The sequence below is a fragment of the Crinia signifera genome, chromosome 3, assembly GCF_055691185.1.
Source record: "Crinia signifera chromosome 3, ASM5569118v1, whole genome shotgun sequence".
Taxonomy (NCBI): domain Eukaryota; kingdom Metazoa; phylum Chordata; class Amphibia; order Anura; family Myobatrachidae; genus Crinia; species Crinia signifera.
The window spans coordinates 218421464-218565642 of record NC_139219.1 but is presented as its reverse complement, the minus strand read 5'-3'; the positions used below and the strand labels follow the sequence as shown (position 1 = coordinate 218565642).

The 144179-nt window shown below is 45.1% G+C and overlaps 1 protein-coding gene across 2 annotated transcripts; it reads left to right on the top strand.

The window, feature by feature from the left end:
- The first annotated feature begins 54937 nt into the window (after positions 1–54937).
- NMUR1 (neuromedin U receptor 1) lies at positions 54938–124285 on the top strand. 2 transcript variants are annotated; one of them, XM_083177465.1, is made up of 5 exons: positions 54938–55045; positions 73510–73606; positions 77767–77841; positions 78558–79493; positions 122472–124285. In XM_083177465.1, exons 4-5 carry the CDS (start codon positions 78581–78583, stop codon positions 122867–122869), a joined length of 1311 nt encoding a protein of 436 aa, XP_083033591.1. In that variant the 5' UTR covers positions 54938–55045; positions 73510–73606; positions 77767–77841; positions 78558–78580; the 3' UTR covers positions 122870–124285. The 2 variants fall into 2 exon arrangements, with proteins under 2 accessions (XP_083033591.1, XP_083033592.1); XM_083177466.1 differs by lacking the exon at positions 77767–77841.
- Positions 124286–144179: the final 19894 nt, after the last annotated feature.

The following is a 144179-nucleotide window of genomic DNA, read 5'->3' as shown; positions in this document are numbered from 1 at the left end:
AATTCACCTGATTACATGTCTAATACAACATGTTAACGTTGGATCCCAACAACTGATCAACTGCTCCTATAACATTAACTGCCCCCCGCCCTCCCTCGCCCACCCACAACTAAGACTCGGTGCGCCTTAACTATCTGCCAGTGATCTAAGTAGGTACCAGGTTGTGCCTTCGAATACTTTCATGACGTGTTTCCTTGCATTTTCCTCCAGCGATGCTATATATACCCCCCATTTAGCATGAAATTTCTTGACACCCTCCTCCACCATCGGTAAAGTGGCCTTTCTATCAAAATACAACAATTGTGTTAGCGTAGTCTTAACTGCATGTAAGAACGGGGGAGCTGAGGTGGTCCAGTTGCGCAAAATTACTTTCTTCGCAACTGTCACTATTATGGTGAGAAATGGGAGTAATTCGGCTTTTCTGCCATGAAGATTCCACTGTGAAAAATGTGCACACAACATAGCCAGTGGATCCTTAGTGAGGTGTAAACCACATATATTATTGATGTACACCATCACCTTGTCCCAGAATTTTCTGACTCTCCCACATTCCCACAAATGGTGGAAAAACGTGGCATTGGAGCTCTTACATTTAAGACATATCCCTAGTTTTTCCGGGACAAAGTGCTTTCTCTGGGCTTGTGAAATGTATGCTCTATGCAACGTCTTTATGTGCACCTCCTGCAACATGGCTGACTGCAACACCTTTAATGTTTTTTCCATGTGTTTGTGTAACATATCCCCCGAACCCACTCCCGGAATGTCTACCTGCCACTTAAGCCCCATTGCTTTCCATACTGCTTCAGGTGAGACCGGTAGTATATCACCATATATGTATTTAATTCGGAACGACCCAGTGGAACTTAAAGCAAATACTTGCTGCATTACATCCTGTCTTTCGGTGTCTTTCATAGGACCTTCTTTTGATTGAATGAAATGTCTAATCTGCAAGCACATAAAAAAGTCCCTGTTTGATAAAGAGTATTTAGTTGAAAGCTCTTGAAATGAGAGCATATGTCCCCCAGGGTCAAACACATCTTTAACTGCCAAAATTCCTTGTCTTTTCCATCTTTCATACCCCTTCTTTTGTCATCCCGGGAGTGAATCCGGGGTTCCCCCAGAAGGTGTCATATTTTGTGTTTTGAGAGTTTCTGCCCAGACATTTGTTAATTGCTAACCATGCGGAATATGTGTCTCTAAAAATGATGTTATCCCGGACCTGCTGTGGCAATTTTGCCCGTGGAACGTGGAGCAACCCCGCTAAAGAATACGGCAAGACAGTTTCCACCACACACCTTCTTAAACACAAATATCTCGAAAACATGTAACAAGTAAACACTAAAGAAGTAATATAGGTGTGATCAATTGATCAATAAATCATGTAGTCTGACACATGTATGTCAAATGGAAAGAATATGTTGGATGCAAATGCATGGCACAGCAAAGTGTGTGCCTTCTGATGGTGTGAAAGGGAATGTTGTAACCAGAAAAACCTCCATTGTGAATTGTAACAGTATTTCACATTAAAGTATGACACATTTCAACTATTGCTGGGACATGTAGTTCACCAATATATGGTGACACACAGGTTTAACACCTGTGAGTTAAATGGTGGCCAGGTAACATGTTTCAAAAATGCTAACAAGCCTTTGCTGTCCCAACAATCTGTACTCAGTGAACCAATGGTGCATACATTATTACCCTTACATTGTTAATGTATATCATCTCTACAATGACCATGGGAGAGCTTACCTTAGATCCTTGCACAATACAGATCTGGAGACAAATGAATCTAGCAGCAAACCACTATTTATAGGCCTATCACATGTGTTGTGCATGACATCAGTGATGCCTATTGCATTACTTGTGGCCTGGATTTCAAAATGGATTGGGTTACTTACATAATTTTTAGGACAATCTCAACAATAGCACAGTACTAATGAACATTCACAGATAGCATTTATGATTTCATACCGTTGGAGGTGTCCATTATAGCAAATCTTACAACAGTTCACCTAAATTAGACTTTAAGGTACGCCAGGTTTTGCACAATTGAATTGCCGCTACTATGGGCGTGGCCTATGCGCCGCACAAACAGCACGGCGTACGCTGCCGCACGGAACGCAAGGTGTCGCTGATGTACGCCAATTACAGAAATACTATTTGAAGGTGTGCTAGAAAGGCAAAAAGTTGTTGCAAACATGGCTGGATCTCAATCTGAGGAAGACCAGGAGTGCCAGGAACTGTTTGCCCGCATGGACTCCAGCACCTCCTATGTCCCCCTCAACACAGACCAGCCAGTGGGAGAAGAGCAGCCAGCTGGGCCATCCACATCAGGCCAATCGGCAGCTGGTCCATCTTCAGCCTCAGCAGAATCATTGGGAACAGAACAGGTGGCTTCCCAACAGAGTAGCCTGGCCAGCACTTCAAGTACAGCGACAGGTGGCCGTGGCCGAAAGAGGCCAACAGAGGAACCAAGCAGCAGAAACATGGCATTTGAAGCACAGGAGCTTGCCATCCTGGTACCCCGCGCACGGGATTGGATCGAGTGTCCACAGGACAGGTTGACACACACAAGGAGATGGAAGATTTGGGAGGACATAACTGCGGAGATTATTGCGGTAGCTCCACAAGTTCGTGAGGCGGAGCACGTTAAGAAGAGGCAAGTTCATGTGTGTTACATTTGAGCAGTACAAGACCAGTAATGTTTACATTACATGTTAGATGGAGTTGGTAAATGGCCGGTCACGTTGCTTGGAGCCACAGACATGATTGCCATGTCATTTAGTCGATAGTTATTGTAGGGTGAATGTGAGTGTATCTTCTAAGGGTTGGTTTTCGATTTTAATATAATGTAAGTTTGGTGTAATGAAGCACATGTTGTAATCAGATGCAGATTGCAATGGGTGCTACAGCAAACATGAGGAGTGACATGTAGTAATATGTAAACTTTGATTGCAGGTGGCACGACTTCAAAACCAACCTCAAGAAGAAATTGACCAAGCGGTGGGAACACAGCCACACCTCTGGGGCTGGCCCCATGCCAGGCCGGCTGAAGCTCACCCCCCTGGAGGAGATGGCCGAGTGCTGCATTGCAGTAGAGGAGGTCCGGGGGGTGAGCACCATGGATAGCGAGGCCCCAGCGGAAGTCTTTGCTGCTTTTGTTGAAGGTAATTATTTGCCATGGCATAAGTAGTTGGTACTAATTTGCTTGGAATGTGTTGTAATTGTAAATTTCTCTTTCACCAGCATCTCCACCACTTGGTCAAGAATCTCTTGAGGAGGTGGCGGAGTCTGTGCCACCTGCCCCCAGTGCCAGGCATGTGCAGCAGCCACCGGCCGACCCCGAATACGACAGGTGGTTGCAGGTGCTTGGGCAGATTCACCAGCAGGGAGACTTAGCATCAGAGCGGATGCGTAGGACCGAGGAGGTCATGCAGGGTTTGGTCAGCACCCAGCAGACTATAGCTGGGAGCCTGCAAGCTATGGCTGAGGCCCAGCAGGCCATGACTGCCACCCAGCAATCAATTGCTGCAAGCCTGCAGGTGTCTTCACAAATCTTTCATTGAGCTGTGTGTGTCAGCTTCCTGTGTCCAATCCCGTGCAGAGGGTACCCACATTTGCCCTCGTTTCGAATGTGTTGTTTGGTTCCCCTGTTGGCCTCTTTCGGCTACCATTACTGTCTGCTGTACTTGAAGTGTTGGTGCTATACTTTTGTTGTGAAGCCACCTGATGTTTTCCTAATGATTCTGCTGTGGCTATGTATGTCACAAATTCATTTATTTATTCATTTTTATTTTAGAACATTCCTGGCATGGTACCTTTTAATTTGTTACATGTGTGAAATAACATGGTTTCCATTAAATTTTTTAAGTTATTGTAATAAATGTATATTTTGATCCCCAAATGTGTGGTTTAATTGATACATGTAGAAGTGACATGTCTATTTCTATTAGTGATAGTAAGCTCTGTCCATTGGTTGCAGTGTAAATGTGTGTGAAAACTGCAGCATATATGTGTGTGTTTAGTAATGGTCCATTTAAGCTGCAATGGTTCCAATTGAAGCACTGACAAGCGTGTAATTAATGAGTAATGAGTAAAGGAGTGGATTGTATTGTGTTCAGCTGACATTGGTTGAGATACGCCCATCCTGATTAGGCGTTCTGATTGCCTAGCGCATGAACGAGTGGTGTCCGCAAAGCAATACTTGCTTATGAACACCGCATATTTCTAGCCTTTTGGTTCGCGTGCATTCAGTGTGCTGTCCGAATGCACGCCTACCAGAATGAGTGCACTCCCTCGTGCATGCCCATGTTTACGCCCAGATTAGCCCACTTTGAAACTACGCCCCTGTGTAGTTCCGAATGACGCCCATAATACGCCCATATTTCACGAGTGATTGCGGTGCACATTTCTGAACGGTATTGGTGAGTACAATTACGGAGATCATGCGTGGCACATGCGCATAGCGTTCCCAACGCATGTGCAGATGGCTAAAAAACGCCATCCGTAAGAATTCGGGAAAGTACGCACAGACCAGAATAAGGCCCCAGGTGTGGAGTTGTTCCTTCGCAAACGGTTTCCCAGATCATCGATCTTTTCCCCCAGAACATCAATGAAGGAAAATTAAAACTTGGTGTTTTTTAAATTTCTAAGTGAAATTTCCCAAAAACGGCTTCGAGGTGCACACCACCGGGTCCAGAGGTATCTTGCTGCTGAATTTGGTGTCTCTGAGTGCCACGGTGTGTCCGCAATGCGACGGACACGCACACACACACGCACACACACTCTTCAACTTATTATATAGATGTATTCTTTACAGTAAATGTTTGATTGATACTTGTTTGTCTAAAAATCTTATTACCATAAATACTTAAACATCAATAATAGAATTCTCATCCAGACTTTCGAAACTTTTGAATCTGTTGATTTGCATGTTCCAATCTGACTCTGAGATCCGTTATCTCATCATATCGGGACCTTGCTCTATATGCCATATTAATTCGAGATTGAAGATCAGATGCCACAGTAGAGGATGTTGAATTACTATTTTCAAGGCTGTCTTCTGATGGTGTTACTGAAGTAATTAAATTAAATGATTCTGGTGCAGCTACGGAAACAGAGGAAGTGTTTTCTAAAACAGATGTTGATTTTCTCGCCTCTGCCAAGATTTGCATGTAAGTCGAAATACCGCGTGTGATATTGAAAGCCTCATATTGTGTCAAAACAATTTTGTTAATGCTATTTTGAATTTGTTGGCAGTGGATTGCTGACACATTCTGTGATGATGCGATATTATCCAGCAAAGTTGACATATTTAAGATTGTGTCATTCTGTTTTCTTTGTGTTTCTTGTATGTTATCAATTTTTTGACTTAGACAATTTAGTTCATTATCAATTCTTTTGATGTCTTCATTTAAATTATTTTGCAAAAGCTGAAAGGCTTCCTGTGTAGAGTCTTTTGTCGTGGTGTCATTCGATCTATACAATTCATCAACTGTTGAAATAAGAAGTTATTACAAGTTTAACCATAACAAGTCATCGTCATAAACGATTAAATGCTACTACCTCTACATACACATACTTTTAAATTTAAAGTGAAAATGACATTATACCCCTTTCAGACCGTACAAATGAAACGGTATATTGCCATTTCTTTACCGTTTCAAAACAATTATATGTGCGGTCTGAAAGGTCCAGAGTGAATTTACTGTTTAAAAATCAGCGGAATTTTAAAACGGTAAAAAAGCAGGGCCCTACACGTTTCACACCCGTTTTTTTTGCGATATGAACAGGTCTGAAACGGTACCCAGGCAGCAGTGAGCACTATTGGTGCCCAGTGCCTGCATATTTAATGAGCCAGGTGTTAACTGTAACACGCTGCCACACAGCGTGTTACGGAGGGAGGGGGGGGGTTTGCTGAAGACCGCACTGACTTTGATCCTGTCTTTGGCAAGTTTCCAAAAACGGGTCTGCCAGTGTTAAAAAGCTGCACTTAAATGGTAATATCCCGTTTAAGAGATGCGGTGTGAAAGGGGTTTTTCCCTGGGAGACCCGTTTTTAGAAACGATTCAAAATACCTGGCCAAAGCCAGTCTTGCGGTCTGAAAGCCGCATAAGTATCCACAGAATCCTCACTTAAAACATTATAAACTGTATGGCAAGTATGTAATGTTTTGAATGGTAAGTAAGACAATGATATGCAGTACAAATAAAAAACTATATGCAGCACATCATGTTTGTGATGTGTTATATTAATGGTGTGGGTGAGCAAAAATCCATAGAACCGGTTCAAATACAAAATCTATAGCCATCCGGTGTGCAAAGTGTATTAAGGTGCCCATTTGATAATGTGTAGTTGGAAGGTACATGGATGGTTTTTTACACTATTTTTTCGATGACACTTGTATGTGCTGTTCCATCAACACTAATCCCCTTTCCAAAACGCTTTATACAATAGTGTCCCCTACAGGCGTGAGCTTCATTAACAAAATGAAAGTCATACTGCAAATATTCCAAACAGATTGTTATTATCCTTAGGCTGAAAGTTTACAAATCATTGAACGTCCAATTTGGATGTTGTGTATGCCGGTGTTGCAGGCTATGTCGTTGTGAATGTCCTATAGGTCAACCTGGGTCAACGTTCCAAGAACAATGTGTAAAGTGCATCCAGCATTATATCTTTCATAGTGCTTTGCCCACCAAATTTACTTGAAATTTTGTTAGCCACTAAACGACTGCCTAGACGACCCATATAAAAACTAGTAATACCTTTTGGAAAATTACCTTGATTGGTAGATTCAATGTTGTCTACTTGCAGGCCTGGGACTAGCATGATAGATTTTTTATTCTCTGCATTCGATTGTGTATTTTTCGAATACACACTTTGAGAATCGATGTCTTGAGTATGAAATACATTGTCAACATTTGTGCTTACATGCCTTTGTGTGTCATTCACCATGTGTCTTCCTGTTGATCAAACAAATAAAAGTAGCATTATCACATTTGGATGACCTTGCAGTAATAGGCACATTGCTTTTTTTGGCCATTTATTATGTTATATGTGAGTAGTTTAAAGGGCCCATTAAAATATATTAGAAATGGAACGAATTTCCATTAATGGTGTTTAGCAAGCAAAAGGGATCGAAATGTAGACGATACAAGCAATTAGCTGAATGATAAGTCAGGACATGTGTGCCTACTCAAAAATCATTCAAGTTAACCCAACCATTGTTGACATGACCAACACCCTAAATTTTTAATTAATAACACAGAGTATACAGTGGAATGTTGACATTATAAATTTACTATATTGGTGTGATGTGATTTCTTACATGTGGATATGTGGCTAATGGACACACCTATTGTTAGTTAAGATACTATTCTAAACAAACATGGTATATCGACAAACATTGCATTTTTTATGAGATTAGAACAACATAATCTTCATAAAAGGCATACAGGGAAGTGTAGTTCAGAAACAACTAGAGCTAGTCATATTGATTACCCCTGTGTTAGTGGATTTTACATTTTTCATTATTAACAAAACATCTATGCCCAATTGTTAGTTTTACAAAAATAAACATTTAATACCATCCAAAAGGATTAAGGGGGATTGGAATTAAAAGTCAGGATTGTCTTAATAGACAAACAATCATGACCCATGACCCTGTCTTGTTCCTGAACGAGTAACAATCATTTTAAATAGTGGTATTTGAGGAAACAGTCGGCGAGCAAACGCAAGCAAACCTAAACAGAGGACGTTTAAATCAACATATAATTCTTAATCCGGCATCTGCACTATTCGCAGCATTTACCGTCATAAAGTAACTATATATTTTGAAAATATAAACCATTCATCAGAGAACCATGAAGAACGTTATCATGAAATTCAACATTGAATAAAGATTAAGGACAACCTAACTCAACTAATGTAACCTGCTGCATTGACAAAAAATTTTTTTCGTTATTTAGCCGCAAATATTCTGTATCACTAAAATCTAGCAACGGGGGACCACAGCAGGAATCTCGGATCCCTGCTGCGATCCCCCTGTCAGCGCCTCCGTGCGATAAGAGGGGTCGGCGGGGGTCAGCCAATAACCGCGCATGCGCTGCCCCACACCCCCCCTGGCTTCCAGATCCGGACATCGGAAATTTATGAGCCCTGTCCCTGCAGTCCCAGGGATGATCCATCCCTGGGATAGGATAGCATTTTACAATGCGTTCTCGGCCCATAATTATATGGCCAGAACACACTGTAAATGCAATCAATGATAAATGTCCCACTAAATGCATTTCCAGCTATGTGGACCATTTGCTTGAATCCTTAATTTCCCTTATATGTAACATAAATAAACATTCTGAACAGATTACAATTTCCTATAAAATTCATTGTAATGTAGGGCCTTATTCTGATCAGTGCGGCCCGATCAGAATATGCGGCCGCAACCGTGCAGGCGAATCCCCGCCTTCCATACGGATCGCCACCTGCCGTCCGTACGCGGATATGTGGCGATCCGCATGAAATTGGACGGGGATACGCCTCCTCCGTCTTGGGAGCAGCCCCTGCATTCGATGGTCGCCGAACATCGAATGCAGGGCCGCACGCTCCACCAGGTCCCGCAACACAAGACCACACAAACACTTGTCCGTGTGAAATCATGTATGGGGGCGGGCAGCTGACATCCGGCGATGTCAGATGCCCGCCCCGTACCCACGCGTCACGGCCTCATTACCATGCATACGCCCCGCGTTTGCATGGGAACGCCCATGAAACGCGGGGCGTATGCATAGGGTAATGAGGCTAAGTAGCCCCTCACGCCCCTCTACGCCCCCTGTGCGGCGTATAAAGAATCCGTGCGGCGAAATCGCCTGCACATGCGCAGAGTGACCTCTGCACATGCGCAGACGATCAACATCGGCGGTCCGTCCGCATGCGGGAATATCCGCACCGATCAGAATAAGGCCCGTAATTACCATACTTAGGCTGTTCCAACTTCTTACGGTGTTTCTTTTTTTTTTCTTTGTCTTTTTATCATTGTCAACCTTTAGGGCTTTAAAAAGAGAAAATTTGAACAATTAGCATATGTAAATGATTCAAACATTTTATATCAAACACACACATTGCAAAATACATACAGGTCGAGTATCCCGTATCCGAATATCCGTTATCCGAATTATTCCGAAAACCAGACATTCCAGAAAGTGAAAAAAATTTTTTTTTTTGCTAAAAACTCACTGGGGACATTTGTAACAGCATCACTGGGGACATGATATGTAACTGGCACTATATATGTGCAAGACAATGATTGCTTGGCATTCAAATTCAGTGCTGAGATAGTACACACATTTTGTTTCACGTTTTGAAACCTTGTTTTTTGAACAATTAAAATATATTTGTGTGTATTTTATGTGGTAATAAAATATATTTGTGTGTATATTATGTGTTTATACAGCATAAATGCAAGATACTTCAAAATACATCATTGAAATATTAAAATATTCCGATAATACGGAATAATCCGTTATCCAAAATTCTCCTGGTCCCGAGCATTTTGGTTAAGGGATACTCAACCTGTATTAATAATTATGTCAGTTGTGTATCAACCTATTGCATATTAATTTGATTAATTAGTCTGCTATTGTGTCCCAAAAATAATTAATTTCATGCGATTTTTCGGGGTGATGCAATTACATACTATTCTATATAAATAAATCAAATATTTACTTGTGTCTTTCTGCAGGCATTCCTAAACTGTAACATTGCACATCAAATTAGCATTTAATCATATGAAATTTAGTAGTGTGGAAGGCACTGGATGTTTAGATAGACTTGTATGAGATGCATAGAAGATGCATTGATGCAGTTATGTTATTCCTTTTCAATCCATATAAACAGGGTGAGATGCCCGCCCTACAATAAGCACTATTCAACAGCTAATGTCGCCTTCACTGCATGCTGTATCTATCACGAATTTATATCACATACAATGTGAGGTATTTTTTAATACAGATTGCAACATGCAATTAATTACATGATAAGTTTAAAAATGTTGTCACACCTGTATGAGATGTCTTCACATTTTTTTGCAGAACATACCTCAGATTTTTCAAAACAGTGGAGTGACTTAGCGTGTTTTCTACATGGACCCAGCCATATATCAAGAAAGCTAGGTAGATTTGATTTTAGCTATATAGCCCTGTAAATATTACAATATGCAGCAATATCACTATATTAAATAAAGTTTACCTTTCATACATTTGTTTGGACGGTCTTCACCTGCTTCCATTTTAAAGTGCTTTTGTATTTTTTTCTCCCAATTCTTTGGTAGTTTTCGTCTGGACTGCACCTTATGCATAGTATTCATTTTACAATCACGTAGCCTCTTCTTGCAACTTTCTGGAGTACGTTGAACTCCTCCTGCAGCCTGGGTGTGGCTCATTAGTAACAGTTCCAACTTCCGGCTGACGTCAGAGTGACGACTAACAGACAGCACCGTCGCGCAAAGCAAATAATATGCCTACAGCAGCTCTTAAACGGTATATTGCCGTTTTTTCCCTACAATTTACCGTTTAAGGCTGCAGTGGGAAAGCGCCAGAGAGTTGAAATACTGGTTAAAGTTAAGCGGTATTCCAACCCGTTTTAAAAGGAGAGTCCTGCACATTTAAATACCGTTTAGAAGGCAGTGGGAATGCCTCTGAAATGGTATTTATAAAAAAAAAAACCCAGGGTGAGGTCCCCCCATGGCTGTAACCAGCACCAGGCTGAAAGAGCCGGGGCTGATATAAAAAAACCAGGAAACCCGACAAATAGGGCTTCGCTGATTTTCGAAGACCAGCCCCAGGCTCAAGTGCCGGGGCTGGTTCCCAAAATACGGGGGACAAAATGAGTAGGGGTCCCCCGTATTTTGAGAACCAGCCCCAGGCACAACCAGCCAGCAGGGTAATGACACAGCCGAGGGACACTTATTATATAAGGTCCCGCGGCCAAAGCATTAACCCTACTGACCAGTCAGCCTGGCCAGGGGTCCTGGGGGAGTGGGGACCCCCCCAATAAAGGGGTCCCCCCCTCCAGAACTTACCTGACCAGGCTGAAGCCTGGTGCTGTCCCCGGTGGCCCTGTGCGGTGGCCATCGGGCTGATCGAGTTTAAAAAAATAGATATTGTTTTAAACTGTGGAACTATGAGTCCCAGCAAGCCTCCACCACAAGCTGGGACTTGGAGAACCACAAGTCCCAGCCTGAGAGGCATTAAAGGGCCCGCTGGGTCTTGTAGTTCCACAGTAAAAAAAATAGTTAAATAAACACACTGACAAGCCAGAAAAATAAAAGTTTAATACATACATTACACAAACACACTGATACTTACCTATCTTGAGCCCGTCGGTAGGTCCCAGGGTCCGGTCCGGTGGCTTGGTTCCGGGGCTGGTCCGGGTCCGGGGCTCCAGGGCTGATGAGTCCCGGGTCCAGGATCCGTAGTAATCAAAAGGGGTACCTGGGGAAGGAAATCCTACTCACCTGGTCCTCTGGCGACCACCCTGGCATCTTCAGTTCAAGTCGCGCTTCTCCCGGCTGCTGGTACCCGCTCCGCTGGACACTGGAGACGCAGAGATGATTCATCATCTGCATCTCTACTCAGAATGATTTCTGGCCAATCAGAAGCCGCCTAGCGGCCAGTCAGGAGCCTAGAAACTCGGCTCCTGATTGGCCAGAATTCATTTTGAGTAGAGACGCCGAGGATGAAGGATCTCTGCGTCTCTCCAGTGTCCAGCGGAGCGGGTACCAGCAGCCGAGAGCAGCGCGACTTGAAGTGAAGATGCCGGGGTGGTCGCCAGAGGACCAGGTGAGTAGGATTTGCTTCCCCAGGTAACCCTTTGGATTACTACGGATCCTGGACCAGGAGGCGCCGATTCGGGGGCCGAGCCTGGCAGAGGCGTGATCCACAGTTGTGAGGCGCCTCCCACCACTCCACCTTTGCCCTCTCTCACGGCTGCCGCCCTGCTACCTGCCTTTGCCGGGTAGGAGGTGCCGCTGCGGAGTGGCGTGATCCCCAGCTGTGCGGCGCCTCCCACCCCACCACCTTTACTCTCTTACACGGCTGCCGCCCTCCCTGCTGCCTTTGCCGGGTTGAGCGGCAGGTTGTTTTTTGGAAGCCAAGCTTCTCGGAGGCGCCACTGTGGGGAGGCGTGATCCCCATCTGTGCGGCGCCTCCCACCCCTCCACGTTTACTGTCTCAAGCCTGCCGCCATCCTGGCAGCGGCGCGATCCACCACCTGTGCGGCGCCTCCCACCCCACCACCTTTACTCTCTTACACGGCTGCCGCCCTCCCTGCTGCCTTTGCCGGGTAGAGCGGCAGGATGTTTTTTGGAAGCCAAGCTTCTCGGAGGCGCCGCTGTGGGGAGGCGTGATCCCCATCTGTGCAGCGCCTCCCACCCCTCCACGTTTACTGTCTCAAGCCTGCCGCCATCCTGGCAGCGGCGCGATCCACCACCTGTGCGGCGCCTCCCACCCCACCACCTTTACTCTCTTACATGGCTGCCGCCCTCCCTGCTGCCTTTGCCGGGTAGAGCGGTAGGTTTGGGCAGCGGGGGCGGATCAATGAGTGGCCAACCTGGCTGCTGTGGGGGGGGGGGGGGCAGAGAGAAGGCTCCAGGACACCAGCTAGCTGAACTGTGCGGGCGGGCAGGAAGCAGCAGCCACTGCCACCGACACAGCAGAACCGCCTGCTCCGGGTAGGGTCAGCTAGTAGGCTGTAGCGCAATTATCCGGCTGCCGGGAAGGTTGATTATAAGGCGCCGTAATGGAAGCTGGGGGCGACGGTGGATGGAGTGTCAGCGGACATATATTGGGCAGCGCTGGGCAGGGGGAAGGTGAAGCTGCGGGCAGGCAGCCTCTGCAATGTCCAATGATGCGGGGAGAAGAGGGGGAACGCAGCGGGCAGGGAGCGGGAGGCACTGGGTTGTGGGCGGGGTGGCTTCATCTAAGGCGCCCTAATGGAAGCTGCGGGCGATGGTGGATAGAGTGGGGCAGCAAACATATCGGGCAGCGCTGGGCAGGTGCATGACGAAGCCAGCGGCGTATTATCAGCCGCCCAACCCCCATACGCAGCTTCATCTGGGAGCTTGCAGCGCTGCCTTATTTGCCGGGCGGGAAGCTCCGCAGATTATGAAAAGACTGTCCGGACACGGGCCCTTATTCTGATCTGTGCGGAAATTCCCGCATTCTTACGGAGCGGTCCGCACGCCACGGTGTTTTGCCGCGTGCGGCCATCGTCCGTAGAAACGCCCACGTGTCCTCCGCATTCGGACGGACTCACTCTTTAAGAACAGGGCGTGTTTACGGACGACATACAAACCATGCGTGTGCGGGAGAAACACTCCGATTCGGCACGGTATTACAGAGTATTACAGAGTATGCTCGGGAATACCGCATCCGACCGGGAGCCAAGGTTTCCTTGAAGCAGCAATGGTTTCAATTAAAGCACTGACAAGCGTCCTATTAGTGAGTAATGAGTAAAGGAGTAGATTGTATTGGGTTCAGGTGTTAATGGTTGTAGTCATTAGGCGTACGTTCGCCTACCGCATGAACGAGTGGTGTCCGCAAAGCAATAGTACACTTGTGGACACCGCACATTTCAGCCCTTTTTGCTCGCGTGCATTCGGAGTGGTTTCCGAATGTACGCCCCCCAACATAAGTGTACTCCCCCGTGTCCGCCCATGTTTCCGCCCCGTTTTGCCCACTTTGAAACTACGCCCATGTGTCATTCCGCATGACGCCCACAATACGCCCCTATTTCCCGACTGATTGCGGGGACCAGTTTTGGACGGGCTTTGTCCGAACTGGTACCGAGTCAAGGCGTGGCACATGCGCGTAGCGTTCTCCACGCATGCGCAGACGCCGTAAAGACGCTATCCGTAAGAACGCGGTAAAGTCCGCATCAATCAGAATAAGGGCCACTGATTGGCTGCGTGAAATCAGCCAATAAGCGTCCGGCCAGACTTATCAAAATCCGCAGCGCTATCCGCTGCCCGCCACCGGCAAATAGCGCTGGTATAAGCTTCCAGGAGGCGCTGCTGCGGGGGCCGAGCCCAGCAGCGGCGTGATCCACAGTTGTGAGGCGCCTCCCACCACTCCACCTTTTCTCTGTCATGGCTGCCGCCCTCCTAGCAGCCTTTGCCGGGTAGATGGCAGGTACAGGCAGCCAAGCTTCCAGGAGACGCCGCTGCGGGGTGGCGTGATCCCCAGCTGTGCAGCGCCTCACACACCACCACCTTTTCTCTGTCACGGCTGCCGTCCTCCTAGCTGCCTTTTCTGGGTAGATGGCAGATACAGGCAGCCAAGCTGCCAGGAGGCGCCACTGCGGGGCGGCGTGATCCCCAGCTGTGCAGCGCCTCACACACCACCACCTTTTCTCTAAGACGGCTGCCGCCTTACCAGCTGCCTTTGCCGGGTAGACGGCAGGTTTGGGCAGCGGGGGCGGATCACTGAGTGGCCAACCTGGCTGCTGTGTGGTGGGCAAGGGGGGGGGGGGAGAAGGCTCCGGGACACCTCCTAGCAGAACTTGCAGGGGGTAGGAAGCAGCAGCCACTGCCACCGACACAGCAGGACAGCCGGGTCCGGGTAGCAGCACCTAGTAGGCTGTAGCGCAATTATCCGGCTGCCGGGATGGTTGAATATAAGGCGCCGTAAGGGAAGCTGCGGCCGATGGTGGATGGAGTCTCGGCGGACATATATTGGGCAGCGCTGGGCAGGGGGGAGGTGAAGCTGGGGGCTGGCAGGCTGTATAATGTCCAATGATGGTGTGACTAGAGGGGGAACGCAGCGGACAGGGAGCAGGAGGCGCAGCGGGCAGAGAGCGGGAGGCGCTGGTCTGTAGGCGGGGGTGCTTCATCTAAGGCGCCGTAATGGAAGCTGGGGGCGACGGTGGATGGAGTGTCGGCGGACATATATTAGGCAGCGCTGGGAAGGGGGAAGGTGAAGCTGGGGGCTGGCAGCCTGTGCAATGTCCAATGATGGTATGACTAGAGGGGGAACGCAGCGGACAGGGAGCGGGAGGCCCAGCGGGCAGGGAGCGGGAGGCGCTGGGCTATAGGCGGGGGTGCGTCATCTAAGGCGCCGTAATGGAAGCTGGGTGCAATGGTGGATGGAGTGGTGGCGGACATATATTGGGCAGCGCTGGGCAGGGGGAAGGTGAAGCTGGGGGCTGGCAGCCTGTGCAATGTCCAATGATGGTGTGACTAGAGGGGGAACGCAGCGGACAGGGAGCGGGAGGCGCAGCGGGCAGGGAGCGGGAGGCGCTGGGCTGTAGGCGGGGGTGCTTCATCTAAGGCGCCGTAATGGAAGCTGGGGGCGACGGTGGATGGAGTGTCGGCGGACATATATTGGGCAGCGCTGGGCAGGGGGAAGGTGAAGCTGGGGGCCGGCAGCCTGTGCAATGTCCAATGATGCTGGGAGTAGAGGGGGAACGCAGCGGACAGGGAGCGGGAGGCGCAGCTGGCAGGGAGCGGGAGGCGCTGGGCTGTAGGCGGGGCTGCTTCATCTAAGGTGCCATATGGAAGTTGGGTGTGACGGTGGATGGAGTGTCAGCGGACATATATTGGGCAGCGCTGGGCAGGGGGAAGGTGAAGCTGCGGGCAGGCAGCCTCTGCAATGTCCAATGATGCGGGGAGAAGAGGGGGAACGCAGCGGGCAGGGAGCGGGAGGCACTGGGTTGTGGGCGGGGTGGCTTCATCTAAGGCGCCCTAATGGAAGCTGCGGGCGATGGTGGATAGAGTGGGGCAGCAAACATATCGGGCAGCGCTGGGCAGGTGCATGACGAAGCCAGCGGCGTATTATCAGCCGCCCAACCCCCATACGCAGCTTCATCTGGGAGCTTGCAGCGCTGCCTTATTTGCCGGGCGGGAAGCTCCGCAGATTATGAAAAGACTGTCCGGACACTGATTGGCTGCGTGAAATCAGCCAATAAGCGTCCGGCCAGACTTATCAAAATCCGCAGCGCTATCCGCTGCCCGCCACCGGCAAATAGCGCTGGTATAAGCTTCCAGGAGGCGCCGCTGCGGGGGCCGAGCCCAGCAGCGGCGTGATCCACAGTTGTGAGGCGCCTCCCACCACTCCACCTTTTCTCTGTCATGGCTGCCGCCCTCCTAGCAGCCTTTGCCGGGTAGATGGCAGGTACAGGCAGCCAAGCTTCCAGGAGACGCCGCTGCGGGGTGGCGTGATCCCCAGCTGTGCAGCGCCTCACACACCACCACCTTTTCTCTGTCACGGCTGCCGCCCTCCTAGCTGCCTTTTCTGGGTAGATGGCAAATACAGGCAGCCAAGCTGCCAGGAGGCGCCACTGCGGGGCGGCTTGATCCCCAGCTGTGCAGCGCCTCACACACCACCACCTTTTCTCTAAGACGGCTGCCGCCCTACCAGCTGCCTTTGCCGGGTAGACGGCAGGTTTGGGCAGCGGGGGCGGATCACTGAGTGGCCAACCTGGCTGCTGTGTGGTGGGCAAGGGGGGGGGGGAGAAGGCTCCGGGACACCTCCTAGCAGAACTTGCGGGGGGTAGGAAGCAGCAGCCACTGCCACCGACACAGCAGGACAGCCGGGTCCGGGTAGCAGCACCTAGTAGGCTGTAGCGCAATTATCCGGCTGCCGGGATGGTTGAATATAAGGCGCCGTAAGGGAAGCTGCGGCCGATGGTGGATGGAGTCTCGGCGGACATATATTGGGCAGCGCTGGGCAGGGGGGAGGTGAAGCTGGGGGCTGGCAGGCTGTATAATGTCCAATGATGGTGTGACTAGAGGGGGAACGCAGCGGACAGGGAGCAGGAGGCGCAGCGGGCAGAGAGCGGGAGGCGCTGGGCTGTAGGCGGGGGTGCTTCATCTAAGGCGCCGTAATGGAAGCTGGGGGCGATGGTGGATGGAGTGTCGGCGGACATATATTAGGCAGCGCTGGGAAGGGGGAAGGTGAAGCTGGGGGCTGGCAGCCTGTGCAATGTCCAATGATGGTATGACTAGAGGGGGAACGCAGCGGACAGGGAGCGGGAGGCCCAGCGGGCAGGGAGCGGGAGGCGCTGGGCTATAGGCGGGGGTGCTTCATCTAAGGCGCCGTAATGGAAGCTGGGTGCAATGGTGGATGGAGTGGTGGCGGACATATATTGGGCAGCGCTGGGCAGGGGGAAGGTGAAGCTGGGGGCTGGCAGCCTGTGCAATGTCCAATGATGGTGTGACTAGAGGGGGAACGCAGCGGACAGGGAGCGGGAGGCGCAGCGGGCAGGGAGCGGGAGGCGCTGGGCTGTAGGCGGGGGTGCTTCATCTAAGGTGCCGTAATGGAAGCTGGGGGCGACGGTGAATGGAGTGTCGGCGGACATATATTGGGCAGCGCTGGGCAGGGGGAAGGTGAAGCTGGGGGCCGGCAGCCTGTGCAATGTCCAATGATGCTGGGAGTAGAGGGGGAACGCAGCGGACAGGGAGCGGGAGGCGCAGCTGGCAGGGAGCGGGAGGCGCTGGGCTGTAGGCGGGGCTGCTTCATCTAAGGTGCCATATGGAAGTTGGGTGTGACGGTGGATGGAGTGGTGGCGGACATATATTGGGCAGCGCTGGTCAGGGGGAAGGTGAAGCTGGGGGCTGGCAGCCTGTGCAATGTCCAATGATGGTGTGACTAGAGGGGGAACGCAGCGGGCAGGGAGCGGGGGGTGCTGGGCTGTAGGCGGGGGTGCTTCATCTAAGGCGCCGTAATGGAAGCTGGGGGCAATGGTGGATGGAGTGTCGGCGGACATATATTGGGCAGCGCTGGGCAGGGGGAAGGTGCAGCTGGGGGCTGGCAGGCTGTATAATGTCCAATGATGGTGTGACTAGAGGGGGAACGCAGCGGACAGGGAGCGGGAGGTCGCAGCGGGCATGGAGCGGGAGGCGCTGGGCTGTAGGTGGGGGTTCTTCATCTAAGGCGCCCTAATGGAAGCTGGGGGTGACGGTGGATGGAGTGTCGGCGGACATATATTGGGCAGCGCTGGGCAGGGGGAAGGTGAAGCTGGGGGCTGGCAGCCTGTGCAATGTTGACTAAAAGAAAGGGTTGGTGAGGGAAGCCTGCACTAGGTGGGGTTGAATAATTTTAATATGATTTAAGGGTATGGATAGTGGGTTGGGGATATAACTGACTAGAATTAAAAGATGGCTTCTAAAGTTAACATTACAAACAAGCCTCTGCCACTGGCCTGGGTTTGATTTATGTAATGGTCAGTGGTGCACCCCCGAGTTTATTAAAAGTTTAACAAGAAAAACAAAAAGGGAAAGAAACTCGGGTGGGGTGCACTCTTAGTACCCCTATCTCAAAGTTGCTCAATAAAGATGCATTCTATGCTTTAGTGAATTTTTTTATTGTGATTTTTTTATATATTTGCTGAGTGTCTACATTAAAGACCAACAATTTATAATTAATTTAAGTTTAAATTTAATCTGTCCTAGCGATTTGTTGACTATTTACAGGAATTAATCTAATTGATGTGTGTGATACACTTAATTATGAGAGCTGACCATCATATATCCTTAATGCTTTTAACCCAGGGGCATTGTTGGTGTGTTCTCAATTAATTTTGAGATAAGGATTATAATCATGGGTCAGCGTAACTCAAAATTTCAGAAAAAGCAAAAAACAACTTTTTTATATATACATACATACATCAAAATATATCTTTGTATTATTTACATATGTACAGTTCCAATTTCTCCCTTGGCTATCATTTGCAGTGCAGTTGATAATCTATTCACTCTGTGGCTTGAAATGGCAACATATCAACTATATGGCAGACCTGCTGCCACACATTGTAGCAAGTCTGTATTTTTGTGAGCAGAAAGGTTACCGGGTTAATTGCCCTAACTATAATGCAGAATGCTGTCTGAAATGCTGTTAGGCTTAGATAGCACTGGTTAATCAGTGGCACAGCTGCGTTTCTAATTTAATCACGGGGCATGTGAATGCTTCTATCCGCTATCTGTGTCACAGTACCAGGGGCAGGGGGAAGGTGAAGCTGGGGGCTGGCAGCCTGTGCAATGTCCAATGATGGTGTGACTAGAGGGGGAACGTAGCGGACAGGGAGCGGGAGGCGCAGCGGGCAGGGAGCGGGAGGCGCTGGGCTGTAGGCGGGGGTGCTTCATCTAAGGCGCCGTAACGGAAGCTGGGGGCGACGGTGGATGGAGTGTCGGCGGACATATATTGGGCAGCGCTGGGCAGGGGGAAGGTAAAGCTGGGGGCTGGCAGCCTGTGCAATGTCCAATGATGGTGTAGACGCCCCAATGAGGCACCCTAATGGAAGCTGGGGGCGACGGTGGATGGAGTGTCGGTGGACATATATTGGGCAGCGCTGGGCAGGGTGAAGGTGAAGCTGGGGGCTGGCAGCCTGTGCAATGTCCAATGATGCTGGGAGTAGAGGGGGAACACAGCGGACAGGGAGCGGGAGGCGCAGCGGGCAGGGAGCGGGAGGCGCTGGGCTGTAGGTGGGGGTGCTTCATCTAAGGCGCCGTAACGGAAGCTGGGGGCGACGGTGGATGGAGTGTCGGCGGACATATATTGGGCAGCGCTGGGCAGGGGGAAGGTAAAGCTGGGGGCTGGCAGCCTGTGCAATGTCCAATGATGGTGTAGACGCCCCAATGAGGCACCCTAATGGAAGCTGGGGGCGACGGTGGATGGAGTGTCGGTGGACATATATTGGGCAGCGCTGGGCAGGGTGAAGGTGAAGCTGGGGGCTGGCAGCCTGTGCAATGTCCAATGATGCTGGGAGTAGAGGGGAAACGCAGCGGGCAGGGAGCGGGAGGCGCAGCGGGCAGGGAGCGGGAGGCGCTGGCCTGTAGGAGATGCGGGCAATGCTGGATGGAGTGGGGCAGCACAAATATTGGGCAGCGCTGGGCAGGGGGGAGGTGAAGCTGCGGGCTGGCAGCCTGTATAATTGAAAATGATGATGGGAGTAGAAAGGGAACGCAGAGGACAGGGAGCCGGCGAGGCTGCGGTATAGGCGGGGATTTAAACTTAAAGAGAACAACGGGAAGCTCAGGGGAGCTAGGGTGATTTGTTTCCATGAAATTGAATCGGTGTTAATTTGTCGATGTAAGTGTATGTCTATCATTCATTTGTCGGTGTTAGTGTATGTGTATGATAAATTTGTCGATGTAAGTGCATGTCTATCATCAAGAATTGTCAATCATTGAAAGTGTCTTTGATAGTAAATGTCGATGTATTAGCTGTCTATTTCTGAAGTGTCTAACAAAATAATTGTCTATGAAGTTGTTGTCGACGTTTTGGTTGTCTAGGTGTTTAATTGATAATTCTACGTAGTATATTGTCGATGTGACATGTGTCTAGGTTATTGCTGTCTATGTATCATTTCTGTCGGCAGAAATTTTTTCCAGATAAGTGTTGTATTGATGTTGGACCTGTCGACTATTGAATAATGTCTGACTAATAATATTCGACAAAATGACAACGATGTAAGTGCTGTCTATCTAAGAGCTGTCGATAATAAGTCCGGACACCGCTAAATATATCCTCATATATATCTGATCCTAAGAAAACCAGTTGTTAGTGTAGGACTTGCAGTGAAATGGGGTCCCTTGGCGATGGGCTGCAAGCTTAAATGCATTGATCAATTCATGAACTAAAACCCCATTATTTATTTAATTGATTATTTGAATGTTAAGGTGACATATATACATTGTTATTTCAGATACATTTTACTAATATGTGTAAATATCTCATAAATGTATCTCCTAAGAAACACTGGGGCAGATGTACTACCCCCCCCCCCCCCCTTTGCGCTTCTGAAATAACGTCCCGCTTCTCCTGCATAACGAGGAGAAGCGGGCACTCGTTATGGGGAGATGTATTAACATCCCCCATGCCGATAAGGAGAGCCGTTATCCCCAGCGTTAACGGCTCTCCTTATCGGCTCCCTCGCCACCCCGCACATGCGCACTCGCCGTCGCCCCCCCTGCCCGGCTTACTGGGCATGCGCGAGATCTCGCTAAAACCGCAAGATCTCCAGCGCAGCCCAAGCCAGACGCAGGGCTAGCGTTGTCCCCATAGTGGGGGATAGGACAACGCTAGCCCTGAGCTGGCGAAGCGACCAGGGCGAATAAACGCCTTGAAGGCTGTTAATACATCGCCCCGGCCGTTAATCCCTGGGGGGGATTGCAGGGACAGCCCCGCCGAGCGTAACTCGGCGGGCTGTCACTAGCGCACGTTAGGTGCGCTGGTAATACATTAGGATAAATGTAATCCCCCCAGTTAACCAGCGTTAAGTGCATTTTTGCACTTAACGCTGGTTGATACATCTGCCCCAATGAGTCCAAGTGATTAATTTAACCCACATGGGGATAAAGGGTTTGATCATCCATCCTCTTTTCTGAATTGGGAGCAATGAACTCCTGTCCTGGACACTCTTATAACAGGAAGCCACAGGTGCTGCTAATCAGCCTTGATCACATCATTTATATTCTTCATTTGTATATGTGCTGTTTAATGTACTATGTGACATATTTTACCTAACAAAAAATGTTGTATAAATACATATATATATATATATATATATATATATATATATACACACAATAAAATAGAATAATATATCAACAATAAAACTACTGAAACTACTGATTTAGTACAAAATGCATGTGGTAAGATAAATATACATTTAAATAATATGACAATGGAAAATTCTAGTTAGTTATGCATAATCATAATTCAATGGTTATCAGATACTGTGAAATTTAGACTGAAGCCTGATAACGAGTAGACGGTGTTGTGCTATTTATATGAAATATGGCAACCATAAGATGATGAAGATCTTACGGAAGCCTGGAGGCTCTATGTACGGTACTCTAAAAATGGAATCCTTTTATTATGTATAATTATTTCACAATTGTTTTAAGGAAAGCTTGTTAAATACAGGAACACAGTATATGGATGTATGCAAGCTAAATATGTCTGTTTGCGGAAAACATCACGCAGGAAGGGAACAGGATATGTAGTTAGATTAGATATATTTAATGCCTTTTAGACATGCTAGGGTAGATTTACTAAGACTTCTAAAGTAACTGAGCGTTGGTTTTGCTTCTAGCAAGCAACCAATATGATTATAGCTGTCATTTCAGGCTAGAAAATTATCGACAGAATCTGATTGGTTGCGATTGGCAAGCACCCACTTGTCCTTTTTAGAAGTTTTATTAAATCCACACCTCTGGCGCTTAGGTCAAAGAACAAGTCAAAACCAGTTCATATTTATTTGTGTTATCAATGAGCATGGCAAGAAATGGCAATCTGTGGTGTGTTGGATGGCTGTGGCAGAACTGGGAGACCATGGAAGCATCGGTTTCTGGGTGCCAGCTGTAATAGCACAATATGCCCTACTAATCACTGCAGCAGTGCAGGCAGAGGTTATAGATAGAGCTCTCTATGCTGTTTCCTGGCAATGACTGTTACTTGACATAAATAGGTTTTTTAGTTATTTTTTATTGAGACAGGCGCACCGCTGACAGAAAGGAGCTGTCAGAGAGGAGCTGACTGTAGTGCAAAGAGGAGCAGCTACAAGCATAGGCATGCACAGCACATTTTATTAGGGGGTGCAAAGAGGTGTGTCCTGCACCACCTATTCGCCAGGTCTAACACCGCCCATTGGGTGTGTCTACCATCATGTATTGGCACTCAGTACAATATAAAACGTCTCTCAGCCACACCATAATCTCCGGCCTATTTCAGTTTTAGTCTTCTAATTTCTCTGTGTAACAGTACATATAAAAAAACCTCAAAAACATATATGGATGACACAGGTATGTAGTCATAGGACAATGGTCTAGTACAATTAATAATGCAAAACACACACCAGAGCTCTGATTGGCTCAAGACCCGGTGACCGAGGGCCACCAGAGGTCCTGTAGCTGAAGCATTTAATGTGCGCAAACCTATGGCTACAAGACACAGGATAAGGAAAGTGTCTATAGGCTGGTTAAATGGACTGGACCTGGAGACACATAAGGGGGCTGGCTGATGAGAGACAGAAAGGGAGTTAGCTAATGAAAGACAGTTGGGAGTTTAACTGGTGAGAGGCAGAAGGAAGTCTAACTGGTGAGCAGCGGCATCAGAATGTTTTTTTGGTTGAGAGGTGCCAAGATAAAATCTCAGTTTGGTGCCCCTAGCTTCTGCCCACCTAAAGGTGGCCATACACATGCAGATTTATCTGCAGATCTGTCTAGTTGGAACAAAAACATGGTTATGGATGAGAGCAAATGACAGTTGACCATTTGCTTAGAAATGCTGGAAAACTGACAAACTGTCACTCATCCATAACCATGTTTTTGTTCCAACCAGCCAGGTCTGAAGATAAATCTTACTAGTGCATGGGCACCTTTAGACATAACTGCATGGAACTCTATGGAACAGCTGACATTGTTGCACATTGTTGTCGGTGGAACCCATTACACATATTATGCAAGTTAGGACCACTTATACACCTATGCCAGGTACAGCCAATTACACAATATTTATTTATAGCTTCTTATATAGCGCTGCATATTCCATGTAGGTGTAAGCAAAATTGCTTAGCACAAATCACTGCATGTGTATGTGTTCTCTATGGGCAATCTGGACACTGGGAAATCGCCTACCCTAAATAGCTTACCACACATCTCCAGTGGCGGATTCAGGGGGGGCACCCGAGCACGTGCTACCTGTCATTTATTTTGTAGCTGAGGACCAGGGCTTTCCAACGAGCCCAGCCCCGTGTCTCTACCCCCCCGGGAACCGGAGATATCGCCTGGCAAACCTGTAACGTTTTTTCTCCATAGGATAATATGGGACCCGTCAATTCCGACCCCCACCCGGTTCCGACGGCTGCCAGTTCCCGCCCTGGCATCACAGAAGCTTGTGGTTGATAGCATTCAATTTCAAATCGCTGGGCCTTCAATATTATACCAGGCTGGTCCAAATCGGTCAATCGGTTCCAGAGATATTGCATGTAAACCGATTTTTTTTTTTTTTATGTAATTTCATGGCTTATCATGATTTTGAGGGCAGATTATTCTGGAACCAAACGTTCCAGTTTCACTGGACCAAAATCATTCAAAGCCCACTCAAAAGTTCTTCAATATAATACTTGTCTCATGTAAATGGGTCAGTTGGTTCTGAAGATATAGCCGGTTAAATGAGATAACTGGTTAAAGGGGGCAGGGGTGGTTTTCTCTCCCCCTCACACCAGAAAATGCAGGGACTAGGCTGGTGTAAAAGGGGCCAACCTGGGAATGCATTTTCTGGTGTGAAAGGGGTATTATTTCAAATAGCTGGGACCTGCAGTGCTCTGAATACAGCCAGGCTCTGCCACTGTCAGTGGCTATCACTTCTGCCTGGCAGCGGCTGTCCCCCATTTACCACAAGCATGTATTCCCCCTTGGCAATGAGCATGTAATCCCACATGGCAACGAACATGGAACCTCTGGCAATGAGCATGGAACCCTTGGCAATGAGCATGTAGAGAAGCAGCACTTCTCTGCTCTTATGTAGCATAATTTTTAATAGGCATTATGGTGTTTGGCATAACACATAATGGACATAATGGCGTGTAACTTAACGTGTAATGGACATTATGGTGTAAATGTTTAATGCACGCCTTTGGTGGACAATGTCCCTGTTTATGAAGTGTATTGTGAATTTTGGCTTAATCTGTGTGGCATTATGTGAATTCTGGCTCAATCCATGTGGCATTATGTGAATTTTGTCTCAATCCGTGTGGCATTATGTGAATTTTGGCTCAATCCATGTGGCATTATGAGATTTTTTGGCTCAATCCGTGTGGCATTATGTGAATTTTTTCCCAATCCGTGTAGCATTATGTAAATTTTGGCTCAATCCGTGTGGCATTATGTGAATTTTGGCTCAATCCATGTGGCATTATGTGAATTTTGACACAATCCATGTGGCATTATTTTAATTTTGGCTCAATCCATGTGGCATTATGTCAATTTTGGCTCATTCCATTGGTATCATGTGTAAGGTGCAAGTATAATGGGGTCTAGTATTTTGTTGCATAATGTGTAGAAGTTGTATATGGTGTTGACACTACACTCAAGGACATGCCCCCTGTTGAGTGGCCACACACCCTTTTCTGGAGCGCGCCTTTGGCGCGCGCACAACTACATCCTTCACTTTTGTCGCCATGGTGGGCCTGCGTACTTTAAATGCCAGGGCCTATTTTTTATTCCATTCCCACCCTCTCCTGCCGCTCTCTTAGCATGTACACTGGCACCACTAACACCGCCCCTACCCCACCCAAACCCTTTTTTATCATGGTGCCCCCCCTGTCATTTTATCCTGGATCCGCCCCTGCACATCTCTACGTGCCTATGCCCCTTAAGAATAAAGCAGCCAGTATTTACTCTACGCAAAAACACAATAACGCCCAAATGTAATTATCTCTGCAAATGTTACATCAGCTCCACCTGCAGTGCGCATGTCCATTAACCCCTTCAGCAGTGTTTTTTTTTTAGGTAGTGGTCTCCACTGGGTGAGTGTTTTGGGGAGAGCGCTCACTAAAAAAACCCCACCACTGTCTCTCCCAGGGCCGGGCAGTGCCCCTGCCCCTGGCAACCCGGCTGTGTGCGGCGTGACGTTAGCAAGCCATGCCGCACACAGCAGGGGGGAAGTAGGTGGGGAAGTAGGTGGGGCCAGGCTGTGCGATCAGCTGAGCAGCACTGCCCAGCAATAAACATCTCAGACATTGGTAATCCCAAGAATTTTCCGGGCTATGCTTCAGTGCTCAGACTGGCAAGACTGGGAAATTCTCGGGAGTACCACTGAAGGGGTTAAAGAAGCTGTACAGTTGATTTTTATGAAGATGACTGACTGGCTCACTAGATGTTCAGAGGGAACACAGATCAGACATACCAGGCACATCTGAGTGTATGGATCCTAAAATGATTGGGCCGCAGCACACAGTTCAGAAGTACCAAACACAGATGACTGCCTGGGATGAACACCAGTTTACTATGCAAATGAGAAGACTACATAAAGAAACAACTATAGGCTCTTAAGCCCCATACACAGCTTTGCTCATAAAGGGTTTTCTGAGTGACATCTTTTACAATATCATCTTGTGTTTACACTCAATAGCATTAATGATGCTTGCTTTCGTGCATTGTTAATGACCCTATTGGTTCATCGTTAATTACCCTTTTGGTTATTGTATGTGATCCTGCTGCCTGGGATTCAAATGTTGGGTAAAAGCCAGGATTTAAAGACAATTATGTAACTTGACAGTTAGGAGCTGATTGGCTGGTGCATTATCACTTTCCACTTTATCACATCAGCAGGCTCAATACATCTGCCCTAATGTGCGCAGTATTTATTCATGCCCGGTTCTGGTATAAAGGAAATATTTCATCAATGTACAGATTATTTTCAGAACATTATAAAAGTAACAATATTAAGTTTAATTGAAAGAAAAAAGGAAATAAAACAGCATGACATCCCAAAAGCGTCTGACTCAACGATCACTTTGGCCACACTATTTATCCTCTACTATGGCTATCAATTAGAATTATTAAATTAGTTATATTTATACTGCCTAATTAAAAGAAATAGTCTTTCATTAAAAAAAAAAATGAAAATTGCCATGGATCCTGGCATCCGCATATCAGTTATGGATGGTTAATGGACCCCAGCCATGGTTTAGATATCAATTCATGGGTGGTAAACATGGCCTATCATTCAAACTGTGTGGTACAGTAACTTTAAGATTAGATTTATGGGCCTGTTAGCAAGGCTGCAATTTTGCAGATGGACAAAACCATGCTGCACTGCAGGTGGGGCAAATGTTACCTGTGCAGAGACAGGGCCGGCGCCACCACTAGGCAAATCTAGGCATTTGCCTAGGGCGCCGGCCACTGGAGGGCGGCATTTTGTGCCGCCCGGGTACCTGTCCTATGGCGCTGTGTATTTAAATCTGGCAGCGGAGGCAGCGGTGGTCCCTGCAGTCCATTAGAAATCAGGAGCGCTTCTAGTGTAAAAACTCTGGCAGCACGGCGCAGGCTGATCTCAGCCAATCAGCGTGCTGCCAGTGTTTTCACACTAGAAGCGCTTCCACATAGCCCGGCGGATAGCGCTCGTGATTTCTAATGGACTGCAGGGACCCCCGCTGCCTCCGCCACCAGATTTAAATACACAGCGCCGCAGGACAGGTACCCCCCCCCCGGCACCGGGGCGCCCCCACCCCGACTTGCCTGGGGCGCTCCGGTGCCTTGCACCGGCCCTGTGCAGAGAGAGAGTTAGATTTGGGTGTATATCCAGTAAAGTGGATATACACTTCCACAACTCAGCAGTGTTAATGCCTTCAATGTGTTTAAAATGGTCTAATTTGATTTTCCGCTATTAGTAAACTACTGTAAATGGGTAAACCTATTAACAGTTTGTGTGTTTGGAAAATACAGGAATAAGTTACATTTTGACATAGCTATATTTTGTATAACAACATTTCTTTCCATTTTTGCAGAACATCAAGAAACAGGTTAAAACCTGATTAAAGAGCCCAAGATGTCCTTAATTCGCCTTCCCAATTTATACACAGATTATAAAACTGGAGAAAGGGTGGGTGGTGGTATATGGCTTAGATTAGGGTAAAAAATCTATTTACATATATCGGAAAATTTAAATCGATTTTTAAGGTAATATGAATAACCAAAGGCATTCTAAAGCTGCCCATACACAGGGCATTTTTTTCGGGTGCTCCAGCGCAGATCACATCACACAGAGCATATACATATGCGCCATGTACTTTTCGTACTAGATCACATCGCATGCTTTATGTACTAGATGTGATGAGATATAGTGTAGTACAAATAATACGGAGAACATCGCTCTGTGTAAAGGAACCTTAAGAATCTGGATGCCACCTAGTGGAGAAAATAATGTTAAATTCACTTTGTAAGTCTCACATATATTAAATTAATGTGATTTTGAAAATTTCAGTATGGAGTACACAAAATCATAAAATATTGGGTGGGGATGGACAACGAATTCTCTGTGGGAGATTTCCACATAAGAATTTCTGTTTTATCACCAGTATAGTGAACCAAGTCAACAGCAGGATATCAAAAGGCTATTGGTGGAATAGATGAAAGAGAATACATCAGATTGAGAAGGAAAGACATTCATCGATACAACTATTTCCTACTTAGATGCAGATGACAAAGATGATCCCAGCTGTGCAGTTGATTTTATGAAGATGACTGCATGGATCCCTAGATGTTCAGAGGGAACACAGATCAGATGTACCAGGCACAGCTGACTGCATGGATCCTTAGATAATTGGATAGAACACAGTTCAGAAGTACCAGAGACAGATGACTGTACCTCAGGAGAACACTATGTAAAGTATAAGACTAAATAAAGAACCAAATATAGTCAGTTAAGTCCCATACACACACTAGAGGATATTGTAAAAGATATCTCTCAGAAAGGGGCTTGTGAGCCACATCTTTTACAATATCATCTAGTGTCTACAGTCAATATCATTAACGATGCTCGCTCCCGTGCATCATCAACGACCCCTTCCATCTGCTGAACATGCAGGTTAATTTAGTTACATAGCCAAATGACCCGCATGTTCAGCTCGTCCCGTGGTGTCACTGAATGATAGAATTTACCGATATAATTCAGTGTGTACACTTAAATCGGCCACCTGCAGCTGATATCTTTAACAATATACAGGATCGCCTAGTGTGTATGGGGCTCTGGTTTCCAACGTGAAAGATATTAGAAAATGGACTTCTCACATTTAGAAGATTTTTTTACCCTTAAATGCAGATGTGCCACATACACAGTACCCCAATTTAGCCATATGGGCAAATTAGCCATGCAGTCTATCTGCAACACAGACATGCCTTTTGAGTTGTCTGAAGATGCTACTTTAATCTGCTATTTTATACAATTTTTTTTGCAGAAAAAATAGGAATACATCCAATTGCTACTTGTTTTTACCTTCTATATAATGTGTGACAATTTAGCTTCTCCAAACGAAATATTACTCCTCTTTTATCATCTGTACTAACACAAACACACTAACCCTTAGTATAGGTCGAGGCTCCCTATATTCCAAAAAACAAATATTCCGATAACCGTGGTTTTTCAGAATATTTATATATATATATATATTATATATATACAGGTCGAGTATCCCGTATCCGAATATCCGTTATCCGAATTATTCCGAAAACCAGACATTTCAGAAAGTGAAAAAATTTTTTTTTTTTGCTAAAAACTCACTGTCCCATTTGTAACAGCATCACTGGGGACATGATATGTAACTGGCACTATATATGTGCAAGACAATGATTGATTGGCATTCAAATTCAGTGCTGAGATAGTACACACATTTTGTTTCACGTTTTGAAACCTTGTTTTTTGAACAAATAAAATATATTTGTGTGTATTTTATGTGGTAATAAAATATATTTGTGTGTATATTATGTGTTTATACAGCATAAATGCAAGATACTTCAAAATACATCATTGAAATATTAAAATATTCCGAAATACGGAATAATCCGTTATCCAAAATTCTCCTGGTCCCGAGCATTTTGGATAAGGGATACTCAACCTGTATATATATATATATATATATATATATATATATATATATATATATATATATGTGTCCAGGATGCGGGTGGCACTCAGGTAAAGAATCACGAGAAGCAGTGTTAAGTTGTCAACGTTTCAGGGTTACCCCTTTTATCAAGACATGAATAATACACCAAAAAGAAAACATTTTATACTTACAAACTCTGTGCGCCCTTCACCACGGTGCACGCTCCCTCCCGGGACCCAGTCCTCTACCGCTTGCCGTGGGTGCCATCGGCGATTCTGCCAGATGATTCATTATTCTCACGGGGGTGGCTGGTTGCCTATGGAGGGTGCAGACAGAGATGCATGTTACGTGAAAATAAAAACAAAATATGCAGCATGTATACATTACAAGCAGGCAATGACGGCAGTTCATGACACTAAATCTGATGTGGCAGAGAGGAAAACAACTGTGTATCCTCATGTATTACACTATCTGGTCAGGTCTCAGTACGGGGATATGCATAAATGATGCGGGGACAGAATGGAAGCTCACAGGGGGACAATGTGCTGATAATTCAAGATGTTACAGGAATGGGGAGAAGGAGAACATCTCATTCAATCCGAAGGGGTGTATCGTCCCCAATTTGTATATCCACATTGTCTCTCTTTGTAATAAGATCTTTCCTCTGTCGCCTCCTCTGTTACTTGGGGGGATCCAGTCAATCATTTTACATCTTAGACTGGCAATAGAATGATGATGTTCTCTGCAGTGTCTGGCCACTGGTTGGTCCATTGGTTTCCCTTCAAGGGCAGCACGGATGTGTGAACGATGTCCAGCCATTCTTTCTTTTAGCTGGCGAGTGGTTTTGCCGATGTATATAAGTCCACACGGACACTTGATTTGGTATACGATGAATCGACTGCTGCATGTTAAGGGATATTTTCCCAGACCGTGGATGTGTGAATTGGTCACCAATCTCCATTGAACTACACGTCGTGCATCCCGTGCATCTGTAGTTGCCTGGTTTTCTCGATAGGAAATGTTCAGGTTTCTGCACGCTTCTTCCTGAAATATCATTATGGATGATGGTGTCCTTTATATTCTTGCCTCTGCGAAATGAGGGCAGTATAGATAGTTCTTTCATGGAAGGAAGTGTAGGATCACTGGTTACCATAGGCCAGAACGTCTTGGCTGTGCGCATCAATACTGAACTGCTGGTGCTGAATTCTTGTGTCCACACAATCTTAGAGTTGACAGTCTTCTTTGTTTTGGGTGCAAGAGCTTCATCCCTAGAAATGGCTAGAGCTTTGTTGCGTGCAGTAGTCAGTGTTTTATGATGGTAACCTCGCTTGAGGAATTTGTATAGCATAGCTTATATTTGGGTCTTGGCATCCTCAGGATCACTGCAAATGCGCACAATTCTTAGAAATTGTGAAAACGGTAGGGCAGATTTCAATGAAGAGGGATGATGACTGTCACCATGCAAGATCGTATTCCGATCCGTGGGCTTGTAAAACATCGATGTGGAGATGTGGCCCTGTTCAGTTTGAGTGACTTGTACATCCAAATAGTGAACTGTGTGGTAGCTGCAGTCAAAAGTTAATTTTATTGGACAATCTGCTTGATTGATATTTTGGATCATGGTTTCAAATTCCATTCTGGTCCCCGACCATAGCATAAAAATATCATCGATATATCTGGTATATCCCACGATGAATTTGGAAACGTCCGGGTTAGCGAAGAAAAAGTCGTTTTCAATGTCAAACATGAAAATGTTTGCAAAGCTCGGGGCTACACATGATCCCATGGCACACCCCGAGCCTTGTATGTATATGGCATCATTGAATAAAAAGTAGTTGCGAGATAAGGTGAGCTCCAACAATTGTAGAAATAGACCTAAATCAGGTCCCTTATAGTTGAGGTTGTTGCACAAAAATCTCCTTACCGCTTGTATTCCCGCCTGTTGCGGTATACTGGTGTAAAGGCTGGCAACGTCTATTGTGCAAAGGAGACAATTTGCAGGTAAAGGTGACCATTCTTTTAGTTTAATAAGAAACGAGGTGGTGTCTTTCAAGAATCTGGGGTGTACTTGTATGAGCGGTTGTAAATACTGATCGAGGAATTTTGAGACATCATAATATAAGGAATCTCTGGCTGCGATGATTGGCCTGCCAGGCGGGTGGGTGGCATCTTTGTGTAGTTTAGGTATTGTGTACAGTGCCGGGATCTTTGGCCATTCTTTCTGTAAGGCGTCTTTCACATTCACCGAAATATGCTGGTCTCTGGCTGCTTGCTCAAGAATACCATCTAGCTCTTTTTTGAAAGTGCTAGTAGGGTCATTGGGTATTTTTTTATATACAGCTGTGTCGGCTAGTTGTCTGTCGACTTCTGCAATGTAGACATCCAGATCTTGTATGGCTATGCCTCCGCCTTTGTCGGCGGGGCGAATAATAATGTCTTTGTATGAACCAAGATCTATTATGGATTGGCGCTCAGCTTTAGACAGATTGTTCTGGGTTATAGGGCTACTATTGGTAAGTCTGTTGATCAACAGACTTACCAATAGTAGCCCTATAACCCAGAACAATCTGTCTAAAGCTGAGCGCCAATCCATAATAGATCTTGGTTCATACAAAGACATTATTATTCGCCCCGCCGACAAAGGCGGAGGCATAGCCATACAAGATCTGGATGTCTACATTGCAGAAGTCGACAGACAACTAGCCGACACAGCTGTATATAAAAAAATACCCAATGACCCTACTAGCACTTTCAAAAAAGAGCTAGATGGTATTCTTGAGCAAGCAGCCAGAGACCAGCATATTTCGGTGAATGTGAAAGACGCCTTACAGAAAGAATGGCCAAAGATCCCGGCACTGTACACAATACCTAAACTACACAAAGATGCCACCCACCCGCCTGGCAGGCCAATCATCGCAGCCAGAGATTCCTTATATTATGATGTCTCAAAATTCCTCGATCAGTATTTACAACCGCTCATACAAGTACACCCCAGATTCTTGAAAGACACCACCTCGTTTCTTATTAAACTAAAAGAATGGTCACCTTTACCTGCAAATTGTCTCCTTTGCACAATAGACGTTGCCAGCCTTTACACCAGTATACCGCAACAGGCGGGAATACAAGCGGTAAGGAGATTTTTGTGCAACAACCTCAACTATAAGGGACCTGATTTAGGTCTATTTCTACAATTGTTGGAGCTCACCTTATCTCGCAACTACTTTTTATTCAATGATGCCATATACATACAAGGCTCGGGGTGTGCCATGGGATCATGTGTAGCCCCGAGCTTTGCAAACATTTTCATGTTTGACATTGAAAACGACTTTTTCTTCGCTAACCCGGACGTTTCCAAATTCATCGTGGGATATACCAGATATATCGATGATATTTTTATGCTATGGTCGGGGACCAGAATGGAATTTGAAACCATGATCCAAAATATCAATCAAGCAGATTGTCCAATAAAATTAACTTTTGACTGCAGCTACCACACAGTTCACTATTTGGATGTACAAGTCACTCAAACTGAACAGGGCCACATCTCCACATCGATGTTTTACAAGCCCACGGATCGGAATACGATCTTGCATGGTGACAGTCATCATCCCTCTTCATTGAAATCTGCCCTACCGTTTTCACAATTTCTAAGAATTGTGCGCATTTGCAGTGATCCTGAGGATGCCAAGACCCAAATATAAGCTATGCTATACAAATTCCTCAAGCGAGGTTACCATCATAAAACACTGACTACTGCACGCAACAAAGCTCTAGCCATTTCTAGGGATGAAGCTCTTGCACCCAAAACAAAGAAGACTGTCAACTCTAAGATTGTGTGGACACAAGAATTCAGCACCAGCAGTTCAGTATTGATGCGCACAGCCAAGACGTTCTGGCCTATGGTAACCAGTGATCCTACACTTCCTTCCATGAAAGAACTATCTATACTGCCCTCATTTCGCAGAGGCAAGAATATAAAGGACACCATCATCCATAATGATATTTCAGGAAGAAGCGTGCAGAAACCTGAACATTTCCTATCGAGAAAACCAGGCAACTACAGATGCACGGGATGCACGACGTGTAGTTCAATGGAGATTGGTGACCAATTCACACATCCACGGTCTGGGAAAATATTTAAAATCAAATATCCCTTAACATGCAGCAGTCGATTCATCGTATACCAAATCAAGTGTCCGTGTGGACTTATATACATCGGCAAAACCACTCGCCAGCTAAAAGAAAGAATGGCTGGACATCGTTCACACATCCGTGCTGCCCTTGAAGGGAAACCAATGGACCAACCAGTGGCCAGACACTGCAGAGAACATCATCATTCTATTGCCAGTCTAAGATGTAAAATGATTGACTGGATCCCCCCAAGTAACAGAGGAGGCGACAGAGGAAAGATCTTATTACAAAGAGAGAAAATGTGGATATACAAATTGGGGACGATACACCCCTTCGGATTGAATGAGATGTTCTCCTTCTCCCCATTCCTGTAACATCTTGAATTATCAGCACATTGTCCCCCTGTGAGCTTCCATTCTGTCCCCGCATCATTTATGCATATCCCCGTACTGAGACCTGACCAGATAGTGTAATACATGAGGATACACAGTTGTTTTCCTCTCTGCCACATCAGATTTAGTGTCATGAACTGCCGTCATTGCCTGCTTGTAATGTATACATGCTGCATATTTTGTTTTTATTTTCACGTAACATGCATCTCTGTCTGCACCCTCCATAGGCAACCAGCCACCCCCGTGAGAATAATGAATCATCTGGCAGAATCGCCGATGGCACCCACGGCAAGCGGTAGAGGACTGGGTCTGAGACACAGGTTGCCAGGGCAACCAGAGATGCAGGTGAGGCCACGCCCCCCCGTGATGCCGAGCTGTCGGCGCGGATGCGCCATGATGACGTCATCGGGTCCCGGGAGGGAGCGTGCACCGTGGTGAAGGGCGCACAGAGTTTGTAAGTATAAAATGTTTTCTTTTTGGTGTATTATTCATGTCTTGATAAAAGGGGTAACCCTGAAACGTTGACAACTTAACACTGCTTCTCGTGATTCTTTACCTGAGTGCCACCCGCATCCTGGACATTTATATCATTTATTTGGCTGGGCACCAGGACTGTTGTTCTTTCCTATTTGGGAGTGCCGGAGCCTGTGGGTTCGTTTATATATATATATATATATATATATATATATATATATATATATAGGCGTATTATCACCAAGGCAAGCAGCCCTGGAAATGAAGAAGCGGCACTCTCCGGATTTGTAAAGTCAATCGTATTTTAGTGCATCACAAAAGGTTACAACATGGTCGTCAGCGTTTCAAGGCTGGTGTGCCTTTTCATCAGGACGAGATAAAGTGCTGCTAGTGCTGTGCAAATAGAAGAATTTATCTCGTCCTGATGAAAAGGCACACCAGCCTTGAAACGTTGACGACCATGTTGTAACCTTTTGTGATGCACTAAAATACGATTGACTTTACAAATCCGGAGAGTGCCGCTTCTTCATTTCCAGGGCTGCTTGCCTTGGTGATAATACGCCTATACCAATCCTTTAGGAAGGCACCCCGGTGGATGTCCCCGTTTTAGCCAAGAGTGCCGAACAAATTCCTTGCTCTATATATATATATATATATATATATATATATATATATATATATATATATTGTGCAGAATCTGGCACTGCCCATCCTTAATCTGCCCAGGTGCCCATCACATATGGAGCCAAGTCCAAACATATACCAAACACAAGTAGATGTCACTCCGGGTCTTGTAGTGTAAGAAAAAAGTTTACTGGTGCCTACGGCGTTTCAGGCATTGCCGGTCATAGTTGAAGACTATGCTGGCAGCTTGTGGGGGGGGTTTCACCTTACAGTGTACACTCTGCGCTAAGGGTATACCTTTTGGAAATGTTTGTCGAGGTTATATATCTCCTATATTGATACAATCACCACTATTAGTTGAGAATGGAAAGGACAACCATAGTGTGTCGGCACATTATAAAGAAAAACATGGAAGTGACCCCAGTACCCTAAAATTCACAGGTCTCAAGAAAGTGAACATACCTTGGAGAGGAGGAAACCAAGAGACACTACTTGTTAAAGAGGAAACAAGGCTAATATACCATATGGGGACCCTCGCTCCCAAGGGCCTCAATATTGACTTTGAAATCTCAGCCTTTCTTAAATAAAATAAAATCAAGAGACTAGGTGAAGGAAAAACATAAGTCCATCCAATAGTATAACCACCATCAGCATCTCACCATTTTATATGTAGGATGCTATAGCCTAGCAACTAAAAAAAAAAAAAAAAAAAAAAAATTATTAAAATCATGTAGTATATCAATAAATAAAAAAACCTCTGCATACATCAGCTCAGACTACTACTACAGATGAGAATCAAGAATAAACACCCAGTTGCTTAGCTTGAATAAGAGCCAGACCAGAAAGCTATGATCCATTGAACATATGTACCGATTAACCCTGTACCGCACATAGCCCAATAACATCTATCAAACAAGGGATGATTCTGACCATTAGGATGTGCAATTCTAGAATGGTACATACAGCGCCATCAGAATACACATATGATTCAAGATATCAGCATTATTACAAAAACTATAGGTTGTTATACCCTTTGTGTCTAAAGTCCCAACCCCTTCCTTATGTATCCAATAACATCCAATAATCACCGTTGAAAAAACGGGACTGAAAAGCTGAAGGGACTCCATAACAATGAATTCCGCTGAACAGAAGCTTCTGACAGTTACAGCAATATGTGAATGATATTAGGACAATCAGTATAACAAGAGAGATAAGTTACGAGGAGAAGGCAGCCCGGTAACCAAGGCAACCGTCCATAAACAAAAGAAGAAGAGACGCAAGCCGCGCTACTAAGGGCGGAAGTAGATCGAAGACGCTGCAGTATGAGAAGGGCGGAAGTGGCGCGACGCACAGTGAGTGACCAAGCGCTGGATAGATGACAGCTGCCCAATAAGGAACAGTTAGGTCACGCTGACCCCGCCCTCCGCCTAGCACGAAACGAAGTGAACATACAAGAGAATAATGACAGCTGGTAAATTAGAAACTGCCAAGTCATGCTGACCACACCTACCACCAGGGGATAAAAGGAGAAACAGGGAAGGAAACCAGTTACTGCGATCATCCTGAAGAAGCCAGTTACCTGGTGAAACTAGTTGACACATCGCTGCACCTGGACCTGCTGAGTATTCCTCTGGTCAAGAGGATACTAACAGGAGTCTGCCGGCAGACACTTCCAAGTTACCTTTACCCCATCAGAGAATCAGGTATCATGCTATAGTGGATAATCCACTCTAAACGGAGACTTGTTTTATCATATTATTGCCCATATATGAATTGGACCAATTGCTGAGGACAATTACCCCCAGTGTGTCTCCCTGTTTGTATACCCCTCTGTATGTGTATACCGGTACTAGAGCCCACGTATGCATAGATAATCTACATGTGCATGTTTTTTACATGAATTTCTTTATATTATTTTATTTAGGCAATTAATGCCTTTTAAAACTACCTATTATATTCCGTGTTTTGTGTTTTAATTAAAATACGCATGTACATTTAAATAAAAATTATTATTCTTTCAAAGAGAAACTAATAGTGGTGATTGTATCAATATAGGAGATATATAACCTCGACAAACATTTCCAAAAGGTATACCCTTAGCGCAGAGTGTACACCGTAAGGTGAAACCCCCCCCACAGATTAACAAGAGGTACTGGTAGTATACCTCCACACTTATTGCAGCAGGGTTACCATATATAGTCCACGGCGCAACTCCTCCCGAAAAACCCACCCTTATATATGCTGGCAGCTTGTCTTTTACCCATATAAATGTTTATGTGCACATTATGTTTGCTTTTAATCATTTTTGCATTTTGTTAATACAGTGCATCGCAGGGTTGCCTGTCAATCATTGCGACCCCGGACGGCACTGCGTCACTTCCGGTTAGAGGACCCAGAAGGAAGACAGAGAGCACGCCGGTGGGCGGATGTGAGAGTGGGCAGCACCGGGATGGGTAAGCACCCCCACAACCCCCCTCCCACAATTTGCGGACCCCCCCTTCCTGCGATTCATGCCCCCCCTCCTGCGATTTGCAGACCACCGACCCCCCCTCCTGCGATTCACAACTTTTATCAATGTCTTGCCCACATACCACTATTATACAGCCTCCTGCTCTCATGCACCCGAGCTCCCTCCCAGTGGGAGGAGACGCTTACCCACTGCCAGGAGCTGCATAATGTCCCCCACCCTCCTCCAGTTCTAGGGATGCCCATTGACCATTCATTGATGGTTAATGGCCGATGTTGAATACTTTTGCCATCGATGTGGGAGGACCACATGGTTTCCCTACATCGATGGCAAAGGTTACCAATTAAGTTTCAATTTTTTTTTACGGTGCCGGGACATGGAGCATAGCTCCGCCCCCCACACCCGGAAATCCCACCACCGAGTTCTGATTGACCCACGGCCTATTCAGTCATATAATGGATGACCATCGATAGCTACAACCAGGGCTATTTTTCAGCAGGCTCCAGCAGGAACTGTGGCCCTCTTTCTAGTTTCTAGTTCAAAATATTTCTTAGATGGACAAAACCATGTGCACTGCAGGTGAGGCAGGTGTTACTTGTGCAGAGATAATTAGATTTGGGTGGGGTTTTACACCTGCTTCACCTGCAGTGCATATGGTTTTGTCCATCTAAGAAATATTTTGTCAGAAAGAGTGAACTAGAATAAGGGCCTCAGTTCCTGCTGGAGCCTGCTGAAAAATAGCCCTGGCTACAACAATCGATGGTTATCCAAGTAATATTTTACAACTATTGATGGCAGCGTGCAAAATTACCATAAATGCCAACCATCGATGGCGTCTGCACCTATGGCCATCCCTACTCTGCAACAGCCAAAAACCTTTACTACCCCTCATGCCCACACACCCCTATCACTGCCCTGCCATCTGTTCTCCTGCCCCGTAACTTCCGCCAGTGGGGACCCGCTCACCCTGTGTTGCCCACATTCCCCTATCATGCTTTACCACCCAGCCTCCTTCTCTCATGCACCCTAACTCCCACCCAGTAGGGGGAGACACTGACTCAGGACCACCGTCCTGTACTCCTGTGCTGCCACGCTGGACCCTCACCCAGGGTCCCCCACCCTCCTCTTTAGTCCCCCTTATGCCCACACACCCCTATCACTACCCAGCCTCCTGTTTTCCTGTGTTGTGACCTCCGCCAGTGGGGAGCCACTGACTCAAAAACACCCTACTATACTATTGCACACACACACACCTAAACAACACGCACGCAACACCCCACCCCCCACAAATGTCACTGTACCCTCCACACTATCAATGTACATCTTACTCTGTAACCACTTTTTAATTAAACAAAACAATACACACCCCCTTCCAAATCATATGCTCTCTATTTAACACATTTCACCTATAACTCAAGTTGCAATACAGGCCATCTTTCATACAATTCTAACCTTATTTCTCACAATACAAAAGTTCACAAATTAAGGGGGCGTAGCCCCTTATGATGTTGTGAAGAACGCCCGTAGGGCGCGATGAATCGTCTAGTATATATATATATATATATTCACACTCACCCTCCTGTTGACAGAAAAGTGGAAGAATCGTCACTCCTGGTATAAAGATCAAATGTAATTTTATTAAGGCATGAGAGAAATGCACACACACATGGCCAAACAGCTGTTTCAGCTGCACACAGCAGTCTTCCTCAGGGGCTAAGACTGAATGGCAGTTCCAACGGTACTTATATGTTAGTTGGGCGCCGACTAAATTATTTGCTTAGTTTTCCGCATCCCCTCGTGGGGATCGCTGCGCTCGCCACGCTTTGGGCTCGGTGGCTCGCTGTGCTCGCCACACTATATAAAATCAACTCCATGCCAACACGGACAGTGGAGGTATGAGCGTACTAACTATAGTGGGTGCCCAACTAACATATACAGTAAGTACCGTTCCAACATTTAAAAAGGCAGAGCAAAATTGAGCCAAAATGTTTCAAACAGTGTAGCAGAACACTGATTGGTTGCAGCCAATCAGTGTCAGAGGTTTGCAGCCAATCAGTGTCAGAGGGTTGCAGCCAATCAGTGTCAGAGAGTAAAGGCCCCCATACACTAGCCGATTTTGGTCCGATTTTGGCCAGATCCGACTGATCTGGCCAAAATCGGACCAAAATCGGCTAGTTTTGATGTCCCCTCAGATCCGATGCGCGGTCCCGTGCGCATCGGATCTGCGTCGGGTGGTCGGACCTGCTGCACGTCCGACCACCCGACTTGGGACCTAGTGGGGCGGCGCGGCGGTGGAGGGAGCAGGGGGGGGCTGGGGACGCTGCGGGGGACACGTCTGTGTCCCCCGCTGCTGGGGACGCTGCGGGGGACAGCGTCTGTGCGGCGAGAAGGTAGAGGGAGCAGGGGGGGCTGGAGACGCTGCGGGGGACACAGGCTGCATAGAGCCGGGCAGGGGGAGCCGGCCGGGAGCTGTCAGTAATGAATAAAAAAAAAAGCCCATACAATGAATGGGCGGCCTGTGATTGGCTGAGCGCTCTCTCAGCCAGTCAGCAATTGGCTGAGAGAGCGCTCAGCAGCCAATCACAGGCTGCCCATTCATTGTATGGGCTTTTTTTTTTATTCATTACTGACAGCTCCCGGCCGGCTCCCCCTGCCCGGCTCTATGCAGCCTGTGTCCCCCGCAGCGTCTCCAGCCCCCCCTGCTCCCTCTACCTTCTCGCCGCACAGACGATGTCCCCCGCAGCGTCCCCAGCAGCGGGGGACACAGATGTGTCCCCCGCAGCGTCCCCAGCCCCCCTGCTCCCACCAGCTCCCACCTCTTAGCCCCCCCCCCCTGCTCCCCGGGTTTTTTACATGTGATAAATCGAGACGATTTATCACATGTAAAAAATGGCACATCAAGTGCCAATCTAATCAAGCTCCCCCGGGGAGCAGCCGGGGAAGCTCAGGGGGAAGTCGGGGGCGACTTGTCCTAAGGACAAGTCGCCCTAGTGTATGGGGGCTTTTAGTATACACCTCCAGCATGATTAGGAAAAAGTTAATCACTTAATGTGCAATATTAAGAACATCTAAACTGGAACTGCAATTCAGAGTATGTGTAACACAGATTCTGCTGTAGAATTAACCTCTGTGGTAAATAAAAAGGAAAGAAATGTCATTGTAGCACTGACCTCATCTGATACATTCTGTACATTCCACAATGTGTCAATAAACAAATACTGTAGAAGAAGTGCTGGTATGCAGGACTGCAAGGAGAGTTCAATGTTCCCGGTCTGTTCACCTGTTCATATGTGCTAAAGTAGGAGCGTGCAATTGACGGGGAGGTGAGTTTTTCACTCCCCGTCGCCATGGTTGGACAGTGTAATGGTTAGCATTACTGCCTCACAGCAGTGACGTTATGGGTTAGATTCCCACATTGACCCAACAGTTTGGAGCTTGTATATTCTCCCCGTGCTTGCGTGGGTTTCCTCCGGGTACTCCGGTTTCCTCCCACAATCCAAAAGTACTGTATACTGGTAGGTTAATTGGCTCCCAACAAAAAATTAACCCTAGAATGTCTTTGTGTGCTTGTACTGTGTAGGGAATATAGATTCTAAGCTCCACTGGGGCAGGGACTGATGTGAATGTTCAAATATTCTCTGTAAAGCGCTGCAGAATATGTGTGCGCTATATAAGAAACTGATAATAAATAAATAAATAATATATGCACAAATGTGAGGTGGCTGGTGCTGTAATGGGGCATGTTGAGTAGCGTGAATGACCGTACTGTGAAGTGGTCTATGCAGGGTGCCAGTAGGTAGATGTATTGGTGATACCCGTCTGGCATGGCAGGTGACCGCATTCATAAAACTGTAAATGATACACCCGTGAAATGTGCATTGTGCAGGACTATAAAACAGAGGATGCAGAACGATTGAAGGGACTCAGCATCTCACACAGCTGTGGTGTTATTAGCTATGGACAGGGCCGGACTGGGACTAGAAATAGGCCCTGGCATTTTGAGCACACAGGCCCACCAGAAGTAGGCGGGACCCTTGAGCGTCAAAAAGGGGGAGTGGTCTCATGAAAAGGAGGCGTGGCATCAGAAAAAGGAGGCGTGGTATCAGAAAAAGGAGGCATTACACATTATGGAACACACCGTAATGCCCAAAACACATTATGGAACACACCGTATTGCCCATTACATATAAGGCTCCATTACAAAATATGACACAATCCGTTATGCCCATTACACATGGCACACACCGTAATGCATGCCCATTACACATTGTGCCTTTGGAACCGTTCACTGAGATACATCTACTTAGGGTAATACCTGGTTCATGGTAGTGTGCTTAATATCTAATATGCTTTTCAGGCTCCTCCTGACTTAGCACTGCATAACTACAAGTCCCATCAGTAGGGTATACTATGACTAGTGTCTAACAATGTAAAAGTTCCCTACAAGCAGAAAAATAATTAAAAAATCTACACTCATGCCACATCAAGTGAAACGTTAGCTTTCTAACTGGTACTTTTTAACAAAATAAATTCACTGTAATAGCAGTGAATGTCAATGCCAATAGTAGTTAATTGGGCTCTGTTACCTGTGTGTTCTGTTCGTAGAGTTGCAGCAGAAGCAGCAACAGCCAGCCAGTCAGTCGGAGATTTGGAGAGGTGCGTAGGGACAGGCAGGGCACTGGACATTCACACAGCACATGACAGGAGGAATGACAGTCACAGGACCCCACCACTGGACCTGTCTGTGTTAAGATTTTGCACGGCCAGCTGATCAGCGCGTCCCGCCCCTGCAGATAGGGGATTTGAATGCGAAGCAGCAGCATCACAACATCGCGGTCACTGTCCACACAGATCCCCCCATCCGCGCCGCTCAGAGCGGAAGGCTCAGTTGCGGTCGTGTAATGACGTCATGACGTGGGTGCGTCATGACCTAACTATGCAAATTAAGTGGCCGATCAGCGCAGGCTGAAAACCAGGATGTGGCGCTGACAGGTTAGAAATATAAATGGAGAAAATCGGCCCACAAGGCCATCGGCCCTTCTGGCATTTGCCAGAAGTGCCAGATGGCCAGTCCGGCCCGGCTATGAAGTCCATAATCTGTGCTACGTAAACCCGGCTAGAAGCACCCTGTGAAAAACATAACATAGAATAATAACAATACTATCATTGACAGTGTTAGCATATGCACCATGTACAGTATCTGGGAAATCTACCAACAGGTATTTCTGGACTCAATATATAGGTATATAGTACCCCGGGGGGGCTGGAGAAATGCGTCATAGCACATACATTTTATTGAGCGTCCATCTTTCTGTGGAATACATGGGATCCCCCTGCATACCTGCAACATCCCCACCCCTCATAAAACCTGTCAACTCTGGGTGCTGCTATTATAAGTCTACAGAGAAGCCCAGGTTTCCGGAGTCCGTAATACAGGACTACCATCAATAAGAACTACAAGCAATTTGAGCCTGGGTGGCTTATAATGAGCAGGTATTGGGAGACTTATCCCGTTTTATTTCATTTGTACACTGTCTGGCCAGAGAAGGGGATAGAGAGCGCATGCCTCCACTCTCTACCTCATAAAAAGACTGCAGTAATTTGGGACATTCAAGCTCCCTATAAGAAAATTAATTTTTATCTTGATTTTCTTAATTTGTTGGGTTTACATCTAACATCTAACTTAGGTTGAAATAACAACTCAAAAGTACAATCCTATTTACCGCATAGGACTAACCCCATTGGTCTATTAATTGAGTTAAGAAAAACATTATTTACTTTTTATTTATTTTTTAATTGTTTATTCTTATAAAGTTTTGTGCTATTCATATCACTGGCCGGTGTGTTTTAGTATAATAAATATTTTATTGTTTAATATATACATTGTTTCCAGCGCATTCTGTGTATTTCTTTTTCAGGTATATAGTCCGGCTCATATATATTGGTTTTCCTGTATTAACTACGGAAACCTAATAGCAATGGGTAACGATCAATGTAGTACAGGGCTCTACTGTCAATAGACACATTGTCCTGTTACCCTTAAATAGGACATCGGGAGGTGGGCTGGGATTCATGGACCAAACAGACTGGTAATTAAAGGGGCTTATTGTTGGTATTCTATTATCATCTTACAGTATAAAATGTACCCCTGTGTGTGCTTTTACATTATACGTGTTTTAAGACACACTATAAGTGTGATATACGGGAAACGCTATGACACAGAGCACCTATATTCTATCAAATGTGCAAAATAAATAGTGATTATTTATAAAAATAAATTAAAAAAATATATATATATATATATATATAGTGATAGGAAGTGGTGAACTGTATAAATATATCATATACTCTAAATTAACCATATTTACTCAAAAAATATATGAAAATAAAATCAACACATTGTATTTAAACTTCATGAGTTTAAAATACGCTCTGTGTCATCTTCTCATTCAACCCCTTGGGGCTAAAGGTTTTTAACTCAAACATCCACCGGGCTTCTAGCTGTAAAAGTTTCCCCGCTCGGTCCCGTATGCTCTTTGGTACATAATCAATTATTAAGTGCTTTAGATCACTAAGCGAATGTCCCACTCCAGCAAAGTGTCTTGCCACCAGTTGGTCTGAAATTTTTCCTTTTGTATTTCCCAGTATTACTGATTAGATGGCCGATCTGTGGAGTGCCACCCTATCCCGCAGCAACCTTACCATCTTGCCAATATATAATAGTTGGCATGGGCATTTGATCATGTAAGTGTCCATTTTTGGAGGGATATCTTCTGCAGATTCCATCGGATGGCCATGTGGAGACCATGCGCCCCCACAGTGCAAGTTCCTCCAAGCCACCGCTTGGGCTGCAGTTCCATTGTTGCGCCACTGCACAGGTGGGTGAACACTGTATCGGTGATAACAATCAATGGCATATAAACCATCTATGGTGAACCATCAATGATTTGTGACACTCGATGGCCACTGGTGGTAGATGCTGGCTTAGCATGTCACCGGTGGTGGGGCTTGACTCCATGCCTGGCCAGCCAGCCATCAATTGCAGACAGTTTGTTGTTCTCTGCCATTGATGGCTGAGCTGCATCAAATATGATAGCAAACCATCAGCCATCATTAGCAACTATCAACTGTAATGGCCAAGTATGTTACAGGGAATTGCATTATGACCTGTGGCAGATGGGCTTCAGTGCTGATCACACAGTGCATTGAGGACATATAAACATACATGTTTTTATGTATATATGTACTGGCTGGTAATTACAGGGATCAGCAGCACTGGTTGTATTAAGTTGCCTAAGCCTGTCCCTGATGCCTGTGAAATGAGCCAACTGTGGGGACACACTGCCGTGTATTCATTGTAAACCATATGGCTAATTGAATACACCCATTGTGTTCAGTAACTGCAAGGTATTTTACAGGTAAAGTGCAGAGAGAAAATATATTCACTCAATATCATAAGTTATGTTAAAAATATTCCATGTTGCAAATGTGCCTGTCAGAGAGAAATTGAAAACAAAAATACAACAATGTAAATGTAAACACTTATTGTACAAATTCAGTTGCTATAAATTTGGTTGTTACCAAAATCTTTTGAAGGTTCTGGTCAAATTTGCTGGTCAAAAAAATGATCGCTGAAACATTGAGGGAATAAAACAGCAGATCATTAGCTCATTAGCAAAATACTTAATAACAAAAACTTTATATACATTACAACACTGCTCGTTGTTAATTTAAAAAAAAGCAGGTCAAGCACTTATGTCTGAAATAAGTTCCTGAAATCCATGTTCAAAACTGTCAACTTCAGAAGGAAACAAATAGTGGGAATTTGCTGAGGTATTTTCTGGAGTTCTTCTTTAAATGTGATATTTCCAAAAACAGTTTCATTAATAATTGTATAAGGTAAACCTGCCCTCAAGGAAGATCTCCAATCTACAATTCATAATAGTTGGGTAAAACTTTCATGTGATCATAAAGGTCAGTTAATGATTAACTTTTTTCTAAGCCATAAGATGTTGATATAACTACTGATCCGTCAGATATCACTTGTGCAGGATCCTTTGGCACAGCAAGGGTCCTTAGTGATGGAAAATGGGGAACAAAGGGGTCAGGACTGAGATGAAATTGATCTTCCATTCTACAGCTTCCCTCCACTGATGCCAAGGATAAACTGAGGATCCCATAACAAAGGTTGGGGTACAAATATGACTTTTTCTGCATGTGTCTCCTAATACAGGGGAGGCATACTGTAATAGCAGGCACTGGCACAGCTATACCATAAGAAGTTTGTGCTGCTGTGTGAATATTTTCAATTTTGTTAAATCTCAGCAACAACTCTTCCATTGCCATAAATGAAAACATGTTACCTGATTGAATCTAGTTGTTGAAGCTGTCAATGGGATTATCTGTACTTACCTTTTCCAAAAATGTTTTTTATGAAAGTGCCATGTAGAAAAAGGGTTTAAACCAGTGGTGTATTTATAATGGGTGCAATGTGTGCGGTGCACATGGGCCCCTAAGTCCCAGGGGGCCCACACCACACACGCTGCACCCATTTTTGATACTTACCCCTCTGTACTCCCCAGATGAAGACAGCAGCACTGCCGGAATCTCTGTAAAAGTGGCGCCATTTTTTCCAAGGTCTGTGCATACGCAGTTGAGTCTGATCCCTCTAGTGTTCAGACTCTATTGTGCCGCGTGGTGGGGTGCTGGGGCTGGGAGAGAGGAGGCTGCCTGAACGGAGGAGACGCCACACAGACCTACTCCTCTCTTAAAGCATCCCTGGTTTAAGCAATCTTTTGGCATTTCATTCCATGTACAGTAGACACATCTTTCACACAATCATTATAATGTTTAGTTATCTTCACAGCGCATACACCTGCTGGGGCACTACAATATCCTAAAACATCTGGCTTAGCAGCTTTATTCCTCATTGCTGTATCTTGCTACTTTATCTTTTACTCTCAGTAAAGACCCTGTAAAGGCTTAATAATTTTTCTGTCTGACTACTCAGCATAATTTCTGTACCCACTAAGTACCATTTAAATAACAGGATCATTCACCTACCCACTAAGTACCATTTCAATTACAGGATCATACACCTGCTGACAGGGCTGGCTCAAAGCACTTTCCATAGGAGCAGCCGCACCGGGCGGCGACTCCTAAGAAGGCCATCAGTCAGCTGCAATCAGAGCTGGCCCACCCGTTACGCATAGTACGCAGCCGCCAGCCGCATACAATTGAAAAGCCATTACAGCCGAGCAGAGAGCGGTGGGTAGGTTGCCTGGCTGTATACTCAAAGCAGGCTATTTTGAACTCTCCTTCTGGAATGCGAGCAAATTGAAGCTCACGGTCCAGCAGCCAATCAGAAGTGCAGTGGTTGCTCCAGATTGGCTCCCGGACCACACACTCCAGAGGGAGAGTTCAAAAATAGCCACAGACCTGCTCTGAGTATACAGCCAGGCAGCCCACCACTCTCTACCTGGCTGTCACATCTTTAAATTGTGTGCGGCTGGCGGCTGTTTTTCTTACAGTGAGCGGCAGAATTTCAATCCCCCTCGGCAACGAGGATTTAACTCCCCCTTGGCAATGAGCATTTAACTGCCCCTTGGCAATGAGAATGTATTCCCCCTTGGCAATGAGCAAGAAACCCCATTGGCATTGAGCATGAAGCCCCTGGTATTTTGGTATGAAGCCCCTAACATCAAACAAGAACCCCCTAGCAATAAGCATGTAAGTAAGCGGGAAATATGTAATGGGTATCATTTTGTGTGGTTTAATGTGTAATGGGCATTACGGTGTATGGCACAATGTGTAATGTGCAGTTTGTCTAAGGGGCACTACTGGGTGGTGTAATGTGAATTGGTACTATTATGTGGGCATGCCCTAAACAATGGCAGCACTGTGGGGGCAAACAGTATTTGTAACTGGCAGCAGTGTGGGGGTATACAGTATGTGTAACTGGCAGCACTGTGGGGGCATATCTGTAACTGGCACCATGGGGGCATACAGTATGTGTTTTAAGTAAGCTTCTGTTGTCCACCGGTTTCGATATTATGCAATATCTTTATCTTTATGATGCCTTGATAAATATTTTGCATAATATCGAAACAGGTCGGCTGTGGACAACAGAGGCTGATTCTCAGGACCGGATGCATATACAAGCATTCCAGGGACACCTGTTAGATTTTTACAAACTGCTTATTTTGTCTACATTTCTTGTGGACAAAACAATATGGTGAGAGTCCTCTGATATTGTTTTATACATTTTATTAAAAACTTTATTACACTATGATGTTTTCCACCCTGTATTTTCCATTTGAGTGATTGCCTAGGTGACGTTGAATGTCCCTTAATAAGCGTGTATGTCTACCATGCATGTAGACTTATTATTCTGGTACGAGCTATTATTATACCTTACATCTAGCACAATGGAGTGTTACAGTATTATACTATTGTGTTAATATTTCCTCTATTGGGTACCATCACCCTGAAAAGAAAATTTTTAAATAAAGAACGTCCATTACATCAAGCACACAGGGAGCCCTCTATTGTTTGTGTGGTATTATATGTCGATTTGAAGTGGTGCTTTATTTTTAGAAGAGTTAGAAAGAAAATTTTGTTTATGTATATTACACTGCCATCTGTTGGCAGCAAGTGAAACTACATCTACTAGCTTTCAAAGCATTTGCTTTGAGTGGGCGTACTAGTATATTAAGAACTTTTAAATCGTATTATGTATTTTGAAAGCGCAATTTGAATGCAGGCTCATATGCTGGTGTAATGGGTATGTTGCATTCTGCCTTGGAATACACAGGAATTGACCTCCACAGGCATAAACTTGAAGTGAACAGAGAGAAACACAGTAATTGTGCTTATACATGGGGCGATTTCATCGCCCGAAGATTAATATCCATCATGCTGGATTTTAAGAGGTAAAAGGCCAGTGTTCTCAGCGGAGAACACTGGCACTGACAGATCGCTCAGCACACAGAGCTGACACATGGATGTGTGCTGAGGGATCTTGCTGAGCATATCTCCCCGTGTGTGGGGCCTTTAAGCATTACTCAGACTATCTGCATGACCTGATAATATTGTTATCTGTAAGGCTGTCAGGAATCTGATTCCACCCTCTTGTAGCTACCAGATTTGTTTTGACAATAATATGGATATTTAATGTATTGATCTGTTGGTACACTGATATTAATTCTAGGTGGGATATATTGATTTATTTAAAATCATTTCCGTGTGGCTGGCTCATATTGCTGATTAAACGTTCCCAATACCAACCATAAAATTCTCCATCTATTAGCAAATTATAGACAGTATGAAACTGACTTTGATCATTATGTAACAAGCATTTTCTCCATCTACTCTGTCTGTTGTAGTAACATTGCAACTAATCTTTGCGTGATCCTTTCTTGTGCCAGCTCTCACAAATACATTCCTCTTCTCATAACGTAGCATTATATTCTGATTTGTCAGGAAAGACACTGTGGGGAGGAAAGCAAATAAACATACTGTATGTGATTTAAAGTAGGGTTTGAAAAAGAACCTGTAACATTGTAAAACAAATGTAATGTTTAGTAAGTTGAGAATAGATAAGATTTTCATAAAGGTTCCTAGCAAAAATAGCAGGGAAGAATAAAACTGACCATCATATTCATTCTCAATAGAGAGCAATATAATAATCCTTGATTCGGGTCTACGGTTGCTACTTTATAATGTCACGATGATGTAGAGAAAAGAGACTATGAGGGAAATTTACTAAGATGTGAGTTGTATTTCACATGGGATGTTGCTCAATAGGTCCTGATTTGTTTTTGATACCCTAGCTGCTCCAAAAATGAGAGGTCCAAACTATCAAATCAAATATAATTGTTAGAGTACTCCAGGTACTATACAAATGTAATGGTAATGATCTGTCTACAGGGCCACCAACAGGGGGAATGCCGGGAGTCCAGTCCCAGGCCAAGACAGAAATGAGGCCAAGAACTGGAGTCTATCAAGTATAAATTGTCATAAACAAAGTTCCCAGAGGCAGAACTCTGGGAGGCAATGGAGTCATCTGCCGCCGGGCTCCTGCTCTCAAGGGGGCACCTCTCCTCCCCTGCAAGGTTAAATAAGTTAATTGAAAGCCAATTATATCACTTCTGTGGCTGAGTTCTGAGAAATATGTGTGTTCTCTCTCTCTTTCTATATCTCTCTATATATATATATAGAGATACAAACATATATAGAGAGCGATATAGATTGAACACATACAGTATAAATTTCAGAACAGACATATATTAGGTTGTGGGGGAGGGGTGGCGGGCACAATATATATCTTGCCTCCGGGCAACTGGAGCGAACTTACGCCACTGAAAGTTCCCCATGAAGCAATGTAGAGATACAGTAATGCAGCCAGTGCCGTGGACACTGGAGGTCTCAACAGGCACAGCAGGGATTTGAGAATCCCAGGCTCCACAATTTTGGATGGCTGCCACGCCTGTCTATGGGGAGTATTCAATGTTTTTATTCTCCATGTGCAGCAAATCCTGTTTAGGATTCGCTGCACATTCGCAGGGCTCAGGAGGGCTGCAGCATTCGCATTTTAACCCCTGTGGCGAATGCCGCAGTCAGCCGGGGGACGGAGGCAGGCAGGAAGATGTAAGCCTCCCTGCCTGCCCCAGTATTTGTGGGGGAGGGCTCCCGGGGCACAGGCAGCTGAGGCTGCCCCCCCCCCCACCCCTGGGAATGCTGGCACGGGACAGGGGTAGGGAGCCGCTCCCGGCCCAGTGCTGGTGAAAGTGTAAAAAAATATATATATATTTTTTAAATATATATATTAATGTGCTTCAAGCACATGAATAAATATAGCATACCCCCTTCACAGAAAAAAAATATCTGATTTTTTGACACCACAAAAAAAAAAAACCCTTTCTTTTAAAAGATCACTTTCCAGTTCACCTTAAAAAGATGTCGAATGCAAAATGGTGAATCATGGCAAAAATCAGGGAGAAAGCAATTCGCCATCCTAGCATTGAATACACTCTCGGCGAATCCCAGTGAAAACCCCATTGAAATACACCAGTGAATTGCAGCTTTCGGCGAACAGTGAACATTGAATAGGGTGAATCATATTTTCAGTGAAAAAAATTCACCGCAAGGAGTGAAAACAGCCAGATTCGCCAAAAAAAAAACCGGTGAATCGGGAGCATTGAATACTTGCCTATATGTTTATTGTGTGATTGCTAGTTATATCTTTAAACGGTATAGCACATAGCTATAGGTTACCAGACAATTCCTAGGAACAGGTGTTGTCAAGTATGAGGGGTGTGCAATAAGTGAACAATACATTTTTACATTTGTCAGAGGGATCAAAGCAAAATTGCTTATTCTCAAGCAACCTGGTGAAGCAGCTGGACCAGCCCAAATCAGATATATCTTCTACATGCTGGAAGAACACCTGCATTGCAGTTTACAGTGACTCAAAATGAATTCTGTTCTTGAACTGTGGGAAAGAAGTGGCAGGGAGGTAGGGCTGAACTGTACAGAGGGTGACCAAGCTCTTGAATGCATTCCTGGGACAGGAAATGCATCACTTTGCTGGTCTTGTGGCCAGGAGTCATGATGGAGAAGCCACCACGTGCATGGGTTCCTGGACAGCACCTGGAAATGGCTTACAGCACTTTTGCGAAGCACTGGTTGCTGTACCAGTCCCCAGTGATGGTGCACTGCTGCTCCAGTGGTAAGCTAGTACATGATCAGCCTTGGCCATAAAACCCAGCTGCCATCTGCATGGCCATGCCCCGATTATGTTAGAACTGCTATGGTGGTGCACCTCCTACTGAGGTCCCCTGGGCCAACTGTTCTTTTGTCTTTGGGTCAATAATGTAGATCCACCATTCATCGCCAATGTTGATCTCACAGAGTTTGCGTGATTGGCATCATACCTGACGGTACTTATATGTTAGTTGGGCGCCCACTATAGTTAGTACGCTCATACCCCCACTGTCCATCTCGGCATGGAGTTGATTTTATATAGTGTGGCGTGCGCAGCGAGCCTGAAGCGTGGCGAGCATAGAAAGCCCTGTGGGGGGCCACGTAAAACTAAGCAAATAGCTTAGTGGGCGCCCAACTAGCATATAAGTACAAACCTGACAGCATATTGTGGCACCATGTCACCCAAGCCTCCTTCAATTTTTCAGCTGCAGCTGATGGGCACACGGTATGCAAAAACCTTGCATAGGTCAAGCTTTTCATGAAGTATCAAGCACATGGATGCCAATAAGATGCCTATCTCTTTTTATACATGTGACAGATAATTCTGTCATCCAACTATGGTCCACAAGACAGCAATGTCCTCAGTGATGGCGACTACAAGTTAACAGAAGCACATCTCATCTTCCTGGGACCATTGCCAAAATGATGAAAACCACTAAAATACAATGATTTCAGATGATCCAGTGGCCTCTGTTGAGCTATATAAAGAGTTTGTGAAGGAAGTAAACATGCCGAGTCTTTGGTGTACAGTACCACTTATGGGGCTAATTCAGCATGGATCGCTAATTTGAGAAAATAGAAATCAATTGATTATTGGCTGACTGCGCACATGCAATATTTGCATTGCATGTGCCTAGTGTTGCGAATCACAATGCAGTCACAGTGTGACTTACAATAAGCCGGAGCCGCCCTCTACTCCCATTGTTAGGCTCCCTACAGCAGGGACCGGGGCTCTCCATCAGACCCAGGCCCGGGTGTAAAAAGTACCCGCCCCCCCTCTCAACGGCCCTGCTTATAAGTCCAGCGGTGCTGCCCTGTGCTGCCGTATATGTCTGCCATTTCAGTCCAGCAGTGCTGCCAGGATACGGTCGGTTGGTCTGCCTAAAGATGGTGATTAGGTCGACACCACTAGGTCGACATACTGGAAGGTCAACAGGGGTCTCGGTCGACATGGCACAAGGTCGACAGGTCGTTAGGTCGACGTGGTCTAGGTTGACAACCAAAAAGTCAACATGGGGTTTTTCACAGTTTTTGTAGCCGACATGTGCCGCCAGGCGGTATTTCATGCCCTACCATCCACTGGGGCGTGGTGGGAGAATAAAATAGTGTGCCAAGTGCAGCGAAGCATGGCAAGCGCAGCGAGCCATGCGAGGAGACACGGTGCATTTAAAACCATGTCCATGTCGACTGTGTCAACATTCGGGTCACTCGGGTGCGCTTGCCATGCTTCGGGCACGGTGCTACAGTTCAGTGTCCAGGTTGACTGTGTCGACATTCGGGACAAAAAAATGTGAAAAGCCCCATGTCGCCCTTTTGACTGTCAGTCTAACCCATGTCAACCCCGGCGGTCCTGTGAAAATTGGGACATTTGGGAGGAATGTAAGTGTATGACAGCATTCGCTTTTCCAGATCTCTGAAATGGGTGGTCAGGAAAGTTTTTGAGCTCATTAATGTAATGTAAATGTAATAGGGATTATCGCAAAACTCGTACATTTTGATAACCCTGCCTATATAATAGGATGTGGGAGCATGCAAACGCGTATGTTTCCTGCCACTCCAAAACTAACAATGGCAAGCTTGCATCCAGGTGTTTTGCCATTGTACAAATAGAATTCATGCAATGTAAAAATAAATGCAAACAAATAGACCAGCTTCTGTCTGGTGAGGTGACAGAAGCATGCATATAGCGTGTTTCTGTTAGTATAAGTTAAAAAAATAGTTAAAAGAAATGTTAAAAAACAATGTGCATCCCCTCCAAAAACCAAACCCCCCCTACCCCCCCCCCCCCCCAAAAAAAAAAAAAAAAAAACACAACAACAATCAAACAAAGTATAATCAGTCGAGCTATTTTAGCTGTCCTGGTTGAAAAAATACAATTAAAAAATTACTGAAGGTCGTCCTGTATTTTAACAACCAAAATAAAAGATATGTTCAAAATCAGCATGGGGCTCCACTAGCCAGCCTGGGGTCACACTTATATTGGGCCATAGCATCCCCCCCCCCCCACACACACACACACATACACCATTTGGGACAAACACACCTTTTAATGAGCGAAAAAGATGTGATTGTGTTCCGCACAAAAAACTTGGACCCTATTACATATGGCCATTTATCCAAGATTGAGAACTAAAGACATTAATCTGAAAGGAGACACCTCCAGGTACCCTCAGGCAACATATCACACAACCCTAGGATTTGTCTACATCAGTGGTATCCAAAATGTGTGCCTAGGCACCCTGGGGTGCCTCAAGGCATTTGCAGGGGTGCCCTAAGTTTGTGGTCCTGGACCAATTAAAATAAATAACCCACTGCTTGTGACCCACTGCTTGTGACTTCTAATCATTAATATATGGACAAAAAGAAGCAAGTGCTGTCCCTCATCACATAACTACAGCTAAGGGTGCCATATTAACACAATTTACTTCATTTAATTTGAATCTTTTGTCCTAGGGGTGCTGTGAAAAAATTCTGAACCCCTGGTCTAGGCAATTTCATTTATAAGCCATACTAAAATAGAGGGGGCATAGAGCAGGTGCCTCTGTTCCCGGGGGTGGGGGTGGGGGGGGGGGGGGGCGGAGGTATGGCTTACTGACCTGCTCCCAGCTTCTAATTCTTCCTGCTCTCCTCTGCGGAAGCTTTGCTGCTGCTGCTTCTGCTCAGTACCGCCCTCCAGTGGCCGGCGCCCTGGGCAAATGCCTAAAGCTGCCTAGTGGTGGCGCCGGCCCTGTATAAGAAACTATTAAAAAATAAATACAATTAGTTCAACCTGTAAAAAAAATGTATATTATGGACCAGATGTACTAAGCTTGAAATTGATAAAATAGAAAGTGATAACCCACCAGCCAATTAGCTGCTAACGGTCATGCAACAGACTGTTTTTATCCCTTTTTAAGGCTTAGTACAGCTCCTTCATTAGTTTTCATAATTACATTATCCCAGTTTGCATGTTTTGAAAGCAATTCTTACGTAAACAAGAACAGAAAAAACACAATCTTAAGTAGAAATCTATGACAGGGATAATAAATACAAAAACATAGTAGAGCACGAGCCCCACAATATCATCTGCAGCAAATGTCAGTGTAAAAAAAAGCAGCTGATGCTGCCCGAGAAGAGTGAATGGATGTGTCCTGCTGTATTGCAAAGTGAGAGCTCCTACACACGGCTCAGTTGGGCAGTCCTCTCTGCTCAGTACCGCCCTCTGGCGGAGCTTTGATAAAAGGTTTAAGGGTTGAGCAACGCTCATTCAGGTCTGTGTTAGAAAGTGAAGACACCCAGCCAGTGGTGTATATGCTTGGGACGGGGGCTTTAAACTGCTTGGAGCTTATGAGGAAGCTGGAAGAATTCTTCATACACACAAGACCAGGTGAGTGTGAACTATCCTATTGCTCAGCATGTTTGAAGCTGCAATTATTCACTTTTTATTTGGTTTGACTGCTAGCTCTGCACTGTGAGCCAAATTATTTTATTGTTTAACACTGCTGAGGTGACATAAAATCTGTGATGTCATCTTACATATGTATATTATAGATGATGTATTATATTTATTTATATTTATAACTTTGCCTTTATAAACTAAATGTAAAATAATTTGTGCACAAAAAGCAAAAGTTGTTGCGAGCTTACGCATTATATACACGTTATATATAAATATATATTATACATCAGTTAGTATTTTTAATATCACTGATAGCCAATTGATGTTTTATTCATCTGATTTTGTTTGTATGGCTGCTGTCTAAAAAATAATAATATTATAGAGCTTTTGTTGGCATTGGAATTCTGAATTGGAATTGAGCAGTAAAAGTCTACAGAGTAAAATACATTTATAAAAGATGCTACTGGGTCAAGAGGGCACTGAATGCAGAAATGTCAGGATTTGTAGCTCCTTGTAACTTTGCATTATCTGTCTCTTTTCCAGTCTAATAAAGTGACATAGTTACAGCAGAGAGATTACAATGACATCACACAAAAATAAAAACACACACACACACACACACACACATATACATATACACAGTATATAAATATATTACACACACACGTTCACATAAATAGCACCTAGACTTTGCTGCTCATCATGAATTGCTATTTTACAGATTCTTTCCTCCTGATCAGTAAGCGCACGTTCAGCACCAATACTGTGTGTGTATCACAGGAGACTGTCTTTAATGTGTTCTCATCCCAGCATGGTCAATTAATATGCTATTGTAGGTATCATGTGTATAGTTATCTACAACTCATTCAACAGTGCGTGGCACCACACCACAGAGACAGCCAGGAAATTATAGTATATTTTCCCACACACTTCTGTTACAAGCAGCCAGTTTTGATTCTGTCAGTTATATACCTAATTTTTCTCTTGGTCTTAGTGTCCTGGATTTTCTAAGGCAGCTCATATCTTTGCTCATTGAAGTCTGTAAATGGTTTATATATTTCTCTGAGAATACTGTAGTCCTGATACACACATTAGGAAAACGAGCACCTGTTTTATAGCATTTAACATTTAAAAGGAAGTGGGAAATAGTTTTATTCCAGATCACATGGATGGTGATTTATACATTTATTTTAAATATTAATAAGGCACATGTGTATGAAAACTATTTTCTGCAACCAGGGGCATACATTATGAGACACGTACAGTATACACAGATACACACATAGATTAAGTTATTTTAAAACATACAGACAATGCTTATATCATACCTGAACTAGTTTGTGTGTGAGACACACAGGCAATATTAATTAAAAGAGCAGACATAGGGGGAGATTCTCTAAGAATCTCCGCCCCCCTTCGCCGCCCATCGCATACTTAATTATCGCATATGTTGTAACATATGCGATAATTAAGGCAAAGGACAGCTCTTGCGTTAAGAGCTGTCCTTTGCGGTGAGAGTCGCCGGGTCCCAGCAGGTCCCGGCGGCTCTCCCCTCCCTCCCACACCCGGCGCTGCTGCTGCTGCGCCGGGCTCTCCTCCTCCCTGCACCCGAAAGAGGATCAGTGCAGGGAGGAGGTCACAGGTCCGGGCAGCACTGCGCTGTGCTGCCCGGACACAGGTGAGGGGGGAGGGGGCGATGCGGGGCGGCGGGGGATCGGCGCGGGGCGGCGGAGGGTTGCGATAGAAGCCCATTGGCTTCTATGGGGCATCGCCAGATTTTTCTGGCGATGCCCCCCGCCGCGGTAACCCGGCGGGGGATGCTTACAGCATCCCAAAATGCGGTAAAAACCCCGATAACGGGGTTTTTACAGCATTTTTAGTTTAGAGAATCCCGCCCATAATAGTATGGGGTAAATTTACTAAGATGGGAGTTCTATTTCACATGGGATGTAGCTATGGGCAACCAATCAGATTCTATTATCTACTAGACTAGAAGGTGCTATATAAGAAGTAGATTCTGATAGGTTGTCAATAGCAACATCCCATCTGAACTAGAACTCCCATCTTAGTAAATTTACTCCTATGACTTTAAATTGTGACCTTAAGCTGGGTAAGCGCTATCCAATCATTGGGCCAATATGACAATCATTGTCTCAGCGGCACAGTTATTGGACAGGGGAGAAAGTTTATACTAGGTGATAAAGCAAAAGAGAGAGGGGTGCATTGTGATCACATTGCTTCTCAATGATCGCTCGGATGGGCTCTTATTGGTACCTCTTTACAGATGGTTCACCAGGGCATAACGATTCCTTACTGCTGTGAGTTGCCACAATAAGGTATCTTTATATTCTTGAGCTAGCAGCAAAAGATTTTTTTATTAATTAATACGCATATTGAGCCACACAGGAAAAAAAAAATACCACACAGGAAAAAATAAACATATTGTCCCCAGTGGGAAAAAATAGCACTACAGTTGCCAGCAGCACTGCTAGTTCTGATTGGTAGCTTGTCACCATGGCCTCCACTGACCATTGTTGTCCTGGTGGTACCACTATTTGGCAGGCAGGGTGTGTAGAACAGCACCCTGCAGCCCGGGGAGCCATCCAAGAACACCAGGTGCCCTGTTACAGCACTGGCCTATATGCAGAGCTCTAAGGTTATGAGATGTTATCCCTTTCCCTTGACAAACACTATAGACCAGTGTGTATGCAGCTTAACTATAAACTAAACAGTGGTCTGTCTTGTTACCAATGCCCATATCATACCTCTCACCAGTATACACTGATTTCTCTGTCTGCAATGTTCTGTTCATGCTGTACATACTGTAGTTTTACCTATGACAACAGCTGCATCAAAGTAACACAACTCTCTCCTATATAAAGTGCCTACAAATTATTCTTAGATGTTACCTCTAAATGGTCTGAATCAAGAAGAGTTATGTCAAAACCTTATGGAACTGGTTTGTCTAATGGAGAATGTTTTTTTAAAAGCCAACAGTATATAAGTATAAGTATATAAATCCTATATACACTAGGCTATATTGTGAACAACATTGCTCATAAAAAGGGCGAGATGTACTAAAGGGAAAATGCGGTAAAACCCCCGTTTTACCGCATTTTCCTATGTACTAAAACCCGTTCGCAGCGGTTTCGCAGGGCAGGGTATCGCCACCTTTGGGTGGCGATACCCTATAGAAGCCTATGGGCTTCTTTTCGCCGCCCGCCGCGTCGCCGCAACCCGCCGCCTCGCCGACCCCCCCTTTCCCCCCTCCCTTGGGCTTACCTTCTTGCAGGTCCTCCTGGACCCCGGAAGGTAAGCCCTTCCTCCCCCTAGCAACGCAGCCGGACGTCCTTCCGGCTGCAGGGGGAGGAGGAAGCGCCGGGGACAGCTTGCTTAGCTGTCCCCGGCGTGAAAGCTGCAGAAGCCGGCTGGGAGGTGACGGAGACCCCCCGCAGACCACAGTACAGGTATCGTGGGGGGCCTCCGTCACCGCATCGCGATGCCAGCCGCATATGTTAGTACATATGCGGCGGCATCGCGGCGGGGGGGGCGCGAAGGGCGGCGATGTATTTTAATACATCCCGCCCAAAGGGCTTTCTGAGTGATATTGTTTACAATATCGAATATTGTGTACACTCCATATCATTCATGACCCCTCCCTCGTTCTGCATGTTCAGACAAGGGAGGTCCTCGTTAACGAAGGTCATGCTGACCATCGCTCCGTTTCCCCCCGGCATCAGTAAGTGTGTATGTACTTGCCGATGTCAAACACCCCCTCCCCCCTGCCATTTCCCACCTACACTAATATCGGTGTTGGCGGGGATCAGCTAGTGTGTACGGGGGCTTAACATTATTTTAAACACACATTCAGGGGGGACACCATATGGTACATTTACTATAAGTGTGGGTTTGTAGAATTGGATTCTAGCTATTATTATCTAGAACAGGCATGTCCAAACAGGCATGGCCCTCCAGCTGTTGTGAAACTACAAGTCCCAGCATGCCTTGCCACAGTTTTGCTATTAGGGAATGCTAAAACTATGGCAAGGCATGCTGGGATGTGTAATTTCACAACAGCTGGAGAGCCACAGTTTGGACATGCCTGATCTAGAAGGATGATTAAGTACAACATACCTCCCAACTTGTAGGGAGACGAAGGAGGGACACAGGGATGCGTGCCGGAGGAGTGCCGAAAATTATGGGAGTGTGTAATCGGGACTGTTGGGAGGTATGGTACAATGAAAAGTAGAATCTGATTGGTTGCTATGGGCAACATCTCCACTTCTCTAAACCTGCACTTTAGTTATTATACCTTCCTCAGTTCCTTGGGGCACTTAGAGGAAGTACTAGGAATCTATACAACTTAGTAGATGGCTTTCAGTATTAAGATTGGTTGATCCCTATTCACCAGTCACATGACAATTTTCTTGGCAGCATCAAAGCCAGGGCCATAAAGAGGAGCGTGTGACTGGTGCTGCTGGACAAAGTGCGGAGCCCCATTAGCACCTGTGTCTGGCGTGTGCATGACTGGAAAGGCACACTACTCCGCAAAGAAGTGCCTGACACCTCACACATACTTGTTAGCAGTAGCTTGGCTGAACAAGGCACAGGGCTCAGAGAAAGCGATGGTCAAGGGGCATGGAAACATGATCGAGTCATCGCAGCCCTGCCCCCCCCCCCCCACACACACATGCAATACCCAAATGTCGGCATTGAAAAGCAGGTGTTGGGGCTATGATGACACAATTTAGCATTCCCTTTGTGAAAGCTGGTGAGCAGGGATCAGTGGGGAGACATGCTCACTTTTCTGGGAGGCCCAGGAGTGCCACCAATTTTTTGCGAGCCTCCTGGCGGTTCCAAAGTGCACTTTGCAAAGCTGCAGGTTGTATAGCATGGGTCTTCAAACTGTGGCCCTCCAGATGTTGTGAAACTACAAATCCCAGCATGCCTTGCCACAGTTTTGCTATAAGTGAGTGTTAAAACTGTGGCAAGGCATGCTGGGATTTGTAGTTTCACAACATCTGGAGGGCCACAGTTTGAAGACCCATGTTGTATAGTAATGTGACCCCCTATTTCCTATTCAAATACAAATGGGGAGAGAATCTTGAAATTCTGAAATGGGTGTCAAATGCGGCGGACTCACCAGACTGGGAGACACCGGGCAGGGAGATTTAGCACCACTCTACCCTCAAAGAGTTTTTTCTGAAACCACCTGACCTTACTGGTACAGTATAAACTGTATTGTAATGATACACTGCTAAGTACTGTACAGTACCTATTCTTTCTGCATAGCATGTGACTGCTTCCTCTATATAATGTGCCTCTCTAGTGCAGATATTATCAGCCCCTGAGACATGTTCATACATATTAAAGTACTTCCACAAGCTAATTTAAGCAAATAATAACAGTTTAATGCATAAATAATGAATGCAACAAATGAGTAATAGTATTTTTTTTTAAATGTGAAGACATTAAATGGTTAGCTGCCAAACATTATGCACCTTCAGGGGTACTTGGAATACATTTGCACATGGCGTGTGGTACTTGGAATAAATTGACACTACAGTAGCAGATACTTGACAAACATTTGCCATCATCGACAGGGTACATGAAATTAAAAGGTTGAGGATTTTGGTTTTTATGTCAGTAATCATATTTCTCCCTGTCGAACCCAGTTACCTTCCCTCTGTAATGTACAATATGCACATATCGACTTTCCTCTGGTATGAGACTGAGCAGACCCGAATGTTCTCTCAGCTGCGACATATGGAAATAAAAGCCTTCACTGCTTAATTTGATGCAATCTCCAGCACAGCAGAATGGATACTCTACCCCATAATCTAAGTTCAGTTTTCTGTCTTTAGAATCTTTCTGCCAAGCTTACTAAAAGTAGAGTATGTATCCAATGCATCTGTGCATTGCTGTCTTGTATGTGAAGGAAAAGTTACAGATGATACAAGATTATTAGTAGCTCCCATGCTCCAGATAAGTATTCAGACATCTATTTTATTAATACCTGAAATTATTTCACTGACTTCTAATGTCTGAAACTAGTTGTAAGAAATAAACATTATAAGTACCCTTCAAAAAAGTGGTGTTGCTTCAGGTCCACTACGTGATTGGGACATACTGTATGTAGCTTCTTACCCTCCTGCATTCTGCAGGAGTTTCTCTGAAATAGCAGCAATCTCCCCCTCTCCCTCATTAGTCTAGCAATCTCCCTCATTTCCCCTAGCACACATTACACTGTTACATTTTGGAGGAAAAAAGGAACGAGAGACAGATACATTTACATTGTATCATCAGCACCATTTCCCAGCACTTTACCAAGTATAGTATCTCTTACTAACTGCTTTGGGGCTCATCTACATTTGGATATAAGTCATTTTAAAAGATTCCTCTTAGATGTAGCAGTACACAGCCACGCTTCTAGGGGCTACGTTCACAATCTCTTTTCACAATCTCTCCATATATGGAACTAGACACGCCCTTTGGGTGGAGCATGACACGCCCCCTCAATGGGGCGCCTTGCAAAATTCTATTACCAATTATAATCTTTCTGAAACTAGTTTTCAAAAGTAGGAAAGTATGGTTTTGAAGCATATAATACAGGATATAGTGTTGATTCAGCTTCATTAGTTTTTGGCCGAATTCTAGAGGAGAGTCTTAATGCGCGTCGAAGGGCATTTCATATGTGCTTCCCGAAATGGGCAGTCAGCTGCTCTAGTGATAGAGGCAGATATGTGTAAAAGCACTACCGTGTTCATTATTTGCATAGGGGACATTTATGTGGGCATTATGTGTAAGGACTACTATTAAGTAGCATAACTTGAATAAGGGGCACTACTGTGTGAATAAGGGGAACTACTGTATTAATAAGGGGCACTACTATGTGATGTAATGTGAAAATTATTGTGCTACTGTGTGTCATCTATTTAATTGGAGTAGAAAGTATGGGAGGTTGGGCACATTTTATAGTTTTCAGGAGGTGTCAGAAATCCTGGCACTGCCCAGGCTCCACCCTACACACCAGAATGACTTGGGCTCAATTCCCCCAATTTTGACACGTCTGACAAACGATTGTATGTTAAAAGAACAGAATTGTGCATGTTTTCAATGCGATTCCGATCCGATGCACATCCCCGCCTGTCATTGGGTCACTTTGGAGACTTTACCTGCTGCACTAAAGATTTGTCATCTACATTGGATTTTGTAAAGATTGTACAGATGACCTGTAGAGATTTCCTCAAGACCATCACAAATTCCATGTTACACATGTTACATCTGCCCCACCTGCAGTGCACATGGTTTTGTCCATTAAAGAAGGAGTTTTCTTTTGCGAGTAAACCAGAATCAGGCCTTTGGACACATTTGCAATACAACTCGCATTTTTGGCTCACTTTGAATACGATTTATAAATAAATGTATAAATCACAGATGAAAAGATTTGTTTACATTACTGAAATTAGTCATCTAACTTTCTGCATTACCTAAATGAAGAAAGGTATTGTGTAACACAAATGAATGGAGAAGTTGCTGTGTACATTGCAGACAGGAGAGATACCAGCTTATATTTCAGGACAGGAAACGGCGATAACAGTGTACATTAGGGAGAAGGGAGTAAACAGTGAGACTCTATAATGTAAACCAGTATTCTATTTACCCAAATGTAAGTTAAACCATTGTTTTTAGGGTTCAAAAAGCAAGATTTTCTAATCTGATATCAGCACCTTATGTACACAGATAATACTAGACAGCTGCTGCGTGAAGATTAAATAAATGGTGCATTAACAAAAAGATTGTGTTCATTTAAGGGTAGGCCGGGTAAACCCCAAACCTGAGAATGTTACTTTGTAAACCCCTCACTCATCAGCGTGCAACTTGCATGGGATACGGTCATTAGGTCTACAACAACTAGGTTGACAAGCATTGGATCAACACCACTATGTCAACATGCAGCAAGGTCGACATGGGTCTAGGTCGTCATGACATTAAGTCGACACAAGCATTAGGTTGACATGGGCTAGGTCGACAGTCGAAAGGTCGACGTGGGGTTTTTGGCAGTTTTTTTAGCCTAGATGTGCCGACAGGTGATATTTCATGCCCTACCATCCACTATAGCCTGGTGGGAGAATAAAATAGTGGGACGAGCGTAGCGAGGCACCATGCCTGAAGCATCGCGAGGGAAGCGAGTGCACTTCAAACTGTGTCCATGTCGACTGTGTCAACGTTCGGGTAAAAAAATGTGAAAAATCCCATGTCGACCTTTTGACTATCGACATATCCCATGCCGACCTAATGCTTGTGTCGACCTAATGCCATGTCGACCTAGACCCATGTCGACCTTTACCCATGTTGACCTTAACCCATGCCAACCTTGCTGCATGTCGACTCAATGCTTGTCGACCTAGTTGTTGTAGACCAGGGGCGTCCAAATTTTTCACGACGAGGGCCAGATTTGGTGAAGTGTAAATGTGTGGGGCCGACCATTCAGCCTGACATTCTTTGAATCATTAATCACATCAGAATGGTCCCCCACTCTGCCATCATTCACTCTATGTCCCCCAGCCCGCCCCTTCACTGTATATCCCCCATTCACTGTATGTTCCCCACTCTGCACCCATTCACTCTGTCCCCAAGCCTGCCCCCTTCTCTTAATGTCCATCAGTGCCTCCATTCATTGTATGTCCCCAAGCCTGACCCTCCTTCACTGTATGACTCCCATTCACTGTATGTCCCCCATTCACTATGTATCCCACTCTGCCCCCATTCACTGTATGTCCTCCAGCCTGTCCCTGCTCCCCCTTCTGTGAATGGCCATCACTGCCTCCATTCGCTGTATGTCCCCCAGCCTGACCCTCCTTCATTGTATGTCCCCAACTCTGCCCCCTCACTTCACTGTATGTTTCCCAGCCCCTTGTGTGAGCCAGAGGAAGGAGAGGCAAAGCAGGCACTGCAAGGACAGGAGATGCTTGGGCTCCTGCTGCTGCCCTCCTCCGCTCTGCATGTTACGGGAGCAAGCTTCCCCCTTGCTGCCCTTCTCCCCAAACACTGCTGTCACTGTGATTGTGGAGTAGGGTTATATACGATTGCAGCAGCAGGGGTAGGACGCCAAACACATCTGACTGTGGCGGCCGGCACCTCCTCACTGCAGCAGACAGCAAGGTAAAGGTGTGCTCGCCGGGGCCCCACCTTTAGTGTCCTGTGCTATGCTTCCCACATCTGATGCTCTGCCCGCTTCCAGCTGGAGGCTGTGGGCCACTTGAAATGACAGCACGGGCCGCAATTGGCCCCCGGGCCTGATTTTGGACATGACTGTTGTTGTAGACCAAACGATCCACACCCACTTACATAGTTAGATAGTAGATAAGACTGAATAAAGACTTGCGTCCATCTAGTTCAACCGAGGATTTTATAGTTTATCCCTTGGTGTATAGTATGTTCTGAAAATTTTAAAGAAAGATTTTGATTCTTATTTGTACCCATGGATGTTTTTAACCAATAAATGTTTATCCAACCTATTCATTGTCTCCGCCGACACCACTTCTCCCGGAAGAGAGTTCCAAAGTTTGAAAGAAATTTTTTCTTCTAAGGGAACAAAAACTTTTTTCTTCTAATCTTAACTCATGCCCTTGTGTCCTCGATTCCTTTCTATCAGTAAAAAGGGTGTTTGGCAGTTCCTTATAATGGCCCCTGATATATTTGAACATGTTGAGCATGTCCCCCCTTAAAATCTCTTCTCTAGTGTAAATAGTCCCAAATTGCTCAATCTCTCCTCGTAACTTAGATTCTCCATACCCCTAATTAGCTTTGTTGCTCTTCTTTGGATTTTTTTCTAATTCTATGATGTCCTTTTTATAGTGCAGGGCCCAGTACTGCACTCCATATTCAAGGTGAGGTCTAACCAAAGCTTTGTACAGTGGCATAATTACTTTTGAGTTCCTAGTTTCCATGCCCCTTTTAATACATGCCAGAATTTTTGTTGCTATGTGACATTGAGCACTGCACCCCAGTTTGTTATCTATTTGGACTCCCAGATCCTTTTCCAGTACTGAATTAACCAATGTCTCCGCGCTTAGTTTATAACTAGCACACTGGTTATGTCTCCCAAGGTGCATAACCTTGCATTTATCCACATTGAACCTCATTTTCCACATTTTTGCACACTCGTCTAGATTGTCAAGATCATTTTGAAGCGCGGCGACATCTTCTGTTGAATTATAACTCTGCTCAATTTTGTATAGTCTGCAAAGATGAAAACATTGCTGAGTAACCCCATCCCAATATCGTTGATAGAAATGTTAAATAAAATGGGCCCTAGAACTGAACCCTGATGTACTGGTATCATATTTGATATGGCACTGTTCACAATTACTCTTTGGGCCTTATTCTAGTTCACTCTTTCTGACAAAATCCTTCTTAGATGGACAAAACCATGTGCACTGCAGGGGGGCAGATGTAAAATGTGCAGAGAGAATTTGATTTGGGTGAGTTATTTTCTTTCTGTGCAGGGAAAATACAGACTGCTTTATTTTTACACTGCAATATAGATCTCACTTTGAAGTAAAACCCCACCCAAATCTAATTCTCTCTGCAAAAGTAAAATCTGTCCCAACTGCAGTGCACATGGTTTTGTCCATCTAAGAAGGATTTTATTAGAAAGAGTGAACTAGAATAAGGCCCTTTGTTCTCTATTACACAGCCAGTTCCCAACCCATCTACAGATATTTGCCCCTAATCCCAGGTCCTCCATTTTATTTATCAACCTCTTGTGTGGTACTGTATCAAAAGCTTTAGCAAAATCTAGTAAAATCACATCTACAGCTTTTCCATTATCAAGGTTTTTGCTAACCTCCTCATAGAAACCAAGTAAATTTGTTGAACGATTTTTCATGAACCCATGCTGTTTAGTACTGAGTAAACTATGAAGGTCTAAATATTCCTGGATACCATCCCTTAAAAATCCTTCAAATATTTTACCCACTATTGATGTTAAGCTCACAGGTCATTAATTTGCTGGGTCGTTCCTTTTTATTTTTTTGAATATTGGCACTACCTCAGCTGTTCTCCAGTCTTTTGGTTCCTTACCTGATGATAGTGAATTATCAAAAATGTAATATAGAGGGGTCGCTAGTTCCTCCCTTCATTTCATTAGTACCCTCGGATGAATACCATCTGGTCCTGGTGATTTGTTTGTTTTGATTTTGCTGAGCCTCAATATTATCTCCTCGGTCGTGAAATCAATATTGAGATTTGACTTGTTTGTCCTATTTGGGGTACATGTGCATTCCACAGCCTGCTCTCTCTTAGTAAACACTAATGAGAAGAACCCATTAAGTAGTTCTGCTTTTCCCTTATCCTCCGTAATACTCTTACCATTGATATCGGTTAATGGGCCTATGTTCTCTTTAATTATTCGCTCACTATTTACGTACTTGAAAAACTTTGTGGGGTTGGTTTTGCTTTCAGTGGCTATGCGCTCTTCGTTTTCCCTTTTAGCTACTTTGATCACCCTTTTACAAGTTTTGTTTGATTCTTTGTACTTGTTGAAGGCCTCATTTATGTTATTTTTATAGAATTTAAACGCTCTTGTTTTATTGTTGATTGCTGTCCTTACTTTTTTGTCCAACCATGATGGCTTTTTTTTTGTTGAATTTACCCTTATTTACTCTTGGTATGTATTTAATAGTTAATGATTCGAGCACATTTTTAGTGTAATCCCACATTTCCTCTGCATTTTTCCCCTCCAATACCTCTTCCCACACAATTTCTTTTAGGGCTTCCCTGAATAATTCGAAGTTAGCTTTTAGATGTTCAATTACATTGGTGTTTGAAACTATGTCTATGTTATTTGTTAATACTAAATCCAATAGTGTATCATTACGAGTTGGAGCTTCTACCGTTTGTGTGATAAACTGATCTTTGAGTAAGTTCAGGAACCCACTGCTTTTTGCTGTTTTACATGTTTCGTTATTCCAATCAAAATCTGGTAAATTAAAATCCCCCACTTGCATATAGGGAAAATAACCAAAGGGTCTGTTCATTCATTTGTGTGAACATTTACAACCTGTTTACTTCATACAGGATTATTTTGTTCATACTGTTGCCATTAGTGTACGATTATGTTGTCATGGAATGTACACACAACATTACACACACACAAGCATAAGTATCATCAACCCATACCTTCCTACCGCTATATGCCCTGACAGTGGCATAAGTTCGTCCCAGTAGCCTGGAGGCAATATATATATGGTGCCCCCCTTGCATACACAAACACATGCACACAACTTTATAATAATAATAATAATAATAATAATAATAATAATATATATATATATATATATATATATATACACATATACATATGTGTGTGTTCTGAAATATATAACCATCTCTATATATATGTCTAGAGAGAGAGAGAGAGAGAGAGAGGACATACATTTTAGACCTCATACCTCGTAGAAGCGATATTAATGGCTTTTAATTGACTGATTTGAACTTGAAGGGGAGGAGAGGTGCCCCCTTGTTAGCAGGAGCCCGGCGGCAGATGACTGCATTGCCTCCTAGAGTTCTGCCTCTGTGCCCTGGCTAGTCACATAAATGTAACTTTTATATATATGTGTGTGTGTGTGTGTGTGTGTGTGTGTGAAAGGCCAGGGCATATTGCGATAGGAACGTATGGAACGATGATACTTATACTTGTGTGTGTAATGCTGTGTGTACATTTCTTGACAACATAATCGTACACTAATGACAACAGTATGAGAAAAATAAGCCTGTATGAAGTGAACAGGTGGTAAATGTGCAGAGCAGACTGATGCTCACGGAATGATTATGCTGTTACAATGCTTATTTCTAAGAATATTAGTTGCTGGCCAGGGATTTATGTGGTTCTATTCTGTAAATAAGGTTTTTCCACCGTAATTCTCCTTTGCTGCAAATCATCACATACAAGAAGATGACTTAAAGGGTAAGTGAGGAAGATATAAGGAGGAATCATTATAGCTGAGAGATTCATATTACAGGTTGAGTATCCCGTATCCAAAATGCTCGGGACCAGGAGAATTTTGGATAACGGATTATTCCGTATTTCGGAATATTTTAATATTTCAATTATGTATTTTGAAGTATCTTGCATGTATGCTGTATAAACACATAAAATACACACAAATATATTTTATTACCACATAACATACACACAAATATATTTTATTTGTTCAAAAAACAAGGTTTCAAAACATGAAACAAAATTTGTGTACCATCTCAGATACTGAATTTGAATGCCAAGCAATCATTTTCTTGCACATATATAGTGCCAGTTACATATCATTCCCTCAGTAGTGCTGTTACAAATGTCCCCAGTGAGTTTTTAGCAAAAAAAATATTTTTTATTCACTTTCTGGAATGTATGGTTTTCGGAATAATTCGGATAACGGATACTCGGATACGGGATACTCAACCTGTATTGGATATGAAGTCTAAAAGGAATATTTACTATAGTGTGGGTTTATAGATATGGATATGTTGTCCATAGAACCAATTAGACTCTGCTTATCATTTACATACTGTAGCATATTTTAATACATATTGCTAGGGACTGATTGGTTGCTATTGGCAAAATCTCCACATCTATAAACCCACATTTTAGTAAATATACCCCTATATGTATGTCACATCTTATTTAGAAAGAATAATTACATATTGTGGAGGGTGATTCAACATTGATTGGACGGGGATAAATTTGGCCTTGTACCGGTGGTGTAGGGGTCTGTGCATGTGCAGCCCCCCACTCGCCAAGGCATTGGCATGGGTAGGGAAGGCAGGGGGGTGGGCGAACAGACACCGGCCCCGAGCAGTGGAATGCCCAGCGTTTTATGTGCGTCCCCATGAAAACGCTGGGCATTGCCCTGGGAACGCAGGCGGGCCGATGTCACATGACATCAGCACCCGCCCCATCTTCAGCGATCTGCAGAGGACTAGCGAGCCAACCCGAATCACCCCGTGTTTGGTGTGTGTCTATTGCATAGAAATGCACATTATGCATAAAATTGTAAAATAGTTTTAATAGTTCATATCAGTTCTAATAAAATATTAGGATAGAATACTGGGACAGCTGTTATGAAAAGCTTCAATGGTCATAAAATCAGAAATTGGGGTGTTGGTCTCAGCAGCGTAGAAACATTGTTTTGGTTTTGGTAGTGATAGTATTAGATAAAAATCAATGTCTCGTTCTCCATAATAAGATTGTATTTTTATATATGTAATCATTTCTACATTGTCTGATGAAACTCCAAATGAAGTTCAGGGAACAGTTTGTACCCTTGTATCCAAATGTCATCAGCCAGATACAGTACATGTATTTTAGTGCCTGACTTCAAAGCCAACATTTAGAAAAATGAACAAAGTAGCTTAGAAGAAGTTTAGTATCACATTCCCTGCAAAGAAAAACCACGTTAACAAGTGGATTGGTAAAAACTTTAACAATTCCAGTGCAACACTGCTAATACCAATTATTCTGATCATTTCAATAGATCCAATGAAATGGTTCATTAGTAGCTTAACGGTACTTGTTTCCTATCTGGGCGCCCATCGCAGGCATAGCGTGTACATCGCATGCCATTATAATGACATGCGATGCGACCGACGCGATTACCGCGATTTTACATAAGGACCAATGTTAAATGTCCCAATTGACCCGCGATGACCACGATTTACCATAGGAAACAATGTTAAATGGATCAATTTCCCCAAATTATCATAGGGAACAATGGGAAATGAGGCAAAAACACCCCTGAACATAAAAATGTCCCCCCAAAAGTAGTTGACGCCACCCCGCCATCAACGTGAACCCGAAGCGTGGCGAGCGCAGCGAGGCCGCGAGGGGAGGCGGTACGCGTCCTCCGACCTTTTCATGCCCTACTATCCACTAGGGCGTGGAGTGAGAATAGAATAGTGTGGCGAGCGCAGCGAGCCACCGAGCCCGAAGCGTGGCGAGCGCAGCGAGCCCCGCGAGGGGACGCGGATACCTTCACAGTTATACGCGTCCCCTCACGGGCTTCCCAGGTGTCCATGGCGACGCGGACACCTGGGAAGCCCGCGAAGGGACGCGTTTACCTGTGAAGGTATCCGCGTCCCCTCGCGGGGCTCGCTGCGCTCGCCACGCTTCGGGCTCGGTGGCTCGCTACGCTCGCCACACTATTCTATTCTCACTCCACGCCCTAGTGGATAGTAGGGCATGAAAAGGTCGGAGGACGCGTACCGCCGCCCCTCGCGGCCTCGCTGCGCTCGCCACGCTTCCGGTTCACGTTGATGGCGGGGTGGCGTCAACTACTTTTGGGGGGACATTTCAATGTTCAGGGGTGTTTTTGGCCCATTTACTATTGTTCCTATGCTGATTTGGGTAAATTGATCCATTTAACATTGTTTCCTATGGTAAATCGTGGTCATCGCGGGTAAATTGAGGCATTTAACATTGTTCTCTATGGGAAAATCACGGGCATCGCGTCTGGCCCATCGCACCCGATTTTTTATCGGCCGCGATGCCCGCGATGGCCCCGATTTTACCCCCGATGCCCGCGATTAAAATCGTGGGCGCCCAGATAGGAAACAAGTACCAGCTTAACTATCAAATGTATAGTGTGACAGCATCAGGTCTGACCCTGAGGGAACACAAAGGTCATCAGAAATCAGTATTTATGGAATTAGCCCTATGGCAGTATAAGGCATAGGGAAAAACTATTTCTGATGTTGCTATGAATTGCAAGAGCATATCTTATCCTTAACCTTTTCGAAGGCTCAAAATAGCTTGGTTGCTATTGGTTTAGCCCTAGGGACAAATAGAGTTTGTGACAGATATATCATTCAGTATTAACTGTTACCAACTATCCTGACACATAAGCACATCATAAATTACACACTGTAACAATGTTGTCTTAGTCTAGTGCAGTGGTTTCCAAAACTTTTTTGAATCATGGCACCCAAGAGTACCATATTCTTCTTTCACGGCCCCCCTAAGCCAAAAAATTCTTCTTGACAAATGTATAAAAAATATTAAATTAAGTAAATTGTGTTTAGATGTCATCCTTAGGTTTCATTAGGTGGCGAGAGATACTGTAGGATTCAATTCTGTTTGTCCACATATTTTATGATTGTCAGCCACTGGCAGGTTTTACCTATTATATTGTCCATAACTAATTTGAGTTGATCCTGGATCACCAACACAAGGCACCCCTGCAAGTACTCCAAACCCCCCCAGGGTTCCACAGCCAGGGCAGGTGACAGGAGGGGTCAAAGGGGACAATCGTACCAGGCCCAAACCTTGTGAGGGGCCCCAAGACTCTGAGGGGCAATGGTTTATAAAGGTGCTGCCTGCTCACCTGGGTTCCTGGAAGGAAAATTACACTGACCCCAATCCAGTACTCCCTCTCGGTCTGGTCACTTGTCCGGCTACCAGTACTAATGCGTTAAGTGGGGGCCCAGAGATACCCATGTACCAGGCCCCAAGATTTCTGTTGCTGGCCCTGGCCACAGCACACAGTTTGAGTATCACTGGTCTAGAGCAATGGTAGCCAACTCCAGTCCTTGAGAGCTACCAACAGTTCACATTTTCCAGACAACCTAGCTGCTGCAAAGGTGCACTCATTACTCACTAACACATTTTCTCACTAACACATTACTCACTAACACATTAACTCAATCTCCACCTTAATCCATAGGTGGAGCTAAATACTTCACTTGTGATTCTGTGAGGAGACATGGAAAACATGCACTGTTGATAGCTCTCGAGTTGGCTACCCCAGGTCTAGAGTATACAGGTAGTTTTAAGAGTACCCTGGTAGATGTGTTGCAGTTTGCAGGTGCTTTGCTGGACCAATATATCATGGATGATAGCATTAGGTCACTTAACTGCAGGTTAGTTAACTTTTTTGCATATTGTCATGTCCAGCCGCAGCCGCCGAGATGTGTGTCGCATCCGGTACTCACCCAGACGGACGCTGGCTGGGTTCCTCTCCTGGCAGGGGTCCTCTGGCTCCCTCTGGCACAGTCCTCCTCAGCAGGCTGTCCTCTGGCGGGTCCGGTGATTCCCGTCGCTGGGTCCTGGTATGGGCGCCGCCATCTTGATTGGGGCACTTCCTGGTTTGGGGATCATAAGTAGCCTCCCTTGAGAGGCAGGCTGCCAATCATCAGTGGTCCTGGGGGATAAAGGGCAAAAGCTCCTTCCAAGAGTCCCTGATAGTTTCCCAGTGCTTTGCTTGCTAAAGCTTCAGTGTGCATTTGGTCTGGCATCCCCCGACCGGGTTGCTCCTGTTCCAGCTCCTATTCCACAAGTTGTGGACTTTATCTCTTCAGTTATTCATTATAAAGCCGAGTGAGCCATCCTGAGTTACCATTATTTGTGCCATGCCGACTGAGCCATCCTGAGTTACAGTTCTTCGTTATAAGCCGAGTGGGCCATCCTGAGTTACAGTTCTTCGTTATAAGCCGAGTGGGCCATCCTGAGTTGCAGTTATTTGTCACAGGCCGAGTTACAGCCACCTGTTATCTGCTAGCGGCCAGGTCGGCGATCATAAGTTGCCGGCAATCATCGTTACTCCGAGGCCTCAGGGGGACTTCCATCGGAGGGCCGTGATCTGCTGGGTAGACGCAGCCTCCAATAGGGAGTTTAGCCAACCTCCCTGGGGTGCTCCTTTATGCTAAGACAGTACATTCAGCCGACTATCCTCTCTCCGCCCAGGCTGTCTGTACCTGAACAGTCACCACTGGCGGATCCACAACAAACAGGCGTGACACATATGTTTTCTAAATATAAAAGTGTTTGGTAACGCAGAGAACATCAAATCAAAGATTCTTCCATTACTGACAAACAGTAGAATATGAATTAACAAGATACTGCATAATCCACAAAGATATTGAATATTACCCCCTTTCCGATCGCAATGCCGGGTTGGTCCTTTGATCGCGATCCCAGATCTTACCCATCACCGACCTGGGTCTGGCGCATTCACATTAAAACCGGATTGCCCATTAACTCTTCTTATAACCCAGGTCAAATTGCCAGGTTGCTCGACCCAGTTATAAGTTTTGGTGCTTTCACACTGCATCTCAACACAGGTTGAGACGTCATTATTCTGGCAATAACCCGGGTCGAGCCGGTGACAGGAACATAATAGTAATGATACTACCAATTAGTAAAATACTATGCTCAGACACAAAAGAAAAATAAAGCTTGTTTTAAATAGCAATACATATAGAATGCTGATATATCCTCCCAGCAGTATATTACATGAATCTCTAATGTCAAAATGTCACATATTATTGAAATTATTATTAACCATGCAAGAGAACGAGTTATGGAAGCAATTTTTACAAGCCCATATATAATAATGACATACGATTACTATCCACACTTATGAATGTTGTATATAACACTACATTTTGTTTTATTGCAGAGCTCTACATATCAGTCTCCAAGTTCACAGCAGGACTGCACCCCATCCACCGATAACTGGCTCCAGGGATCAGCTGTACTACAAGACCTGCACAGAAGTGAGTGGGATCAGGAGGAATGTAATCTCTGTCATATGTTACTATCCATAGAAGCCCATGTTTTTTAATACATGCTCTATTTTTGTGCATTAAATTAATACTGCTGACACTCACAATAATAGACAGTACGGAGCCCCGATGCCCAGCTAAAATATAATGCACAGTCCAATATAAAAAAACGTCACTTAAGAGGTAATTTTCATCTGAAAAAAACGTGTAACATAGAAACAGAATTTGAAGACAGATAAGAACCACTTGGCCCATCTAGTCGCCCCCTTTTTTAAACATGTTACCTCAAACCATATTTTATCCTTATTTCTTTGTAAGGATATCAATATGCCTATCCCAAGCATGTTTATGTCACCATTTGACAACGTTTCAGGGAGTTGAACTCCTTTCTCAAGACACACCTGTAGCAAGACTGCAGTGCACACTTACCCCTCCTAAAGGGTTTGATACGAAATCCCGGCGGTCGGAATCCCGGCGTTCAAAATCCCGACACCGGAATCCCGACCGCCAAAATCCCGACAAGGGCTGGACGTGGATCGCCCCCCTTGCAGGCTCGCTGCGCCCGCAACGCAGCGGGCCCAGTGCCTAGCTACGCTTGGCACACTAATTTATTCTCCCTCTATGGTTATCGTGGACCCCCACAGAGGGAGAAAGTGTTGTGATTTCGGCGGTCGGGATTCCGGTGTCAGGATTTTGAACGCCGGGATTCCGACCGCCGGAATTATAACTGCATCCCCTCCTAAATACACCCCATGACCTACTTCCTGGTACACGCAGCAGGTGGTTGTCTGGCAACCGCTGTTTGCATTCCACTGGGAGGCAGATACACTCTCTACCGCAGCAGATCTCCATGGAAGACACACTAAATAAAAACATAAAAAACATATACAAAATCAATATATACATGCAGAAACAATGGGGTGTATTTAGGGGGGTAAGTCTGCACTGTATTCTTGCTGTAGGTGTGTCTTGAGAAATGTTGCCATAATACACGTTTTTCTTCAGAAGAAAATTGCCTCTTGAGTGCCATTTGTATATTGTATTGGCAGACTATCTTGTATAATCATGCTGTGTGGTTGTTAGACGACACACTTAGAAGATGTAACCAGCTTAAGATTTATTCAAGTGATAAGCTTGCAGTGTACAAAGGTACTTCAGTGGTTAACTTCACATGCAATATAACTGATGCAGTATTCACAGTCACAGGTGTTACTTATCTGATCCGTTCAGCTTGTGCAGGGTTAATGGCAATGACTGGTTTACGCTGGCGGTATCTCTCCCAGTAACGCTTGTGTTGCACAGGATGGATCTCTCTCTGTAAGAGACGCGCTGATAGTGGGGAATACAGCAGGACTTGCTATTACATGCTCCGGTGCACGTGGAGCTGCAAACCAGCATGGAGGTCGGGACACACACGCTATGGCACTCTCTGTCACTTCCTGACAAGGAGAGGAAACGCTGCCTGCAGGGTCAGGGGACTCTGCCCTGCAATTCGCTATGCAAGCTGTCACTCATGGTGACACTCTAACTACAGTGGCTGCAGAGGGACAAAGCAGTCTGTAGGCTGCTCACTAACCAGGGGCATGGAGACAGACGCGGAGCGCTGCTTTCTAACATATTGTATATAGCACCTCTGTAGGTGTTCTTCCTTTCCTTTCCTTGGAGCTCACTGTGTGGTGATTGACTGCCATAAATAGCCGGTTTGCTATAGTTGACACCCTGGGCGAAGTGAGAATTACATTTGCCCAGGAGTCACTCTGATTACTACACTAGCACAGTGAGGTCCCACAAAAGTTTGGAGTTAGTATTTTCAAACTGGCACCTTTTTCTACTTGGGCGTATTAGAGTTCTTGAGAAAAACTTATCATAAAAAAAAGTAACAAGTAAATTTGGAAGAGAGTATTGTAATTAAAATGTGTAATATCCAATTAAATAATTGAGACCATGCTTGGTAAAAAGAAACTACTTTTAAAGGAACACACTCATAAAGCCCAGCTTCTCACTTCGGCCTATGCAAACCTCTGTTCCTCTGGAGAATGCCACCATATTGCACTACATACCCATGATATACATACAGTAAGCTGAGTTTGCACTGATGGTTTTCACTTTGTAACACCATACCCTCCAACATGACCCATTCCATTAGGTACAAAATGCTCGGTACTTGTTTCCTAGCACGGCCACACCGATTTACATCGGGGTGGGCGTGTCGGAAAAATCGGGTCGATCGCATCGCATGCGATTTGGTCGCATGCGATGCGATCGTCGCGACCGACCGATTTTGGACCCGATTTTTTTTTTTAATTAAATGTAAATCGGGTCCCTGGGACCCGATTTTACATTGGATTCAATGTAAAATATTCCCAAACCCCCAAATGTCACGGCGTACACCCCACCCCACGATAGACGCCAACCCGAAGCGTGGCGAGTGCAGCGAGCCCGCGAGGGGCGGCGGTGCGCGTCCTCCGACCTTTTCATTCCCCTACTATCCACGTCGGCGTGGAGTTGAGAATAGAATAGTGTGGCGAGCGCAGCGAGCCACCGAGCCCGAAGCGTGGCGAGCGCAGCGAGCCCCGCGAGGGGACGCGGATACCTTCACAGGTAAACGCGTCCCTTCGCGGACTTCACAGGTGTCCGCGTCGCCACGGACACCTGTGAAGCCCGCGAGGGGACGCGTATAACTGTGAAGGTATCCGCATCCCCTCGCGGGGCTCGCTGCGCTCGCCACGCTTCGGGTTGGCGTCTATCGTGGGGTGACGACGGGGACATCTAAAATGTGAAATGGGTCATATTGGCCCATTTCACATTTTTCACATTTTTTCAGGATTTCAATGTTAAAAAATCTTTTAACATTGAAGCCTATGTAAAAATCGGGGGCATCGCGTCGGGACCTATGTTAATGGTCCCGACCGACGCGATGCCCCCGATATTTTACCTTTCCCGACACGATTTCAATGTTAAAATATTTTTTAACATTGAAGCCTATGGGGAAATCGCGGGCATCGCGTCGGTCGCGTCGGGACCATTGTTAACGGTCCCGACCGACGCGATGCCCCCGATATTTTATCCTAGCCGGCCAAATGGACCTGATTTCAAAGGAAATCGGGTCCATCTTATGGATCGTGTACCTTAACTAAAGGTACACGATCCATAAGATATGTGGCCATGCTAGGAAACAAGTACCAAATGCTCTGTTCCTGGACTTCCCTGCCAGTGGCAGTTGCAGAGTTGGGGCTGCAGCACAGTCCAATATTCAAAAAGGGGAGCCACACCTTCTGCCACTCCAAACATCACTGTCCTGGACTCACTGGCAGTTGATGTGACCCCACCTCTTTGGGACTGTGCTGGAGTCCAACCTCTGTAACTGCCACTGGCAGGGAAGTCCAGTACCCAATGGAATGGGTCATGTTGGAGGGTATGTAACACCTCATGTAGAGATGATAAAATCTATATTTGCTAATGATTGAGACAAAAAGGTTGATAAAATCTATTGCTATGTAGATCTGCTGCTCCCAAACTTTCTTAGTTTGCTGCCCTCAGTTCTTCATGGCACTCCTAACCCAGAAGTTTCCTATTGAGTAATGATTAAATTCTTAATATTGTGCTTAAGTGACATTTGTAGGTTCAGTTATTTAGCTTCTGAATGTAAATTCTTATTGGAAGCCACAAGCACTGGTTATCCAAATCAATTGATGATTGAGAAGGAGAGGATGGTGTAGAAGGTGAGGAGGGAGGGCGTGTGCTTCGAGTGGATAGTGGGGAATGGGGAGCAGATGGGATGGGCAGACAATGGAAGACATACTGAACACATAAAGGAGTGGGAAGGAGACACATATGGAGACACAAAGTCACATTAGAGACAGGGGAGCAGATGTATTAAGTCTTAAAAAGGGATAAAAGGGAGGGTGATAAAGAGTGATAAACATCCAGCCAATCAGCTACTAAAAAAAAGGGACTGCCAGAGATGAGCACACAGAATGGAAGCAGAGAGCCTGGAACACTATGGAGGAGGCATGGAAGAGGAAGAGTGGTGGGAAGCGCAGGAAAGGGCGAGATGCACAGTAATGGGCATATTCAAATAACAATTGGATTTACAGTGGTAGGAAAGTCTCAAAGCTATCCAAATTTAAACTCACTTTCTCCCATCACAGGGCCATGGTAAGGGCACAAAGCCCTACTTACTGCAGATTTCTGGTTGCACCTCAAGAGCTGTGAGCAGAAAACAAGTAAGTACAGTATAGCCCTGTGGCTACATTTGCTGCATAAATGCAGTGTGAATAATTCTATTTGGGACTAGACCACCGACCACTGTGCTAGATAATAATTATTGTGGGAAGTCATTATTGACCAAACAGGTTGACAAGCATTAGGTCAACATGCATGAAGATCGACATGACTGAAGATCGACATGGGTTAGGGTCATTAGGTCGACAAAAGCATTAGGTCGACATGGTGAAGGTCGACGGTCAAAAGTTCAACATGGGGTATTTCACATTTTGACACAGTTGACATGGACACTGAAACTTAGCACCGCTTCCTCTCGCATGACTCGCCATGCTTCAGGCACACTATTTTATTCTCCCACCACGCCCTAGTGGATGGTAGGGCATGAAATACCGGCTGTCTGCACATGTCGGTTCCAAAATAAACTTGAAAAACTCCATGTCGACCTTTTGACTGTTGATCTTCCCCAAGTCGACCTAATGCTTGTGTCAACCTAATGACCCCATTGACCTAACCCATGTCAACATTCCTGCATGTCGACCTTCCTGCATGACGACCTTCCTGCATGTCGACCTTCATTCATGTCGACCTAATGCTTGTGACTGTGTCCCCTCCATTTTATCACTTTTGAAGCTTAGTGCATCTGGCCCTCCATCTGAAAAATATGTCAAAATGCCCCATTTCTGCAATTGAAACATAGATCTTTTTTTGTCCATAGGCTTGCACATAATTGGGTGAGAAATGACCATCAGCAACTACTCAAGATTGGAGCTTACTCCACATCACAAGGATGTTCCCCGCAGCCTTGATCAAATTGTTACCTACAATCAAAGTGTAACAAACCACAGCCTTGGGTTCTGTGATGTAAACCCTATGGAATGCAATCTGACATTGGAGGATATCTTGTTCAAGTACCTGGGTCCACGTCGGTCCAACAACTTCATCACCATTTGTGTGATATACCTTTTTATCTTTGCAGTTGGTGCCGTGGGGAATACTTTAACTTGCATTGTGATTATAAAACACAAGATCATGAGAACTCCTACAAATTACTACCTATTTAGCCTTGCAATTTCTGATTTGATGGTTCTCATAATGGGAATGCCTCTTGAGCTTTATGAGCTCTGGAGTAACTATCCATTTCTTTTTGGGAAGGGTGTATGCTCCTTCAAAACTCTACTATTCGAGACAGTGTGCTTTGCCTCCATCTTGAATGTAACTGCACTTAGTGTGGAGAGATACATTGCCGTCGTTCATCCTCTACGGGCAAAGTATGTAGTAACTAGGAACCATGCAAAGAGAGTTATCATAACTGTGTGGGTTCTGTCTGTTCTGTGCTCTATTCCCAACACCAGTCTATTTGGAATCTTCCACCTCAACGTGTCTGGTCTTGGCATCGTACCTGGCTCTGAAACATGTACCTTGGTACGACCAAGGTGGATTTACAATGTTATTATTCAGATTACCACCATATTCTTCTTCTTCTTACCAATGGGCACCATCAGCGTGCTGTATCTTCTGATTGGTCTTCAACTTAAGAGGGAGAAGATGTTGCAAGTTTTAGAGGCTAAATCTGGTGGAGATGGAGACAGTTACCAAAACGTTAGACTTCAACAAGAGAAAAGTCGAAGGAAACAGGTGACTAAGATGCTGTGTAAGTTCTATCACTTTCTTACTACTTGGTGATGTGAGTAAATATAATGGTCATTTTGTTACAAACAAGTAGATATGCTTGTACTAAGACCAGAACTGTATAAAGCAAAAGTATTTATTGTAGACATTTTTGTAAAACTCACAGATGAATAAATATAAACTTCATTATTAACCTTTGCTATATGTCAGTGAAAATAAAAAGCATGTACACCCCTGCTGATGCAATTTCGGTTATATCTATGAATTAATTATTATTTGTGAAAATAGTTTTATTGCCCAAAGTACTGTGCTGTGTTTTTTGGGCAGGTAGTGACTTTCCCTGCTCAGCTACAGCAAGTACAAGTGAATGCAGAGCTACTTGAGGCTGTTTTAATGGGTTATGAATTATGGGACTATGGACGTTATGCTGTGGTCAAGTCACCAGCACATATACAGTACAAGAACATTGTAGTCATATCTGATATTGCTGTATGCTACTTTGCTGTGGTAGAATATATGAGCAAACAAACACTATTCCAGGAATGGAGATATGAGCGTAGTTTATGCGGCTGTTTGGATTCAGTGTTTACCTCATCAAAGTCATCTGTCATTAGGACATGATTTGAGTATTCGTTATACAGTATATGTCCACCCACCTATTTTTAGTATGTTAACTTTTATGAGTAGGGTCCTCCTTCCTCACGTACTCACCCTACCTCTTTACCTCACCTGTCCTCCTGTCCTATTCTTCCCTTCCTCTACTTCATCTTCAGTCTCCTCGACAATTTTGACACCTACTTCTGAACTGATGCTGATTATATTTCTACCAGCTATACCCCTATTTATACTGTATTTTTCAACACATCCTGTACGTTACCTTGTCATTTGTTTTTTGTTTGCTATGTACGGCGCTGCGGACACTTTGCGGCGCCTTATAAATAAACATACTACTACTACTACTACTATATGGGACAAACTATTAATTTTAGCATTAAACACTCTGGAACAAATTTAATAGGGTCCAAGTTCGGCAGCCATGCGGGATGCCAGCTGAACTGAAGGGGTAATCATTTACATAGCATGGTTTTGTCTTGTAAATCACTGTCTCCTTAAAAAAAATTCAGACTCTTTTACATTTGGCCCAATATATATACTGTAAACAGAGCATATCCGGGAATTTAGACCAGGAATCAGCTCTTTCTGCCATGAGAAATTAAATAATTAAATATGAAGTAAAAAATAATTTTATTTCAGGGTTAACGTTTAATAAAACAATGTTGATTACACATGTGAAAGGTTGTTATCTCTGTTTCTTTTTATCCCCATTTGCTTGACATGTGTTCCTTCAATAGCCTAATATTTATTTAGGATTACAATTCTTTAATTTATCAAGTAAGAAATGTTATTTTCATTGTAAAGATCATCATGAGAAAATGCAGAATTTGTAAAGGAGTGGGGGCACATTAGTTAGTTAAATTAATTTATGCAGGTGACTGCTTTTGTCCATTTTCCAGCGTTTGGGAGCAGACAATTGATTGTAGTTTGTTCTCAGAAATTTCCAGATTTTCATTCCAACCAGCCAGATTGGAAAGATAATCTTCTAGTGTGTATGGGTCTTAAGGCAGGATTGGTGTACTCCTTATATGGACTGCAGAATACACGCACAGACTCTCTGGGAGAAATGTACTAAGATGGGAATTCTATTTCACATGTGGGGTGACATTTAATAGAATGCGATTTTCTTGCACTTTCAAAATCGCTCATTATCGCACTTTTTGACATCGCATTTTGTGCTGCGAATTCGAAAAGTGCGATTAAGTGCGATAATGGGCGATTTTTAGGCATGAAAATGTGCAAATTTTAGGCATGAAAATGTGCGAATTTGAGGTAATGTGCATTTTTGTGTTTATAAAAAAAACAAAATGGCATGAGGTCTCCCCTCCTGAGCATAAACAGCCCTGGGCTCATTGAGCTGGACCTGGTTCCAAAAATACAGGGGACAGAAAGCATAGGGGTCCCCCGTATTTCTGAAACCAGCCCCGGACTCTTGGACCGGTCCTGGTTCCAAAAATACAGGGGACAAAAAATCTGGGGGTATTTTAAAACCAGCACCAGGCTCCAACAGCCCGCGGTGCCATGCCACAGCCGGGGGACACTTTTAACATAAGGATTCCCGGCCGAAACATGAGCATCGTGACTGGTCAGCCTTGGATGGGGTACCTGGAGGAGTGGGAACCCCCAAATAAAGGGGTCCCCCCCCAGGTTTCACCCGTCCAGGGCTGAAGCCCGGGGCTGTCACCGGCCTGATAGGGTTAAAACTCACAAACTGACATACGTAACATTGCTTTATCCAGGAGAACTACAAGTGCCAGCAGACCTCTCCCACACGCTGGGACTTGGAGAACCATCATGCAGACCTCTCCCATCATGCAGGGCATTAATGGGCCCGCTGGGACTTGTAGTCCACCTGTAAAAAGAATGTTAAAATAAAACACGCACACTCAGAAAAGTATAACTTTATTTCACACACATACACACACCTCACTTTGCTATGCTGCAGACCAATCCAGGATCAAGCGCTGGTCTGTCTGCAGCATAGCCGGCTCACCCAGCACTAACAGCTAATTCACAAATTCACAAATTCACATCTCATTAAATGTGCGAATTGTATACTTTTCAATAGGAAAACATCTGGATGCGTGTTCCGGCGCGACTAAAAATCGCACTTTCAGAAAGTGCGATTTCGCTGCAAAATCATCGGTTTTTGCCATTTTTCGCATCTCATTAAATATGCGAATTCGTGAAAAACTGCGATATCGGCCATATTTGAAAATATCGCAAAAGTCACATTTTCGCATCTCATTAAATGTCACCCTATATATTATCTTCTAGAAGGTGTTAATAAATAAAAAGTACAGTAGATTCTGATTGGTTGCCCAATGCAACATCCAATGTGAAATTTAACTACCATTTTAGTAAATTCCCCCCTCTAATTGCAGACTGACATCCCCTCTTCTTCCTTCTGTGCTGAGAAGTGTAGTAAATTATGCCACTGAGACTTAAAGGCCCATGGGAGCTGCCAGGTCCCCTGCACTGGTCTGCCAACTCAGTGCGTAAGAGGATATATATATATATATATATATATATAAGCAGGGGTGGATCCAGGATAACAGAGGGGCACCATGATAAAAGAAGGTTTAGGTGGGGGAGGGGTGGTGTTAGTGGAGCCAGTGTACATGCTAAGAGAGCGACAGAGAGAAAGTGGGAATGGGATTAAAAATAGGCCCTGGCATTTAAAGTACGCAGGCCCACCATGGTGACAAAAGTGAAGGATGTAGTTGTGCATGCGCCGAAGGCGCGCTCCGGAAAAGGGTGTGTGTCCTTGAGTGTAGTGTACAACACCATATACAACTTCTACACATTATGCATCAAAATACTAGACTCCATTATACTTGCCCCTTACACATGATGCCAAATGGAATGAGCCAAAATTCACATAATGCCACATGGATTGAGCCAAAATGTGCATAATAACACACGGATTGAGACAAAATTCACATAATAACACACGGATTGAGACAAAATTCACATAATGCCACACGGATTGAGCCAAAATTCACATAATGCCACACAGATTGAGACAAAATTCACATAATGCCACACGGATTGAGACAAAATTCACATAATGCCACACGGATTGAGACAAAATTTACATAATAACACTCGGATTGAGCCAAAATTAACATAATGCCACACGGATTGAGACAAAATTCACATAATGCCACACGGATTGAGACAAATTTTACATAATGCCACATAGATTGAGCCAAAATTCACATAATGCCATATGGATTGAGCCAAAATTCACATAATGCCACACAGATTGAGCCAAAATTTACATAATAACACACGGATTGAGCCAAAATTCACATAATGCCACATGGATTGAGCCAAAATGTGCATAATAACACACGGATTGAGACAAAATTCACATAATAACACACGGATTGAGCCAAAAATCACATAATGCCACACGGATTGAGCCAAAATTCACATAATGCCACACGGATTGAGACAAAATTCACATAATGCCACACGGATTGAGACAAAATTTACATAATAACACTTGGATTGAGACAAAATTAACATAATGCCACACGGATTGAGACAAAATTCACATAATGCCACACGGATTGAGACAAAATTTACATAATGCCACATAGATTGAGCCAAAATTCACATAATGCCATATGGATTGAGCCAAAATTCACATAATGCCACACAGATTGAGCCAAAATGTACATAATAACACACGGATTGAGCCAAAATTCACATAATGCCACATGGATTGAGCCAAAATGTGCATAATAACACACGGATTGAGACAAAATTCACATAATAACACACGGATTGAGACAAAATTCACATAATGCCACATGGATTGAGCCAAAATTCACATAATGCCACACGGATTGAGACAAAATTCACATAATGCCACACGGATTGAGACAAAATTCACATAATGCCACACGGATTGAGACAAAATTTACATAATAACACTCGGATTGAGGCAAAATTAATATAATGCCACACGGATTGAGACAAAATTCACATAATGCCACACGGATTGAGACAAAATTTACATAATGCCACATGGATTGAGCCAAAATTCACATAATGCCACATGGATTGAGCCAAAATTCACATAATGCCACACGGATTGTGTCAAAATTCACATAATGCCATACGGATTGAGCCAAAATTCATACAATGCCACACGGATTGAGCCAAAATTCACATAATGACACACAGATTAAGCCAAAATTCACAATACGCTTCATAAACAGGGACATTGTCCACCAAAGGCGCGCATTAAACATTTACACCATAATGTCCATTACACGTTAAGTTACACGCCATTATGTCCATTAAGTACAGATGTAGCCGGCCTTAGTGTTGCTGGCGAATCGCCAGCAGCATGCTGCTGGCGATCCGACAGCAACACGGCTCTCCATCTGACTGAGACGCGCGTGCGTCCCCCACGCACGCACGTCTCAGTATCGGGGCGGCGAGGTGGACGCAATACTGTCCGCCTCCCACTCAAGGGGGCTGGGGGGGACCCGAGGGCACTACGGGGGGTGCGGACTCCTGGTGTGGGCACCGGGCGACCGAGGGCAGCACCGTCGTAAGGGGTCGCGTGCGCACCTCGTGTGCGCGCGTCCCCTTCCGGCATACAGATGGTGCGGGGCAGGGGATGGCGGCTGGCGTCGCCATCGCCATCCCCTGCAAAGATGAATCCCGCTATATCTTTGGAACCAACTGACCCATTTACATAACACATGTATCATATTGAAGAACTTTTGAGTGGGCTTAGAATGATTTTGGCCCAGTGAAACTGGAACATTTGGTTCCAGAGTAATCTGCCCTCAAAGAACATGAACAGCCATGAAATTACATTTCAAAAATAGAAAATTCGGTTTACACACAATATCTCTGGAACTGATAGACCGATATGGACCAGCCTCATATCATATGGAAGGCCCAGCGATTTGGAATTGAATAAGATCAACCACCTCGTGCCTGCGCGTCCCCTTTCGGCATACAGATGGTGCGGGGCAGGGGATGGCGGCTGGCGTCGCCATCGCCATCCCCTGCAAAGATGAATCCCGCTACATCTGTATTATGCCAAACACCATAATGCCTATTAAAAATTATGCTACATAAGTGTTGCTTATCTACATGCTCATTGCCAAGGGTTCCATGCTCATTGCCAGAGGTTCCATGCTCGTTGCCATGTGGGATTACATGCTCATTGCCATGGGGGAATACATGCTCGGGGTAAATAGGGGACAGCCGCAGCCGGGCAGAAGAGATAGCCACTGACAGTGGCAGATCATGGCTGTATTCAGAGCACTGCAGGTCCCGGCTATTTCAAATAATATGTCTTTCACACCAGAAAATGCATTCCCAGTTTGGCCCCTTTTACACCAGCCTAGTCCCTGCATTTTCTGGTGTGAGGAGGAGAGAAAACCACCCCTCCCCCCCTTTAACCAATTTTCTCATTTAACTGGCTATATCTTTGGAACCAACTGACCCATTTACATAACACACATATCATACTGAAGAACTTTTGAGTGGGCTTAGAATGATTTTGGCCCAGTGAAACTGGAACATTTGGTTCCAGAGTAATAAGTTCTAGAGTGAGAACTGGCAGCCGTCGAAACCAGGTGGGGGTCGGAATTGACGGGTCCCATATTATCCTATGGGGAAAAACGTTACAGATTTGCCAGGCGATATCTCCGGTTCCCGGGGGGCTAGAGACATGGGGCTGGGCTCGTTGGAAAGCCCTGGTCCTCAGCTACTAAATAAAATGACAGGGGGCATGTGCCCAGGTGCCCCCCCTGAATCCGCCACTGTATATAAGGTTAGGGTATAGTGGATCGATGCTGTCTAGACCGAAATTCACGTGGTTGACCACTAATGGTCCATCACGTCTAGTTAGATGCCTAAAAATAGTTGGGAGCGTCTAGATCAGGGCTGGACAATAAGCGGCCCTCCAGCTGTTGATGAACTACACATCCCAGCATGCCTTTCATCCGTTTAAGCATCTACAGTAACAGTGCGACACAAGCTAAAGGTTGACGAGAACGTGGTTAACAGTGACAAGATTGACACAAGTTTTTTTATGGTTTTTGTTGTCTATGTCGACATAGGTTGACATGGAAACTGTATAAGTGTACCACGTCCTCACATGGATCACTGCGCGCTCACCAAGCTTAGGGACAAACTGCCTCACTCCGCTTAGTGCACTATTTTATTTCTCCCTCTATGTCCACTGGGATGGTAAAGTCAGTGCCAGATTAAGGTTTAATTGGGCCTGGAGCGGAAAATGATCAAGGGCCTATTTCACGCAATAATAGGGGTTGTGGCCAGCACCTAATAATGTGCGGGCGTGACCAGTGTTCTGGTTGGGTGGTCTGCTCATGGGTGTGTCTCTATTTGTGTAAATACTTTCAACTAATTATACTGTATATGCCTGGAAAAGGCAGGGAGCTGGCATAGGATAAATGCAGGGAGATATATTGGCAGAGCCCTCCAAAGATGCACCAGCAGGATGCCGATGTCCTAAGATACCTGTGGGGTGAGTCAGCACTCCAGTCATAAAAAAATTACTGAAAGCCAAAACTTGGTAGACAACATTTCAGCACTTTTATGTGGTCACCTAAATTTACCACACCGTATACCCCTTATACAAATCATGCAACACAATAGTAACCCCCTTATACTGTACTTGCCTCTTACACATTATGCCACATGGAATGAGCCAAAATCCACACCAACTGAGCCAAAATTCACACTATGGCACACAGATTGTAAAAATTCACGTTATGCCAACAGATTATTGCAAAATTCACATTTTGCCACATGGATTGAGCCAAAATACACACTATACCAAACAGATTGAGCAATAATGCACAATATGCTTGATAAACAGGGGCATTGTGCGCCAAAGGCGCTCATTAAAAATTTACACCATACTGTAATGCCCATTACATGTTAAGGCACACACCATAATGTCCATTACCTATTATGCCAAACACCATAATGCCTATTAAAAATTATTCTACATAAGTGCTGCTTACCTACATGGTCATTACCAGGGGTTCCATGCTCATTGCCAGGGGGAAATACATGCTCGCGGTAACTGGGGGACAGCCGCCACCGGGCAGAAATGACAGCCATTGACAGCTGGGCAGAGAGCGGGGTACTGCCCGGCTGTATTCAGAGCACTGCAGGTCCCGGCTATTTGAAACAATACCCCTTTCATAACAGAAAATGCAGGGACTGGCACCTTTTACACCAGGCTAGTCCCTGCATATTCTGGTGTGAGGGGAGAAACCCCCCCCCCCCCTTTAAACAACCAGCTATATCTTTGGAACCAACTGACACATTTACATGAGACCAGTATCATATTGAAGAACTTTTAAGTGGGCTTCGAATGATTTTGGTCCAGTGAAACTAGGCCGTTTGGTTCCAGAGAAATCTGTCCTCAAACATGAACAGCCATGAAATGACATTTCAGAATTGAAAAAATCGGTTTACCCGCAATATCTCTAAAACCAATTAACCCATATGGACCAGCCTGGTATCAGATTAAAGGATTGGCGATTTGGATTCGACTGAGATCAACCTCGAGCTTCTGTGATGCTGGAGGGGGAACTGGCAGCTGTTGGAACCGGGTGGGGGTCGGAATTAGTGTGTCCCATGTTATGGGGAAAACGTTCCAGATTTGCCTGGCGGTATCTCTGGTTCCTGGGGGGCTAGCAATGCAGGGCCAGGCTCGTTGGAAAGCCCTGGCCTTCAGCTACAAAATGGGCCTATTTTTAGAGAGGACCTGGAGCTGTGGCTCCATCAGGCCCATTGTTAATCCGGGTAAAGTATGAACATGCCGGTTAAAGCAAAAAAATCACGAAAAACTCATGTCGACCTTGTCACTGCGGATCACATTCCTGTCGACCTTTAGCTTGTGTTGATCTTCTGTTACTGTCGATCTAGATGCTGTTCGACTATTTTTAGTCATCCAACTAGATACGTTTGACCATAAGTGATCGACCACGTGACTGTCGATCTAGACAGCAGCGATCCATCCACCGATACGATATATGAATGTGTTTAGCAATTAATCAACCTGGGCAGGGGCGCCGATTAACATTTTTTGGTGGGTGCTCTCACCCCCCCAGACTAACACCTCCCCCCCACCCCCCCGGGACTCACATGCTCCTCATGTCGGGGTTCTTGGCAGCGGCAGCACCGCAGCGGGGTCCCAGCAGCGAATATGCCATAAGCTGCAGGGTCCCTGCGGAAGATGGGAACTAGCAGCGCTATTAATACCGCTACTAGTTCCCATCCGCCGCAGGGACCCCTGCTACTGACAGCATATCCGCTGCTGGGACCGCGCTGCCGTGGCCCGTGCCATGGGTGCTCCTCACTTTCTGTGGGTGCTCGGGCCCCGGAGCACCCACGGTTTTGGTGCCTATGAACCTGGTAGGGGGGGTTTTCTAGTTACGCGGAAACTCCCACTGTGTTCACCGCTAAGCATTGTCCGGACAAGCCTGACTTAAGCATGTCATTCCATCTGTATGGGTTAATCAAAACCAAACATACTGGTATGTCTAAAAATTACTAACATCCCCCAAAATTATACCTTAAACTCCCTATTAACTACCTAGTTTTCATTCCAGTATTTTCCTCGTAAAACGTCAAGAGATGTAATCAGAGTCATTGTAAAACTTTTATCTGCCTTAAATGTAGTTTCATAAATAAACAAGCTTTACCAAAGAGTGAAGTATTAAGAAGACACAGGCAGATGCATTTAAATGGAGCTTAATATGACAAAAGTAAAAAAGAATCACACATTGGGACTAATTCATGTTTTGTAAGGAATTGTAGAGCCTTAAGGAAGCTGCTACGCAATTCCATGTTATTAAAATGTAAATACAGCAGGAGGTATCTGCAGGAAATAGACCCCTACTGTACCATTAGCATTCGCGAGATCCAAGTGCTGTGCCTGAGGATGAAGCCTTGGATCACCATCACAATATGAAACCGTTTCAGGCACCGGGCAACCTGCGTAAAAATGATGCTTACTCAGTCTGGCTGTAGGATCTGGGCACCTGGCTCCAGGAAGTCTGCACAGGAAGTCTGCATCCAATGATATGCGCCCTCTTTTCAAATGCTATAGCATGTCACTCAAGTCCTGTTCTGCACATGACCCACAGTCATAATAAAAAAATACACATTTACATACTCTTTCTGTGTGAATTCTTAAGACTAATGGTGTGTACACACGGGCACGATATGGCTTCCGATGTTGCCGATATAGAGCATATGGGAAGCCATATCGCATGCCGATTGTGTACTTTTTACGGCTAACGAGCCTGATGCGCTGCCGATGCGCGCTCCTGAGTGAGCGCAAATCGGCAGCAACATAGTGAGAGCAGGCAAGACTATATAGTGCAGATCTGTACTATATAGTCTTTGTGCCTTTACTCAAATAGCTCCGGCGGCCATAGGGGTTTCTCTTGGGGCTGCAGAGCTGAAGCATAGTTACCCGGAAGTCCTGCGTATAGAGGATGGCGGGGGTGTGTGGCCTCTGATATATGCATGGTGGGGCGGCGAGGGAAGCTGTTGCTGTGCCGCGGCCCCGGGTGTCGCAGCACCCTGGGCACAGGTATCGTGCCCCCTCCTCTTCTCTCCTTCATGCCGTGCGATGCGAGTCCCGAGATTGCATCGGGACTCGCTTCACATGGCATGTTGACCGTGTGTACACACTATAAGGGTATTTTTAAAATTCACAGATATTCCTGTTGAGACTGATACCCAATAATTATTTCTTTCAATTTCCATACCCTTTTTAAAACCTAATTTTTTCCACCCATCAGTCCTTTCTTGTGACCTCACTTCAGATATACATATATAAACACACACACATTAGGGGAGGTGGCAGGTTGCATGTTAAAAAGATGAAAGTGGGAATTGTGTGAACACTATGGGCATTATATGTAAGCAACACTATGGTTGACTGGGCATTGTGCATAACTGTCACTACTCCGGCCATTAATGCATAAGCAATGCTGCTCTGGGCATTATGTGTAGGCAGCAATAGAAACATAGAAACATAGAATTTGACGGCAGATAAGAACCATTTGGCCCATCTAGTGTGCCCCTTTTTTTACCCTTCAGGTAAACTCAACCCTTTTTAATCCTTATTTTTTTGTAAGGATATTAATATGCCTATCCCAATTGTTCTACTGTCTTAGCCTCTACCACCTCTGATGGGAGGCTATTCCACTCATCCACTACCCTTTCTGCGAAGTAATTCTTTCTAACATTACCCCTGAACCTACCTCCCTCCAGTTTCAGTGCATGTCCTCGTGTTTTATTACTTCTTTTCCTTTGAAGAAAATTTCTCTCCTGTACTATGTTAAAACCCTTGATATATTTGAAGATTTCTATCATGTCCCCCCTTTCACTTCTCTGCTCCAAACTATACATGTTAAGATCTTTTAGTCTATCCAGGTAAGTTTTGTGATGTAGGCCATGCACCATTTTAGTTGCCCTTCTTTGTACACTCTCCAATGTATTTATATCCTTCTGAAGATATGGCCTCCAGAACTGGACACAGTAATCCAGATGAGATCGTACCAATGACCTAAGTGGCATTATTACATCTTTTTTTCTGCTACTGATTCCTCTCCCTATGCAACCAAGCATCTGACTTGCCTTCCTCATTGCTTTGTTACATTGCCTCCCTGCCTTTAAGTCACTTGAAATAGTGACTCCTAGATCTCTTTCCTCCTCAGTAGTTTCCATTATAGTACCCTTGATACTATATTGAGCCTTTGAGTTTTTGCATAATTTTGCATTTTTTAGCATTAAACTGTAGTTGCCATTCTCTTGACCAATTCTCAAGTTTACTTACATAGATGTAGATCATCAATCATTTGATTTACCCCTCCTGGTGTGTCTACTCTGTTGCATATCTTTGTGTCATCTGCAAAAAGGCATCCTTTCCCTTCACTGTCACTAACAAAGATATTAAAGAGCACCAGGGCCGGCGCCACCACTAGGCAAATCTAGGCATTTGCCTAGGGCGCCGGCCACTGGAGGGCGGTATTTCGCCCCCCCCCTTGCCGCCCGGGTACCTGTCCTGCGGCGTATATGTGCGTAAAAGCTGGCGGCAGCGGGGGGTCCCTGCAGTCAATAAGAAATAACGAGCGCTATCCGCCGGGCTATGCGGAAGCGCTTCTGTTTTTGAAACACTGGCCGCATGCTGATTGGCTGAGATTGGCCAGTGTTTCCAAAACAGAAGCGCTTCCGCATAGCCCGGCGGATAGCGCTCGTTATTTCTTATTGACTGCAGGGACCTCCAGCTGCCGCCGCCGCCAGCTTTACGGCGACAGGTAGCCGGGCGGCAGACACCGGGGCGCCCCCACCCCGACTTGCCTGGGGCGCTCTGCACCGGCCCTGAAGAGCACTGGTCCAAGTACAGATCCCTGGGGTACTCTACTGGTAACATGTCCCTCCATAGAATGCACTCCATTTACTACAACTGTCTGTTTCCTATCCTGCAACCATGTTCTTATCCATTTAATTGTTTTATAATCCAATCCCACACTTTCAAGTTTATTTAGCAGCCTGCGATGTGGGACAGTGTCAAATGCCTTACTAAAGTCTAGATATGCCACATCTACAGCCCCCCCTTCATCTAGTATTTTGGTCACGGAGTCAAAAAAGTCAATGAGACTTGTTTGGCATTATCTCCCTGCAGTAAAACCATGCTGTTTTGGATCCTGTAAGTTGTTTAATTTAAAATATTCCACTATTCTTTCTTTTAATAGAGTTTCCATTAATTTCCCTACTACTGATGTAAGGCTCACTGTGTGCATCAGGTGTGAACTGCATTACTTTGGGCATTATGTGTAGGCGGCACTACTGTGGGCATTAGGTGTAACCTGCATTCCTCTGGGCATTATGTGTAGGCAGCACTTCTATGATCATTAGGTGTAACCTGCATTACTCTAGAAGTAATGTATAAATGGCATTACTGTGGATGTATTTCTCTGAGCATTATGTGTAGGCAGCACTACTATCATCATTAGGTGTAACCTGCATTGCTCTAGAAGTAATGTATAAATGGCATTACTGTGGAAGTATTTCTCTGAGCATTATGTGTAAAAGGCACTACTACTAATAGAGTTTTATATAAGGGGCACTACTGTGTGGCATAATGTGTGTAAATGGTACAAATGTGTGGTATAGTGTGAATCAGTGGCACTACATGCAAATAAGGTTTCTACTGTGTGGGGTAATTTTAGAACACATTCCTTGTGAGAACACAGCTCCTTTTTTTTGTGGTTCGTTCCTCTAGCGTGAGCTCTATTATAAGGTATGGGTGGGAGGGCGCAAATTTAGAGTTTGCAGGGAGGCGCCGAGCACCCTAGCACCGGCCCTGGGTGTATCAGTATGCTGGGTGGTTTTAGAAGTGAATTCTTTTATACAACTTTCAGACATGTGACCCAGCAATTACATGATGACATGGCATTTTGACAGGTCATTTTCCCAGGTGCAGTTTGACCCTTTTACACCGAGCAGCAAATTACCGGGATAAAAATTAATTACATGGGTATTTCTTCAGTGTGAAAGGGTCAACCCGTGTTGCAAATCCCAGGTCACTGACTCTAGTAAGGACCAGGGTTGACGATCCGGGATTTAAGACCCTTTCACATTAAACAAATTACCAGGTAGAACTGCTCCATACGGTAAATTGATGTTCAGTGTCAAAGGGGTATAACTGGGATATTATTTTACTGGGCAGCATCGCAGAGATATAATAAGTCCAATAGACCAGTTATAATTCCAGGTACACATGTATATGAAACATCATTATGAAATATAAAATCGATGCTACGCAGAGCATCAGAGCTTGGCACAGACTTCCCAACATTCCATTCCATGGATTAAAGTTGTCCTGATTTGAATGGTGGGTCAGAACACTCAAACTGGCACTATCCTAAATCAGGACAGTTGGGAGGAATTCAATCATAGCATTTTTAAATAATTCATATCAAGCTGTCTCTAGCATCATATATCAAATATACTGCCACCTTCTAAAATATTATTTACAGTGTCTAGGCTATTTAAAAGAAGCATAATCTCCACTACCCATAAAATAGTCCAGCATGAAGAGACATGTGTAACATAATGGCATGTATTCAATGCCGGTGCGAGCGGCCGGCAAGGGGGTTAAACTGCGAGGATCACAGAAAACCAGTGATCCTCGCAGTTTAACTTCCGCGCCGGCCGCTCGCACTATGCAACGTTCGGGGGGAATCCTCGCCTTCACAGAACTGCGAGGATTCCCCTAAACTGCGAGAGCCGCGGCTAGTGCAGCAAACTATATGCCAATATGTAAAGTTACAAAAATTACAGAATTTTAGATATTTGAAAATAGTTAACGAGCGTAGCAAATTGTGTTTTGTTCTCATGTCACCAACAAGTGGCTCCATGCTGTGTTTATTCAAAGTTGATTACCATATTTTCCATTAGATATGCCTGATTAAGAATACCTGTTTCCATCTCTAAGGATATTGTCTATAAGAATGTTTTATCTTTGAAGAAAGAATAATCCTCACTTCAGTTTAATGACTGTGCTCTTGAAATGACTGCTCTCCTCAATTCTCATATTAGAAACCGTGACCGATTTATTCACAGAACTTGTGCAACCACAGCGCCCATTGTGAGTTCTGACTGATTTATTACAGCAGACATTAGACTACAGATTTGAATTCAGCGGTTTTGTCACCACACACGGCCAGTCACAGGTCATTTAGTAAGAATGCCAACAGTTTGGTAACTTATAGTAACATAACTATCCACTGGACACTTTGTACAGATTCAGGGGGAATAGTGAACTCAGCAGTGCAAGCAGCAGCCCTGTAACCTTTAACTGTAAAATAGATTGAATATTGAACACCATGTGGCTAGTAACCCAAGACATTTAGAGTTAATGGTTACAGAGCTATCACTTGCATTACTAGTAGTAGTAGTAGTAGATTGGTTACAGTATGTGTGAATACTTTACAGTGTTATTAAAAGACAACAGTAGTCTACAATAACAGTCAACTTGTATTACCAAACAGACAATAAATTAATGTACCTTGAAGCTATGCGCAAGGAAGTAGAAGTGCACATAGAGACAAGGCCTGGCAGGATCGTAGGCCTGATTCAGAGTTGATTGCAAAAGCTAGATTTTCCTCAAATGGACAAAACCTGGCCAAACCTGACAAAACTTGAATCTACCCCTCAGAGCTTTTAATGTTTAATTTTTGGGGGGACTTGGAGCACTGTACGTTCATATTACTATCATCTTTGCTGAATATTTCTTGTGTATAGAAGGTGATTTTTTCGCCCTTCATACTTTAAGTGACGATCTATTTTTCTCCCTTTATACTTCACCAAAATCGATAAATGTGGTACCATTTTAAAGTTCTCCGCTTCTGATGAATCGTTAATTTAAATTTGCATGTTGTATTGTTTGTTTAAAAATCAAAGTAAAAAATTGACTTTTGGCCCTAGAGTTCTTTCCCTGGATGCGGTGATACGACATGGTTAATGGGACATATACATGTAGCGATCTAGGGGCATTTTCTAAAAGATAACTTTGAAAATGCCCCTATATCGGTACGTGTGTAGGGGCCATAGCAATAGCGATGTGCAGTGATCAATATACAGCATGCTGGATGTCAATCGGTCAGGGCCAGTGTTCTCAATGGAGAAAAGGGACAGATCACTCTGTACACAGCGCTGACACATTGCTGTGTGCTGAGCGATCCTGCTTAAGAGTTCTGAGCGTACTAGCGCTTCAGCATCTCCCATGTGGGAGCCCCTTAAGAAGATCAGTTTTGCTCGGCTACTCAAAATGGCTACAAATGAACCGGTTCTTCTTTCATCCTATTACAAACCACCAACCTCGCTATAAAATGAATCATATTTTATTTGCATGCTAAATTTTCGCACAGGCCACCTAGAATCATGTATAAGAAAAGTAAGACTGATCTTTCACATTTTTTATTATTTTCATCATTTTACTGTTATTATTTTAGTATTATTTCATAGAAGCTAATTATTTAGTTTTTCTGAATTACTTCTTTCTATTTCTTTTTTCTTCTTTCCTCTTTCTTTTTTTTGTTTTCTTCTTTTTCCTAATTTATATGGCAACAGAAGTCTATAGTATATTTGATAATTCAAGTAGTCATTGCCAGGGTCATCGAGAAGGATCTGGTTAATGAGATGTGTATGCAGTGGTGTAGCTTGGTTCCATGGTGCCCGGAGCAAGGGCATGTTTTGCGCCCCACCCCCACACCACCCCCCGCCCCGCCCCCTTTGCTAGTAAAACGCACAGATGGGGGTTAAGGAATAGTCTTGCCTGTTCCATACCTTCCAACATGACCCTCTCCAGGAGGGATACATTGCTCTGTTTCTGCACTTCCCTCTTCATTTATGATTGCCATCACCTGTTTCACACAGGTTAATTGATTAGAAAGGTGCTTCAACACAGGTAATGGCAATCATTAGTTAAAGGAGAAGTCCAGAAATAGAGCAATGTGTCCCTCCTGGAGAGGGTCATGTTGGGAGGTATGCTGTTCCTCTGGGTACCTTTGGAGATAGGGCCACACTGGCCAACTCACATGCCCTGGGCTGGTGTCTGGGGTGGTCTGAGACCATCCTATTCTGTGCCACCGGATGCTGGGGGCCATCACTGGTCGCTGCCTGATGTGGGGTGCTGCTGTGGGGGGGGGGGCAGTTGCTGTGGCCAGGTAGGTGCTGGCTCCCTGCTGCTCTGGCTGTTGCCCAGGCGACACTGGGTACTGCGGCCAGGTGCTGGGTGCGAGGCCTGGGCTCGCCTTCACTCCTGTGGCCACCAGGACTTGGGGATCAAGGAGGCCACATTGGCGGTGGAGAGGAGAAGTGCCTGGTCCCTGGAGAGGAAGAGGAAACCCGGGGTCAGGGGTCAGTGCGACGAGGAGGAGGAGAGTGAAACTGCATGGCGAGGGGCAGGAGGAGGAAGAGCAGCAGCATGGCCAGCAGTGCATGGGAGCAGAGCAGAGAGAGGACAGAGCGGAGATTGACAGCTCCAGGCCCCGGCACCCGACAGCAGCGCCCGATACCCGGCAGCCAGGTACCGTGGACTGGTGCGGTGATGCGGCTGCCGGGTATCGGGTGCTGCTGTCGGGTGCCGGGGACTGGAGCTGTCAATTTCCGCTCCGTCCTCTCTCTGCTCTGCTGGCCACGCTGCTGGCTGCTCTTCCTCCTCCTGCCCATTCGCCACGCAGCTTCACTCTCCTTCTACTCCTCCTCGTCGCGCTGACCCCCGACCCCGGGCTTCCTCTTCCTCTCCAGGGACCAGGCATATCTCTCCATCTCTCCACGGCTAATGTGGGCTCCTTGTTCCGCCCCCCTACACAGGCACAACGGGGATCCACGGCACAGAGGGGAGTGGGCGAGCAGGGTGGGGGAGCCGGCGGCAGAGCTCCGGCGCCAGGTGACATGTCAGCGCCCGGAGCTGGTGCTCCGCCGGGTCTGCCCTAGCTACGCCTCTGTGTGTGTGTGTGTGTGTGTGTGTGTGTGTACAGAACAGTGCACTGCTAAGGTGTGTGCAATATGCTTTAAAGAGGGATATTTGTCCCCTTATTTTTTTCCTATTTGGCTTCATTTTTGATTATGATCTTTCAGCAATTCAGTTTTGTATATTTGTTTACGGTAAGAGTGCCCCACTCATTATATAAATTACGAAAGTCAGAGATATTGGAACTGCCATATATAATATTTTTGGTTTTGCTCAGAATTCTTCACGTGATTTGCATTGTGTATCAGGCTAGAGCAAAGCAAGTAACTGAAACTTAATATCTTCCCCACAGTGGGTTTATAATCTGAACCTGTTTTAAGACTATTAATTATAGACAGAACTATAGTCAGAGCCGGCCCTAGCCAATCTCATGCCCTAGGCAAAATTTTGCCTGGTGCCCCCTAGCACCGCTGCCAGCTCTGCCTCTGATTGATCAACACTCTCCCTGCATAGCACCCATCATCTAGCAGCGCAGATCACAGCATCAACTAGCATCACCCAAGACCCCTCACCCATAGCAATCCTTATCCACAGAGCCAAGAGCACTGGCGTTTCCACCACCCATGTTTTAAATAGAGACAATGCATACCAAAAAGGAGCATGCTGGAAAGGGCCTTAGCCACACAGTAGTACCGCTGATTCAAATTAGGCCACACAATAGAGCAACCTTATTCACATTACAGGACACATAGGGCGAAATGTAATAGAGTGCGATTTTTTTCGTAAGAAAAAAATCGCACCAAATCGCACCTTTAAAAATCGCATTTTTTGCCGCGAATTCGCATATGTAATGAGATGAGAATTTGCGGCAAAAAAGTGCGATATGGTGCGATTTCGGGCGCTTTTTTAGTCCTGAAAATGTGCGATTTTCAGTCATGAAAATCGGCACATTTTCAGTACAGTGCGCTGTGTTGTAAAAAAAAAACAAAAAAAAAAAACGTGCGGTCCCCCTCCTAAGCATAACCAGCCCCGGGCTCAAAAAGCCGGTGCTGGTATAATAAAATCAGAGGGACAAACAAATAGGGGTCCCCTTGATTTAATGAAACCAGCACCAGGCTCAAGGTCCAGCGCTGGTTCCCAAAATACGGTGGACAAAATGACTAGGGGTCCCCTGTATTTTAAGAACCAGCACCAGACCCAACCAGCCAGCAGGGTAATGCCACAGCCGGGGGACACTTATTATATAAGGTCCCGCGGCCAAAGCATTATCCCCGTGGCTGGTCAGCATGGGCAGGGGTCCTGGGGAAGTGGGGACCCCCCCCAATGAAGGGGTCCCCCCCCTCCAGGACTTACCAGCCCATGCTGAAAGTCCGGGGCTGTCCCTGATGCCCCTGGGCGGTGGGCATCGGGCTGATGCAAAGTGTAAAAAAAAGAATAAAAACTATTGTTTTCTACTGTAGAACTATGAGTCCCAGCAAGCCTACCCCGCATGCTGGGACTTGGAGAACCACAAGTCCCAGCATGCGGGGCATTAAAGGGCCCGCTGGCACTTGTTGTTCTACAGTACAAAAAATAGTTAAATAAAACACACTGACACCCTGAAAAATAAAAGTTTAATACACACATAACACACACATACTGATACTTACCTACCTTGAGCCCGTAGATCGGTCCCTGGGTCCGGGGTCCGGGGCTCCAGGGCAGAAGAGTCCGGTTCCGGGGCCTTGGTCCTGGTTCCGGGGCTGGTCCGGGGTCCGGGGCTCCAGGGCAGAAGAGTCCGGTTCCGGGGCCTTGGTCCTGGTCCTGGTTCCGGGGCTGGTCCGGGGTCCTAGGCTCCAGGGCTGATGTCTCCGGGGTCCAGGATCCGAAGTAGTCCAAAAGGGGTACCTAAGGAAGGAAATCCTACTCACCTGGTCCCCGGCGACGACCTCGGTATCTTCTCCGGCAGACGCGCTGCTCCCGGCTGGTACCCGTGCCTTTCCTCAGAATGATTCCATTGGCCGCCTAGCGGCCAATCAGGAGCCGAGAAAGTCGGCTCCTGATTGGCCGCTAGGCGGCCAATAGAATCATCCGGAGGAAAGACGCGGAAGATGAAAATCTCTGCGCCTCTCCAGTCCGTGAGCGGGTGCCAGCCGGGAGCAGCGCGTCTGCCGGAGAAGATGCCGAGGTCGTCCCCGGGGACCAGGTGAGTAGGATTTTCTTCCTTAGGTACCCCTTTTGGACTACTTCGGATCCTGGACCCCGGAGACATCAGCCCTGGAGCCCAGGACCCCGGACCAGCCCCGGAACCAGGAAAAAGGCCCCGAAACTGGACTCTTCTGCCCTGGAGCCCCGGACCCCGGACCAGCCCCGGAACCAGGACCAAGGCCCCGGAACCGGACTCTTCTGCCCTGGAGCCCCGGACCCCGGACCCAGGGACCGACCTACGGGCTCAAGGTAGGTAAGTATCAGTATGTGTGTGTTATGTGTGTATTAAACTTTTATTTTTCAGGGTGTCAGTGTGTTTTATTTAACTATTTTTTGTACTGTAGAACTACAAGTGCCAGCGGGCCCTTTAATGCCCCGCATGCTGGGACTTGTGGTTCTCCAAGTCCCAGCATGCGGGGTAGGCTTGCTGGGACTCATAGTTCTACAGTAGAAAACAATAGTTTTTATTCTTTTTTTTACACTTTGCATCAGCCCGTTGCCCACCGCCCAGGGGCATCGGGGACAGCCCCGGACTTTCAGCATGGGCTGGTAAGTCCTGGAGGGGGGGGACCCCTTCATTGGGGGGGTCCCCACTTCCCCAGGACCCCTGCCCATGCTGACCAGCCACGGGGATAATGCTTTGGCCGCGGGACCTTATATAATAAGTGTCCCCCGGCTGTGGCATTACCCTGCTGGCTGGTTGGGTCTGGTGCTGGTTCTTAAAATACGGGGGACCCCTAGTCATTTTGTCCCCCGTATTTTGGGAACCAGCGCTGGACCTTGAGCCTGGTGCTGGTTTTATTAAATCAAGGGGACCCCTATTTGTTTGTCCCTCTGATTTTATGACACCAGCACCGGCTTTTTGAGCCCGGGGCTGGTTATGCTTAGGAGGAGGGACCGCACGCCGTTTTTTTTTGTTTTAACTATTTTTTTACAACAGAACCATGCACAGATCTCAATGATCTGTGCATGTTTCTGATAAAATCGCCAGTCAGAACCTGGTCTATTTTTTTTGCGATTTTTAGTAACCTTTACTAAAAATCGCAACCATTAAATATGCGAGTTCTATCCTTTTTAATGGGAAAACATCTGGATGCGATTTGTAGTCTAACTAAAAATCACACCTTTAAAAAATGCGATTTTTGCTGCAAATCGCATCCTATAAAATATGCCATTTTCCGGAAATGCCCGAAAATGGCATATTTTGCGGTAAAAATCGCAAAAAAAAAACGCCTCCCATTACATTTCGCCCCATAGTGTCCCTTATTAAATTTACCGCACATGATATGGACATGAAATAGTCTATAAAGGTGTACAGTCCCATCTGACTATATATGAATAAAATGCCCATTCTAGTGCCCAGGCCATCAGACACCCATCCTTGTACTTACCCACATTCATCGTATAATGTATATATACACCCTCCACAGACTAATGCATTCACCTTATAATGTACTGTATATAATTCACCCCCTTCCAGACTACTGCACATTCACCTTATAATGTCTATTATACCTCCCCCATTTACTGTATAATGTATTGTACCCCTCCTTCCCTTCCACACATTCATCTCACATCTGAAAGCTTACATCATGTGCTGCTGACCAGTGGTGTGCCTATGCCTAGGGCCGGCTCTGACTCTAGTTATATAACAAATGCTCATTATTTTATGAAATCCACCTGAAAACAAGAAAAAAAGATATACAGTATGCTGAAGACGCCATCTTGCTACATAAATATTTGTACCTAGACATAAAACCTGCGCAGCAGGCAGAAAAAGCATGTTATTTGACATCAGAAACATCTTCTTCATTTTTTTTGCATTATTGCAATTCGATTTTTATCGGTAGGGTTATTTTATCTAACACTAGAATGTCATATAACAACATACTCACACGCAGGGGTTAGAGTGGGAGGTACAGGGGCAGAACTGAGCTCCGTCACTAGTAATATTAGTTGGAACTTGTTCCACCTTTGCCACCACCCTGCACAGGATGTCCAACAGAGAAGCTCGCTCTTGCGGTCTATCCTTCTGGTACTCGCTTTGTTTGAAAGAGAGTGTTCACTTTTTACCCTCCCCAGGTCCTAGTGGCTCTCTTTTCTGGCACAGCATATGTGATATTATGCCATTACTGCTGCTGAAGTGAAGAATAGCCATAAAGAATAACAGGCTTTGTGCAGCTTCTGTGGAAGCTGCCAGAGGGACACAGGCAGTAAGCTACAGGACTGACAGGGGACATTATGTATATAATGGGCACTACTGCTCTGGACATTTTGTGTACAAGGGGTACTACTACTGTGGGCATTATGTGTAGGGGAAATACTACTGTGGACATTCTGTGTATAAGGGGTACTACTACTGTGGGCATTATGTGTAGGGGAAATACTACTGTGGACATTATGTGTATAAGAGCCTCTACTACTGTGGGCAATATGTGTAAGGTAACTACTACTGTGACATTATGTGTAAGAGATACTACTACTACTGTGGGCATTATGTGTACAAGGGGTACTACTACTGTGGGTATTATGTGTAAGGTAACTTCTACTGTGACATCATGTGTAAGATGTACTACTACTACTGTGGACATCATGTGCGAGAGGCACTACTGCTGTGGGTATTATGTTCACAAGAAGCGCTACTGTGGATATTGTGTATAAGGGATACTACTATGTGATATAACATTAATAAGGTACACTACTACGTGGTATAATATAAATCAGGAGCACTTCTTGAAGTGTAGCGTAATGTGAGTAAGATTGTGCTACTGTGTGGCATAATTTGAATTAGGGATGCACTTCTTCCTTGTAAGACCAAAACCTTTTTGTGGCATGCAACTTAGGTACTTGTTTGCCCTTTATAAAGTATGGGAGGTAGTGCACATATAGTTTGCAGTGGTACCATATACCCTAGCACTGGCCCTGGCTCTCCTTATTGGGGGATGGGGGGGGGGGGTGAGATGGGGGGGATGTTTGGTGGTATAGGAAATGTTCCATTACCACATCAGGAACCCTTTAAGCCCTGCTCGCACATCTTATATTTGAACATGAGTAGTAAGTATCCTCATGAGCCCCAGCAGCAGGCATTTGTCATGGTTGCAGATGAACAACAACCGCAAGGTGAGGATGGAACAAGTCCAATTCCAAGATAGTCTGGAACATATGGAACACTGCTGCACCATCACTCGCTATTTTACACCAAATACAAGAAGCTTTTAGGAGTACTGTTGGCTTTGATGTATTTATACAAATCCGGTGTCTGTGCAACATGAAAGCATAAGCCTTCTCTGAAACTATAGCAGGAAGAAGATTTGATGATGTAAATGGTAAACAATTATGCTATCCGTCAATGACTACCTCAGTATTGGTGACTGATAGTGCTACTGCCTCACATTCATAAGCCGCACTCTTCCAAACATTAGTTACAGTTGTTATCCCACTACGTAATGGAATCATTGTTCCTCACAAGTTTGAGATCACAAGCTCACCTGGGCTACTCCATGTTTTCTTTATTTCATGTCATTTTATGATATTTCTTTGTATCATGATCCCCTCAATATAGATGATGACTTAGAGCCAGATTCAGTCCTGCTCGCTAGGCAGCGTATATTCATAAGAAAATATAGAAAGTGTGGGGTGTGCAATTAGCAGCAGTAGGTACTAGGGATTGTCAGTCCCTAATATTTATGGCAAGCAAAGAAAAATGGTTTGTACCGGCGCTGGCTGAAACATACACTTGAGATGGTATATTGTTATAAATTTTACTAGTTAAATCACAATATTTTACAATTAAATAAAAAGATATACATTTATAATAAAATTTTAAAAAGATGACTAAATTGTAGGACTCAGTCTCTTCATACAAATTGGTGGTATATAAGGAATGAGAAAGTTAAAACCAGCTGAATAAGGTAAGATATATTACCATTCTTGTAGATATAATTTGTATTCCAAGGGTTCATTTTGACCAATTGTTCCCAGTGCTCTGAATTTCAATGAGCTCAGGATTCCCTTATGGCTCACCTAGGTATCCAATTCAGGGATTATACTGAATCCCACAGCCGCAGCTTGATTCCTGGATCCAAATATGTGGTGTGCTGGTAGCAGGGATGGTTGGTGTAGGTCTCTGGGATGGGTTACCCCTTAGCTGGTCAATTGCTGATGCTCAACGCGTTTCCCCGGTAAAGTAAGTATCCGGCTTCCTCAGGAGCAAGCACTTGCTCCTGAGGAAGCCGGATATTTACTTTACTGGGGAAACGCGTTGAGCATCAGCAATTGACTAGCTAAGGGGTAACCCATCCCAGAGACCTACACCAACCATCCCTGCTACCAGCACACCACATATTTGGATCCAGGAATCAAGCTGCGGCTGTGGGATTCAGTATAATCCCTGAATTGGATACCTAGGTGAGCCATAAGGGAATCCTGAGCTCATTGAAATTCAGAGCACTGGGAACAATTGGTCAAAATTAACCCTTGGAATACAAATTATATCTACAAGGATGGTAATATAATCTTACCTTATTCAGCTGGTTATAACTTTCTTATTCCTTATATACCACCAATTTGTATGAAGAGACTGAGCCCTACAAATTAGTCATCTTTTTAAAATTTTATTATAAATGTATATCTTTTTATTTATTTGTAAAATATTGTGATTTAACTAGTAAAATTTATACAATATACCGTCTCAAGTGTATGTTTCAGCCAGCGCCGGTACAAACCATTTTTCTTAGCGTATTTTCATAGCCTAGCGAGCAGGTAAATGCCACCCGCCAAACGCATGACCCCTATGACCGTATCCCCGCACTAGTTTGTGGCCGCATGGAGGAAATCATTCCATGGTCACATACCATCGAATGATATTTCTAGCCTATGCAATTAAAAGTAAGTCTACACTTGCTGTTCCGATGGCTGCTTTCCGATGAACAGGGGGCAGGTGGCAATGTCATGACGTCGGCCACCCACCCTAAAGATGCATGGGCACACCTACATTTGCAGGGGGACTCCCAGCGTTTCTAAAAAACCACTGTGTTTGTGGGCACACCCATATAACGCTGGGCGGGCCACTGCCCCCCCCCCCACCAATCTGCCCCTTGCGAGTGAAACTCACCAAAGATGATTGCTTGCATGCGCAAACCCTCACCATAATGTCTGAATTGCCCCCTTAATTTAAATTTTCTGAGTGTCACTTTTTACTAGCAGCTGTAGCCGGGAGAGCCAGGGACCCGACAGATCTGCGTGTCCGAGTTAGAGGCGGCGGTAACGGGGTAAGGGGGGGGGGATGGTGTTAATTTTTCAGGGGGGGGGGTGTGGGACCCAGGACCCAACAGAAGCGCCGGCGTGCTGACGGCAGCAGGTAACTATAGCCCCACAGACCCCCCCCTTTGAGGTGCCCACACCTTCTTAGCACCTCCCCGCCATCGCGGGGGCTGCAGGACTATAGCTACACGACTGCATGCCTGAGCACAAGTGACTCAATACCTCAGTCAAATGGATTTAACCACCTGAACTAAAGAACGGATTAACACCTCCACTGTAATGGCAGAACTTGGTTTAATATAGATTGCATTACAGTATATGCATATGATGACAGTAATGCCAATAATAACATCATTAGCATCAGCATAACATAAGATTGACTAAAGCTATGCATATCTAGGCTACTATTTTGCTCTTTCAGTCCATTATGAAGGGAGATATTTTTATAGCCACTTTGTGAGAGCAAACAGAATCATATTGGTTACATGATTGAAGTAATGGGACACAGCGGATGAAAACCTTTCGCCAGAAGGGTTAAATGCTTCTAAAAATAAAAAAGCACCATTCTAGCTGGGAAGCCCTTCTGCTCAGTATCCTGCTGAATGGTGTTTATCTTTTCAGCACAGAATGATTGGTGTCTCACTAATGTAATAGAATGTAGAAAAACTACATAAATTTTATCAGGCATTATAGGAAACTATTAGATGTCAAATAATGTATTGTGGTGCAAAAGTAAGAGCATTGCCTTGTATGGTGATATAATGACTCAGTAGTTAAGTGCTTTCACTGTAGCACATGATCAATTCTTAGATTAGAATATGAACTGAATGCCGGTATTGGCTTTTTGTGGCAATGTAGGAAAATCGCTGTGTACCAGGTGACAAGTATTAGATGTCAGCTCTGTTATTAGAGGAAACTGATGAAAACACTGAAGCGCGGAGTGAAAATGATCCACTATAAAATCAAAATATTGTATCATTTTGGATGATATTACATTTGTAATAGGATGCACATAGCCCATTTCCTATGTTTAATACATTGATGTATGGAAAGTATGTTGGGGGCAAATGTAATAGGGTTCGAATTTGCTGAAGGCGCGGGATGCTGACCGATCTCAGATGTTTTTTAAAGCGGCATCATTTCAAAGGCAAAACCGTTAACATGATTGTGGTTGCCTCTGCAGTAGTGTAGATTCAAACACTCCAATAGTGCGGCGGCTGTGCCGGATGCTGGCGGAAATCAGATGTTTTTTAAATGGGCAGTTATTTACAATGCATTGGTTTACTGCGTAAATTACTGGTATCCTGACTAGCACTACAATACCTCCAGCCCTGTATGTCTATTTTTAAACATATTGTCACTTATGTGATGGTCCCTGCTTAGGCAGCATCGATGAGCATAGCGAGACCCCATTTTTTTTATTGTTGCTAAATTTGGTCTATTTTTAATATGTAAAACTGTTGTCTGTGTCTTATGAAAGCCATACATCTGTACCACAATTCCCCATTATATTGGTGTTAATCCACTGTAGGGCGATGAAAACCGCAGATTTGAAGCTCGGGGTCAGGATGATGATCCTACGTGGTTCGCCTTGGCTTCACGCTGACCGAGAGTCCTGGCCAGCAGTTTTGGGCATCATTTCAGGTGACGGTAGTGCCGTAACTAGATATTTTGTCAACCTGTGCCAGAAAGGGTATTGGTGATCCCCACCAGAAGACCATACTTACACCAGACACAGATATTGGCTGAGAGCAATCCGATATCTATCCATGTGTGGGCACTTTAAGTCCCAGACTCATGGCAATTCCTTAACTCTGCACACTTATCCCAGGAGCTATAAATTAACAATCATTAGCTGCATAGGGGCTTTTTTGCGCCACCTATTCTATTCTATCTCTATGGGGGTCGTGGACCCCCACAAGGGAAAATAGCGAGTGGCCGTCGGGCACCCGGCCGTCAGCGTTTTGACAGTCTGGATCCCGACGTCAGGTAAATGACTGTCGGGATCCCGACGTCGGGAACCCGTCCGGCACCCGACATTGAAAAAGTCTACATGTTTTTTTTTTTTAAACCGAAATGTCAACACAGCCAACATAAACACTAAAATGTGGCACCGCTTCCCCTCGCATGGCTTGCTGCGTTCACCATGCTTCGGGCACGTTGCCTCGCTATGCTCGGCACACTATTTTATTCTCTCACCACGCCCTAGTGGTTGGTAGGGCATGAAATTCCTCCTGTCGGCACATTTTTAGCTCAAATGTTGACCTAAATTCATGCCGACCTAATGGTGTCGACCTAACGCTTGTCGACCATCATGCTGGTGACCCAATGACCATATCCCCTTATATCTGTGCATGCATTGGGGAAACAGGTCTATGTGTATGTCAAACACCACCTTCTGTCTCCCACTATCTCCCCCATCATTTACTGCTGCTCCCCAGCATCACTATCTCCCCATAACCCTCCCTCTTATGTCACTCTCTCCCTCTCCAAGACATCACCCTCTCCCTGTCAACCTCTGTTCTCTCTGTCACCTACTGACTCACCCTGCATCACACACTGCCTCCCACTGTCACCTATTTCTTTGTGTCACTGATTTCCTCTCGCTGTCTTGTCATCATCTGTCTCTTCTCCCCCACTATCTCTCCTTGTCACCCACTGCTTCACCCTATGCCTCTCCCTTGCATCACTCTCTCTCTCTCCATCACCCTCTCTCTCCAGTCACCCACTGCGCTCTCCAGGGCATTGTCCTCACCCCATCATACGGATATGGCATTCCCTTAGAAGCCACACCCCCTGTTGCAATGCCACACACATTTTACCAATAGTGCCCAGATAACACCTTCTCCTCATCTTCTCCTGTCATGGTGCCCCCTGTCATTTTGGATTTGTCCCTGGTTGTATGATAATATACTAAGAATGATAAAGGAGAACTATGGCAGCATGATAAGAGTAGGTTGCATGGTATAATAGTAGGTTGTACTGGATAATAGCAAATGTTTACACTACACCAATTCCTTTTAGCAATATCTAATGTACACAGGATGATGAAATGTATATATGGATCCGATATGTAATCCCGGCGGTCAGGATCCCGGCGGTCGGAATCCCGACACTGGAATCCCGACCGCCGAAATCCCGACATGGGGGGGACGTGGATCGCCCCCCCCTTGCGGGCTCGCTGCGCTCGCCACGCAGCGGGCCCGGTGCCTTGCTACGCTCAGCACGCTATTTTATTCTCCCTCTATGGGTGTCGTGGACACCCACGGAGGGAGAAAGTTTCGGGATTTCGGCGGTCGGGATTCCAGTGTCGGGATTCTGAACGCCGGGATCCCGACCGCCGGCAAATTGACCGCATCCCGTATATATGGGGCATTACTAGTGTAAGATCCAGGGAAATATCTCATGCACTTTCTAGTTAATGGAAGGGTGAAAAATAATTAATGTATAAAAGACTTGCGCTCTTTTTGTTTTGTTGTTCTATGGCCTTCTGTGCTTAGTTTATTTATTGGGTACTTGTGTCTTAGCACGGCGCCCATAACGCAGTTAGCATAGCGGCGCTGTCAGAATCAGTGTATCAGGCAGCGTAGTCAGCGTAGTGTAGTGTTCCTGCCCGTTCAAGCCTAGCCAGAGCTTACATAGTTAGCGCAGTTAGTCAGGCGTCCCTGTTAGTATCAGCGTTGTGTTTCCGCCCATTCGTAGCCAGCCGGAGCTTACGTAGTTAGCATAGTCAGTCAGTGTTAAGCAGGTAGCGTAGTCAGTCAGCGTTAATTACATTGTGTGGGCACCATTGACCGTTTAAACCTGGCTGACATGACAGGTGTGAATTTGTTCCCGAAACACCCCCACTATACACGCCAGCCTGAAGCGTGGCGAGCCCTTCGAGGGGACACGTTACACGCCCTCCCGACCTTTTCATACCCCCACTATCCACGTCGGCGGGGAGTTGATTTTCTAAAGTGTGGCAAGCGCAGCGATCTCCGCGAGGGGACGCGGATCACTTTACATGTGTTCCGTGTCCCCTCGTGGGGCGCGCTGTGCTAGCCAGGCTTCGGGCTTGGTGGCTCACTGCGGGGGTATGAACAGGTCGGGAGGTATGAACAGGTCGGGAGGACGCATAATGCGTGTGCTCGCCACGCTTCGGGCTGGCATGGATAGTCAGGGTTTGAAATGGAGGCATTTGCCAGATTAATCCCAAACCGATGGACAATAAGTGAATATCGCAGTTTAGGAACTGTGTCCATAAAGCGGTATCCTTTCTAAGTACTTAAACACATTTAAAAACACCAGGGATAATTAGTACACAAGACTTGGTATAAATTTACACGCCACAGGGAGCCGGGGGGCGGTGGCAGGCAGGCAGATGGAAGCCTCCCTGCCTGCGCCGGAGTCTGTGTGGGGGGTAGGAGGGCTCCCGGGGTCACAGGCAGCACAAGCTGCCCCCCCTCCCCCGGGAGAGCTGGCAGTGGCGCTGTGTATACTGACTACACAGGGCTGCCGCGGAGTCACTACGCTTACTACGCTAGGCAGACGTTGGGCTACGCTGACAACGTAGCTTAGCCAACGTGAAAATGTAACGTAGCCAGGCGCTGTGATATTACACAAGTACCATTTATTGATATCTTGGTAAATGTATTACAAGAAAATGAGTAGTATTTAGAATTAATCACAAGCAAGCAAGCAATAGACAAGGTCATCCAGTGAAGCGGACTATTAAAATCAGTAATCATGTATTATCATCACGTAACATATTGCTGGCATTGCTTAAAGTACAAAGATTTGTGATGCCAGTGATTAACAGAAAGAAGTTCCTATAATGGCACTACATTAAAAAAAAAGTGATTTATAGGGCAGCTTCATGTAACCATGTTTAAATAAAAGCATTCTTGCCTACTTTTGAAAACTAGCTTCAGGGAGATTATAGTCGGTAGTAGAGTTTTGCACAGCGCCCCATTGAGGGGGCGTGTCATGCTCCACCCAAAGGGCATGTCTAGTTCCATATATGGAGAGATTGTGAAAAGAGATTGTGAACGTGGCACCTAGAAGCGTGGGTGTGCACTGCTACATCTGAGAGGAATCTTGTAAAATCACTTATATCCAAATGTAGATGAGCCCCAAAGCAGTTAGTAAGAGCTACTATACTTGCTAAAGTGCTGGGAAATGGTGCTGATGATTCAATGTAAATGTACCTATCTACCTATCTCTCATTCCTTTTCCCCCAAAAAATGTAACATTGTAATGTGGGCTAGGGAAAATAAGGGAGATTGCTAGACTAATGAGGGAGAGAGGGAGATTGCTGCTATTTCAGGGAGTCTCCTGCAGAATGCAGCAGGGAAGGCAACTATGAATACAAGTTATCCAGAGTTATACTTAATTCATGCTATGAGTTTTACAGAACTTTCATCTTATCTAATTGTACGTGCAGTATGCTTTTACTTGCCTGCTGCAGTGTTCAAATATACTGTATCAGGCTCTCAGTGGTGGCTCCAGGGTCAGTGACACCTGGTGCAGCCATGAAAACCCCTGTCACACTGAAGGCGCGCCCCATAGCTAAAAAGGGGGTTGTCTTCCATGAAAGGGGCATGGCCTAATAAAATCCCCAAGTACATAAATATGGGGACATGGCCCCAAATAACCTCACCCCTGGGAGGTGTGAGATGCCAATGGAGACTCTAACAGCAGTGGTGTAGCTAGGTTCCACGGTGCCCGGAGCAAGGGCATGTTTCGTGCCCCAGTACAGGGACACAGACAGTAGAGTGCTGTGGGGACAGTGACGACGGGTGACGCAGGGATTGTGGGGACGCAGGGACACTGACAGTACGATGGGGACCCAGAATCAGCAGGGAGAATGATGGTGGGGTGACACAGGAATATCGGGGACACAGGGACACTGACAGTAACTATGGTGACACAGGGTCAGCGGGGACTCAGGGACAGAGGTGGTGGAGTGACACAAGGACAGAGACTTCAGGATGACGCAGGGACAGTGACAGTGGGGTGACACAACCTACCTGGTTCCAGCAAGGGGTTTAGCGGTTCTCCAGCTGTGGCGGGACAGGGCTCCACCAGCACGGGGATAAGAGCAGAATATATATATATATATATATATCTAAGGATGAAGAAAAAGACTGGCACTCGTGGGTCTTTTTAGAGATTGTATTAAGCAAACAGTGGAACAACCAACGTTTCGGGGCTGCGCCCCTTTGTCAAGGTGTATGTGAACATACACAAAGGGGCGCAGCCCCGAAACGTTGGTTGTTCCACTGTTTGCTTAATACAATCTCTAAAAAGACCCACGAGTGCCAGTCTTTTTCTTCATCTTTACTGTCCACCGAAACGGGCACCGGGGCAGTTGCCCATGAAGACGGAGTGCCGGACCGTACCACAAGTATATATATATCTATATATATATATCTATATATATATATAGATATAGATATATCTATATCATACTTGCCTACCCTCCCGCATTCAGCGGGAGACTCCCGCTTTTTGCAGGAGCCTCCCGCTGCCCCGCAAACCTGCCCCCACCTCCCGGTTTTTGTGGGGACTCCTGCAAAGTCCTTACTGCGCATGCGCGCGCACGGATCCCCGGGGGGCGCCGGGCGCTGCCTGCACGCTACTACATGACAGCCAGCCGAAGTCTGTGTAGCAGAAGGAGCAGGAGAGCCGTCAGTCAGGGCTTCCCTGCTGCTGGCCCCGCCCACACACTCACAGAGTGAGTGAGCTCCGTGCAATGCTCTTCGGCTCTTCCTGCTCCTGTCACCGGCTGCCATGTGCTTCATCTACCACAGTGCCAGTTACTGCTGCACCTCCCAGGAAGGGACAACACAGCCAGGTGAGTGCTGTCCTGTGTACTGGGGGAGTGAGGGGATGTGTGTTATGTGGCACTGTGGGGCTATGTGTACTAGTCTGGGGGAGGGGGGCTGTAATTACTGTGGGTACTCTGTGTAGTGTGTGTGTGTGGGGGGGGGGGGGGAGACTGTGTAATGTAATATGGGGGGGCTGTGTATAATGTAATATGGGGCTGTGTATAATGTAATATGGGGGACTGTGGGGGGACTGTATAATGTGTATCATGTAACATGGGGGTACTGTGTATAATGTAATATGGGGGGACTGTGTAGTGTAATATGGGGGGACTGTGTAATGTAATATGGGGGCTGTGTATAGTGTAATATGGGGGACTGTGGGGGGACTGTGTATAATGTAACATGGGGGTACTGTGTATAATGTAATATGGGGGGCTGTGTATAATGTAATATGGGGGGCTGTGGGGGGACTGTGTATAATGTAACATGGGGGTACTGTGTATAATGTAATATGGGGGGACTGTGTAGTGTAATATGGGGGGACTGTGTAGTGTAATATGGGGGGACTGTGTAATGTAATATGGGGGCTGTGTATAGTGTAATATGGGGGACTGTGGGGGGACTGTGTATAATGTAACATGGGGGTACTGTGTATAATGTAATATGGGGGGCTGTGTATAATGTAATATGGGGGGCTGTGGGGGGACTGTGTATAATGTAACATGGGGGTACTGTGTATAATGTAATATGGGGGGACTGTGTAATGTAATATGGGGGGGCTGTGTATACTGTAATATGGGGGGGGCTGTGTATACTGTAATATGGGGGGCTGTGTATAATGTAATATGGGGGCTGTGTATAATGCATACTTGCCTACCCTCCCTCATTTAGCGGGAGTCTCCCGTTTTTTTCAATCCTCCTCCCGCTCCCTTGCAAATCCCTCGGTTCCTCCCGCATTTTTGTCCCCTCTCCCAAAATGTTTTACTGCGCATGTGCAAATGGCATGTTCCGTGGGCCACCGCGGGACTGTGTGGGTAGCCATGGTGCATCACTGGGCAGCAGTAGCAGCGCTGAAGTTAGCGGCAGCAGCAGTGCGAGCGGGAGCCGGAAGCACCAGGAGCAGGAGAGCAGCGGAGAGGAGGAACTGAGGTGCGGCAGCAGCATTGAACAGTGGCAGTGAGCCAGAAGCACCAGGAGCAGGAGGGCAGCGGAGAGGAGGAACTGAGGTGCGGCAGCAGCATTGAACAGTGGCAGTGAGCCGGGCAGCGGGAGCCGGGAGGCCGGGAGCAGCAGTAAGTATAACATTGTCTGATTCTTTAACCTCTCTCCCACCCACTAAGCCTGATCCTTATTGATCCTCTCTCCCACCACCCCCGGGCCCTGACTGGCACCCAATACATGCTCCACTCCTCCTGTCATGCTCAGTAATTTACTAGCTGAATGCCTGCCTCACTGATTATTCCAACAAGGGGCACTTACCTATTGCTTTAATATTTGGTTGTTGTATATTTTTTCATACTATTTTATATTTATGCTGCACATTTCCTGTATAGGATCTGTATAGGATCCCCCATTAGTTGCTGGCCAGCGATAAATAGACGCCTCGTCTGACACCGCGATTATAGGCCACACCCCCTCCCGCGGCAAGCCACGCCCCCTAATTTCGGGCGCAAGTGTGCCTCCTCTATTGTGATGTATGCTTTCATTTTGCTACCATCTAAAATCTCCCTCAAACTGCTTTTCAAAAGTAGGCAAGTATGATCTATATATATATATATATATATATATATATACACATTTCTTAAAATCACACTTACTTTAGGCTGTAGAGGTTAAGGTTTGGAGGTAATACAGGCGGCATGTATAGCTGGCTAGTTGGAGTCAGGCTGACTCCACTGAGGCCCATGGGAGGAAGGTTGCTACCCCTGGACATGCGCAGCAGCCCTCCTGAAGGACCAGCGTCCATATTAGTTTAGGGAAGCATACAGTTTATTGCAGACGCTGCTTGCAATGCAGTCTGCACCCGGCGATAGTAATAAAAGATACAGCACCGGCAGCCCAGTCTGTGCTGTTCTGCAATACAATCGGAGGCTGCAGCTAGTAGTTCCTCCTCCCTGAGCTTCTCCCACACAGCAGCCTTGTCTTCCGCAGCGGTGCGGCCAGTCAGCTGCATGCCCTGCTGTACAATAGATTCATCTGTGTAAGGGTCCTGGAGAAGCTCAGGGAGGCGGAGCTACAAGCTGCAGCCTCCGATTGTATTGCAGAACAGCACAGACTGGGCTGCTGGTGCTGTATCTTTTATTACTATCGGCTTATATGTGCCCAGTCCACCTCTGGACTCCCCAGCGCCCCCCCTCCCCGTGATGTCATGGCGCCGGCGCGCCGCGTCCCGCTCGCCGGGTGACTGATGCCGGGTACAGCGGGCGAGCAGGGCGGGGGAACCGTAGCTACGCCTCTGTCTAACAGTTCTGCCAGCTTCTTCTCAGTGACAGGAGCCAGGTGCTGCAGGTTAATCTCACAATGTCACACTTGGTTCCTGTCATTGCAGAGGATTTGACACCTGTTATCATCGCTTAGAAGGGCGACCCCTGGGTGATGCCCGCCCCACGTTACTACTTGTGTTACAAGCTTTTAGCATGTCTAGATCAGTGCTTCTCAAACTAGGTCTGCAAGACGCAATTCAACTGCGGCGGGATAATTTAAAAAGCACTGCAGGGTTTTGCTATTCAATTAAAGGTCATAAAATGTGACTTTTTCTCACACCTCCAGAGCAAGAGTTTTCCTAAAAATAGTTTTTCAAGTTTGTTTCGACTTAGTTTAATTAGTCAGTAATTTCTCACCTTTCCAATTAGACATGAGGTTCGCAACAATTCTTATCTTGCTAAACTTCATGCCCAATTGAATTTCCCCTCCAGATTGTATGGTTACCCATGCTTCAGCACAAGTGGGTAAATCAAAATGACAGAGGTACTATACTAGGCACCTGATTGAGACCTTCTCCTTGTGCAGTGTACATACGCTGTACACCCCCCTGCCGAGCTAATCACCGCACTAGCATGCAAGCGGATGTGTTCACTTATACATCCACTCGCATGCAGAAGAGAAATCATTCGATGGTCGCTCACCATCAAATGATTTTTCCAGCCTTTGTTCTGGTGAGTGCATTTGACCTGCACTGATCAAAGGGCTTGTGTCCAAAGATTGTCCAGAGGAAGTTCATTTTTTTATATAACAGGTTTGTGGATCTCCTGATGGATGCCTAGGTGTTGGCCCGTTGGCAAATATAAGAAAAGGGGGTGGTGGAGCGCTAAATAATACAATTTAACAGGATATGACCATTTGGGTAATACAAATTATTTTATTTCTACTGATAAAAAATATACGGTTTAAAAAGAAATTGCACATATAATAACAACAATATTATTGGTGTACAGCCTGAGTGGGTCTCATGCATTAATGGGGACAGATATAGACAATTTCTCACTTGTTCCTATGGTTACTCTCACGGATGGAGTAACCATAGGAACAAGTGAGAAATTGTCTATATCTGTCCCCATTAATGCATGAGACCCACTCAGGCTGTACACCAATAATATTGTTGTTATTATATGTGCAATTGCTTTTTAAACCGTATATTTTTTATCAGTAGAAATAAAATAATTTGTATTACCCAAATGGTCATATCCTGTTAAATTGTATTATTTAGCGCTCCACCACCCCCTTTTCTTGTATTTGTACCCTGTTTTTGGGGGCTGACCTCCCCACGGTGTGAGCAGCTTACCAAAACAACTCAACCAGAAGCGCCTGAAATACACTTTTTGGTACTTGTGAGTTATCCGGGCTGCCGATTTTGTCCTTAACTTAAGGACACCCGACCGACGCGATGCCCGCGATTTAGCCGAAATCGGGGGCATCGCGTCGGTCGTGGCCGTTATAAGGGGCCGCGACGCGATGCCCGCGATTTCCCATAGACAGTAATGTTAAAAGACACGATGGACCCGATTTCCCATAGACAGTAATGTTAAAAGACGCGATGGACCCGATTTCCCATAGACAGCAATGTTAAAATAAAATGACAATGTGAAATTGGCCAATATGGCCATTTCACATTGGATATGTTTTAAAAAAAAATGTTTCATGGCCCCCCACCACCGTTAACGCCACCCCGCTATTGACGCCAACCCGAAGCGTGGCGAGCGGCTGCGGTACGCGTCCTCCGACCTTTTCATACCCCTACTATCCACTAGGGCGTGGAGTGAGAATAGAATAGTGTGGTGAGCGCAGCAAATCACCGAGCCCGAAGCGTGGCAAGCGCAGCGAGCCCCGCGAGGGGACGCGGATACCTTCACAGGTATCCGCGTGCCCTTGCGGGCTTCACAGGTGTCCGCGTCCCCTCGCGGGGCTCGCTGCGCTCGCCACGCTTCGGGCTCGGTGGCTCGCTGCGCTCGCCATACTATTCTATTCTCACTCCACGCCCTAGTGGATAGTAGGGGTATGAAAAGGTTGGAGGACACGTACCGCCGCCCCTCGCGGGCTCGCTGCGCTCGCCACGCTTCGGGTTGGCGTCAATAGCGGGGTGGCGTTAACGGTGGTGGGGGGCCATGAAACATTTTTTTTTTAAACATATCCAATGTGAAATGGCCATATTGGCCAATTTCACATTGTCATTTTATTTTAACATTGCTGTCTATGGGAAATCGGGTCCATCGCGTGTTTTAACATTACTGTCTATGGGAAATCGGGTCGGAAATCGTGTCCATCGTGTCTTTTAACATTACTGTCTATGGGAAATCGCGGGCATCGCGTCGCGGCTCCTTATAACGGCCACGACCGACGCGATGCCCACGATTTCGGGCGCGATGAAAAAATCGGCAGCCCGGATAACTCACAAGTACCCACTTTTTCACCCAGGTGGTCAAGTACATACTTTCCGTTGGCAAAGATGTTGTTTAGCCAGCCCGGGGTACCTTTTCTGAGAATAGCAATCCAATGTCCAGGGTTCCAAATGGTCACAGGCCTCGATGGATGTTGTTGGGACAGGATCAGATGGATTAGCAGGTGGTCAACAATTTCCTGGTTGGGACTTATTATTTCTCTCTCTCTCCAATTGGGGTCCAAGAAACACCAACGCGTTTCGCTGTGTTAACTCACAGCTTTATCAAGGTAAAGCTGTGAGTTAACACGGCAAAACACGTTGGTGTTTCTTGGACCCCAATTGGAGAGAGAGAGAAATAATAAGTCCCAACCAGGAAATTGTTGACCACCTGCTAATCCATCTGATCCTGTCCCAACAACATCCATCGAGGCCTGTGACCATTTGGAACCCTGGACATTGGATTGCTATTCTCAGAAAAGGTACCCCGGGCTGGCTAAACAACATCTTTGCCAACGGGCCAACACCTAGGCATCCATCAGGAGATCCACAAACCTGTTATATAAAACGGACTTTCTCTGGACAATCTTTGGACACAAGCCCTTTGATCAGTGCAGGCCAAATCAACTTACCAGTGGTGACTATAACAATCATCTTCTCTCCTAATAGGTCCTATATGTTTTACACATTGTTCATGTGATTATGTATATTAACTCATTTTAATGTGTTATTAAATATTATATTTTATTTAAATTGATGCATACACTTTATTGGTGTTTTTGAGCGCCACTTCTCCCTTTTATGTTTTTTCAAGTATTCACTACAACCTGATTAACCCTTTCCCACTGAGCCACAACAGCGTTAACCCAACAATAAGTCTTATAGCAGCAGTGGAAATGGGGTATTAGTGGTCATTTCCATACATAGGAACAACTGCTTATCATATAAGGGAAAGAGCAAGCACCCAGTTAGATGCATAACAGGTGCTCCAGTTAATTCTCACATCCCCGGCTGCAGTCTGTTTGCAAAAGATGTTTCTCTATGTTCAGACTCTCCTCTATCAGTGCCCCAAATCTCCACCCCAGCACTCTCTATTCAGCAAAAGTACCGTTTCTAACCAAACATCTGCACAAACAAGAGACATGCAGGCAGTGGAGTCACCACTGCCATGCTCACCAAAGGTGTGAGTGTCCCACAAAGAGGTCTGGGCTTGTGAGAGGTGGGCTAGCCTCACGGCAAGCCCCTGTCTTTACCACTCTTGGAACTGTGTCCAGCATTCCTTGGGTTGCTGGGCTGCATCCAGGGACACAGCCTGAACTGCTGGCTCCTCCTCAGTGACAGGAGCCATTTGCTGCATGATAATGGCATCTAAAATTCTTTGAATTGCAATATTAAAAATTAATTACTCTCACTGTGTAGAAGAGGAATAGCTTTTATGTTGCTACAGTAACTAATAGTGCAAAATACCAATGTTCAGAACAATGGAATCTTATACTATGGTTCTTCTAATCTATGGTTGTATAGACGGGTTTACCACTGAAATGAATGGTGCATTTACATTTAGTACTAATGGATGGATAACTGTTAGCACTGAATAGAATTAGTGTTAGGAAACCTGAGCATTATAATGTTATGAGTTCTGGGCTAGGTTGCCGCTACATATAATGAGACGCAATACAATATCCTACACTGTATAATGCTTTCAGACCAATCTGACATATGGCACGTGCACTTAAATTTCTTATGTGTCTACATGGAAAATCCATTTCTTAATGAATGTATCCTGGGATACAGCAAGTAATTTCAGGACATATCTGACTTACTAATGGAAGCATCAATATACCAGCGGTGGCCTTCCTGTTCTGTCGGATCTACTGTATGGCCATAGCTACTTGAGTGTGTAGTCATCAGGGCTTCTATGCCAACTGATAGATCCGTATGCAAGAAGAAGCATTTTCTGTACTGTGCATTAAATGTTCTTGTTGTTCAAATTGTTTTCAAATCAAACTCCAATGTAGCCTCCCTATTATAATACATAGCATTTACAGCTCATAACTGCAGTGTGTTATGAGTCTTTTATGAATGTAGTTCTGTAGTTCTGACGTGTTTTATTTGATAATGTCTAAGGATTGCAGATTATATTGCAGAAAATTAATTTATGCTAAGATTTCATCTCTAGATTTTTCCATTAACTAAACTAGATCATTAAAAGAACACTTGCAACAGAATCCAGCCTTTTATCCTACTTAAAAGCTTTATTCATTTGTTAATATTTTGTAAAACATATTTTATTAAGACTAAGGCAGTACATCTAATTACTAGTCCACAATGTTCAGGAAATAAATAGTAAAGTAAAGTGAAAAACTATATAAACTAAAATAAGAACAAAACAAAGGGGTTTATTCTAGTTCATTCTTTCTGACAAAATCCTTCTTAGATGGACAAAACCATGTGCACTGCAGGGGGGCAGATGTAACATGTGCAGATAGAATTAGATTTGGGTGAGTTATTTTGTTTCTGTGCAGGGAAAATACTGACTGCTTTATTTTTACACTGCAATATAGATCTCACTTTGAAGAAAAACCCCACCCAAATCTAATTCTCTCTGCACAAGTTAGGCCTGGTACACACCAGAACGATCCTGATTGTTAGTAGATCGTTAGCAGATTGTGTGATGCTCGCACGATCTGTTGGAGCCACACAATCTGCTAACGATCTGCATCCAATCTGATCCCAATCCGATCTGAGTCTGTATCCACTTGAATGGGTCTTTTACAGATCCTCACTGCAGCAGGTAGGATCTGTAAAACGACCAAACGACAGCGACCGATTGGAATCGGATCGGAATTGGACCTAAACATGCCCAATCTACATACAATCTGCATCCAATCGGTCGGAATTGGATCCAGATTGATGGAATTGAGCCCTAATCGTTCTGGTGTGTACCCCCCCTTACATCTGCCCCACCCGCAGTGCACATGGTTTTGTCCATCTAAGAAGGATTTTGTCAGAAAGAATGAACTAGAATAACCCCCTCAGAAACTGCCTCACACCTAATATGCCTTCTCTCCCTATCATCTCCAATCTTGTCCCGGGTAACACATCAGCTATAGTATATATATATATATATATATATATATATATATATATATATATATATATATATAAATATATATATATATATATTTGTTCGGAATGGCACTCACCAAACTTTCAGGCAAGTAATGTAATAAGCAATGCTGCAGGCTATTAAGTGAAAACCATGATTTCACTACCTGCAAGCCACACACAGCCCTCAAACACATTGGAAGCATATCTTTCTACACTTCTCTACATGTAAAGGTTGGTTTAATTTTAGGTAATATTCATTCTAATACCTGGTTATATATGTCCAGCTAGTTATTTTATAACCATCTACACCCATTCAGAAAGAGTTTTTTTCTACTTTAAAAAGCAAGACACTCAATTCACAGGAGACGACATGTGTCAACTTTTTCACTGTAACACAAACACACCAGTTTTTTATTATGAAATAGACACATAAACCACGTCTAAGAGCAACAATGATGTTTTTGGACTCAATTTCTACTTGCAATGGTGGAGCAATGTCCTAAGGCCATGGCCACTATTTTGCACACAATCTTTATATTTTTGCCCAACAACATACATTATGCACTTTCATATCTGCTATGAACTTTATGTAGCACACTCTGTATGTAAGATGCCACCAAGCACATTATTGCAATCACATATCTCTAACAAAGGATCCCAACATCTGCCTATCACACTCTAAAGTCTTATTTTGAACAATATGAGAACATGTTTGCATGTGGCGTAGGCTCAGATATACGGAAGGTGTCAGTGGGAAAATGGACGAGATCCGTCCGTGCACTGTGGCGTACGCTCTGATGTACGCCAGGTATCGGTGGCTAAGAGGGAGATCTGTCCGTACACAGTGGCATACGCTCAAGTGAACGCCACTCGCCATTGTCAGTTTTTGTGACCGTCCATGTGCGGCTGTTCTGTGGGCGGACTAACGCTCACCGTGAGCGTACGGAAAACGAACGGTGTGATGGACCGTACGTACGTTTCACCGTACCAAACAGAATAACCCCCATTGTGCTTGTATCCCAGCCACCCACTGCCTCTTCCTGTCACCCTCTGCCTCCCCTTGCCTTTGTAGTCATTGTCTGCCTCTATATGTCAACCTCTGCCTCATCCCGCATTACACTCTCACCCATTGCTTCCCCCTATAACTCAGTGCCTCCCTCCCCCTTGCCAACTGCTGCCATTCTCTGCTTCCCCCTGCCTTATGTTGTCACTCTCCCCCTCTCTTTATCACCCACTGCTGTCTGGCATTGTGAACTTGGGTTGGAGTAAAGGAGGGGGGCCCAAACTATATTTTGCACCTAGGAAAAACACTCACATGTTCTGCCACTGCATACACTCATATGAAAGTAAGTTTAATCTATATTTTTCTATTTTCCTGGAAGTTGCGCAGGAATCATGTTTTTTTTTTGTGTAGACCACACCCATGGAAGAGTAGGAAAGTCCCAAATATCACCCACTTCCTAGTAAATCATGTAGGATTTAGATAATCATTGTATTGTAGAGGGGACGGGGCTAAGTGACAAGAATTGTGACATTTACGCACGTTCCCTACAAATGGACTTGAGAATAGTTGCAATCTTCTCTGGTTGGGGTAGGCCCAAGAATGTGAAAGCCCAGCCCCGCTACCTGAAGCCTCCTGCATCATCTCACTTCTGGGCTTCTCCTAGAGAGGAGACAAACAGTGTAGGCAAGTATAATTGAATCTTACACCATCCTTATACTTTAATATTGGAATGTAGATGTTATGGTATTCTTGAAGAACTGAAAACTTGTGAGTTTTTATCCATGAGGTATCACGTCTGGAGATGGTTCCTCATGGATAAAAAATCTGAAATGGTTCAGGCATACGTGGAGGTTGTAATCTCTACCTGCCCATCTTCCCAGTGACAGCTGTCTCAGACACCCCCCCCACCGCCACCGGATGGGACACCTCCCAAATGTGGACATGCACTACAAGCTCTGGAATGCAGGGTTTGATGAATGGTTTGATGAATGGAGCTTGTCCAATCTGGTATACCGGGGTCCACACAAAACAATTATTTCACATTTCGAAAACGCTGTCTACACAAAAAGGGCAGCACTTTGGAAGTGATACTTTAGTAAGTAGATAATGCTAAATGGCGCTTTTTTTTTTGACCTCACAACTTGTGGCGAGTTAAAAGCCTATACATATGCTGGTGCAATCTCCCCATCCCCCGACCTGCTGATCCGCCGACCAGTGATGATCGGCGATCAGTAGGCAGGGCGGTTAAAATAACTTAAATATCCCAATTTCATGATTCCTGCCGGGATTGGTTGTTTTTACACATTTAACATCCCTGATAACTCAATGTAATTGTCAGGGGAGCAGGGGATTGCCCCACTGGTATATGAGCACCTTAAACTTCATTATCGCAAGGTCATTAAACCTTTACCTAGACCACACCCCTTTTTTGCTGTCGTCCGCAAGCACCCCTAGTCACAACCCCGATATGTTGGGAGTTATGCGTCGTGCACTATTGAATTACCCCTAGAGCTGTATAGTGTAAGGAATGGAACCCTGGGTTATTACACTATGTGTAGCTGTAAATATATAATGCTATTGCTTGTTTTTTTTTTTTATTATGGTATTACCACTAAGGTTAATTCTGAAGCTAATTGAAACTGCTCTTTTAATGTACATTTAGCTTTTATCTTCACTTTATAGTGTTATATTTTCCTTCTACTATGAAATAATTTATTAGATTATGTCATGGAAGTGGAATTTCTAAGATGATGTACTTTATAATGCTGTACCCATTCCAAGACACTATTATTTGCTAGCTTTCAGTGGGATCATCTATTTCTGATAGATCATTGTACAGAAAGCAGTGCTCTGTTACTGTCCCTGATTGATTGGAAGTTCCAGGGATTATGTGACCCTGCAGCTTGTCCAGGTGATGTTTGTATCCAGCTGGATGGAGCTCTGTGCTGTCTCAGAATGACACTTTATGGCTGATCTTTCCTTTTAACTGTAGGTGTTTTTGTCTGGTCATGTCCTTATTAGGAAGTGTGCTTGTGCTATGGGATTTGCTTGTACACACCAAAAGGACAGCCACACTGTAACGTATGGACGTATACCTGGGGGATCATTAACCGTAAATAAGTGGCCGGCACATATTAAACATTTCATGAAATTAACAGTGACCAGAAACTTCTGCAGAGAAAAGAGGCAAGAGGAAATTAATGCTGTATTTATCTTTTCACTTGAAGGAGCAGGATATTTTTGCAGGCAAAATGTATTTTTATGTGTGCTGCTGGCTCGTACTTCTGGCGTCTTTAAAAAGACTAAATCAGCCTAAAATAATGTAATTCTTTGTCTTCCAGAAGTTTTTGTTTTACAAAACATTCAATCTTACAGAAGGAAGAATAGAAAAAATAACTGTGGTTTGTAGCTACAGAATAATAATAACCCCTTCATCATTATCTACAAGTAAGCTGCAGTAAGAACAAGGAGCGCTGCTGTGTAAAATGTATTCAAATAGAAATTCAGAGTGTTGCAGGTTTTTTATTTAGTTTTTTTTGGAAGGAGTGTCTATAATTACTAATGGGAAACCACTGCTCTTTTCATACTGTACATTAACCTTTTTCTTTTTTTTGTACCTACAGTTATCCTTGTGGTGGTGTTTGGTCTTTGTTGGGCTCCCTTCCATACTGAACGTCTGATGTGGAGTTTCATTGATGACTGGACAGAAGAGATGCATGAGATGTTTGGTTTTGTCCATATTATCTCCGGTGTCTTATTTTACCTCAGTTCGGCAGTTAACCCAATCCTCTACAACCTAATGTCTACACGTTTCCGTGAGATGTTCAAGGAGGTCATGTGTCGTGGGAGAAAAAAAAGGCTAGGTTCTAGAAGGTCTTCCCCAAGTGTCACACGAGTTACTACACGAAGCACGGTGTGTGAGCATGTACCAGGAAATGGACACCCTTCCTCTGATGTGGATGAATTTGAGGTCTATGTGGAATGTGAGACTATGGCCAAAAATGAGTCATCTTTTTCTTGATCACCCTTCTTGCCCATAGCCATTGTATTTGCAGCGGGCCATGGACCAATATACAGACTATACACTTATGTAGACTATCTTTGTGCTTACACAAAGTGCTCTAACTCAATGGGATACACAGAATTAAAAATATTAAAGAATCTTTTCCTTTCAATACCCAGTGACGAATGAGTCAATAGCAGCTCCACTTTTCTAAAGGCACCTATACCGATTAAGTGTTTTTTTCTCTGACAACAGAACTGTGCACATGAACCCATACTGTCCTCTTAGGATCATAAGACACTTATATGGGATTCATGTTGTTATATATATAGCAATGGAGGAGTGTAAGAGGTTAGATTTATTACCAATTGCTCCAAACTACTTTCCCTGGAAGGTCTCATCTTGTGCACGTCTTCTCACCGTAAAATGTCAGTAGAATTAGAAAAGCCTCTGTACATTCCAGAAACAGAAGCCAGAAAGGTTAGTCATCTGTGCAGCCAATAGCTTAAGAGAGGCCACTGCCGAGTACTCAGAATTGATTGAAAGAATAAATTAAAATGTCCTGTTTTTGTCCCCATATATATCGTTTGTCAACATAATCACTAGCTAAAACAATGCATTGATCTCATTTCAGCTGATAGGACTCTCAATTGGATTGCCATTGTATAATAATTAGATGCACAATCTTAGTCCAGAATTGCAAAATGCGTTCTGTACATATTTACATCTTTGCAGCCTATTCAGGGTCAGTCATGTGCAAGCCTCGTGCTGCAATTCCCTTGCCTGTGGCTCCCCCCATTTGTTGTACCTGGGTCTGCGGCGGCTGGATCACTGGGAGTGGTGTAACTGTGAGCTCTGAAATTGTTAGTACACAATGGGAACACATTACAGTTACTGGCCAGATAGAGAAGATAAAAATACCTCAGTGGATTAGAACATGTAAAATGCAAAGCGTAGCAGACACAACATTTTAAATGTATTTGCAGGCTTCCCCTTACCCTAATGTAGAATTCATAGTTTATGTAAAACAAGTGAGTTTTAGTATAAAGTGACTTTCAAGAGAGTTGCCACAATTTTAAGGATTTTGCACAAATGAGGTAGACGGGAAGTACTATGCATTGCATTGTGGGTGCAATACTGTACATCGCATCATTTATCTTGTTCATACTGTACTGATGTTAACCCTTTGAGTGCCAACATCTCTGTGAGAAATGTACAAAATATCTTCTAAAAATACCAGTGTAGCTCACATTTGTTGTATAAATTCAAATAAATAAAAAATGTTGTGTAAGAAAAGATAGTGGGTGACATTCTATGGGTTGTGATAAATGCGCATTTTTTTTATCGCACCACTTCGCCCTTTTTAAAATCGCAAGATTGGCCCGTTTTCCGCATATTTAATGAGATGCGAAAAACGGCCCAAATAGTGCGAAAAGGCGATGTCTTTAGTCCTGAAAATGTGCGATTTTCATGTCTGAAAATCGCACGTTTGCAGGAAATCGCAAATTAAAATAAAAAAAAACCAGCGCGGGGTCCCCCGCCAGAGCATAGCCAGCAAATAGGGGTCCCCTTGATTTAATGAAACCAGCACCAGGCTCAAGGTCCGGCGCTGGTTCCCAAAATACGGGGGACAAAATGACTAGGGGTCCCCCGTATTTTAAGAACCAGCACCAGACCCAACCAGTCAGCAGGGTAATGCCACAGCCGGGGGGACACTTATTATATAAGGTCCCGCGGCCAAAGCATTATCCCCCTGGCTGGTCAGCATGGGCAGGGGTCCTGGGGAAGTGGGGACCCCCCCAATGAAGGGGTCCCCCTTCTCCAGGACTTACCAGCCCATGCTGAAAGTCCGGGGCTGTCCCCGATGCCCCTGGGCGGTGGGCATCGGGCTGATGGAAAGTGTAAAAAATAGAAGAACAAATATTGTTTTCTACTGTAGAACTATGAGTCCCAGCAAGCCTACCCCGCATGCTGGGACTTGGAGAACCACAAGTCCCAGCATGCGGGGCATTAAAGGGCCTGCTGGCACTTGTAGTTGTACAGTACAAAAAATAGTTCAATAAAACACACTGACACCCTGAAAAATAAAAGTTTAATACACACATAACACACACACTGATACTTACCTACCTTGAGCCCGTAGGTCGGTCCCTGGATCCTGGGTCCGGGGTCCTGGGCTCCAGGGCTGATGTCTCCGGGGTCCAGGATCCGAAGGAGTCCAAAAGGGGTACCTGAGGAAGGAAATCCTACTCACCTGGTCCCCGGCGACGACATCGGCATCCTCTCCGGCAGACGCGCTGCTCCCGGCTGGTACCCGCTCTCGGACTGGAGAGACGCAGAGATTTTCATCTTCCGCGCCTTTCCTCTGGATGATTCTATTGGCCGCCTAGCGGCCAATCAGGAGCAGACTTTTTCGGCTCCTGATTGGCCGCTGGGCGGCCAATGGAATCATTCTGAGAAGAGGCGCGGAAGATGAAACATCTCTGCGCCTCTTCAGTCCGAGAGCGGGTACCAGCCGGGAGCAGCGCGTCTGCCGGAGAGGATGCCGATGTCGTCGCCGGGGACCAGGTGAGTAGGATTTCCTTCCTCAGGTACCCCTTTTGGACTTCTTCGGATCCTGGACCCCGGAGACATCAGCCCTGAAGCCCAGGACCCCGGACCAGCCCCGGAACCAGGACCAAGGCCCCGGAACCGGACTCTTCTGTCCAGGAGCCCCGGACCCCGGATCCAGGGACCGACCTACGGGCTCAAGGTAGGTAAGTATCAGTGTGTGTTTTATGTGTGTATTAAACTTTTATTTTTTAGGGTGTCAGTGTGTTTTATTTAACTATTTTTTGTACTGTAGAACTACAAGTGCCAGCGGGCCCTTTAATGCCCCGCATGCTGGGACTTGTGGTTCTCCAAGTCCCAGCATGCGGGGTAGGCTTGCTGGGACTCATAGTTCTACAGTAGAAAACAATAGTTTTTCTTCTATTTTTTACACTATCCATCAGCCCGATGCCCACCGCCCAGGGGCATCGGGGACAGCCCCGGACTTTCAGCATGGGCTGGTAAGTCCTGGAGGGGGGGACCCCTTCATTGGGGGGGCCCCACTTCCCCAGGACCCCTGCCCATGCTGACCAGCCAGGGGGATAATGCTTTGGCCGCGGGACCTTATATAATAAGTGTCCCCCGGCTGTGGCATTACCCTGCTGGCTGGTTGGGTCTGGTGCTGGTTCTTAAAATACGGGGGACCCCTAGTCATTTTGTCCCCCGTATTTTGGGAACCAGCGCCGGACCTTGAGCCTGGTGCTGGTTTCATTAAATCAAGGGGACCCCTATTTGTCGGGAACCCTGATTTTATGTCACCAGCACCGGCTCAATGAGCCCGGGGCTGGTTATGCTCTGGCGGGGGACCCCGCGCTGGTTTTTTTTTTTTATTTTAACTGTTTAAACTTTTTTTTACACCAGAACCCTGCACAGATCATTGTGATCTGTGCAGGGTTCTGGCTAATTCGCCCATCCGAACCTGGTCTGATTTTTGGGCGAATTATAGACACACTTTATACAAATCACATACCATTAAATATGCGATTTGTATACTTTTTCATTTGAAAACATCTGGATGCGATGTGCTGCGAAAAGCAGCCATCGCATTTCCAGTGTGTCCAACTTGTTGGCCAAAATCGCACTTTTTTCACATTTTCGCAGCTCATTAAATATGCGAAAATGGAAAAAAATGCGATTTCGGCCGTTTTTGCGAAAAAAATCGCAAAAGTCTAATTTATCTCAACCCATAGAATGTCACCCTATATTTCCTACATAAGATAAACATGACAGGTCATTATGATGAATAAATATGTTTGCTTGGCAATTTGCAAACCTATTTTGACAAATTCACTCATTGGGTTAATAATGCTGGTTTGAAACTAGGGTACTTGTGTAGTTTCACGGCGGCAGTTACGTAGTCAGCGTAGCGTTCCTGTCAGAATGAGCGTAGTTTTCCCGCGGCCAGCATAGTTAAAAGTAGCGTAGTGTTTCCGCAAGCATCCCTGTCAGAGCCAATGTACTGTTCCCACGGCCAGCATAGTCCGTCAGCAGTTCGTAGTACATTGTATCAGTTATGGCTGCCGATGATATGGCAGGTGTGAATGTGTTCCTGAAACACCCCCACTATACATGCCAGCCCAAAGCGTGGCGAGCACAGCGAGCCCTGTGTGGGGACGCGTTACGTGTCCCCCCCGACCCTGTTCATACTCCCACTATCCACGTGGGCGTGGAGTTAATTTTATAAAGTGTGGTGAGCGCAGCGAGCCACCGTGCCCGAAGCGTGGCAAGCGCAGCGAGCCCCGGATTACTTTACATGGATAGTGGGGGTATGAAAAGGTCGGGAGGATGCGAGTCCCCTGCGCTCACTAGCCACGCTTCGGGCTGGCGTGGATAGTGTGGGTTTCAAATGGAGGCATTTGCCAGTATGTAACATGTAACATGCACCCCCTTTTTGTGCAGGAGACGCACGCGCTACCGAACCCCTAACCCTGTCGGCAGGGTTGCTGTACCCTGCAGCAATAGTTACTCCGACCCAGAAGCGTATCAGACGCTCCTGCATCTCAGACGCTCCTGCGTCTCAGACAGATTGAGCGCCTCTCCTCCACCGCCCGCATGATCCCCTCTTCGCAGAAGAGGGGATCATGTGGGCACCGATGCTGTGGGCCTTATTCTAGTTCACTCTTAGAGGCAAATTCCTTCTTAGCTGGACAAAACCATGTGCACTGCAGGTGGGGCAGATGTAACATGTGCAGAGAGAATTAGATTTGGGTGGGGTTTTTTCTTCAAAGTGAGATCTATATTGCACTGTAAAAAAAAGCAGTCAATATTTTCCCTGCACTGAAACAAAATAACTCACCAAATCTACTTCTCTCTGCACCGGTTACATCTGCCCCCCTGCAGTGCACATGGTTTTGTCCAGCTAAGAAGGAATTTGCCTTTAAGAGTGAACTAGGATAAGGCCCTGTGTGATAGGCACTCACTAGGCTTGCCAGGGATGCCGGGAACAGAGATGCAGTTCCTGGCAACAGTGCAGTGAGTAGCTGCCTCACGGGACACTACGCTGACTAAGCAGGGTTGCAGCGGAGTCACTATGCTGACTACGCTAGGCAGCCATTGGGCTACGCTGATAACGTAGCTTAGGCTGCCGCCGTGAAGCTACACAAGTAAAGCAGCCGTTGGGCTACACTAATAACGTAGCTTCAAACGTAGCGTAAGCTGCCGCCGTGAAACTACACAAGTACCGAAACTAGAGATGCAATTAAAATCACATCGGACAGCTATTCTGATTAGAAGGACTTCTATGATCCGAAAGTCAATCAAAGCATGTTCAGAATGACAAAGATGCCACAGGGGACACTGGGATGAATCTATTTGGATCCGTCTCAGATTATAACATAAAAGAAACTCATAGGTAGCTGTTATGTAATGCCATGTACAGGTGGCATTGTCTATCAAGTCCAAGCTCTATAATGTATTGCATGTACTGCATTATGGGAATAGCACCAAAACTCAGAAAACAGCTTTTTAGAATGTTGCCCACTTATTCAGCTTTGGTGCATACTGAGTACTGACCCATGTTGTCAATCATACAAATTCAATATTTTATGGGTACTTAAAACCAAGTTTACTTCTCAACATCCAGGGGTATAAAGGAGGAGCATTCAAGCCTGCCCCTTCAAAAAGCAGAACAGATAGGGGGCCAGATGCACTAAGCTTCAAAAGTGATAAAATGGAGAGTGATAAACAACTAACCAATCAGCTCCTGCCTGACATTTTTCAAACATAGTCTGTGACATGGCAGGTATTGTAGGAGCTGATTGGCTGGCTGTTTATCACTCTTTTGAAGCTTGTTGCATCTGGCTCAGGGGGTTTGCACTAAACTGTACTTTAGCTGTGACTGCAACCCCACTGCCCTAACGCCTACTGCCATGGCTACACTTCCATACCAGCCCAGGACATTGCCCCCCAGCATTGCACAATTGCAAGTCATGTCATTGAAAAAAAGCTGTGAATTGAGATATTATGGTAATGAGCGATGAAAAAGAATGCAACTTGAGACCGAAAAAGACACAAATTGCTTTTCTGTCTGACTGTAAATAAGGCCCAATATTATCTCTCTGTATTGCTACAATGCCTTACTTAAGCCCTGTGCACATGGGGCAATGGGAGCCCCGTGCTGAGTGATGTGCTTAAGCACAGCTCGCTCAGTGCACATTGCTGACACACATGCGATGCACCAGCGATGTGTGCTGAGCGAACTGTGTGGACCAATGTTCTCTGGTGAGAACACTGGCAATATGACCAGATTTTGGCTGCGTGCAGTCAAAATCTAGTCAAGCAATGGCGATTAGTAAGACCGTGCAATGCCATCGCTAAGGGGGAAACCACATGAAATGATTTTTTCTGACAAAATCCTTCTTAGATCGACAAAACCATGTGCACTGCAGGGGGGGGGGGGGGACAGATGTAAGATGTGCAGAGAGGATAAGATTTGGGTGAGTTATTCTGTTTCTGTGCAGGGTAAATACTGGCTGCTTTATTTCTACACTGCAAAATAGATTTCACTTTTAAGTAAAACCCCACCCAAATCTAATTCTCTCTGCACAAGTAACATCTGCCCCAACTGCAGTGCACATGGTTTTGTCCATCTAAGAAGGATTTTGTCAGAAAGAGTGAACTAGAATAAGGCCCTTAATTTCAGAGCTACAGTATTAAGTCAGATCACTTAGAAATAGCCCTGGAATTGCCTTATGTGTATGGGCCTCATACAGTATTTCTGCAGTCGCCATTTTTTCTACGCAACATTTATGAAGGATGTAGGAAATGAAGCATGAAAATGAAATAGCTCATAGTGGACATTGTAATCTACACTAACGTAATCCTTAATGTTCGTACAATATAATGCCGAAAATCTACTGAGTTCCCAATGCTGACAACCCTCTAAGCTGAAATGGCAATTATAGACATTCCCATCCTCCAAGGCGCAGATGTAAGACATACAGAATGTCTGTACATAAATACTTCTCTGTCTGTGATTACTTTCTCATTTTATGTACATAAATGGAAATTGGATTAATTGTGCACTACAAAGTAGCTTTTTGAACCACTAATTGGCAACTATGATTGTAAACAAGGCTCTGTTTTCTCTTCTGCAACTTCAAGAAGGTACTCGGTTCATCGGACAAAAGGAAGAGGGATTTCTAGGGTCTTTGTGCATGAGACGTGGAGATATTGCCAAATAGATCTGAGCAACAGTGTCAAGCAAGTGATTTACTACTGGACATGTTTCAGGACTAGTGTATCTTCTCATAATTATTACAGACACTTTTATCAAAGCACAGTGACAAAAACTTAGATTTATAGACTGCTGCATTTGATTCTGTGTATATTGTACAACGATTCATCAAGATAGAAGAATAACACTGCAATATCCTGCCAAGCTACAGAGTATACTGCAACCATCTTTATACTGTATGTATTTCTGTATAATGTATGTATATAATGTTAACCAATATGTACAGTTCTGTGTACACATTCTATACTGTATATATATATATATATATATATATATATATACATATATATATATATATATATATATATATGTGTGTGTGATTATTTAATTTGTTTTGAAAAAGATAAGCAGAGATTTCTCAAAATACTAAATCATGTGAATAAAGGTAAAACACTACAAGCTTTTTTCTTGTAATTCTTTGTTAAAGCATCTCATTTTTGTGCAGAACTCTTTCAGGCTCTTTAATTTCTAAGAGTTATATTTACTAAATATCGTTTTTTCAAAGCCGCTGATTCTTGCCAACTGTGGGGGATCGATTTAAAAGGGGAATAGTGCTATATCCAAATAGGCTTGCTTTGCGTGCATCAATTGGTTTTGCCTAACTAAACATTGCCACTTTAAATGTGTTTGCTGACTAGCAGAAAACTTTTAGAATTAGAAACCCCCACACAACCTGTTACATTTGACCTTTATTTTACTATCTGGCACATTTTAAAGCCACTGCATCTTCGGCATTTTTGGACATTGAATTTGCAAATAATATCAAATACAAAACATGTCTGGTTTTGTTTTTTTAATATTAATTTTATTATTATCAACATTTATTTATAACTTATTCACATCCATTTGGAAACAAAACAGTGATAAAAGGATATTATTGATCCTGTAAATTCAGTGGCTAAAATACGAAAGACATGGCACTTTTTAAAGTGATAATCACAGTGGTGATGGGTGGTGCACAGCAAAGCTCGGGAAGCCATCATTAAGCCCCAAAGCCAGCCTGTCACTCATCACAGCTATCCCGCCCACCAAAATTGCAAAGGAGGCTGCTGAGTTGCTGCTGACCAGACAAGGCGGCCAGGTGGAGGTAGGGCAGCCGTCATAGGAAAGCCTGCAGATCAGGCTATGAGCATTGCTTGCTACAGCTTCTGCGGCCGGCTCAAATTACAACTGCCAGAACGCAGTTCTGCCCCATTCTGGCCCAATATAACCCCTGGACATTACCAGAAATACTGGGATGGGATGCTCTAATGAAAAATGCGGTAAAAACCCTGTTATCTGGGTTTTTCCTGCATTTTGATAAGCTGCACACTAGGTTTTCACTGCAGGAGGGGAATGGCCAGCAAAAGCTACAGCTTCTTACGCGACCCAGCTCCTACCTGCACCGACCCCCCGGCACCCCCACACACCCCGCCGACCCCCCTCATTTGTGTCTGGGCAGCACAGTGTGGACCAGTGACCTTCTCCTCCCTGCACTGTACATCCTCTTCCGGGTACAGGGAGGAGGAGAGCACACCCACCCCACAACAGCATCAGTGCTGGGTAAGTAAGGGAGGGAGGGAGGGGGAGCCGCTGAGGACCCTCTGCACACCGCCGGCTCAACGCAAAAGGCAGCTCTTAACGCAAAAGCTGTCCTTTGCAATAATTATCGCATATGCACTAACATATGCGATAATCTATCTATGGCTATCTATGCGGTAGCCACGATGTGCAGCGGACTGGGGCTGTGAATCTTAGTATATTCCGCCCATAGCATTTATAGTTAAAACATTTCTTGGTTTATTGTACAATTTATTGCAGGAGTGCCCAGTGTCTATGTATATCAGATCAGCTGTGTAAAGTTTTAGTCCAATATATTCATGAAAGCATTCTAAAGAGAAACCCTCCATGTTCTCAATTGTGTGAACATGTGCTCTTTGCCTCTTTAAAGCACATTAAATGAACCTGCACCTAACACGGATTCAGGACACCAGGTAAAAGACAACATAGTCACCTTGATTTGCTATTCTATGCAAATACTCACCGTACAACACACCTCTTATCCAGGGGGTCAGACTAAAGGCCCCCATACACTATGCGATTTTGGGCCGATGTCACCCGATTTTGGCACTCCCTGTATGCATATGCATGCAGCCTGACCAGGGAGCAGTGGGGTGGGCAGCAGGTGCTGACCAATGCGCTAGCGGGCCAGATGCCGGGCGGTGATCATATCATCAGCGTGACGCCGGGATGGTCAGCGGGTATTAAGGTGGCCATTCATCAGAAAGATCGAGCTTAAGATCGATTGCGCTCATGATTGTGTCCAATTTCCCTTCAACTCCCCGGCAGTCCTTGGTGGTTTTTGGACACACAATGTACTCACAATCCATTTTTAATTTACAGGTTGCCAGCAACTACCTATCTGCTCATGACTGCTGTGTTATGACATGATTATATAGCCCGAATGCAGCAATCCTAACACTGTTTTAAGAGTAGTGACAGAATTGTGCAAAAGAACATCCACCGTTCTCTTCAGCCGCCCGCCCGTCTGACGCTTGGATACTTCTGCGGCTCCCAGCATCTTCACTGCCACGGGCCACCCTGGAAGCGGCACCTCTCTTCTCTGCTAGTCAGGGAGGGAGTGTCACATGACTTTGGTTGTATGAGCCATCTAATGACAGATTGCATGTGATTGTATGATTGTGTACAAACAATCTGCACACAATCTGCATACAATTGTGTGATTGTATGATTGTGTACACACAATGTGCACACAATCTGCATACAATCCATTTTACAATCAATTGAGATTATGATTATATGATTGGGTACAATATCTTTCTGATGTATGGCCATTTTTAGATTTTTAAAATAATCTGTCAAATGACTGACCGTTTTATGATTGGCTGAGAGCTCTCACAGCCAATCAGCAGCCGCCCAGAAGGCCACAGGTTATTTTAAAAATCTAATGCCTGCCGCTGCACGTCCTGGCGTCCTGCTGATGATATGATCACCACCCGGCCCGCTAGCGCAGCACTCAGCACATGCCCCCCCGCCCCACTGCTCCTCACCGCGCGCTGCAGCTCCCCGTTACATGTGACAAATCGCAAAAGATGTATTGCGATTTTTTTATAAAATAGAAATCATACTAATAATTATAATAAATGCTGAATATTTCCCTGTGTTCTTACCTCATAGACATATTACAGTAAAAGTAATGAATGGCTATATGTTACCATCTTATTATTATGTCCTCTTATTGGGATGACAAATAGCTGCAATGTGTATTCTATCAGCAGCGTTTACTGACAGAGGAGACATTAAAGTCACATACAGTTAATTATGTAGATTTAGTAATAAAGTAACTCTGAAATATCCAATTTCAGAGATGGATCACAATTATAAATTTGTGCTGCGTGTTTACATAAATACCACTCATCTAATATATACAACAGGTTCTTCTTTCTACTGGAAGAAATTCACATACTATGCACTGTGCAAACTGTGTTTAATTAGTGACAAAGTCTAAAGGTGGCCACACACTAGTGCGATTTGACAAGATTCCGACGTATGGGGACGAGAAAAGGTATGAAATTGCATGTGTTTTAGATCCACTCTGATCTGTGGGCCTGTTCACATTGGATCGGAGTCCCTAGATCGTAAGTGCTGTTCGTAGAATCTGTCTGATTGGACAGCCACTGGCAGCAATTGCTGGGATCGCATGCAAAAGGACCGCATGCCATATATTCCATGCCCAGGAAGCTCAAGGGGGATCGGCTGGCTCTACACTGCTGCGAGAAGTCACAGTAGTGTATGACCACCTTAAGGGGTACATTTACTAAGATGGGAGATCTGTTGAAGATGAGTTCCAGAAGGTTCTAAATATATAAGTAGATTCTGATTGGTTGCTTTGTGCAAAATCCTATCTTCAATAGAACTCCCATTTCAGTAAATGTACCCTTAAATATTAACCTTAAACCTGTGACACCTCATGCCCCTCTCCTCTTCCCACTATCCCCAAATCACCTGCATGCATAACATCTCATAGTTACATAACAAATATAGTAAAAGATGCATTACTCAGTCCCAGCATTTTTCTTTTGTAATGAGTGAGTTAGGAGAGCAATGGTCAGTAAACGGTGGTGGTGGAGGGGGATGAGGTTAGTGCTGCCTTGGCAGTCAGTGGCATGATGGGGGGGATTTTCCCATTTCCACCAGGTAACTTGCACCTTTGTCTTGTTTCATCATATATAGTCCAATGGCTTGTTTGGTCCGTGTGAATGTTGACTGGCAGAACGTAACTCGGTCTACCTCTTCTCCTGGAACAATCGGCACCCATCAAGCACATACATTTGGCAATCTTCATCTACATTTGAAGAATCCTCAAATTTGTCTTCACTCTCGCCAAATGTGGCTCCTATATCTGCCAGTTCCTTTTCCGTTAGGGGTTCATGAAGGCCCTTTTTCAGATAGGACATCCTGCACCATCAAAAATTCAAAAATACTATATAGAATACCACAGATAATATATTGCCTATAGTCAGTGCTATTTTTGTAGGAAAATATCTACAGGAACTGTGCGCGGGGCAGAAAGTGGGCGGTGATATGGGAGGAGCTACAAAAGGGGCAAGAGTGTAGCCTCACTGCAAGGGGTACAGCATTGCAGGAAAAGACTACTTTATACCGCAGTTTTGCAACCTGCATGCTGAGAATTGGCCCATTATACATATGCCCCACTCTGTAACGCTTATTATACATATGCCACACCGTGATGCCCATTATACATAAGCTATTACTGATGCCTGTCCTTGTGTTTCCCTCCTATATCCCTATAGATTGTAAGCTTGCAGCAGGGCCCTCTAACCTCCAAGTCTGTCTGTTGTTATCCAGTTTGTTTAATCACGGTCTACTATTGTAAAGCGCAATGGAATCTGCTGCGCTATATAAGAAACTGTAACGGAATCTGCTGCGCTATATAAGAAGCTGTAACGGAATCTGCTGCGATATATAAGGTGCTGTAACGGAATCTGCTGCGCTATATAAGACACTGTAACGGAATCTGCTGCTATATAAGACACTATCAGAATCTGCTGCACTATATAAGAAACTGCAACGGAATCTGCTGCTCTATATAAGACACTGTAACGGAATCTGCTGCGCTATATAAGACGCTGTAAAGGAATCTGCTACGCTATATAAGACACTGTAATGGAATCTGCTGCGCTATATAAGAGAATGTAACGGAATCTGCAGCGCTATATAAGAACCTGTAACGGAATCTGCTGCACTATAAATAAGACACTGTAACGGAATCTGCTGCGCTATATAAGACACTGTAACGGAATCTGCTGCGCTATATAAGTACCTGTAACGGAATCTGCCGCACTATATATAAGACACTGTAACGGAATCAGCTGCGCTATATAAGAAACTGTAACGTAATCTGCTGCGCTATATAAGACACTGTAACGTAATCTGCTGCGCTATATAAGACACTAACGTAATCTGCTGCGATATATAAGACACTGTAACGGAATCTGCTGCGCTATATAAGACACTGTAACGTAATCTGCTGCGATATATAAGACACTGTAACGGAATCTGCTGCACTATATAAGATGTATTGTTATGATGGGTTTGAGTCTATGTTTAGGGCGCTGAATTATAGATGTCTGCAGCACTGGTCACTATGGTTACTCCCCTAGTAACCGGATTAACGGTTTGAGATTTGATAGTGTTAAGTGACTTTGTGCGCTGACACCCTCCCAGTATACACCGTGATTGATGGATAGACAAACCACCTTAATGTATTACACCACCTCTCAGTGAATTTAGGTATAGAAAATATACTCTCCTTTTCTCACGTTTCTTCACCTCATCAGAGGCTCTCCATTAATATAAGTGAGATGGAGACATGTAAGACAATGAGAATTCGAGAAAATAGTATAATATTGCAAATACAACAAATTTATTCAAAACAGTGAAATATGAAGGAAATATTTTCAAAAATACAATAAAATCTGATAAAAAGACCACATCAGTGGGTCTCAAGTTTGAATGGAGGTTTACCAGATTTTGGAGATAGAAAAGCCTGTAGAGAGATCTTTTCCTCAGGTAAGGAACACTGGTCTTCCGGATAAACCAGGCCTACAGGCGTCTCTTCAGTCCGCAAATCTGGATTCCTCACAGCCAAAATGCCAGCTTTCTGCTACGCGTGTCGGAACTTCCTTGTTCCTTCCTCAGGCAGTATGCTGGTAATGAGCCCTATGCTGTTATATATATACCCCTCCCTCCTTTCAGTTCTGGGTTAGGGGGGTCAAATTTCATAATTCATTTAAAATCCATTTAAAACACTTATAATGCTATAAAATCAAATAGTCATATGCTACAGACTAATACCGCCACACAATTTGTGTATTTAAAATACAGTAGTAGATGAAAAGTCTCTAGGAACGGAGATCGCGGCATTTGAACCGCAAACTCCGTCAATGGAACGCACGGCCATTTTCCTGGAAACCGGAAGTCGTCATCCTAGCCTTCTACAGCCTGTGGAATGCACGGCCATTTTAACTTCAAGCCAGGCGCCGTCATCATGCTGTATGGAGCGTATCTGTTGACTCTGGAACCCACGGCTCTTCCTGGAACTCTAAGTTCATTGCTCAGTTGTTTGAAACGCAATATTTTCTCCCTGAACGCACCGCCATCTTTTTTGTGTGTAAATGGCATTCAGACTATGCCCGATTTTTATATTGAAATGCATCCTTATTAAAAACGTATTGCTTTACTAATATACAATGAAACATGGGTAAAAAAGTTGATTCTTATTCAATAGGATATGCTTCCATATTATATTGTCCTTATGTAGACCAGATGCACCATCTTTGTCTGAGTAAATGCTGTACATTAAATTCAAACTTCCTGAAACAGAGGATATATCTATGTTAATATCATATAATTCATAAACATTCCCCTATACTCACATGTGAGTATAGGGGAATGTTTATGAATTATATGATATTAACATAGATATATCCTCTGTTTCAGGAAGCATATCCTAGTGCAGTGGTTCCCAAACTGTGTGCCGCAGCTCCCTGGTTAATTATTTAGGAGCAAAGCCAGTGCTGGTGGCTGCCATTCATAGAATGTGTACAAACAGAAGCAAATCCTGCCCTTTACCACATAACTGCCTCTAAGAATCGCATATAAACCCAATCTAATTAATTTTTTTTGGACCTAAGGGTGCCGTGAAAAAAATTCTGATTCTCTAGGGTGCCGTGAATCAAAAAAGATTGGGAACCTCTTTCCTAGTGAATAAGAATCAACTTTTTTACCCATATTTCATTGTATATTAGTAAAGCGATACGTTTTTAATAAGGGTGCATTTCAATATAAAAATCGGGCATAGGCCCTTATTCAGGTTCATTAGTTCGCATGCACACACGCACGCAGTGTTACACTTCAAAACAGCTCGCACGCATCCTGCAGAGTCACGCCTCTAGGGCTTGCGAACTAATTCGTTCGCACCCATACAAAAAAGGGTGTGGCCTTCCATGGCATGCAATTAAAAATGCTCGCACGCGCAGTGTTGCAAGTAAGGGGGTACTGTGTGGTACGGAGTACCTGTAAGAAATATGTTGCAGGTACTCAGTACCACTTACCCCCTGACCCACTGTCAATTCTATTTTAAGTCTAAATATAATGCAACCGCAGCCCGCCCACCCAGCGTTATGATTGGTGCTGTTTGCAGCTACCGGCTACTGCTGATTTAGCCTGTCACACTGACAGGCATCAGCGGCGTCGGCAGCATGAAGAGCAGGCTCCACTATTGTAAGCACAAGCTGCCCGGCTCTCCCCCAAGCAAGAGCCAACCCACCCCCAGTCATTCCCTGTTTCTCATTCCCTGTCTCCTGATGCAACGCCACTATTGTCATTTAGTCACTCCTCTAGCTTAGTGTGACTACGCCCCCCTCATGACACATGGCCACGCCCATTTTTGGTGGAGGCTATCAGTACCACCAAGAAAAAAATTCTACTTGCACCACTGCGCACGCGCCAACACATTTTCACACGCACACGCACCACAGTGTGCGTGCGAACATGCTACACATGGCAGAGTGAAAATGGACATAAAAGTCTGTTATATAAGGCCAATTAATACATGTGTTAAGTGCATTTGCATTTGTGACATACACTTCACCAAACCATAATAATTGAAATGTGTCTGCTAACTCGTGTTTGGTTTTGTGATGCAACCTGAAGTGGAGCAGAGTTAAATGATTGTAACAATCAAACAATAATTGGTCACAATGATGTTCAGGTGCTAATGAGTTCCACATTTCGCTACTGTGTTTTAAGCGTACGAATGAGCAGTTCACAATAAGTATGGTGTGCGAAACTGAAAACCTGCTTTGAACTTACGAAAGTTTTGGAGTTTGTGTGGGAACAATCCGTATTGCAGTCATGCGAAACCAAACCCACCACTCGAAGTGAACGCCCAGGTGTACGCCCATGTGTACGCCCAGTTTTGCTCATTATACTGGACGCGCCCATGCAAACGCCCACATCACGCCTACTGGGTAATCCTTCGCTCGGACAACAGAGACTGCTTGGAAGATTGCTTGCGAATAGGAATTTAGCAGTTTGCACATGCGCGTTGCGTACACTGCACATGCGCAATGAGAGTAGGAGGTTGATACATGCGAATTCGCGTGCGAACGTGTCAATGTGAATAAGGGCCATAGTCTGAAAATTTGTTATTGTGCATGGGATGGGTTTGGGAGTGTGATTCCCTCTTTGTTGGTATGGCTGGTCTGCTCCAGGTTAGCACACCCTAACACTTTATTAACATTTATGTTTTTCCCTATCACATTGTATGTATTATTTTAACCACACCTTCACCTCCTTACATAGCACTTATGTGCTTCTTATTAACACCTACTAATTTTCATTTGTGTGCTGCCCTGGAGTAGTCAGCCTGTGCCGGCATATTGGGGGCCCACAGTGGCGTAAGTTCGTTCCAGATGCCCTGAGGCAGGATATATATTGGTGGTCCCCCCCCCCCCCCAAAAAAAAAACATACACACACACACAACCCTATATAACCTTACATAAAAGATATATTTCTGTTCAGTACTTAGATAGAGAATACATTTATATTTCAGAACTCAAAAGCAAACTCAGAAAGAAATATCGTTGGCTTTTAAATAACTGATTTAAAGTTGCAGGGGAGGAAAGGTGCCCCCTTGGGTGCAGGAGCCCGGTGGCAGATGACTCCATTGCCTCCCAGAGTTCTGCCTCTGGGGGCCCACACCCCAGACCCATACCCAGTGTTAGGGACCCCCAGTGACAGAGATGCCTTGACGTACGGCCTGGGGGCTTAGCCCTATATCTGCAGATGGGGGAGGGTGGTTGGTATGTATTGCGCTGCTGAACACAATTTATTGAATATATACTCAAAAATGGAAGGAATGACCAACGTGCAGTGAATGATACAGACACACTGCTTAGAAAAGTATAAATTTAATATAGTATATCAAATAATACATAAAACACTAAGGGAAATAATCAGAAACACAAAAAGTACATATATAAGAAAAATAAAAAACACATTAAATATACGACACTCAATTTATAAAATTCATAGGATAAATATATAAGGCTGAATGGTTATAGCCTGATAATTGAAAGTCCTTAGTAGGACTAGGAATGGACGTTTTAGTTGGGGGCACTCCGCCGTTAGTAAGCCACATAAAACAATGAATATTGTTAGATGATTATTATGCGTCTCAGAAATGCTGTTAGTAGAAATTGGTTAATATGAATAATGGGATGAATGTCCAATGAAAAGTTATTGTTTGGTAGGATGAAATAGATAAAGATCAACAATCACTTTAGCGTGTAAGTAGCACGCAATATAGCAGACAGATGGTTGATTTTGCATATAGATGGCAAATAAATATGCAGCAGCGATTGGATACAGGGGATTAATGGTTTTATCTCACCCTGAAGTAGCACTTGCCGGATCTGATGGTTGCTCCGTTCACCGTGAGGAGGAGGATATCTGTGGCCGGTAGTTGTCCTCTATGGGTCGCCAAATGCACTGGCGCCGGCGGCTGATGTTTCTCTCCTTAAAGGACGGAGCTGTTAGGCGCCGTGGGAGCGCTTCTGGAAGGACAGAGCGGCATGTACGCTTAGCCGCCTGTCCTTCCGGCTCTGACGTCCGGTTGCCTAGCAACCAGGGACGCCAGAGGACGCAGCGTCGGAGCGTGACGCCCGTCCTCCCTCCTCACGTCTCTCAGCGCCTGAGACGCGGCAGCGCCGTTGCTTAGCAACGGCAGACGCTGCTAGGCAGAGAGGAAAAGCCGCGAAATTCAACAGGCCGCAGGTGTCGGAAAGGACTCGTTATGACAGGCGGGACTCAGGCCTCCATTTTCATTGGCTCCTAGCCTTCTTATCTAGGAAGCCAGCCCTGCAGTCCTCGCCGGTGATAGCTCCTGTTTGGACCTATCTGTCTGCTGCTCTCCGGTCCGTTTCCCTGCTGTTCCCAGCGACTCCTTCGTGGTCTCCTCTTCCATTGGTTCCTCCTGTGTCGTGAGTTGCCCCTTTGGGGTAGTTTCATTCACACCTTCTTTATTGTCATTACTTTACTCATTACCTGTGTTCTCTGTCTGCCGCATTGGCAGGTCATTTATGTTGGGAAGGTCCATTGCTTCCCACTCATTCTCTCCCCTTGTCTCCCAGTTTTTCTGGGGTTTTCCAGTCCCTCCTGCTCTTTGTATACTTTGGTATTGTGTCTTACATTTTGTATGGTTCCCTGGGCGACGTTTGTCGCGGGTTGTGGCGACCAGGTCGCGGGCGCTTAGTTGCGTTAGCCAGGGCCCGGCAAGTCGCCGTTTGTTAATTTCAGTTAGGCCCCTCAGTCAGCTTTCCTCTTGACCGTACCCTAGGGGGGTCCCCGGCTCCTTGTCCTCTCATAACACCTGGCTGCACCGGAGCTTGGGTGGGCTTAACCTACCCATTCAAACGTGGCGGCTACAGGCGAAGCCTAGTAACACCTGCAGGAGTCGGTCACCCAGCCTGGGGGGTACAACAGAGGTAGTATAGGGTTTGGCCGTGGCTGTCCTAAACAGCAGTCCCGGCGGTGGGGTCACACCCGAAACCTAACATTATCACCGGCCATACAAAAAAAAAAAAAAAAAGATTTTTTTTTTCCCTCTCTCCCTTCCCCTTTTTTATTCTCCCGTTTTTCTGGACAGATAGCATTTTGGGTGTGTATATCTTTGTTGTCTCTGGTGTGGATCTGTTATTAAGATGAATCCCACTCCTGAGGGTCAGGCTCAGGCATTTGCCAGTCAATTACAAGGTTTAACGCAGATGGTTCAAAATTTATCTCTTAGGATGAAAACCCAGGAGGAGGGTGTACGAGGAAATCTGCCGGTTCTGGTAGAACCCAAAATTAATCTTCCAGACCGGTTTTCGGGTAACCGGAAGGATTTCTTTAATTTTAGAGAAAGTTGTAAGCTTTATTTCAAGCTGCGACCCCGGTCATCCGGCTCTGAATTACAGCAAGTTGGTTTAATTATGTCTTTGCTTCAGGGGGATCCCCAGACTTGGGCTTTTGGGTTAAAATCCGATAATCCCGCCTTAGCGTCGGTGGATGCTTTCTTTAAATCATTAGGACTTCTATATGATGACCCTGATAGAGAGGCGTCTGCCGAGAGTCATCTGCGCTCTCTCAGGCAGGGCCGGAACCCTGCAGAAGCATATTGCACAGAATTCCGACGGTGGTCGAATGACTGTGGCTGGAATGACCCAGCATTACGTAGCCAATTCAGGCTAGGGCTTTCTGAAGCCATTAAAGATAGCCTTATTCAGTATCCCGTCCCGGGATCCCTTGATAAACTCATGGAGTTATCGATTAAAATTGATCGGCGTCTTAGGGAACGCAGGTCTGAGAGAGGACCTAGTTTGAGGCCTACTTCCCTCGGCTTTGTACCCTCAGAGGACGAAGAAGAACCAATGCAAATTGGTGCTTACCGCATCACCTCAGATGAGAGAGCTCGCCGGATGAATGCCGGTTTATGCATTTATTGCGGGAGCAAAGGGCATTTCCTCCTCGCTTGTCCCAACAAGTCGGGAAACGCCAAAACCAAGTGAATGCAGAGGGGATTCACTTTGGTTCTCTTCTTATTTCCCCTCACAATGCATTATTAGTCCCTACTGAGATTCAGGGTATAGAGGTGAAGATGTCAGTTACTGCATTTATTGATAGCGGGGCAGCTGGGAATTTTCTAGATATTCAGCTGGCTGAAAGACTGGCCATCCCCCTGCTCCCTCTGAAAAAACCTGTAATAATGCGAGGCCTGGACGGCCGCCCGTTGGTCAACGGAGTGGTCCGCCATCAGACCCCGCCAGTTTCCTTACGTGTGGGCATTTTTCATACAGAAAAGATTTCTTTCTTCCTTATCTCATGCGCCACTGTGCCGATCGTTCTGGTTAACCCCTGGCTCCGGGTTCATAACCCACAGATTGACTGGCAGGCAGGGGAAATAACTCGTTGGAGTAGTCATTGCTCCAGTCATTGCCTAGGGCAGCCTATACTCGGGGCAATGGTTTCCGTGGAGGGGATTCCAGCGGCCTACGCTGACTTCCAGGATGTCTTTTCTAAAGGCGAAGCTGAGGTCTTACCCCCTCATCGCACATACGATTGCGCCATTGAGCTAATTCCCAAGGCACAATTTCCCAAAGCCAGACTTTATTCCTTGTCTGGACCTGAGACGCAGTCCATGAATACCTATATTCAAGAAAATTTGGCTAAAGGCTTTATTCGGCCCTCAAAGTCTCCCTTAAGTGCAGGGTTCTTTTTTGTTTCCAAAAAGGATGGCTCCTTAAGACCCTGTATAGATTACAGGGCACTCAACAAGATAACGGTAAAAAACACGTATCCATTACCATTAATATCTGTGTTGTTTGACCAGCTTCGCACCGCTAAGATTTTTTCTAAGATCGACCTGCGCGGTGCCTACAACCTTGTCCGCATAAAAGCGGGAGACGAATGGAAGACTGCCTTTAGTACCCAAACAGGGCACTACGAATATCTCGTAATGCCATTCGGCTTGTCCAACGCACCAGCGGTCTTCCAAGATTTCATCAATGACATCCTTAGAGATTTCTTGGGAGTCTTCGCTGTGGTCTATTTAGACAACATTTTGATCTACTCCAGCTCGTTGGAAGAACATCGCCATCAGGTCAGGTTAATTCTTCAAAGGCTTAGAGAACATCGTCTCTTTGCTAAGCCTGAGAAGTGCGAATTCGAAGTTACTAAGGTATCCTTTTTAGGATACGTGATTTCCTCGGAAGGCTTTTATATGGAACCCAAAAAACTGCAAGCAGTTTTAGATTGGGTCAAGCCCACGACCCTTAAAGCTGTCCAAAGATTTTTAGGGTTTGCAAATTACTATAGGCGGTTTATCCGCTCTTTTTCTGATGTGGTAGCTCCCATCGTGGCGCTCACAAAAAAGGAAGCAGATCCATCCCAGTGGCCTCCCCAGGCAGAAGAGGCATTCCGGGCCTTAAAACAAGCTTTTGTGTCCGCTCCCATTTTAAGACATCCCGATCCCCAACTACCGTTTGTCGTTGAAGTCGACGCTTCTGAGGTAGGGGCAGGGGCAGTCCTGTCTCAACAGGATCCTGAGTCCTTATTTTTTTTTCCTTGCGCCTACATGTCTCGAAAATTCTCTACTGCAGAGATGAACTATGACGTCGGGAACCGGGAATTGTTGGCCATAAAATGGGCATTCGAAGAATGGAGGCATTGGTTGGAAGGGGCCAACTATCAGATTCTGGTTATCACAGACCACAAAAATTTACAATACCTGGAATCAGCAAAGCGTCTGAATGCCCGACAAGCCCGGTGGGCATTATTCTTTACACGTTTTAACTTTATTATCTCTTACCGTCCCGGGTCTAAAAATGTAAGAGCAGACGCATTGTCTCTGAGTTTCTTACCCAAACAAGGGTTGCGGG

What these genes read in the sequence shown, in the direction of transcription:
- NMUR1 (XM_083177466.1), top strand. Translation starts at nt 78,581, where the DNA reads ATGACCATCAGCAACTACTCAAGATTGGAGCTTACTCCACATCACAAG. An exon ending in ACAGGTGACTAAGATGCTGT is followed by an intron (nt 79,494 to 122,471) that starts GTAAGTTCTATC and finishes TTGTACCTACAG; the next exon opens with TTATCCTTGTGGTGGTGTTT.